A 144179-nucleotide genomic window follows, 5' to 3' on the forward strand; every position below is an offset into this window, starting at 1 on the left:
ATAGATATGAATGTTCGTCCCCAATTCCTTGAAAGAAAGAGAAACTATACACATGCAAGCTCCTCACACAAAAAAAAATTGGGATTCGCCATGCGTAAAACTTCCGCTCCTCATTTTTCTACCAACTGCTGTACAGATAACTTTGTTCCATCTGACCCATCTACCAGTTAGAGACCTTAATCCTCGAATATGCTTTCATCTTTGCTGAAAAATTGTTACTGGGTTTTGAGAACTATTGCAGCTTGAAAAGAGCGCGAGGATGTTAATCTTCGCTAAAATTATTATCGTGATTTCTTTAGCTGCGATGGTAATCTTCACTAATTTTTTATTTTTTTATTTTTTGTTCCTAGACCAATTTCTTTGTAGTGCAGTCATCGTATAAAATAATCTTTGCAGCTAACAAAGAGTGCGAGAACGTTACAAAGATCAATCCGACTACCTTCAGAAGATGGCAAGGTGTATTTGATATCGAAGAGTCAACATCGACGGTTTGTTTTGCTTTGCTTGTGTTGCAGGACCAACAACACAAGCAAAGCAAAACAAAGGGTCGATCTAAATTAATAGGCACTGCACAGATAATTGATTGTCACGAATAAAATTTTTGGTAAGATAGGGAAAAAAAACATAATCAAAATAACAGATGATATAATAATAATATTTTGTTTTACTTATAGTATATAATGTGTCGATAATTAATTATACATAATGTTAACCAAACAATTCAAAAGAAAAAATCGGTAGAGGATGATTTTTGAATTGAACAGTTTCAATGAGAATTCAACATTGCACTACAAGATAATGAAACATATCGGGAAAAAAAAATCCAAAAAGAGGAGTCACTTCAAATGGATCTAGCAATATTGCTTGGGCCACTACCCACTAGTGTGATTTCTTCAAATTAAATATCATGATCTTAAAAAATAAAAAATAAAAAAAATCATTTCTAAAGTAGTTGAGTAGAGAGAGCACGTTAACGTGAATTGCATGCAACATTAACAATGGTGAATGGTGGGGTTTATGACCTAAATGCTAAAGTAGCTATATAACCAAAAGCGATAACAGCATCTTTCAATAAAATCGATCAATAATTCAGTTCAATTAGTGCTTTTACCAATTGATTTTCCAAACCGTTTAATTTTAGTTTATTTTACTTTTGCTTATTTCTTTAATATTTTTAATTAAATTCGTTTTTCTTATTTTAGGTCTTAGAATCAACTTTTTTCAAAACTTTAATTTCAGTAATTAATAAAGATTTGATTTTTCATAAATTATTCATTCAATTTCTATGAAGAACGACCTTACTTGTGCTGCTATATTACAATTATCTTGTTCTCTTGCAAGTACTTTTAAGTATTTTTATCTCTACTTCTGCAGGTGGTAAAAATCATAGTAGTTCTGTTGATGGTAGCAAACATGAGTGCTCTTAAGCTATGTTCTACCAGATTTAGATATGTGGAATGTAGGATCCATAGGTGGCGACACAAGTACTTGCAGTTGGTGCAGAAGCTTTGAGGAAGTTGGAATGGTGTTGAAGCAGCAAGACTACTTTTAAGGCAAAGGCAAGGTTTAGCCAGAAGCCATGGTATTGAACCAAGTGTTCAGTGGCCTAAACCATCTCTTTCGAAAGTTTTGGCAGTAACTCGACGTAGGTTTTTGATAGGACCGTAGGCTTCCAGGCCTTCCTTCTCTTAATATAACTAGTTTAGGAACAATGTTACTGGTAGGGATGACAACGGTTTGGTTTAAGGACGGAAATGTTATATCCATCCTCATAACCATGAAAATTAATCATATACATAACCACAAATTAACCATGAGGGATTGTCTATAACCATATATACACACCGGGTAACATCTTCGTCAAAAATAAAAAATTATATTCATCCAATTAATGCACTATAATTTAGTAGATACTAATTTCGTCATTAAAATAGCAATTGATATAGTATGTCGTTTCACTCATATTATATAATATGATAATAAGTTATATATAATGTTAATCAAACAATTCAATGATATTTTTACAATAGATGACTTTGAAATTGAACGGTTTCAATGAACATTCAACATTGCACTACGAGATAATAAAACATATAGGAAAAAAATCCAAAAAGAGGAGTCACTTCAAATGGAGCTAGCAATATTGCATGGGCCAAGTGTGATTTCTTCATAATTAAATATCATGATCTTTTTTTTTTTTATTTCATTTCTAAAGTAGTGGAGTAGAGAGAGCATGTTAAATCAATAACGTGAACTGCATGCAACATTAATAATCGTGAATGGTGGGGCTTATGAACTGAATGCTAAAACTGTTATATTATAAGGGAATTGTTATTGACATTTTAAATTTTTTTTATTCTACACTTCAAACATTCTATATTTAGAAAGAAAAATACACTTGTGAGTAGTGTAGAATTAAGTTTTTGGAGTACTAATAACACTTCCCTATTATAAAACTCCAATCAAGTCTATATAAATACGGTCCAACTAAATTATATTGGTATAGTGAAGCAAGGCAATATAGCAGCAACCAAAAGGATTAATATAAAAACCAATGGGTGATAAAACGTAAGTTAATAGAAATAATAGGGAACGACTGTTTTATCTCTTAGCCTAAAAACCAGTAAATAAGAGAAGAAGAAAATCAAATCAACTATACATTTGCTAAACTATAGGCTTTAGCTATCAATATATTTCGAAGAGAATAAGGTACAATATGGATCCTACTTATCAAGGTTTCTTTCTAGAAATAGCTGACACTTGTCAAATACTAAGTGAATGGGTTAGTTGTTGAATTAGTTGGAAGTGTTGTGAGAAGAATAGGTAGTTAAGGGGTATTTTTGTAATAATGAAGAAGGTTGAAATACTATATAGTCTGAAATGTAATGCTTTATATATTAATTCATTTTCCTTGTAAAGCAATATAGTTGAAAGATGTTATCTCTCTCTCTCTCTCTCTCTCTCTCTCTCTCTCTCTCTCTCATCTTCATAGCCTTCATCACTTTCGCCTATTCATTCTTCTCAAGAGCTTTAATATGGTATCATCGCCAACATTTGGCTTGCTACCCTGATCGGTCTTGAAAATTCTTCCGCTGCATTCGTGAAATCATTTGGGTCTCAGATTCTTCTGCTCAATTGAAGTCTATGATGAGTTCTTGATGGTTCTGTAGTTTTCAGGTGATATCTAGTTTGTTTCTTTCGATTGAAATTCTAGTGGAATTCTGTGTGTTGTGAATTGCTGATTTCTTGGTGAAGTGTTGTGGGTGAAGTTTATATTCGTAATGAAGTTTAGGGATTTTGTTTCTCTTGCTGGATGAAGTGTATGTACTAGATAGTTATTGAGATTCATAAGATTGCTGAATGTTGTGTGATCCAAAAAGTATCAGTCTTTCTTGGTAGAATTTGTGCGATTTTAAGGAAGTGTCAGTCTTTCTTGGTTTTATGCTGTGTTAATTCAAGAAAGTTTCAATCTTTCTTGATCAGAAAGAAAAGTATCAATCTTTCTTTCTTGCTATTAAATCTCAAAGAGTGTTAGTCTCTTGATTGGAGGGAATAATTTGTGCAAAAAAAGTAGAAGTGTGGATAACTTGTTCTATTGTGAATCATGGCTACACCAAAAGTTGATAGCCTTCTCGGTATGCTTACCATAAAGTTAAAAGATGACAATTTTGCAAAATGGTCTTTTCAGTTCATGTCAGTGCTTAAGGGTTACAAGTTCTTTGGTCATTTTGATGGCACAGAGGTCTGTCCACCTAAGTTTGTCATTCATACAGATTTAAGTGTGACTAAGGAGGTTACACAAGCATTTATAGACTGTGAATCAATTGATATGGCTTTACTAAGTCTTCTATTGGCTACTTTATCTAATGAAGCCATGGAATATGTTCTTGGATGTAAGACTGTTGTTGATGCTTAGACTAATTTGGTTGATAGGTTTGCATATGTATCTAAGTCAAGGGTGAATCACCTGAAAACTGAGTTACACACAATTCAAAAAGGGACAGATTCAATTGATAAATTCTTGTTAAGATTGAAAAACATTAGAGATCAACTTCATGCTGCAAGGGAATTCATTTTAGATATTGATGTTATTATTGTTGGGTTGGTTTGTTTGCCCAAGGAGTATGTTATCATTCGAACAGTCATTTTAGTTAAGGAATCCTCCATTACACTAAAAGAATTTTGTGCTCAGTTGCTTGGTGCTGAAAAAGAGAATGAAGGTGACATTACTTTGTTATCTCAGAATCTGTCTACATTGTATATGAATGGTTCTGGTTTTAGTTATAATTCTGGGACTTCAAGCTTTTCTGTTCTGGTTCCACTTCAAATCCTCATAATCATAGCCATATTCCAGAAACCACAGCAGATGTCATTACTCGAGGTTCATACTTAGCTCCACAGCAACCAAAATATCTTATACTTTTGGTTATGGTTTTTCTGGTAACATGGGAGGTTTTCAATCATCAGGATCTAATTCTTAGCAGTCTAATATGAATGGAGTTCAGTATGGTCCTAGAAATTCTAATGGTTTAAAAGGGCAGAATAAATACATAAACAATAGGGGATATAAGGGCAAGAACTTCAGGCAAAATGGTAACACAAGTTGGTATGGGAACACAGATACAAGAACTAATGTTGTAATTGAATGTCAAATTTGTAATAAGAAAGGACATAGAACTGCAAATTGCTATCACATGAATAATAATAATAATAATGCCTCTACAACTGGATTTCTAGTTGAATGTCAAATTTGTGGTAAGAGGGGTCATTCAGCTCTTGACTACTTTGATAGAGGAAACTATGCATTTCAAGGACATCCTTCACCATCATCTATCAATGCCATGAATGCACAATAGACACCTCAGTATGTACCTGCAGATTCTTGGATTGTTAACTCTGGGGCATCTCATCATATGACAGCAGACATGACTGGGTTATCACAGGTTATGCCATTTGAATGATCTGAGAAGATTACAATTGGCAATGGTACTACTTTGCCTATTCAGAGTTCTGGTACCACTACTATAAAGACCGATACTCACTCACTTGTTCTTAAACATGTTCTTCATGTCAACTTTGTGCTGATAATAAGTCTTGATTTATATATGATGAATCTAATTTTTTTTGTGTAGGACAAGAGGACAAAGGAGATACTGTATCAAGGAAAAAGTAGGCCAGGAGAGTTGTTTCATTTCCTAGTGTTCCAGAAGCATAAGGGTTTACAGTCTGCAGTTACATCTCCAGAAGCTCTAGTTGGTCAAGTAGTGAAGTCTCAGCTTTGGCACCAGAGGTTGGGTCATCCTACCAATGATATATTGGCCTCTATATTAAAACAATCTAAGATTCCAGCTAGCATAGATCATAGTCATAGTATTTGTGTATCTTGTATTCAGGGAAAAATGTCAAAATGACCATTTCTGCCTAAAACTAAACAATGTACCTTACCATTTGAAAAAATTCATAGTGATGTGTAGGGTCTTTCACCTGTAAAGTCTCTACATGGTTACAAATATTATGCACTATTTCTTGATGAATATACAAGATATGTTTGGATATTTCCATTGGTGAATAAATCAAACTTGTTCTTTGTGTTTATCAAATTTTATGCATTTATATTAAATTAGTTTGGGGTATCCATTAAATGTTTGCAAACTAATGGAGGAGGATAGTATATCAGTAACCAATGCAAAGAATTTCTTGTTGCAAAAGGTGTAATGTACATGTTGTCATGTCCCTACACACCTCAGCAAAATGGGATTGTTGAGAGGAAACACAGACATATTATAGAGACTAAAATTACTTTGCTTACACAGGCTGGGTTATCATCTGAGTTCTGGTATTTTGCTTGTGCTTACTCAGTATTTCTTATCAATAGAATGCCATGTAAGACATTAAGTCTGGCATCTCCATATTATCTATTGTATAAGAAACTTCCTGACATACAAAGATTAAAAATCTTTTGTCATAGCCCGTCCTGAGATTCTATATATCAAGGTTGGGAAATGACAAAATTACCCTTGTCGGTTACTAAGGTATGTGTGTGACATGTTATTGATTATGCATGTTTCTTAAGTTTTGGAAAATTTAATTGGATTAAAGGTTATATGTATTTTTGTGGTTAGGGAGTTAAGAAAAATGGATGGTGATGGTTTTGGGATGGACCACACACACATACACACAGGTCAAACCCTTCATTTCTCTTCCCCCGTGCTCTTTCTCTCTCCTCTCCGCTTCAGTCTTTCCTTTCCCTCTCGAAAACGCACGGATGAGACCAAATTCCCTCTAAACATCGCGGATCGACGCCAAAAAGGTAAGGTTCTTCATCCTTTCGACCTCCTGAGTCGTTTGGTATTAGTTTTAGAACGAGAAACCTTAGAAATCACGTTGAAAACCCGAGGTCCGATTTGAGTATTGTTCATGCATTCGTGATGTGTTGATTTTCAAGGAATTCTAAGCTTATAGTGAGCTTAGTGAGGTCCTAAGGAAGCTCGAAGTGCTTCGTTTGAAGGTTTTGGACGTCGGGATCGTTGAGTTCGAAGTTGGCCGGTTTTCTTGAAATTTTTCCAATGAGATTTCGTAGTTTTTAGAGCCTTAAAGTAATGTAACATGAATCTACATGCTTAGGGCTTCATTTTGATATAAAATGCGTGAAAAATGGTTGAGAAATGACGGAGAACAAGGAGATTGAAAAATCTCCAGTTTTCCGGCGACCGACGAACCAGTCCGGCGACTGGAGGTTAGGGGTGATACGCGTGGATCCGTGCCCATCCCGGTGCGTGGGGGCGCGTGCGGCCTCAGAAAATTTTTCTTAAAATATGTCAACGTCCGTGACGTCGAGTAGGTCACTGTGGTATATTCATATACCCAAATTGAGCACCGTATGAGAAGTTATTACGAATTGTCGGTTATGTGCTTTAAATAACGTTATTTTAGTTGTTTCGCATATAGGTGATACCTATTCCGAAGACGAGCGCATCCAGAGACGTCACGAGGGTTACAACCCTTCGACTTATCAGTGAGTGGGCAGTTATTTTCTGTTATTACCTATATACTACTGAATTTCCCATAAATTGAATTTAAATGAAATTATGTTTTCAAATGCCATACATGCATATTATGAATTATATGAATTAGTAATTGATGCATATATATATATGAATTGGTGTTGTGGACGCACAGATGAGTATCAGGTGAGTTTTATGTTATTTATGTAAATCATTAATGATGTGAATTATGTTGAGAGCTCATAATTTGCACCACTGGTGTTAGTGCTTATAGTATTCACCGCACCGCACGCTCACATTGGATCCAAGTAGATGCATGTCGTACATACCATGAGAAGGTTCCGACATGCTAGTCGTACAGACCACTACAGGTGATTTCGACTAGTAGGTGACCTTAGATTATTGTGCACATATGATTGATGAGAGAAGCACTAGAGCGTATTATTATACCATTATTGTCGTACAGACTACTTTAGGTAGTTCCGGCTTATGTGCAGAGTAGTGTCGTACAGGTCACTGTGGTGACTCCGGTTGGTTTGGTTATTGAGCTATGGAATTAACCTTACAGGACCAACTGCAGGGTCTCCGGTTGATTCGTTATATCACCTGTTATATCGATGCATTCTTAATTGTTATTGATATTTGTGGCATGGCATATCTTCTGGGTTTTGATAAAGATTTGTGAATTGAAACATTGGACAATTTATATGCATGTTATATACTATTTTTCTGGGAAAGTATACAGGTTTTACAGCGAGGGATTAGAAATTTTTTAATTGAAATGTTTTCGAAAAGCTTTGTTTTACTGACCCACTTAATTTTGTTTTGCGCCCCTCCAAGTTCTAATTAGCATCGTTGATGGCCCACGAGGATCCCCACAGCATTCTGACAGACTGCTCATGTAGGACTCACTTTCGGGTGTTGTAATTTAGTTATAGTCCTACTTGACTGCACCTAGTTATTATGCTCTGAAATTGTATGTTTCGCACTTAAACCTACTCTAGCACATTACTTGGTTATTACTGCTAGTATTTGGTTGTTATTATTCGTATTTCCTTATCTATTGCTTCCGCGTCGCACTTTTGGTTACGTCACACTCACGTGACGGCCAGCACGCCTTGATTCTAGGATCGGGGTGTGTCATCTTTGGCATTGCAGTTTATCCATGTTTTAGGCCTTATACTGCAAACAAGCTTCAACCTCGATCTGTGATGTGTGTTTTCTTGGGATACTTAGTAGGATATAAAGAAGTTATATGTTTTCATTTAAAGACTAGAAAATGCATAATCTCAAGGCAAGTGTTTCATGATGAGAGTATTTTTCCATGTAAACAAGTGATATTGTCCCCTCCTTGTTTAAAGACTAGAAAATGCATAATCTCAAGGCATGTGTTTTGGATCAGGTCAATTCTCAAAGATATTCATCAAGTGATATTGTCTCCTCCTAGTTTACATTGTGATAATTTATTTGCATTGGCAATCTGTTCCAATCCAGTGTTTCATTCCAAGATAAAACACTTGGATACGGATTACCATTTTGTTCGATAAAAGGTTCAAAAGAAAGATATTATAGTTCAATATATTCCCACGAAAGATATTATAATTCAATATATTCCCACTGAAGATCAAGTTGTTGACATTTTAACAAAAGGTTTGCATAGTCCAATTTTTATCAAACACTGTCACAACCTGGCATTGGGAGCTTCAAGCATTGTTACATCGACTGCAACTTCTGTCACAACAGCAAAACTCAATGGTGACATAGAATCTACAAAGCATATCAATGGTCAATTCCAGCAGCAATCTCAGCTTCATGATCACTCACTGAGTTTGAGGGGGGAGTAATAGCTAACACTTGTCAAATATGATGAGGTTATTCCTTCCTAGTGCTACAAACATGTTGAGTATAAGAACACAAGTAAGGGTGTCGAATCCACAGGGACTAATTAGACCTATATAACCACTTGTTTTGCAAGAACCCTAACAGAAAGTAGAACTAAACAATTTAGGCAGTTTTGAGGTTGTAACTTGAAATACACGGAAATGAAATGAATACAAGTAAATGAATCACAAGTAATGTAATGAGGTAGAACCAAGGGAGTTGAGGTTAGGGATTGTAACAATATGGAGAAGGCTAGGGATTCGATTTCACCTTTTCTAATCAATTCCATATTGTTAATTCAGATTATGCTCATCAATCTATCTATTTCTTGAGTTTGTTTCACTTAGATATGATCGTCCATATGATGTGTGGTTTTGATCAAATATTCCTAGTCATGAACCTAATTGTGATGTGCAACTTTGGTTCCTAAACAAGAATGTATTAAGCATAAGAAACTTTCACAAAACCAAAGGAAACACTTGGCATGATGTTTGCCAAACATTCCCTTCAATCATTCCCATATCTGCCAAGGTTATGCATGATGTGTGCTCTAAGATTGGCTAAACAACTTATGGTTAATTCAAATGGTGATCAAGCATTAAAATCAACACACAAAGTCACAATTAAATTAGAGAATGAAACAAGAAATAGAATGATAAACTGAGCATTCCAAATTAACTACATGGCAATCTTTCTAGGCTACATCGAATCCCTATAGAGAGATTAGTTACACTTCATGTTTACAAAGATTTGACATATAAATATAACACATGAGTGTACATAAAATTGAGAAGAAAAACCCCTTGAAGCAAAACTGGAATCGAAGATCACTTGAGAATGGCCTTCGGTGCTAGCTCTCCAAGTGTGGTGTAACTCCTCCAAGAATGATGTATAAATGAAGGTGGTACGGTTGTGGTGAAATGGTTGGTGTAATATGGTGAAGAGGATGGACAGAAAATGGAGAGTTTGTGTGTAAGAAGAATAGAATGAATGTGTAAGGAATGTCGAATCTGGAGTGGGATAGATAGAATGTAGGTTATGGAATGTAGTGTATATAATGGAATGTAGAGTTGGTGTCCAATTGAAGATGGAATTCCGAGAGTTTCAGATTTCTTGAAGGAGCTCACTTAAAGGGAATGGATGGAATAGCTTTTGGATTCAGATCCAAGATTGGATCTTAACAATTGTAAAATATGGAGTGCTAGTGTGTGTAATGATGGGGTAATTCCTTTCTAAAATGGATAGTGCACGGCATGGGGTTGAATGGGCAAGCATGTGGTCATTTAAATGGAGGAGCATGTGAAATCTGCAAGGACAGGCTGTCAAGGATTAACAATGCACGGCATGGGGTTGAATGGGTGAAATGTGGCTGAATGGTGTAACTAATGGGGGGGTGAATGTTCTAGGTGAAAAAAAGGGGTTGAAAGGGTAACCAAATGCATGGCAAGGTGTGTTAAACCTCCCAATCTGAATCCAATGCATGTGCCATGCATAAAATCACCCAATCTGGCCGAATTGCACCCTTTGTCAATTCCTGAAATTCTAGCAACCAACTTGTCCTCAATTCTTCACTTGGACTTCAAGTTAACTCACAAGATGTTCTCCATGCTTGAACTAGCTCTCGGTCACAAAATGTGGTGTTTTTGCTTCATTGCCTTCCAATTGATCCTAAAACAAACTTAACTACACACTAACACCAAATAATGTAAAATGCAACAAGTTTGATCAAAAACATCACAAAGACACAAAATATGAATGCTATAAATGCATATGAAATGTGAACTAACAAAATACTGAGTGAATGAGTTAGTTGTTGAATTAGTTGAAAGTGTTGTGAGAAGAATAGGCAATTAAGGTAGTTAACGGGTATTTTTGTAATAATGAAGAAGGTTGAAATACTATGTAGTCTGAAATGTAATGCTTTAGAGATTAATTCATTTTCCTTGTAAAGCAATACAGTTGAAAGATATTAACTCTCTCTCTCTCTCTCTCTCTCTCTCTCTCTCTCCCTCTCTCTCTCTCTCTCTCTCTCTCTCTCTCTCTCTCTTCGTTTTCCCTCTCATCTTCATAGCCTTCATCACTTTCGCCTATTCATTCTTCTCAAGAGCTTTAATATCTAGTTATCAACTCATTAATATAAATAAAACAAAGTCAATGGTATAAATATACAATATAATATATATTATATATTGTGATCAATTTAATCATAATCATCAAGCAATCAAAGCCAATCAACAAATTGGACTGACTTTTGTAATGTCATCCTACAATGAAATCAACAGGATGTGAGTTCGCAAAATGATCAAACGCAATAGTTAGTATATATACCACGAACATATAAAGATGTTACTTCCCTTTTGATGTAAGTCTGATGGCTCTCAATATATAGTGGCTTGTCCGCAGAACGTGAATTCATATTTGATCAAAGAAGGTTGTAGTAGTATTTTAAGTAGCAATCAAAATCTACTCTTAAGATTGTAGGAAATATAGGTGATCTGGATGCTTACTTCTTCTACAATAAATCACATAAGATAAATATTAGTAAATATCATTTCACATAAAATAACAAAATAAATAAAAATAATCTAATAACAACAAAATACTTATCTTTTATAAGGTAAAAATGCTCTTGGTCAATGCTTGATTAGAACAAGATTTTAGGTTGAGGCGTGTAAGTTCATTGTCCTTAAGAGTAGATTTCGGCCCTCTAAGACAATGTCTTTGTGTTATAGGTTATGGCACCCTACCATCGAGGATACAACAACCTATGATCCTCGTAAGTGTACATTCGCAATACTTGAATCTATGAACAACTCGATTTTTCTTTGGCATATGAGAAGTGAAATTATAGTAGCATTTGAGATAATAGAATAAATCAAGAGAGGAGAGGAAGGTGGGATTCCTTTCAATTAGGTGAGGTTTGTAGGAAAGAAAATATTTGAAGTCCAATAACAAAGGAATAGTCTAGGTAAAGATCAACATGATCCTCACGGCTTGAAGAGTTGTTTTTATATAGAACATGAGAAAGGTAAACATGATTAAGCATGGTCTAAAAACGTTAGACTATATAATTGCTCAATTAATGGGTTAATCAAGATGAAATATCAAAGAGAAACTGTAATTTATAGCCTCAATATTATAACCCCTTTAATGCATCAGTTTTTGGTTTGCAAACAAAACTGAAATTGAGATTAAAAGAAATCATTAAGAATGATATTAACATGATCAATGAGGAGTTGTATTTTGAAATACCCAATCAAAAATTCCAACAAGACAAGCATGATTCATATTATTCTTGGCTTCGGTAACTCAAACTGCTAGGAGGTGCTTCCATGTCCCTTTTCGTAATGAGACTTCTATAGGTACTTGGAACATCGATGACCTGTTTAGCTTTGTAGGAACTCATTGTCACTTCGTGCAACTGTCTTTCCAAAGCTATGGTTGAATGCTTCAGTACTCATCTCTCTCTGTATGGTCATTCAAGTATAAAATTGGTCCTTCTGGCGCATCTTTTTAAGGGAATGCCATGTTATTCCTCTATTCCTCTCACTTTGGCTTCTCTTTTTATTTTTATTCAGGTCTTTGGCCCCCTATTATGGCTCGGGTTGAAATCATGACTTCTCGATGCAGCAGCGGTGCAGTGGTGGTCGGCAGCAGTGCGAGTGCTTATGGCTGTTGCTGTCTTGGCAGCGTGCGTTATAGCCATCATGCATGATTCTTTTTGTTCTCTTCTCCGATCATCATTATAGTACGTAGAAAACAATTCCAGTGATAAACATTTGCCCCCAGTACACGCCTTGCGTGCCGATCAAGTTCGATCGCGTTAGCCTAAGACGAAGTCTGTAAAGCTGGTTGGTGCAGCGCTGAACTCTGATTCTTGCTCTTGAGAGAAGCGCGAGTGTGGCCATTAGTCGTTAGCGAACGTTTCGCTTATTACTTCGCAATGCCTTTCCTTCATTTTCAACTCTTCCTGCTAATGCAAAATTTTCTATACATTGGTCTTAATTAGATCATGCCCCCCACTTTGATTGTTGCATAGCCATTGAATGCCTATTCGAAGTCTTGGAATCATGCCCCCATCGTAGCTTGAACAACATCTATGGGGCAGCCATTGAATATGGAAGCTTGTACGCTGCCAAATTTGGTTGGCAGCTACCTCAAGACACCATTATACTACCATATATCTGTTAGGAATGTCGGTACTACAAGATAGAGAATGCACAAAGTAAAGTAGAAAATGGACACCAAGAATTTACGTGGTTCGGCAATTTATGTTCATGTCCACGGAACAACGATCAATCTTCATTATATGAAAATGATGAGTACAATAAGAGTAGTCTTACCAAGCCAAAGACAAGGCTTGATGGATACAAGAAAGTATAACACACACTTTCTATTACTCTAAATTTCACTCATACAATGTGTAGTGGAATGTGTAGTGGAACACTCTCTCTCACTCTTGGAGTGGAACTCTAGCTTTGGACTTGATCGTTCTTGATTGGTTACATCACTACAACATCTATAACATCCCACATCACCCATAAATGTATATTCTTTATTCTTTTATATTTATAAGTCTTAGTTATCCTTTATTTTCAGCAATTGCACTCAATAAATGACTTTCGTCATCCTCGGGTGTCAGTCAGCACGTGCCTTTATGGTATTCAGGGAATATCGGGATCGGGGCGTGTCAAATTGGTTCAGAGCCAATTCCTGGCCGGAAGTGTGCCGACGAGAACGTCGGGCCCCTAATGGGGGTGCATTGTAACATCCCACATCGTCCAGGGAGCGTTCCTTAAATGTATATTCTTTATTCTTTTATATTTATAAGTCTTACTTATCCTTTATATTCAGCAATTGCACTCAATAAATGGCTTTCGTCATCCTCGGATGTAGGCCAGCACGTGCATTTCTTGGTATTCGAGGAATATCAGGATCGGGGCATGTCAACATCACACCCATATTTATAGGTAAGGGCTTGGCATTCTACTAATTTCTAGTTTCTAGTATATTCTACAGACCTCTAGCTTAGATAATTCTAGACTAGCCATCCTACTTTGCATGCTAGAATTTTCTAGCATCCATCCTTTATAATGGGCTGGACCTTTAATGTCCTTCATCATGGGCTGGACCCATGGTATACTAACAATGTCAACTAGTCGAGATATTATAAGAGAAAAAGTAGGAGTGCTTCTCTGTTTGATGTCTCAGCCCGTGCCCCCATGGTATAGCTAGGATGGATAATATTTCGTTACGCAGCTCAATTTGATTTTTTGTTCAATTCCCACAAACAGTGCTAACTGTTGGAGAGAAAAAATTCAGATCTTCCAATCTTCCAGCAAGTAAATCTTGTGACCATGTTGAGAACCCCACAACACCATGTTTGCTTGCCATCAATGAGGGAGGAGGAGGACCTGCGAGAAAACATTCTGATGCACAAGTCAATCTTTGTTTAAAAATGATACACTAATACTTCTTTCTTTTCTTTTTTTTTTCCAAAAACCCTATGCTGGTGGGATTATTAGGCTTTTATAGGCATTCAAGTCTTGGGCTCTAAGTCCCACTTTCCTTGTATTTCTCCATGTTTCACATTCCATGGAAGTGTTCGATCATGCTTCTTTATTCTAGCTCCACTCCCCTAATTGTAGGATTCATGGGAAGTGGACTCATTGCTTGAGCCATAATTTTTGCACCCACAGTATTGTGAAATGACCGATGTGAGACCTTTTATTTTATTCAACAATTAATGAATCTCTTTGCTCTATATTGGCGATTTGTGACATGGTTAGAAGAATTTCACTATTATGTCCTTATTACATTTAAATTTATCTCTTTACTAAGAATTTGTCTTCAGTAGTTCGGGCTAGTGAGTAGGTCAGCTTTTTATCCATGAATTTCTAAGTAAGAAAAAAAAATAGTATTTTTTTTTCAATTTAATCATAATAGCTCATTTTTCATACCATTTAATGGTCCTGTTAAAAAAATTATTTTATTAAAGGACAACCCAATCCAAAACAAATAGACCCAAAGAAATTCACTAGTCAATCCCCAAAAGCCCAACAAATATTAATAAAATAAAATGAATCCCTAGTAGTTGGGAGAGCATCTCGTCGAGTCTTTTTTGTAAGGATCTAGGAGATTCTCAAATCATATACGTTCATCGTATACTATGCAGTAAAAAATTATTATAAATTTTCTTATTTAAAATTGAATATAACAGAATCCTCGTAAAAAACAAATCTTCTAGCTTCTAAATGGGACCATGACCCCTCCCCTTCCCTCCCTAAGGTTTTTTCAGGAGACCAAAACAAAGGGTAAACGGGGAGAGAGAACGAGATAGGCAAAGCAAATATGAAATCAAGAGCCAGAGGCATAAAAATCGAGCCCGATCTCGAAAATCCGGATTCGGAAAGTGGGGAAACGCATGCTCGCACTGCGGAAGCTCGATCACGCCCAGAAAGACTGCAGGCTGCTAAAGAACAATGTCGGTGCCGCAGACACCATCCAAGTCATCAACGACTCTCTGTTTCTCAGCGTCGACAACCCCCTCGAGTCCTGGATCTTCAGCACCGCCGCCCAGTTCCACTGCTCGCCGCACAAGGGGATTTTCGGGAAGTACACAGCCGGAAACTACGGCAAGGCCTACATCGGCATGAAGAACAGTTCGCTGGACATTGTCGGGAAGGGCGACGTTGGGGTCAAGTTGCCGGGTAGGGCGAGGTGCATCATCCACAATGTGATGCACATTCCGGGTTTGGTGCGGAATTTGATTTCCGTGGGGCAGTTGGGTAAGGAGGGTTATACTCTGCAAATGTCTTGTGGGAGCTGGAAGGTACTCAAAGCTGGAGAATTGCTTTTCACTTATGAATTTGAGCTTATTCCGAACTTCGTCTCGTTTGTTACGTGCTCCAGAGATTAGGGTTTATGATCATGTTTCGGGCTGGGTTTAGGGTTTATAACTACATGGTTTGATGAAGAAGAGCTTGGTTGGTTAGGTAATTAGTACATTGTCGTTGATCGAAATCGAGCTCTGTTAGAATTATGTGTTAGTGTTGATATTAGCTTTTGAACTTCAAATTAACGATGTTAAGTACGTTTTTAATCGAAATGAAATCCCTACTCTTGTCAAGGCTTCCGTTTTTATATTGTTCATGTTGTTCGATTGTGAATTGCTCCCACCAATCGCAACTATTATTATGTTTTGTTGCTTCCAAATGGTATACAATTTTTGTAATGGTAGAATTTACCAGTTTTTAGGCGCGCAGCGCTCTTTGCTTGACCAGGACTAGCGTTTACAAGTGAGGGGATTGAACCCTCTGAATTTTTTGCTGCTAGTGCTATTGTCCAAGCAAGTTCTGTGGCCATTGCTGCATTTTCAGCAACGGGTCGAGCATGGAATACTGGTTGTAAGTGCTGGGGGAAATGACCGATCCATGGTTTGCTGGAACTGACTGATCGAGAGTGGAATACCCATCTACTCCATAGCCCCCGCCAACCTGAGTTACGCCAGTAGGGAGCCGCCTCCTCCATGGGCATTGTGCAGCCCGGTGGCAAACTTGGTGTAAATTGCACAAGACGGCAATTTGGTGACCATGCGTACGTGGCTTGACCATGCGCCGATTGGCAATGCAGCTGGGAATTTTGTCCTCCTTGAAACAAGTTGGACTCGTATTCTTCTCCTCAAGTTGGAGCCGAGCAAGAGAGTCTGCAACAGCCTTTTCGTTTTTGAGATGAGTCGTCGGAGTGTCTTTAACAGCCCTTTTTTTCTTTTTATACTTACAAAAGGATGAAGGTGTTTACAAACGGAAAGCTAGCGAGCATTCAGAGGTTTGCTCGAACATATTTTTAACACGAGGGAATTTGTACGGACACAACAATTAGGCATCAAGTTAATTAAATTCAAGCACTGTAAAGTTTTGGTTAGATATGTTTGCTGCTCAAACATATGCAGGCAAACTCGAAACTCCTCACAAAAACCATAAAAACATAAATGAAAAGCATACGAAGAGGACTGCCGGTGTCACCCCGAAGCAAAGATCCTGGTCCCGCGAGGGACTTGGCCTTGAATCTAGCTTCCTTCATGGTTAATTTTGTGAGAGAGAGATTGCACGAGTTTGTTGATTCGAAAATGCCAAAACACTTATTTTGAACCTATCGTATAAGGGTTAAATGTAGCAAGTTGATGCATAAATGCGTCCTACTTGAGGTTTGTTGTACAATTAGGTTTAATTTTCTCTTCAAATAAGGAATTAGATTGAATCGGAAAAATAATATGAATGATAGAGCTCAAGGCAATGTTGTTGAAACGTTTCCCATTAACAACAAGGGAGGGTCTGAAATTGAATTGTATATCCATCAAACAAGCTATGAACAGATGCTAAATTATACAAAGCAATAAGCAGGTCCTAATCTTTGGAGCAACCGCTGAAAAGGAGGCTCGTACGCTGCCGAAGTTGGCTGGCGGCTGCCTCAAGACATACCCGTTTCTTTTACAAATGTCATTGTGAACTCTGAAAGGACTCAGTCACCTTTTCCCAATATCCGATTGGTTTACTTTCCTACAATCAATAACCATTATATTACCATATGTCAACTGGTAGAGGTATTATAAGAGAAAAAGTATGAGTGCTTCTCTGTTTGATGTCTCAGCCCGTGCCCCCATGGTATAGCTGGGATGGATAACGCTTCTCAATTTGACATTTTGTCCAATTCCTACAGACTACGCTAACTGTTGGAACAAAAAAATTCGGATCCCTCAATCTTCCAACAAGTAAATCTTGTGACCATGTTGAGAAGCCCACGACACCATGCTTGCTTGCCATCAACGAGGGAGGAGGGGGACCTGCAAGAAACACTTCAACGCTCAAGTCAATCTTTGTTTAAAATTGATACACTAAAGTCATTTAGTAGTACGGTCTAATAGTATTCATCTTCACTTATAAGTGAGAGATCTTAGGTTTGATTTTCGTCTAATGCATTATTGGCCTTTTATAGGCTTTCAAGTCTTAGGCTCTAAGTCCCATTTTCCTTGTACTTCTCCATGTTTCACATTTCATGAAAGTGTTCGATCATGCTCCTTTATTCTAGCTCCACTCCCATAAATGTAGGATTCATGGGAAGTGGCCCATTGCTTGAGCCGTAATTTGACCGATGTGAGACCTTTTACTTTATTCAACAATTAATGAATCACTTTGCTCTAAATTGGCAATTTGTGACAGGATTACATTTAAATTTATCTCTTTACTAAGGGTTTCCCGGCTAGTGAGTAGGTCTGCTTTTTATCAATAAGATTTGTAAGAAAGAAAAAAAAAGTATTTTCTCAATTTAATCATAACAGCTCATTTTTCATACCATTTAGACCTCGTTTGGTAACTCGGATTGTACTGACTATTTCAGTCGGATAGAATAAATATTCATCGGATAGTACTGACTAAATTAATCAGACATTTAATGTAACATTGGACTAATGATCGTATTATTTATACTGACCGGATATGAATTCAATGTAATTATCTAAAAACCCAAATACATTTCAAATCCTAATCTTCAAAATAAAAAGCAAATAAAAAAGCCCCAAATAAGAGCAAATCTATTAAAAAAACAATTGCCCAGATAAATTTTTCTTAATTTTCAAATTCCATCATCAATTCTCAACCAAGAGACTTCATCACTGGTGTCCTCCTCTCCGAGAGCTGGAACTAGGGGCGGTGGTTTTGTCCCCACTTTGTGGTTTAACCCCGGCATTTCATCTCTATTTTTGTTTCTCTGTCCTCTATAACCTTCCTCAAGAGCTTTCGCTCCTTTTGCAACATATATCGCAGCTTTAAAAAAAAAAAAGATTCAGCAACCCAGTTTAGGAAAACCCAGACCAGATCACGGCGGCAAAATGATAAACCCAAATCCCACTTAAATTCAAACAGTCAAATGATCAGATCTCCCAAATATCACGATTAAAATCTGAAACCCATTGCAGTACTGAAAAAATCCCAATTCGAATTGACTGTTGTGAAACGAGATTGAAACTCTCTTTTTGCGGTGGTTGGTGCGAGCGAGTTAGACGGCCGGTGAGAGAATTTGTGGGCATCTACAATTATCAGATGGAGAGTAGGAGATGAGGAAGGCTACAAGGAGATGACTACGAGGAAGGCGACGAGGACTAGGAGAGCAGAGATGGCGAGAGAAAGCGATGGACAGAGAAGGCAAAGGGGAGGACGGCGATGGCGAGAGAACGTGATAGGGAGGAAGACGACGCATAGAGAAGGCGAGAGGGAGAGAGCCGAGTTTGCGAGAGAGGAGAGCAAAACCGCCTAATAATCCAAGCCTTTTGGTTGGTTTTATTAAGCAATCGTATACGTGTTAAATAAGCAGGCAGGTTAAATAAATCCCGCGTTTATTTAATATGAGCGGACACCAAATACCAAATATTTGAGTTCGTATAACCAAGGTCTTAAATGCCGATATTATCGGTGAAATATCGCCGATAATATTGGTTTTTTACGTTACCGATATTATAATGGTTATCCAATGAGTTTTCGTCAAAATATCGCGATATTTTGGATATGTGCAAATCGGAGAAGAACGCCAGAGCTTCTACAGCTCCAGCCGATTACAAACGCAAACCTTAGACTCCGATCTAATTACCAACTTGAAGAGGAAAGAGATAGGAGTAAGTTTATACCCTTGGTTCGCCGTGAAATGGCCGAAGGTGTTCGGAAAGCTCCTCAACAGTCACGGGTTCGCCGGAGTTGGGTGAGCTTTTCCCCGACCTGATCTCGTTCCAAAACCTTGGAAAATTACGAGTATAACACTTAATAACACACACCCAAGCTTCAACTAGAACGAATAGAGTTAAACCCGAAGCTTACCTAACCGGAGAAAATGAAGAAAACTCGCCGGAGGTTTCTGGGTTTCGTCGATCTTGCAGAGACAAGAGGAAGAGAGAGAAAGACGAGGTTTTGATGGTGATGACGTCTACGGAACGATGGTGTGGGTGCCGTGTACTAGGGTAATCACAGGAGAGAGAGTGAGAGTGATGAGAGGGTTTCGAGTGAGAAGAGAGTGTGGAGAGAAAGCAAGAAAGAGAAGAAGAAAGAAATGGGTCTCGGGTAGGGGACAGTAAACAAAAAAGTTCTTCCCCAAAAAAAATTGTCTCCTTTCTTCGGAAAGGTTCTTCCCCAATAAAAAAATAAAAAAATAAAAAATACATCAAAGGGATTCAAACCCCTCCCTTTGTCAACCACGCACCTGGGCTTTATCCAACTCGTTATAGATGTGTTTGTAATTATAAATTCAGCCTGTAATATTTATATGGTTGCTAAGATGTTTACAAGGCTTGCAAGCTAATATTTATTATTTAGGATAAATTTCTATATTTAAAAAAAAAAACCAAGGGGATTCGAACCCCTCCTATTTTACTCCTTCAACACCTTGACCACCATATCACTTATGTTTTTGTAAAAATATGCTAAAATACACTTACTCTACACATAGAGATGACGAAGATAGTGAAAATTTTGAACCTCATAGGAACTCTATGTGGTACTAAGTCACTCATGTATCTTACCATGCAATGTATAAAGTGTAAAATATTGTACTAATTCATTATATATAAATGATTATGGTGTGTTTAAACTTCTTTCATTAATTACTACATATTTTCTACACTCACAATATTTGCCAGCTCGCTAAATAATCAACTTAAATCAGTTAAATCCATCATGCAATGCATTTCCTTCTAATTTTTTGTGATAAACTAATAGATAATTGACTAAATAAACATCCTGCAAAGTTTCAATAAAAATTTCCAAGTTTTTCTTACAATTTCAGTGGTTTCCATATTATTTTTATCGATATCGATAACATCCCGATATTTCTATCAATATTTCCGTGTTTTTTTATTATCGATATTTCCGATATTATCGATATTTTATACCTTGCGTATAACTTGTCTTATTCGATCATTTATCTGATCTGCCAAACAAGATTTTATTTAATACGAGTGAACACCAAACATTCGAGTTCCTATAACTTGTCTTATTCGATCCTTTATCTGATCTACCAAGATCATAGTAGTTCTGTTAAACAAATTATTTTATTAAAAGACAACCCAATCCAAAACAAATAGACACACACAAAAAAAAAAAAAATAAAAAGAGCTTGAAATGAACAGTATTATAGACTTTTCATTAAAACTTTCCAAAAAAATTCACCGAAAGCCCAAAACACAGGGCAAAAGGGAGGAAAGAACGAGAGAGGCAGAGCAAATATGAAATCAAGCACCAGCGGCATAAAAATCGAGGCCGATCTCGGAAAATCCGGCTTCGGAAAATGGGGAGACGCATGCTCGCACTGCGGGAAGCTCGATCACACCCACAAAGACTGCACGCTGCTGAAGAACAATGTCGGTGCCGCAGACACCATCGAAGTCATCAACGACGCTCTGTTTCTCAGCGTCGACAGCCCCCTTGAATCCTGGATCTTCAGCACCGCCGCCGAGTTCCACTGCTCGCCGCACAAAGGGATTTTCGAGAAGTACACCGCCGGAAACTACGGCAAGGCCTACTTCGGCCTGAACAACAGTTCGCTGGACATTGTCGGGAAAGGCGACGTTGGTGTCAAGTTGCCGAGCGGGGCGAGGTGGATCATCCACAATGTGAAGCACATTCCGGGTTTGGCGCGGAATTTGATTTCGGTGGGGCAGTTGGGTAAGGAGGGTTATGCTCTGCAAATGTCTAGTGGGAGCTGGAAGGTACTCAAAGCTGGAGAATTGCTTTTCACTTATGAATTTGAGCTTATTCCGAACTTCGTCTCGTTTGTTACGTCCTCCAGAGATTAGGGTTCATGATCATGTTTCGGGCTTTGGGTTTAGGGTTTATAACTACATGGTTTGACGAAGAAGAGCTTAGTTGGTTGGTTAGGTAATTAGTACAATGTCGTTGATCGAAATCAAGCTCTGTTAGAATTATGTGTTAGTGTTGATATTAGCTTTTGAACTTCAAATTAACGATGTTAAGTACGTTTTTAATCGAAATGAAATCCCTACTCTTGTCAAGGCTTCCGTTTTTATATTGTTCATGTTGTTCGATTGTGAATTGCTCCCACCAATCGCAACTATTATTATGTTTTGTTGCTTCCAAATGGTATACAATTTTTGTAATGGTAGAATTTACCAGTTTTTAGGCGCGCAGCGCTCTTTGCTTGACCAGGACTAGCGTTTACAAGTGAGGGGATTGAACCCTCTGAATTTTTTGCTGCTAGTGCTATTGTCCAAGCAAGTTCTGTGGCCATTGCTGCATTTTCAGCAACGGGTCGAGCATGGAATACTGGTTGTAAGTGCTGGGGGAAATGACCGATCCATGGTTTGCTGGAACTGACTGATCGAGAGTGGAATACCCATCTACTCCATAGCCCCCGCCAACCTGAGTTACGCCAGTAGGGAGCCGCCTCCTCCATGGGCATTGTGCAGCCCGGTGGCAAACTTGGTGTAAATTGCACAAGACGGCAATTTGGTGACCATGCGTACGTGGCTTGACTATGCGCCGATTGGCAATGCAGCTGGGAATTTTGTCCTCCTTGAAACAAGTTGGACTCGTATTCGTCTCCTCAAGTTGGAGCCGAGCAAGAGAGTCTGCAACAGCCTTTTCGTTTTTTGAGACGAGTCGTCGGAGTGTCTTTAACAGCCCTTTTTTTCTTTTTATATTTACAAAAGGATGAAGGTGTTTACAAACGGAAAGCTAGCGAGCATTCAGAGGTTTGCTCGAACATATTTTTAACACGAGGGAATTTGTACGGACACAACAATTAGGCATCAAGTTAATTAAATTCAAGCACTGTAAAGTTTTGGTTAGATATGTTTGCTGCTCAAACATATGCAGGCAAACTCGAAACTCCTCACAAAAACCATAAAAACATAAATGAAAAGCATACGAAGAGGAGTACCGGTCTCACCCCGAAGCGAAGATCCTGGTCCCGCGAGGGACTTGGCCTTGAATCTAGCTTCCTTCATGGTTAATTTTGTGAGAGAGAGATTGCACGAGTTTGTTGAGTCGAAAATGCCAAAACACTTATTCTGAACCTATCGTATAAGAGTTAAATGTAGCAAGTTGATCACATCTCTCGCATAAATGGGTCCTAATTGAGGTTTGTTGTACAATTAGGTTTAATTTTCTTTTCAAATAAGGAATTAGATTGAATCGAAAAAATAATATGAATGATAGAGCTCAAGGCAATGTTGTTGAAACGTTTCCCATTAACAACAAGGGAGGGTCTGAAATTGAATTGTATATCCATCAAACAAGCTATGAACAGATGCTAAATTATACAAAGCAATAAGCAGGTCCTAATAGTATAAAAGAAAGTTATAATTAAACAATTTGTTGATTACCAAAAAAAATAATAATAATACTATTTGTTGTGTAAACTCGAACTCAATCTCACGCTGCAGATATTCAAGAGTAGAATTTGAAGTTCTTCGCTTGAAGTATGAGGTTCCTTAATGCCCCGATCGGAGCTAAAAGCATCAGTGACACTCCAACTATGATGCAGAACTGTCATTGCAACAAGCAGCACAAAATTGTTAGTTTTAAAAACGAAAGAATGTGAAGAAAAAAAAAGTTCGCTTTCTTGGGAGCCAAGCTTACCCAATTTGCAAACCAAGAAAGACCAAACTTCTTTGGTTTGTAGATGATAAGCCACATGATGCAAGGGAGCTGCAAAATGATCGAAAGAAGAAAGTTCAGACGTTTTAATTTACGTGGGAATAGAGAGTTATTGGAGGCTTGGGCAATGATTCCTTACATAGTATGTTGTAGGAGCAAATGCAAATCCTCCGAAGAAACCAAGAAGCCCACCAAAGAACGGGAATGTAATTCCAACGAACAAGGTGAATGCTGCATCCGCAAACATGAGTATCGATATTATTTACATTGTTGATCACATCTCTTACAATGTAAGGACTTATGTATGAAGTCATTACAGGTTTAAGATTAAATAAACGAGCAGGAAAATGCTACTTACCAACAATCACATTTCGTGTTACGAAGCGAAGGACCAAAGATGGCTTGAATTTCATCTTCTTCAACAGAAATAATTCCGCCATGTCAAACACCGGCATTGCGTAGACCTACATATATGCATTGACGCAACTTGTTATGCAAGAAAGAACACCAACTCATCAGATTTTTTATGCAGATCATAATTTAAAGTAGTAGTGTACCTGATAACTTCCAATGACATGAACAACAACAAAGCAATTCGCAAGAACAATAAGCCAGGCAGGCTTCTCCAACGATATGAGGATATTATCCTCGACGTGGTTTCCAAACACCCAGTATCCGATGAGAGCGACGGGGAAATAGCACATTGCGACCACAATGTAAGCAAGAACGACCCCCTTCCACATTGGTTTTTTGGACGGCTTTTCAGGCGTGGAAGGAATAGTTGCTTGAATCTCCAAAACCACATTGTGGCCAGCAAAAGCAAAAGCTACGTCTCCCAAAGCACTAAAGAAGTTGAACGTATTCCCTGCAGGGGTTGAAGCCCTGGGACCATACTGCACTTGTGGCTCCACCCCTTTGTGCAGAGAAGCTCCCCAAGCAATGGTAGAGTAGCTGTTGAATTGGACAAGGAGTCACAGTTAAAAACGACATCGACTAACCGAATTCTGCAGATTAATTTGTAAGCAAACGGAATTTGAACCTTTTTAGTTTTACGCTAAATGGATTAAGAGAAGTTTCTTGATTTTTAACCGAATCCAAATTAGCATTCCAAATTGGAATGGAATGGTTAACTCACTGGATTAGATGTATACTGAAAGAAGAAACAGATGCTAACTTCCAGAATTTGTCCAAGTTAGAATATGGATCAATCATGAACAAAACTTATCCCTTCCAAGCCCCTAAAGAATGAGATGATAGAAGGGAGGGATAGGTTTTCTTCATGACTAATCCATCGTCCACCATCAACTTGGAAGGTTTGGGAGTTGTCATCCATTTTATCCTGAGTTATTCACTCCAATCCAATCCTTGACACGGTTTCAGTATGAAGAAGAACCTCCCTATCACAGGGTTTCATCAAGAGATAGAGAGGGGTTACAAGAACACGTTCATGTAAGTTTTTCTTGCCAATATGATTCGTCAAGCAGATGGAGTTGCATATATCTTTTCAAAAACCGAATTGTTATTAGCAGTTCAAAAACGTCATTCTGCACTACTCTTACTCTTTACAAAGAGGAAGAGAGGGGGTAAACCTTTCCTGAGTGCAAACAGCAGATCCCTAAAAAAATTATAAAAAAAAAGAAAGAAATATATATACATACCTCAATGACATGACAGCAGCAGCAAGAGAAACACTAGCAATGGAATTGAGGCTAGGGAGGTGGGAGAGAACAAAGTGAACAGATGCAAAGATCATGATGAAGTAGCTGGTTTTGATAGGCTTACAGTCACGACACACAGTACTGTGAATCTTCTTCAAGGAATTGCCACCTGTAATCATATAAACTATGCAAGTTCCAAGTTCCACCATCAGTTGCTGGGGCACCACAATGTAAAGCCCAAGCTTTTCCCCAAAGGCATGTTGCCCTAACTCATGGTACCTATCAAACCTCTTGCCTGGTACAATTTCATGCATTTCTACCATCTGCCATAAGGTGTAGAGTGTAATTATCCATGAGAGAACCAGCACTGCAACTCCAGGGCCCCTAGTACAAGAAACACATAAAAACTTAATAGATGGGGTGTCCTCTCTCTGTGTTAATATTACGTTTTTTTTTTTCTGAACACGAGATTAAGCGGTTAAGAGCATTCATCAATGCAACTCAGGGATTGTATAGTTTGTCTACAAGAGGCTATAGCCCAGGTACGTAGCTATTCCAGGAAAATAAAAATTATATCTTTTGAATGAAGTTCACCCAAATAAGCTAGTGGGTTAATCCAATTGGTAAGGCAATGTGCTCGCCTCTTTGCACTTGAGCCGAATTTCCTTTTTTGTCGATAGATGTAGTTTAGAATAAAAGAAAATTATCCCTTTAGAGAAATGCTAAGGAGACTCTTTGCCACCAATCTCCTTAGCATTTCTCATCCCTTGATTAAAACACTCAGATTTGATTCTAACTCTATATTTCATAATATCTTTAAGATTTTCCCTTGATATGTCTCCCAGAATTCATATTAGCAACCAACGAGCCACCCTTGAAAAACTTAGCTACCACACCCTTTCAAAAAATCTTAACTCCGCCCTTGTTTGTATAACAACAAAAAAAACCCCTATAAGGGCTCACTTTTAGCCTTAAAACAATGTCGCAAACACAAAACATACAAACATTGATCATATATGTTATTTTCTCGTAGAGATGGTGAGAAAGTAATGAAACTATATATATATATATATATATATATATATATATACACACATATATATACATATATATATGTATGTATGTATGTATATATATATATATGTATGTATATATATATATATATATGCATGTATATATATATATGCATGTATATATATATATGCATGTATGTATGTATGTATGTATGTATGTATGTATGTATGTATGTATAGGTTACTTACCATCCAAGGTGAGACATGGCATAGGGGAGGCCAAGAACACCAGCACCAACCATGGCAGTGACATTGTGGAATGCCGAATACCACCATGTCGCGTTCCGTGATTTCGTGATCGGCAGCCAGTCGTTGATATCTTGCACCTCCTTCTGCTGCTTCTCCTCTCTAATTTCTCCACTTCCTCCCATCTTTTTTTTTGTCACAGAAAAAGCTCAGTGACAGCAAAAAATCATAAATATTAATCCACAAATCTCCTTTTCCGGATGGAATAACAAATAATTAGGTCACTAATCCAGTCCAATTACGTGACTGATTACTTGGAGCTTGTTTCCTAATTAAATTGAAATTGTGTACAGTGGTGCTAATTAACTAATATTCTGATTGAATGAATTTCAGCCGTCCGATTGAAAAAACCTGATTTACCCTCTTGATTTTTCACTGCAAGAAACAGAGCGGAAAATTTTCAGAATTTTTTTTCGAAAAAAACGGCTGTGGAATCCGGAGCGTATCTTTATTCAACGAGTCATTGTGTATCTAAAATTTCCCTCCCAGAATCTACGATCCTGATTGTCTTGGGACAGGTGTCGAGAGCTCGTGCAATCTGCTCTAGATTTGATGCTTGATCGAAGGCAAAGATCTTCCCAAAAGGATCAAGTCTAAGTAGGAAGGGTCAAGGGAGAGAGAACGAGAGGAGAGAGAGTGAGGAGGGAATGGAATGGATGTCGAAACAATTTTAAAAGATGAAATGCATGATTCCCCGCGCATTAGCTATTTATTCAGGAATTTACGGTCGTCAACCGTCGGAGATTCGGTTTGGACAGCCACGCGATGTAACTGTATGCAGAAGCTGCATACACCAACCGCGGAGATTCTGTTTCAACAATCATCCACGCGTTTACTGTATGTAGAAACTGCATGCATCAAACGCGTGGACAATTGTTCTTAACGTTCGTAACAAAACTGAGTCAGTTGCAAATGTACATCTCACATTAGTCACCGATTCAGGAATCAGAGTTGTCAACCGCTGGAGTTTCGTTTAATTTGGACAGCCGTTCACGTGCTTTAAGCGTGCTTGGAAGATGCATACACTAATCACGTGGACGACGGTTCATAATATTTGTAACAAATCCAAAGCTAAAAACACTTGACTGCAGAAAACGAAAAATCTATACAAAGTATCACTGTGGTTTACAATGGAGTGAAAGCAACCTGAGAGACAAATTGCGCTAAAAAAGCATCCGATTACATAGCAGGAGACCGCCAGAACTAATTCTCTGTTGTTGTTTCAACCCTTCGATGAGAAAATCATCATTGTTCTTAAGATGGAGATACTCATCCATGTCAAAGCAGGAACCATTTGACCCACTGAGGCGTGAGTGGCACTCGTAGCTTCTATATCCTCCCACTTTACTGCCTGTATCTTCCATGTTAATTGACAGGGCGTTGATTATTCCAGGGCTCCAGCTTCCATGGCTGCTAGCAGATTGATTACTTCGATCTTGCAGATTTATCACTCCCTGAAAATTGAAATGATAAGAACAGAACATCATGAACCATCCCAATATTAGTCGAAACGGATTTGACAGATAAGGCTGCATTTCAATACTGTCCATATGCTAGAACTTATAATCCCAAGATGAGCTAATCAGTTATTACCTGTGGTTCGTTCTTCTTCTTGCATCCTATAGGAGTAGCATCGTTACTAGTCTCCCACTGCAACCAAGGTAGTGCAACTCCATCCATCGCAACAGGAAGAGGAGTAGACAAAGCTGGACTCTGATAAGATTCGTGCTTTGTTATTCCTCCTATGCTTGAACTTGTATCGCTCCTTTCCCCATCAATTGATGATATATCCGTGTCTTCCACATTTGAAATGAAGTCCTCAATGTATCTCTCTGCCTCCTCAGTCAGTCGCTTAGACACTCTACCTCTGTCGTTACTCCTCTGCAAACGTGTAGGTAAATAACAAAGTAAAACAAAGACAATAAATCTGAAGAAAGACACAGTAACATGTAAATGTGCAGTGTGTTTCAGACAGAATGGTACCCTTCTGGTTCTTGATGGTCTGTCTGCGGCAACAATGTTCTTTGGCTCGGGAAGCAATTCTTTGACAATCTTAGAGAGCTCCCTACTATGTTGTTCCTCCTGTACTATTTCAGCTAATAAATCTTGTTTTCGTTTTTCTGACTGTCAATACATGGAAAAAAGAAAAATATCATCGTTAGTACTAGTAGCCAAACTTCTTTTAAATGACATATGATGCACAGTAGTTGCATTCAACATTCTCGCCCAGAATAATAAATATTAACATGGCAGTTTGGCACCCAAAGTTAACAACTTCAATAAAAACCGATAATAATCTGCCCATTATATACATACAATCGAGGCCATATTCTTACTTAACTAGACTTAGCCTTTATGGTAACGTTAATACCTGTTCCAATTTGGAGGAGTAATTCTTCCTGATCGAAGAAACAGCCTGAAGTACATCTTTCCTGTTAGAACGTAAATCACCAGGTGCTGAAACAGTGGATTTAGTTTTCTCACTTGCCTAAATAAGATAATATAGAACCAAGGTTAGGAAGCATAACACAGGAAGAGAAAACTCTAAAATCAAACAGGGATGAAACAAATGTCAACATCGATATAAAGAACGCTAAATATGGACTAGTTCAAGTTCTGTCCGGATCTCCTCCACAGCATATCTAAGTTCTTTCCGCATTACTTAATAAAATCCGTTTTTAACATCAGTACCAGCAGGGTGCTCTACCTAAAGGGTGACAAAAAGTAATAAATAAACGACTACTATAAACCAACTACAACACTGAGGTCGTCATCATAACATAAAGAACTAATACAAAAGAAATACACTGGGGTGGTTATCATTAGATAATTGTTCAAAAGTAAACCTTCTTCTCTGAATACACAGCTCGAATAGTCTTCTCCACTCCATTTTTGTTGGAATAAGCATCCCTCCCGTCATCATCTGTTAGGACCGAAGACTGGCTCTGAAAGGTCCAAACAAAACGTCTCAAAGCATAGTTCACTTAAAATGAAAATACCAAAAGTTAAAGAAAGTAAGACTTACAGAGCAACCATCATGGCACTTAAAATCTTTCTGGCTGAGAGATCTCCTCAATCCCGGTCTAAAATTTGAATCAGTTGACTTACGGGACAAGGGTGTCTGGTTGTTTCCACTAATGCAGTTCCTCGACTTAGCGGTACTGCGATTGTGGGTATGATCTAGATCACTCTGTCATTAAAAATACAACAAATAAACCACAAATAAATGAGAGTATAGTTACACTAATCTGACTATGCTAACAAGAATCGGTTAATTTTAACAATTTAAGATGATCATTATATCAATTCCTTCAATTACGATACTTGTTCAATGGCATTATACTGTCTAAACCATCTTTAATTACACATTGTAATTGTCGTTTTGTTGTTTTGATTCAAATTTGCAGTAGTTTAAAAAACAAGCCCATAAAGCAATATTATCTAAACATTTTACAATGTGCATTAAATCAAATAAATCAAAATTCAACGGGAAACGAAAAGCATAAGGACATAAGTTCTAACCTCAGAATCGCTCATCTGATACCGAGCAACCGAAACCGATCGCCTTCGGCTCGAATTACCCTTACTTTCAGAAACTACCCTTCCTCGAGCTGAATTATTACCAGCACTGCCCCTCACATCACCACCACCAACTCTCGGACCGTGCCTCGAGACCGACCTGCCTCGTCTCTGAAAGGCACTGGCAGCAGGAGTAGCTTCGGAGCTCCGCACAACCGAGCGGCCTCGGTCGGCGGAGGAGTTAAATAGCTCGACGGCGAGGTCATCGAGGCTGATCTCCGGGAATCCCGAGCCTCTGACCGTGTTGACAAACCTCCCTCTGCTGGGAACCGGTGTTTCATCGTAATCGTCTCCCGCCGGCTTCCGCTCCGGCAACCCGCGAGAGAAGCAGCTCAGGCTCCGGGAGCGCCGGTGAGACGACCTCCGATTCGACGAAGCGGAGTCTTCCGCCGGAGCCGTGGGTGCTCCGATCGGCGTCCGCTTCGTCGTTGATTTGAACGCCGAGGTCGCCATTCCCGATACGAATCGAACAAAACAAAGAAAGCAAATGTTTAATCACATTTTACAAATTTGATAAATTCACATATGGAAGGTGAAGTGTTAGGGTTTGAAGGTAAGCAATTTGAAGATTGTCAAAGAAAACGACGGATGCAGATTGTAGAGAGAGAGAGAGAGGGGGGACAGAGAGCTCACGAGGTAGCTGAGAAAGTGATGTCACTGAGAGAGAGGTTTAGGGGGGGGAAGATGGGCGGATAGATCGACAATTGGGGAGAATTTGAATGACGGAGTACTTTGGGTTTAAGGACTCACGTGGATTGGGCCGGACGGACATTAATTTCCAATCTTTTATTATTTTCTCGGCGGGCTTTTTGTTTTATTTTTATTATTTATTTTTGGATATACTGTTTTGGCACATTGTTCCACTTGTCAATTTGTGCGTGAATTCGTCAAGAGTATGATTCTCTCTCATCTCTCTCTCCTTCCATCATTTCTTATTTAAACAGTTGCAATTACGCCACGTTTACATCTTGTTTTGAATTTTTTATATAAAAAATAAGACAAAAAGAATAGTGTGAGAGGAGGGGACGGAAGGAAAATCACCTAATTCTCCTTATTAAACAATATGGGGCCTTGAAATTTGATCAAATGGCTACAAACACAGGCCCACTCTAAAAGTTATAATAACTTTAGCCGTTGGATCAAATTTCAAGGGTCCGGATTGTTTGATGAGGAGGATTAGGTGGAAGGGATCCAGAGAGGATCTCTTTTCGGGATAAAAGGGATGATAATAAGAGGAGAGAGAATCTTACTTCATTCATCAAATGTGTATATACTTGACTTTAGTTACAAAATCTTTATTTATTTATGTTTGTTGGAATCTTTTAATTTTCCAACCTCATGACCTATTTACTTAGCTTGATATGGGAAAGAGAATCGTCATGGATTGAGAGCATCTCTGAATTTCATACTCGAGGCTCATACACTGAGTTAATGGGAACCGTGTGATCTAAATTGAACAATTTGAATTACTCAGTCGATTTCGAAATGTGAGATCCAGAGAAAATCTCAATCCACCTATTATAATACGAAAATAAGCGAGTTCTATCTTAAAATTTGTAATCAAATAGGAAGAATGGTGGATTCAACTCTCTTTCCTTATTCTCCTATTTCTGAAATTTCTACTTCCTTTGCTTGTCTCTATCAATGTAAGTAAAAATTGCTTTTAATACTAATGGCGTAACCAGGAATTATTCAGTGGGTGAGCTAAGCTAAAATTATTATACGAATTAATTTTTTAATCTTTTGTTGCCTACATAAATTTATATAATAGTAAACCTGAAAGTAATAATTTGAAGTAAGAAATTTATACTATGTTTCTAGACTTCTAGCTTTCAAAACTTTCAAGTAAATAAAATAAGGAACCAATTGTGGTATGGAAGTTTTAATTTACTACTACTATATTAAAGTGATTAGTTTATTTAACATTTATTTGCTCTTATTTTCCTTAAAAGCAGCTTTAAGATCCAAATTTTCATTTGCTAAGTAGAATATGACAATTAAAATTCCTAAAATAGCCCAAAGATTAATATTTTTAAGCTTAAAGATCCAAAACTCTCCCTATGTTATAGCCTAAGGGAGCCTTGTACTTGGCTCCGCCAGTGTTTAGTACGAAATGTTTACTAAATTAAAATATGAGGAATTATTCTAATTTTTGACTTCTCATGTGTTTACACACACAAATTTATAATCCAAAACTTAAAATTCCAGAAAAACCAAAATTTATTATGACATAATTTCCCACTCGCAATGGGGAAAGTCAAAGAATTGAAAAAGGAATGGAAAAGTGGTTAGAGGATCAAACACTCCCCTTAATGAATCTGATTCTTCATTGCAAATTACAAATTTTCGGATTCTTTTATGTTGATAAACGCAAGAACCTAGCTCAAGAATCGGATTCTTAATCCACATTCCCATTCGAAGTAAACGTCGTTCTAATAAATTTTATGACGAATTCAAACAGTTTTCCCTGCCTAGAAAGTTTTCAAGGACTTGCCGGCCCGGAAAGTGACGGTCCTACTGAATAATAAGAAGGGGGAGTGATTGACTACGCGTTTGCATCAGAGTAATCAGAATAAAAAACGTAATTGAATTCTGATTATAGAATACTTCATTGTTATTCAAATACTGGGAAATCAAAAGTTTAATAGGGCCCATGCAAATTTTAAAATCTGAACTCCAAAATTTGAAAGACTTGAATTCCCTACAATTTGGCAGAAATTGAATTCCCAAGTTATAAAATATGAAATGTCTTAATAAATGAGCCATGAGAGTTGTAAAACATGAAACGTCTGAACCAAAGCAAATATAAAGTGAAGAACATAACAAGGCACAGAACAATCTCACGTCCAACACAAAACTTAAAAACTTGGGGCAAAATTCATCACCCCCATGACACTCAACCTAAATAAGCTACCACTACTTTGGGGATACATGATTTATTTTTGCACACTGCATTTTACTTACTAACATGAAGGGAAACGTACACCGATGCGCCTAAATCGGCAAGTCTTCGTCTCGTTGCCTTAAGCAAGATCAACAGATGCGATGTAGGAAATCAGATCGACCACACGGCAGCTACAAAATCATCAAATTAAGCAAACAAAATGAGAAAGATTACCAACACATATAACCACTACAGAACTGAGTAAGATGATGTTCTAGAGTAAGGCCGTGGCGTATAAGTTATAACACGAAGGCGGTGTTTATTACCTATATCCCCACTCGTTGTCATACCACGAGATCAACTTGATGAAGTTATCGTTCAAAGCAATTCCGGCTTTTGCGTCAAAAATACTTGACCTGCACCATCAAGATGAAAACATCAGATTGAGTACATTGCCGCTACCAGCAGCAGACAGGTGCGAAAAGACGGAGGTTCAATCTTCAAAACAAAGCCTTCTTTTCTCAATCACCATTAGAAATCGATCCTTTTTTTTCTGTATCTTATAGAACAGACCGCGCACCAAACTTCGGTCCATTCCATATCCACAATTTCAGACAGAAATTCAAAGTACAAAGTTTATCATTGTGTACCTGCTGTCGCCCACAAAGTCGGTGGAGACCACGTCATCTTCGGTGTAACCCAGGATTCCCTTCAGTTTCCCCTCAGACTCCTCCCTGTGGAGCATCAAATAAAAACGAAAGAGAAAAGAACATCAATCAGATAACGTTATATAGACATGGTTTGGTAGTATTTTCTAAAATATTATAGCAAGAAAACTCTTCTGTTCCCTTACTTGATAGCAGCTTTTACTTCATCATAAGTAGCTGCTTTTGCCAGCCTCACTGTAAGGTCAACCACCGAGACATCGACAGTAGGAACACGGAATGCCATTCCCGTCAATTTTCCGTTCAGGTCTGGCAGCACTTTACCAACAGCCTTCACAAACCAAAATACATAATTAGTTTTCATGCTCGCAAGTAAATTACAAACACTCGAAAGAGAAAAAAGTGCTCACAACCGAACTATAACATCATAGAGGTTAAATATCTGTTTTTACCTTTGCAGCTCCAGTACTGCTGGGAATGATGTTGAATGAAGCTGCCCTTCCACCTCTCCAATCCTTCGAAGAAGGTCCATCAACAGTTTTCTGGGTGGCTGAATCATGGTAACAGAAAAAGCGAAATGAACATACGAAACAAAACCGAAAAAGCAGAATAATTGCAAAGCAAACTCTGACCAAGAACCCACCAGTAATGGAGTGAACTGTGGTCATCAGACCCTCCACAATACCGAATCTATCATGAATAACCTACAAAATTAAACATAATCACCGTAAGACATCAAATTTTTCCATCAATTTATTGCCTTTGAGAAACAAAAACATATAAAATCAGAGAGATATAAACCTTCGCAAGGGAGGCAAGGCAGTTGGTCGTGCAACTAGCATTGGAAACAATATCAAGATCTTTCATGTAGTCCTTCTCATTGACACCGACAACGAACATAGGAGCATCTTTGCTGGGGGCTGAGATGATAACTTTCTTAGCTCCACCCTGATAGTAGAACAAAGAAACTCCGTTAAGCAATCAAGAAATGACCACACCACATTCACTCGAAACCAAAAACTTCAGAAAATAGCAGATGAAATGCAAGATAACCCTTCAAATCAGATAGGGAAAAGCAATCTTAATAAACAAACAAACGAATTCTAGCATAAACCAACTCCATACTAATCCAATAGTAAAAAGGGACATAAAACAGAGAATTACATGTTATCCCGCCATAACCAACCGGTAAAAAACCAATTTCTAGCATCAGAAACTCCAAACTTCAAAACTCAATTGGAAAAAGCAAAATCTCGTCATTAACGAGAGGAATTTACATGTTACCTCACCATAAACACCCAGTAACAAACCAAAATTTTGATATTAATATGCAGCAAAACATAACATATCCTATCAATGAAATTCTGTACATAAGATATATATACTACCAAATTACACAAAATTTCGAAACTAACAAATGATATTACAGGTTATGGATATAAGTCACAAAACATAAGCATTCAAGCAAAGTTCAAAAACTGAATGTAATTTGCCAACCTTCAGATGGGCAGCAGCCTTTTCCTTGTCGGTGAAAACACCGGTCGACTCAACGATGTACTCAGCCCCGCTCCCGGACCACGGGATCTCCACCGGGTCCCTAAACATTTTGCATTGCATACATAACAACATAATCACACGTTCAAAAAAATTCTCTTACTGAATTTCATACAAAACTATACTATTTTTAAGCGGGAATTGTATAATATACCTGACAGCAAAAATGGAGACGGGCTTGTCACCAAAGAGAAGGGTGTTTGCGTCCTTCAGCTTCACATCGTTATGCTTCCAGCGGCCGTGGACGGTGTCGTAGTTGAACATGTACACCTGCCACACACCCAAAAAAAAAACAGTAACCATGCTTAGTCAACTAATCCGACGGCTTAGAACTCCGACCAAATATATTTTGACGATCACGATCACTCCAAGAAAAGCACAGAATACAAAATATAAATACAAAAGAAAGGGAGCCGCTTGATACGATGATTTAGTAAGTAGGAAGTCTAAACTACGAGTTCGTAACCAGTTCTTTAACTTATTTCGTTGTATTTAAAAAGTACAACCGAAATGAAAAAAACTAAACCATGTAGTCGCCGGTGATGAAGGGGTCGTTAATGGCGACGAGTTCGATATCCTCTCTCTGCAGAGCAATTCTAGCGACCAACCTTCCGATCCTTCCAAATCCTAATTTCCGAAAAATAGTTGAAAATCCATAAATAAATAAAAATTGATCGAATCTGCAACAATTCATATATACGAGAAAAAAAAACGCGGGAAAATTGAAAATACCATTGATTCCGACCTTTATCTTCCCTGCAACAGAAGAAAATTTTCAGATTAAATCAATGGTCGCGTAGAAATTAAATCGAATAAAAATACACCAAAAAAAATAGAGAGAATGAAAATATTATCAAACTGTTTACCCATGGGAGCAGATTGGATAAAAACTTTTGAGTAAAAAAGATGAGAGAGAGTGAGCGGAAGTGTGGAGTGAGTGACACCAAAGAGTTGCGGTAGCTTTTATATATAGGCTTTTATATATAGGGGCGGGCCAATGGGAGACCGGAATAGCCGGTTACTAGCATGCTACGGTGGCGGTTTCTGATGCTCAATGCAGCGCCTGCGTGATGGATCGTTAGATTCGGTCGCCCTGGTAATCAGAGACTTAATTGATTTATATTGACCGTTAGATTGTGCGTCAGAATGAAAGGCCATGGTGTAGCGCTACTTTGACTTTAGGCGCTTTCGGGAAGGTCAGGGAATCCCGGAATTGTAATAATTTGCTTTCGTGAAGTAAAAAGATAAAAGTGGGGGATGGTTTGGATGCCACGCTAGGTTAGTGCCCAAGTGTCTTCCCCATATTTTCCTAGTGCGTTCAGAATATTAAATCAGATCAACTTTTTATCTTTTATTCAAAGTTACATTAACAAAAAGTAATGTTAGGAAGATAAAAATTTTAAATTAAAAATTTGTAAATCAAATGATGTGTCAACAAACCAATAGAAGATAAGCACGTTAATCAACGCTTAAATAATAATACAATCATCAACAACCGCATCATTTTGTTTAAAAAATTTGGTCTTTCTAATATTATCCATAACTTCATTCCACTACAAGAGGTTGGTTATATAAATTCTAAAAAGTTATTGTGTACGATGTTGCATTAACTCTTCCGTTAACTCTAAGTATTCTATATTTTTGTTTGTAGTCTATTTCAAAGTTTTTTTGGGTCATCCTCTACCCATCTTAACCGATTTTTTCTCATTGTGTTCAATTGGACCCATCTCTACTTAGCCTGGATATCCTTGTTCTTAATCCCTTTTTTTTTCTTTTTTTTTTCTTTTTGTGTCCACGCATTTAACAAAGCATCATCATCTCAACTATAGTTATATTTTGCAAGTGTTGCATTTTAACCGTCTAACATTTTGTGCTATAAAACATCGCGGATCTTATTGCCATCCTAAATCAATCGAAATGGAACAAATCTTTTTTTAAAATTTTTTTTTTCTGTTTTAGTTATGCAACAATTTTTTTGTCAAATTATACAAAGATATTTGGTGTGATAGACAAGATGAAGTCACGCAATGAATTAACGTATTGTACACATCATCCACATGTGTCAAATTTTAAACCTTTTCTTTATATATAAAAATATTACTAAACCATAGTTTTAGAGATAATCTTAAATCTCTTGGCATTTGACTGAGAAGTTTGGTTGAGGAGAGATTCTTGGGCATGCATGGTTGCCCACATAGAGTGTTGTTACACAAATATTATTAGCATGGGGTCTGAGATGGCAATATCCATATAGCCACCAAATTAACCATCGATTTAATAAAAGTATCGGTTTATCCGTCCACATACTCAAATAACTATATCAAATCTTCTTCAAACGGTTCTCTAGCTCCGATGAGACTTAAAATACAAGGAGTTTCATTGTTTTCTGAAGTCAACTAAATATACCAAGCAATCAGTCGACATGATCGAAGATTTTAAATGTTCAGATTTGTGTTTGTTTCATGTATATTAGCACATCATTTAGATGGTAAATTTAGTTAAATGGATGTTTCAAAGTGATTGATCACCTTGTGTTATATATGGCAACGAACCCCTTTACCAATTATGTATGGATAGCAATTTAGAACTTGTGAACATAACATTGTAACCAACAAAACTGCCCTTTTCATGCAGTATGGATTGTGCTATTGTTAAAAAAACTCAGACGTTTTATCACGTACAATCCAAAAATAATTTTTGGTCGAAAGAAACCAAAATTATCTAAACAGAATAAAATATTACAATTCAAAACAAGAAAAAGGATTTTTTTTTTTTTTTTTATCATTGAACAAGAAAAAGACATTGAGGACAAGGAAAATGACTTATTGGTTGCAGCAAAATGATCCGACATCCGAGATGATAACCTAACCCCTACTACGTTTGGATTTTTTTTTTTTTTTTACAAACGATAGCGTTAATAGATTAAATTGTTAGTTAAAAAATAAAAAAGGAATTGATGGGAATCGACCTCGTACCAAGGTGCATAGTCATAATTTTTTTCTGACACTGCGTTAAAACGCCATATACAAGTTTGGACAATTTCTATACCTTGGCCATTTCATTTTCTAATACAATATGGCCAAAAAATTATCTATCCAATCCAACCGTTTATGGATATAACACAAACTTTCATCCTTAAGCTCAATATTTTGTCAAGTAAAATTTTATTGAGACCCAACTATTCTCTTTCCATAACCACAAGCAAGTGGTTCAGTGATAAATGGTGGATTACGAGGCTTCCTTCAAATTAAAAATTGGAGGTCTTGGGTTCGAAACCTTCTGCTAGTGTAAAAACCAAACTTGTGGTCAGGAGGAGGCTGAAATGCCTCTGTCAGTCTTCTTGGCCCCAGAAGAAGTGGACAATTGTGGCTTGCCACCAATTGTCCCATTTTTTGAAGAAAAAAAAAACTATGCTCTTTCCATACTTAATTTTAATATTTTTTTCACTTATGAACTCTCTAATAAGGGGTCTTCAAATTTCAACTCCTTTACTATAAGCGTTCACTCGCTATTTCTTCAAATAGAGTATGCTAAATATCTACGGTAGCATTCCTTTTAACTTAATTACTTCATTAAACCCAATTATCTTCCTTTTTAACTAATTTTTTTTTAGTCTAGATAGAGTGTCTCTTTCTAATATTGGTAGAGGTTTGAATCTCCCTTTATCATTGGAGACTAGATCACTCACTTTGCTATTAATTTGAGTATTGAGACAGTTATATTCTTGAGTCTATAACATATAGAGAGCGTAACATGATGACAGACTGCCTTGCTCATCTAAGAAGCAGCCTTGAGTTGGAGCTTAATTACCATATGTCGTAACCCTACTAACCTGGGTATCTTAAGGCGTGTTTTAGTGACCTCACACATCAAACAATGTGACCAGATTATAACTCTTTGACTCACCTAAGATTAAGGTTCATCACACAATCAATTACTTCCTTGCTTAATCTACCAGGCTCGGCAAGAGAAGTAACGTTCGTGGCCTTTTTCCATTCACCTTTTCTTCCTTATGTGCACATTTGTTTACACTCAAATTTTGAATTTATCATTTAAATGACGATCCATGAGCATATATAAGCTGAATTGTACGAAAAAAAGATTAAGTGCGGAAAAAGTAAATAAATGGCCCAATAATATGTCCAACTCCAACACAAAGCCATTTGGGCCTGGTGGTTCGAACCCTCCGGAGAGGAAAGGGTGTCCATCATCTCTTGGATGGTCTTTTTAACACTTCTTTATTTTCTTCTTCATTACCTATGGGGATGGCTTGTATAATGGTAGAAACTTGTTTTCAACTTTTTTTTTTTTAAAATTGAAATCCAAAAATTATTTTTGGGAGTTCTTAAAATTTGGCTTTACTTTGAATTTTAGTTTTTGAAAAAATATATATCATAAACTAAAAGGATGGTGCTATTCAGATATCTCTTGTTACTTTCCATACACTCCTCTTAATTTTCGGCCATCATATCGAATGAATTGAAGAAGATATAAAAACATAAACTAATGAGATGCAAAGGAGGTAAAAATGAGTGTGTGAATAGTACCACCCAAACTAAAATGCTTTTCAAATAGGGCCTTTGGTTAATTATAATTGTTTGAATGTTCACCGCATTCCGTGTAGACTTGCAATATAAACTATATATATATGAACACATTCTCCAGAAGTACTTGCATCGTAAACTAACTTGAGCTTTCTTTCTTAAAACAACCACATTTTTCTTACCTGGTTTGAATTTGGAGGCTAAATATCTACTAATCTTCTGTCCATGAATCCGAGCTGTGACTGAGAGATTGTGTTGTACAGTTACAAGGCATGCATGCATGACAAAATTAGGTGTTTTCTTTTCCTTTTGCTTTCTGCATTACATTCTGATACCAAATCATTTTTCTCTGTATTCACTTAATTTGCATTGATCGTCTGAACTGAACCTGGGAGCATGCGAAGCAACATACGAGTTTGAATAAAGCAAACAAACTTAGTTTTGCTTGGTAGAGTTATATTTGATGTATATCCTGAAGCTTGCCGTCTTCTTGTCATTGCAATCGTTCAGACAAGCGTGACAAGAAGCCTGATGCAAGTTTCGGGAAGAAAAAAGGCGCAGCATTAAATAGGTTTGTTCTCTCTGTCTATGCAACTAGTAATGGTGAGGAGAGGATCACAAGAAGCAGCCGCAGTGAGTATAATTAATCCCTAAAGCTTGCATCCTGAGTTTACAATTCACACCCATCTAAGCTTGTTGGTAGCAGAGGTGCCACCATAAATTTAATTAGCTATATAGAAAGTAGTCACACTCCTTATAATCCCTCGCAAAGTTTGGTCCAACACCAATATGAGACTTTTGTACTGCACATTCTCACAGCTACGTACTGCTCCTTCCCCATAATCAAACTACCCAACTCTTTTTTGAAAACACACCAGAACAAAACAACAATCAAATAAGGAATTAAGAGCACATATAGCGGCTATATATTATTTTGTATCTAATATTCTTTGGATTATTCAATTATTAATATTGTTTAGACACATAAACCAAACACACTTGTTATTGACACACTTTTTAATACAGGTTGATACTATCATTGTATGTGGAATACCCACTTGTATTAAAAAATATGTCAACTGTATCATTTTTATGTGTTTAAATAACATTACTTATATTTAGTAGAATAAAAAATTAAATGAACTAGACAGATACCTAAAAAAGAGGCCCAACAAATAACAAAGAGCTAGGGAACATTCATAGAAATGTAGGAAAACAAACATCCACAATGTGGTGACTGATTTGTATTTTTGTGCCTTGAAAGAAACAAAGGACTAAACACCAACCAAAGCAAATGCTTATATTCAAGGGTCAAATAAACCAACCCAAATGGCTTGTTCTCAGAATGGCCAACATCCCATATTCTGAAAGTATGGCTCCTCTACCTTGCATGCTAAGTACATCTCCAACCGAATGAGGATCAAGGATTCTCTTTAGCTTTATAGTCATCCAAGAAATTATATTTTAATGAACAGTGTCATGTCATACTTCATACCATCTTCAACCGAGGGGGCTAAAGGATCATAGGCCAAATATAGCATTGTGACAAAAAACCATCTCCAACCAAAGGGGCCAAAGGGTCATAGGCCAAATATAATTTATTATTTCAGTTTAAACTTGTTTGAGAACTCCCCCTCACACTATATTTCAAGACCCATCTATAAGTCATGCAAAGAGCTTCAACTTCTTTTCGGGTCCAAGCCCTACCCTTCATTGCAGATGTGGTCATTTGAAAATTATTGAAAAAATTGAAGGAAAGATTATTGGAAGAGGTAAGACAATAGAATGTGAAGAATTGAAATAAAATGAAGTAAGATAGTATGGAATGGTGAAAATTGTGTGAGAAATGGTGCATGAATGGTTTAGGTATTTATAGGAAAAAAATTAGAATTTTTTTTTATTTTTTCTGAAAAAAAAAATTCAAATCCAACGGTAACCTGGCGTCATGCTGATGCTAGGTAGCTGTTAGGTTTGAAAGTTTGGGCCTGCCCGGGGCTGGCTGGCTGGCTTCTTTGCGCCAACCGGTTGGCTTGATTTGGTGGTTTGGCCCGGTGAGGCCCACAAGCCCTTTGGCATAGCCCTCGGTTGGAGACGGTTTTTGTGTCATTTCAAGTTATTTTTAGCCCTATAATCCTATGGCCGGATCGGTTGGAGATGGCCTAAGAATTATGGGTTCATGAACCATGCCCCTCTCCTTCTCTTACTTATCCATATCATTCACATTTCATATCAAAGGTATCTGCATCTACTGATTGTGAAGTTTGGTCACTTGGACCCTTGTGTTAAATGAATTATAACCATGTATTTTGCTACATTTTATTTTGTATATTATTTTATCAACAAAACAGTATATCTTATGATTTATGTAAACATATCCCCAATAATTTAAAAAAAAAAATTGTATTACAATAATTTAGAGGAAATGGAGTTTCGAACTCAAAAAATATAGGTAGAAACCCAATACCCTATACACTAAGATATTGGACCACATGCAGGGCTGATTCCCAATCATGTAACCCTAGATGCAACTATAAGTATAAAATCTAAGCACTAATATATTTTTAATATGCACCATTAGAATGTTTTTTTACAGATTGTGAATGAAAAACATACACGGAAGTGGTGGCTTATCTAGTGTAAACGGCATTCCTTTTCAATCCACTGCATTCTTCTATCCTCTAGTGTAACTTAGAATAGTAATATCGCTTATAATTAAAAAAAAAATTCATGCATTTAGACACAGTTTCCTAAAAACAATAACGATTCTTACGTGTAGTCTAAGAACAATACATTATATTGCAAGATAAGAGAAAATCATTTTGTGATTCATGAAACCAATGAGATCAAACTCTGGTTAATTAATTGAAATTTAGGGCATGATATATGGTAGGAAAATATATGACATGTGGGTCGTAAAATTGAAGGGTATATAGAAAATGGAGGGAAACCTTCGGCCCGTATGGATCGTAGGCCAATCAGCATGGAAGAACAAGAACATTAACACATGGTCACATGGCCTTGCACATGAAGATCTCGTCACTCTATAGAGCACGACAAAAATACTAACTTGGGAAAACCATAACTAGTATAATAACGGCCTAGACTTTCTTATTATTTAGAGATAATTGGAACAATGGTCCCTTTATCGAAGTTTTGGTCACTGAATTAAAAATTTATGAGTATTAGTCCCTGAATTTATATTAATGTAGAGCAATAATTCTTTTGGCCAACTCTGATTTACATTTTTTGCCCTTTTAAACCCTTTTATTTTGATAGAAGTTCTAATGGAATCAGCGAAAATGACTTTTGCTCCACTTTATAACAAGTTAAGGGACCAATACTTATGAATTTTTAGTTCAAGGACCAAAGCTTCAATTGACCCAAACTTTAGGACCATTTCTCCAATTTTCTCTATCAACTATTACATTGTCTTTTAATTAATTTTTAAATTTCGATGGAGCTTTCATTTTGTTGTTTTTGGTTCTACAGCCAAATACCAGGCATGCACATTGTATACTTTAGGATCTACATATACATTATATATATGAGATATGCTAAAGGCAGTCGTTTCGTTCACAAGTGTACCCTACATTTTATCAACAGTCTGGAATCACTCACTTCCGTGCAGACCAAGCACAACTATCTGTAAATGTTCTTATACTTGTCAAGGGACTAGCTTTAGGCTCTTAAGTTTTTTTTAATCAATTCAGTCAGTTTATTTTCAACAGCTAAGCGATTATACTGGTTGATAAATGATTGAGCATTGTTCCAACTAAATTAAGAGAGAATCCTATGTGCCGACCGGAATATATACCAAATGGAAATCGTGGCTACAACCTTAATAATAATGATAATGAAGAGAGAGAATATATGCTAATAAGGGTATTCTTTTCTTAAAAAAAATGATGCGTTGGCGGCTAACTCACGGTAGTTTACTTTTTTCGAAGGCAGAAAAAACTCATAAAAAACATTTCAATATCCTTCTGATCACCATCGTGTGATTAATCAGAGCCAAGAATCGAACCCAGAACAAGTCGTATGATACGAATCTGAAATTTGCTCCGACCAAAATAATTTAAAATGACATACTGCCAGCCTGCAACATGACCTAACCTTGGACTTTGGTCAACTAGGGTAGGAAGATTAATCCCCATTCCTTTAGGCAATTTACAATTGAAGTCAATTTACATTCCATACATACATCTTACTTTTTCTCCCCAATTTCAAAAAATTAGGGTTTGGTAGTCAATTCCTTTGCATAGTGTTATTTTTACTCTTCCTGTTTTTGAATTTCACGATCAACCAACTTTCGAGTACACTTTACATAGTAATTCAATTAACCGTCTATCGCTAAAGTATCCATTCAAACATCATCGTTGCGAAAATTCCAAATCGATGATTATCTAATTACTGAGAAAACATCATGTTATGTTATCATCCATTTAGATTAATTGTAGTGCATGCATGCGAGGTTGTTGTACTGGTGATTTTAAACGCATAAAAAGGACCAGACACTGAAGCATGTGGGCAATAATGATCTCATCCATTTAACACTGAAATGTCCTCCTCTCACATGCAGTATTATCTTAAAATCCTCCTCCAGGAACAACCCAATCATAATGTAAATTCACCAAGGGCATTTTTGGCATTATCACAAATGTTAGAATGCTTCCTATAAATTGAGAAGTGCATGTATGTCTGTTTCCCCAAGCAAAAGTACCCTATCGCCTTATTCTTCTTTGTCTCTCGATCGCTCTTTTGAATTCGTTATTCTTTAATTTGAAGTTTGAATTAATTCCGCTGCAGGGTAAACTACCGACTCTCAAGCCCCCGATTGATTCTACTGTAACCAGTTAATAAGATGGTGTCTAAAGTGGAAGAAGCAATGAAGAGGAGGCAGCAGCAGCAACAGCCACAGAAGCAGAAGCAATTAGCAAAAGTTTGCAAGTTCAAGAGGAGCACGTCTAATATTGACGAGGATGGAGCTTCCACTGCCATTCTCTTGCTTGCTTGCATTGTCTGTGCACCTTCATCCATATATAGCTAGCTAAAATAATTGAATAGATTACATTTTTTATAGATAAAATTAATTTTCAGCTTATAAAGCTAGTTAATCTTTAAATGCCTCATATCCTTCCCCTTACTGTTTTTTCTTCTCCTGCTCTAGTATATGAAGTACGAATATTTTCGTTCAGCATATAAATTCTATGTGCTTGTGTATTTGTAATTCTTCCTTTTGTCTATAATTAATCAAATTTGGACGAAGATTGTATACTATGCTCTGATGCATAGCATGCACATGGACTGGAGCAATGACGTGTTGATTGCGCGCGAAAGGATTCAATGATCACTAATCCAACAATCAAGGATTTTGATGTTTACTGTGCTCCGGTGCAGAAATAGTATAATCATGAATTGTATTATCAAAACATTTAAACCACCAATATATGAAAAAGCATAAGATCATGGCTACTACTGGTCAACCTACTTATGCTGGGAAACTGAAAGAGATACACAAGCATCGTTGCATGGCCTAGCTAGAGAGTAGAGACCTGCTTCTTGGAAGTTCTGGAGAACATTTTATGTCTTTATTTTCCTTTTATTGGGAATATTAACGAAACATTCTCGGTACTGTTTACTTTTTACGAAAATGACATTTTTACCTTGAAAAGTCACTCCTGGTACTATTCACTTACACTTTTATTTTGTCATTTTCATTAAAACTAAAATTTTTGAGGGCTTTTCGTTAGTTTTCCTTTTTATTTTTTGTTGTACCGTTTCTCTTGATCCAAAAGTATAATGTCGACTTATGGCGGGGCTGCATGGAAAGTGGGATTAGTCTGTCAAACAAGACAAGTACACAAGAATATTTAAGATAATTTTCCCCTAATTACTACATAGACTCAAGATTGCCAATTCATGGTGATCAAAGGAAAAAAACATGCTTCTAACTGATTATCACTTTGCCGCTTAGTACTACGGTGGATGGTATTCCTCTTCATTTGGAAGTGAAAGGTTTTAAGTTCGAATATCGTGGATGGTGAATTCAATACCAAATTAGGCTGCCCATTATGTGATTTAGTCAAACTCCTCATTCACTTAGTGTAAAAATATCGATGTACTAAAAAAAAAAAAAAAAAAAACTGATTGTCACTTTAGCTTATAAGTATGTGCTTCAAACCTGAATTCACAATGGGTTTCCATTGCGTGGGGCTGCTGGGGCATAGTCATTAGTCATCACGTACCATGAATGTAAAATCATAAATTTGCAATATACAAAGGGAGCAAACTTATCATCCGGTGCAAGAGGCTCGTAACTCAAGCTGTTAAGAGCATTTGCTCTTAGGATGTTCTATGTTCAATATCGTTTTCATGACCAATTAGGGACCCAACGGGTTTGTAACAAGCAACTTAGATGATGGATCAGCACATGTTCTGTAGCACAGAACACATGGGGCAGCTCTATCCCAAACTCCTAATTGATATACACATATCACATAACAAATAATGCATCTAGTGTTTACACATTAAAAAAGTTATAATGTTTTTGTTACCTTTTATTATTTTTATTTGGCAAGTGGTGGATTCAACGATTAGGGATTTCTTCAACCAACTGTGTTTTATATGTTCAAACTTTCACCTTTCTATAGTTTGTAATTTAGTGAAGTAAGATCGCTTGTTGTAATTTTTTTTCCACCACTTAGTATTACGGTCTAATGGTATTCCTCTTCACTTGTAAGTGAGAGGACTTAGGTTCAATTCTCGCCAAAAGGCGAATTCGAACCACATTATTGCTAGCTCATTGTAAGGTATTAGCTTACTCCCTCACCCTTTTGGTATAGATAATATCGTTTGTTCAAAAAAAATAAAAATCATGAGCTATAAGCATTTAATTTAAGGGCAATAAGTTTGCGATAAGATTTAAGTTATGTTTGTTAGAGAGAATTGACTTGAAGAGAATAATGCACTATATTCAAGGCATATCAAAAGAAGAAATAGATGACAACTCCCAATTTTGTCAAAGTAAAAGGTAGAAGATGAATCACAATAAGAAAATGTTACTCATTTTAATCCTCACAAAAATAGTAGGATTAATAGGGCTAACTTCCCTCCAGAATTACTACAACTTTTACCTTTATTAACGCAAGGTTCTTTCAGACTCATTAAAATAATATATAGTTCTTGTCGGTTTTAATGAGATGGACTTGAAGAGAGCCCACCAAAGGTGAGAATATGAAGGCATTGGTCCTGCAAGCCAACCCAAGGAATCCAGATGATAGAACACCACCACAATGACAAAAGACGATTGCCATCACTGACCGCTCATAGCCCTGTGTTGTCTATTGACAATAAGTGACGAGCACAGAACTTAAAGTAGACAGCTTGAGCCAGTTGGCAGACCTGACAACTTTCTAGCATGGAGCTCAAATGACAGGTTTGTCTCGACATCGACGTCCCAGCCATGCATATGCCATATATGGACAAAGAAGTCATGAAGTGACGCAAAGTCATCCAACTGGCTCAAGCAGTCTACTTTAAGTTCTGCGAGTGGTGTGCTCGGTATGTGTCGGCCCAGGAAACCATGCAAGTAGCACCTTGTGAGTGTCACTTCCTCACCACACCATTATAAGTCCAAGACTTTTGGGGCTGACTTTTGGCCTATATAAAAGGGTTGAATGCTCCACAAAAGGGGTTGGATCCATGAGAGGAAAATTACATTACATTGTTGTATAGCATTCTTGTAATGCATATCAAATATATATTAGATAACTGCAGTGGCTGTAGCCTTTTTTTTTTTGCGAACCACAAAAGGGGTCGGATCCATGAGAGGAAAATTACATTACATTGTTAGCCTTTTTTTTTTGCGCCGGGGGGGGGGGGAGAGGGGATTGAACCAGTTAAATCCTTTTGTCTATATTTTTTTTATTTGCCATATTGGTTTTTGTTGATCTCTTAGTTTTGAGCGTTAACAACTTTCAATTTCGACAAAGGGTCGTTCTCTCGACTTTTCTCATTTCTCTTCTCTTTTCCCTATCTCTCTCCCATTATTTTGCGTGCATCTTATATTACGCTTTCTACCCAGATCCAGGTTATTCCCGTCTCAAGGCCTCTTCCTTGTTTTATGGCTAGATTCGGAGTTTGGGGCTTGAATTTGGGGTTCTTGGTGGGTCAGATCCACCTGCGTCTGTTTGATTCCGTGCTGGGGATACGCTCCCTTGACTCGTCTGTGGCTGCACAACCTTGTCAGGTCTAACAACGGCGCTACCTTGGCAGAGCAGATTTGGCGGCAACACAACCGTGGTTGATCAACCTGGTGGTGACACCATCTTGGTTAACCAGATCTAGTGTTTGCACCTCATGGGGCGATCAGATTTGGCTTTTGATCCACCACATAGTACCTTTCAAATATGGCAACACCACCAACCTCCCTTGATCGTGGATGTTGCGGATCCAACTGGAGTGGCGACGTTGCAGATTGATTTGGCTAGAGTGGGCCAGTGACTATCTTCTGGGATAGTGTAGTTTAGTGTAGTTTTGTCATCTTGCCTAGCGAGTGTTGTAGCTCTTCGACAATGGCTAGATGTGATCTTCGCCTTCTAGCATTGAGATTTGTAGTCTCATTTTTAAACAATGACTTTACGTGATCCCCTTAAAATTAATTTGCATCTAATCAGTTACTCTATCCAAGCCAATCATCTCTAACAACACACATGATATAATTAAGGTTAAACTCTTTCAATGTGACATTAAGCTAGGATAGAGAACAATGAAAAATCAAATAAATTCCCAAGTCAATTTTCAGCTAGATGGTTCAAAATCAAATTAACCAAGACATATATTCATGCCTGATGATTAATTGTCCAGTTAGTGTAGAGCCTAATCAATAACTTTTAGTGAAGCTCAAAACACTGCCTCCTTGGAACCTCTGCATCCCAGCTAGCCAAGAAATGGACAGACAATTCTTAAAACTTAATACATTGCTCTTAGTAAGAATCTGAACACCCAGAATAAAAAAAATTCATATTTTCAAATGAAGAGGAAATTGATGTTTCTAATCTATTACTTCTTTTGGGTCAATTTATGTTTTTAGTGGATTGGTTTATATATGCACACAATGAAAATAAAAACTATTGCCCAAGTCGATATCATTTCTATTTCTGTACAATTTATATTTTTATAAAGGTACTTAGTGGGTCTTGTTCATTGTTAATATATATAAGTATAGGAAATGTTTAAGGGAAATGATCCTTATTTTTTTTATAAAAATGGGAATTAGTTGTGGGGTCCACACTACATCGAACTTTAGCGATCCGATGCGTCTATGTTTCAAGTTGCATCTCATAGATCATCCTTGCAAAATATTAGCTAAATCGAAAATGTTTAAGACATCTAATTGAGTTCAAATAAATTAACGAATACTTTGTTATATAAGAAACAACGAAATTTTATCTTGATAATTAAATAGGCAAATGGTTTCGGATTGAATTGAATTTTTACAAGGCCGATCTATGAATCGAGACTTACAAAATAGATGGTTTGGATCGTTGAAGTTCGATATGGAGTGAGCCCCACACCTAATCCCCACTTATCTGCACAAATTTAAATCCTGCTGCATATAAGGTAAATAATCTTCCTAATATGAAACAGTTGCACAAAAGCTTCATCTATAGACTATATAGCAGCTTCCCCTTAATTCTAATTAACTTGACCAGGCAACATACAAAAGTGGGGATTAGTTGTGGAACTCACACCACATCAAACTTTAATAACGATCTGAACGGTCTATTTTTTAAGTTGCATCTCATAGATCATTCTTACAAAATATTAGCCAAATTAGAAATATTTAAGGCATTTAATTGAGTTCAAAGAAATTAACGAATACTTTGTTCTCTAAAAAATATTGAAATTTCGTCGTAATACTTAAATAGGCAAATGGTTTTGGATTGACTTGAATTTTTGCAAAACTGATCTACGAATCGAGACTTAATTACAAAATAGACGGTTCGGATGATTGAAGTTCGATATGGAATGGGTCCCACAACTAATCCTCATTTTTTTTTTGAAAAAATTGGGATCCCTTCTCTTAAATGGTTTGCATATACATGTCTGCATATACATATATACATATATATGAGGCCATTTTTTTATAAAAAATGAGGATTAGTTGTGGGGTCCACATCACATCAAACTTTAATGATCTGAACCATCTATTTTTCAAGTTGCACCTCATAGATCATCCTTACAAAATATTAACCAAATCAAAAATATTTGAGACATCTAATTGAGTTAAAAGAAATTAATGAACACTTTGTTCTATAAGAAACAATTAAATTTCATCTTGATAATTATATAGGCAAATGATTTCAGATTAAAATGAATTTTTGCAAGGATGATCTATGAATTGAGACTTGTAAAATAGACGGTTCGGATCATTGAAATTCAACGTGGAGTGAACTCTACAACTAGTTCCCATTTTTACCAAAAAAATGAAGATCCCTTTAGAGAAATGGCCTGTGTATGTGTGTGTGTAGATGCTAACTGAAATAAGCCCTTTGAATATGCTACACTGATCGTATCGATCGATGACGCAATGGATGACGCGAGTTGTTAATTATAAAAATGAAGAAAAATCCACAACGCAATATAAATTAAATAATACAAAGACGCAACATATGGAAACGTAGGGGGATCTATTGCGTCGCAATGCACCTCCAGTTTTGCATGCATCTGCTTGTTTTTGCTCATTGTTTTCATGGAAGCCGGCAAAAGAATAAATTCAATGAAAAATACAATGGGGAGGCTGGTCTGGTCTGCATGCCACAAAGTTCAACAATCCCCATTAAATCGTTCATAAATCGGCCTGCAATCTTCCTGCACGTGCTTAAATTGTTCGTAAGTACGTAAATATGTGCAACGAAGTCGGAAATACGAATCGCTGAATGGAGGAAGATGAGGGGATGGAGTTTGCGATCCATGAAAATGAAACTTGGAAAAAAAAAAAACAGCACTCTAGGAATCGTCACAACCTAAGTGTGGCTGAAAAGGGTAGTAAAGAAACAACGTTGTTTTCCGCTGTAAAGAACCTTAGTTTACCCGAAAACGTTGGAGGTGTAAAGCTGACTGGAGCACTACCTCACCAATACGTAATCTAGATTGATGTATATGAAATGACTCACAAAAACAACTTGTTAAAAGCATGTTTCACACGTCGGAAATATGATCAAGATCTCTCTTGCATCGAGACTTTTTGTATAAAACCCCGTAACTATTGAATTACGCAGGTGGTCAAGTTGGGGCCTTATTGATGTGCTTAGTAGTGAGCCGTTGGATTGTCCTTTTAACTTTAACACAACTTATTTGTGGAGAGAGAAAAAAAGATTGAAGGAGGTTCAATGGGCAGGAGGCCGTAGAGAACAAGACAATGCAGAAAATGACAAACCCTAATAGGTGTTTGGATTACAGATAAAATAGTTACCTCCCAGGAGAGGAACAAACTATAAAATCCAAGATTATGGGAGTGTGACATATATAGACAAGCCTTGTCCTTGGAGAGGTCTATGCCGTAAAGTTTATTGATTAGTTTGTCTGATGTTTTGTGCAGGTAGACACCATCTGTCCTAACTCTTCCCTTCGTTCGAGTTTTATAATCTACCTTGTAATAGCCGAAATCACAAGAAGATCGCTAGCTATTTAAGTCCTTGTTGCTTGGGATTGGGGTCTTTCAAGGCTTTATTGAATATATTTTGAGAAAAGAGGAGGGAGAAGAGAGGGATAGGTATGAGAGATGGGGCCAAACCGAAAATTCCTGCCCAAGGAGTACATGATCAATAATGAAAGGACTAATAAAAGGAGTGCCCTTGATACCATTACTCACTCAGCTGCCTCAGCCATGCCTTGCTATCCTTATCCATACACGCCCTTTCTGGAGGAGGGCGCTACAGCTTCTATCCTCCCTTACTCGGACGAAAGCGGAGACCATAAAAAGCTGAAAAGGAATATAAATATCTCCGACAGTCATAACAGCATTTATAGTGGTGGAGGAAGCGAAAATAGTTGCATTACTGACATCAGCCTCAGCCGCAGCAGCAGCACGAATAGCTTCAACACCTTGCGAAGGCTTCATTTCCGGGATCATATTTGGACTTACTCACAAAGGTACCTTGCAGCTGAGGCTGTTGAGGAGGCAGCAACAGCTATGTCCAATGCCGAGGAAAATGGAGCGGAGGAGGACGGAACTGCAGATGGGATGAGGCTTGTTCAGCTCCTAATTGCTTGCGCTGAAGCTGTTGCTTGTCGCGACAAGTCACATGCCTCTGCGTTACTATCTGAGCTTCGGGCCAATGCTTTGGTCTTTGGTTCTTCATTCCAGCGCGTGGCATCGTGTTTTGTCCAAGGCCTTGCCAACCGCCTAGCCCTGGTTCAACCGCTCGGGGCAGTAGGGTTCATTGGGTCCGCAATGAGCACGAAAGACTTTGACAAGAAGGAAGAGGCATTGCGCCTTGTTTATGAGATTTGCCCCCACATTCAGTTTGGTCACTTTGTGGCCAATTCATCAATATTGGAAGCCTTTGAGGGAGAGAGTTTTGTTCATGTGGTAGACCTTGGGATGACCCTTGGTCTACCACATGGAGACCAGTGGCGAGGCTTGATCCAAAGCCTTGCCACACGCACAGGCCGGCCGCCTACACGCCTTAGAATAACTGGGGTTGGCCTTTGTGGTGACAAATTGCAAATCATTGGAGGAGAGCTCGAGGCCTACGCCGAAAGCTTGGGAATAAACCTGGAGTTTTCTGTGGTGGAAAGCAATTTGGAAAACCTGCGTCCGAAGGACATCAAAATGTTTGATGGTGAAGTCCTTGTTGTCAATAGCATTCTTCAGTTGCATTGTGTGGTGAAAGAAAGCAGAGGAGCTCTCAATTCTGTCCTGCAGATGATCCATGAGCTTTTGCCCAAAATCTTTGTTCTTGTGGAGCAAGACTCAAGCCACAATGGACCATTTTTTTTGGGGAGGTTTATGGAAGCACTGCATTATTACTCTGCAATCTTTGACTCCCTCGATACCATGCTGCCAAAATATGACACGAGGCGCGCGAAGATGGAGCAGTTCTACTTTGCTGAGGAGATTAAGAACATAATCAGCTGTGAGGGGCCGGCAAGGGTGGAGAGGCACGAGAGGGTTGATCAGTGGCGTCGGAGGATGAGCCGTGCTGGGTTTCAGGCTACGCCGATTAAGATGCTGGCGCAGGCAAAGCAGTGGCTCGGAAAGATCAAGGTCTGTGAAGGCTACACTATCATGGAAGAGAAGGGTTGTTTAGTTCTTGGTTGGCAATCCAAGCCCATTGTTGCTGCCTCCTGCTGGAAATGCTAATCAAACATTTTTCGGTTCCAAAATCGCAGCTCAAAATTCAGTTAAAAAACCAAAAAAAAAGTAAAAAAAAATCCCAACTCACATTTCACTCCAAATTCCAATAAAACAATTCCAGGGATCTTGGAAAGCTGATTTGGGTGACTACTTCGTGTTCTGTGTCATTCGCTGCAAACTGTGTTGGAACAGTTGAAAAATAAGTGAGTTTGGCTTTCAAAGTTGAGATGTTTAGATGGAATAAAGAGGAAATAGCCTCCTTGGTGTGGATATTTAATTTAGGCTGAGATTAACATTATTTCAATTGTACATGAATTACAATTTATTTCATTCTTTTTAATAATCAAAGGTGACAATCTTAGTGATGGAAATTATGAAAGTTCCACAGAGTCTCTCTCAAAAATTATTCTAAAGCCAATCTCAACTTTCCAATGTAAAGAGTTCAGATTTTGTAGAACAATGTGCTAGATTATTAGTAATCTAATGTCCAAAATAATTGAGAGCAAGTAAATAATTATGTTGAAGGGCATACAATCTGCTAGTTTTATTTATAATTGTCTTCCTCATTTAGCAGAACTTGTGGGTGAAATTAAACTTTACATGAATGGAAAATGGGAAATATGCACAGATAGAATGATTGCAAAAAAGTCATTCAGTACTATAGTCTGGTGGCATTCTTTTTCATTTGGGAGTGAGAGGTTTTATGTTTGAATCTCGTGGATGGCGAATTCGATACCAAATTAAGTTGCCTATTATGTGACTTAGCCGAACTCCCCATCCTCTTAGTGTAAAAAATATCAATGAACTAAAAAAAAAATGAAAATCATACATACAATAAAGTATGTTAAACTTCAGTTCATATACAAGTTAGAATATTGTTCGGAATACCAAATTTAACTCACATCGACATAGCAGTGTCTGATTTATTCCAATATGGATTCGGATTAACTATTAACACATACATTGTAGCATTATTGATACAACAAATATTATTTAACATTTTTTTAATAAAAAACGAAAATTCAAAGGTCAAAGGTGTACGAGTCTCACAAAGGCTTGGCATTATTTGAAAGGCATATTCACAAGATAAATTCCTTGGAGTGTGTGTGTACACAAATTGCTTAAGGGGAGGAATCCTTTTTTTTTTTAAAAAAAAAGGACACGCTTCCCACCATTAGATTGATTTTAATGAAATTATGTGGTTAAAATTAAAAAACATGCCACACAATCTCAACCACACAATTTCATTAAAGTTAAATCCAACGGTGGGGAGCGTGTCCTCATTTTTTTAGAAAACCGGGGATCCCTCCCCTTATATATGTATGTATGTATATGTATGTATGTATGTATATAAAAGAAGCCTTTAAGAGTAGGGATTCTTATTTTTTTTATAAAAATTGGAATTAGTTGTGAGGTTCATACCACATCGAACTTTAATGATCTGAACCGTCTATTTTTTAAATTGCACCTCATAGATCATTCTTACAAAATATTAGTCAAACTAGAAATATTTAAGACATCTAATTGGTTCAAAAAATTAATGAATACTTTGTTATATGAGAAATAATAAAATTTTATCTTGATAATTAAATAGGCAAATGATTTCGGATTAAATTGAATTTGTGCAAGGACGATCTATGAATCGAGATTTACAAAATAGACGATTTGGATCGTTGAAATTCGATGTAAAGCGAACCCTATACCTAATCCCTATTTTTTGAAAAAAAAAATAGAAATTTCTTTGTGGAAATGGCCTATATATATATATATATTATTTACAAAAAGTTTAGGAGGAAAGGAGGTTATCCATTACGGTGCATATCATAAGTCTTAACCCATTTACTTTTTACAAATTGTTCATCAAAACGGATTGATGATAGCGGAATCGAAACTAATTATTCACCTAGCAAAGAGAGTCGATACTTACCGACTCAATGAATTTTCAAATAATTTTAGAAACTATTTAGTTAAAAAGTCAAAAATAAATTACTCATGAAAAAATGATTATTATAAACACGTGCAGGGAGAAAGGGAGGGATAGAGAAAGAGAGAAGCAGAGAGACAGAATGGAAACCGTGGCCGTGTTTGGTGGAGCAAGTCCAAGCTTTCCCTCATCCCATCAAAGCAGAAGAACCTGCAGCAGCTTACCCTCCGCCCACCACAACCCTAACCTACGTGCCCACCACCACCACCACCACCACCACGAACTATCTGCATTCCCTTCAAGTCTCCATCTTTTCTCATATCTCCCGGCTCGTCCCCATGCCAGAACCCTCGCCAAACCTCGCATCTTTCTTCCCCACTTGGTTGCTTCACTGGTTTGCCTCCTACCCTCTTCATATTTTTCAAAATTGTTGAAAACCCGTTGTTTAATTTTCCATTTAGTGAAAACCCATTTGGATTTTTGGGATGTAATGGCGGCTTTGTGTTTTTTCAGGAACAAGTTGATGAGACGTACATAATGGTGAAGCCTGATGGAGTTCAACGTGGCCTTGTAAGCTAATTCAATTCTCGAACTTTGTATTTTTGTATTTTCTTCGTCAAATTTTAACGGCTCTATGTTGTGTTTGGATAATTGGTAGCAGGAAAAACATGGGGCGGCTATGAAATTTTTGAAATTTTGATTATGTTCTTAATTTTCAGTTTCTGGGGTTTTGAAAAAACGAAAGCTTGAAGTTTAAATTGAATCCAATTTATTGACTGGACAGGAGGAAGACCCTTCGGGTTTTTTATTTAGCTTTGTATTCATAGTTTATCCATATGTGTGATATGGAGTGAATTGTTTTAGGTTGGAGAGATAATCTCAAGGTTTGAAAAGAAGGGATTTAAGCTGACTGGCTTGAAGCTCTTCCAGTGCCCCCAAGATTTGGCAGAGGTTTGTCTCTTTTCTTCCGTGCCTTGTAGAAAACCCGAAATAAGCTTTCGAAAGTACATTATTCTGGTAGTTCTGTATGGTCACTTTTTAAAGCACCTATTTGATGAATTAAGCAAAAGGGGAACTTCATAATAAGCAGCTCGGAACCGAAAAAGCTTTGAGTTGTTTAGCTCAAGAGATAGAGGGTCATGAGATTCAATCTTGTATTTAGTATGATTTATGCATTCTTTGCAATCAATCTTCAGATGCACGCAATTATATCTTGTTTACAGTGTTCAAGTGCATTACGTATTATTGGAAAAGATAGTATGGTTCGACTGTGTGCCCTTATGTGCGTGACTTTTGTTGTTTCAGGAGCATTATAAGGATCTCAAGGGAAAGTCATTCTTCCCCAAATTGATAGACTACATTGTATCGGGCCCCGTTGTGTGCATGGTATGAACGATTGATCCTAATTCTCCTCAACTTTGTATGTGTCCCAAGGAAACCAATGAATCCAAGCTGTATTTTAGCTGTATTCTCTTACAAGAATACTGATCATGATGTTATGCTAGCAAGGCATGGGAGGGTGTTGGCGTTGTCGCTGCAGCACGTAAGTTGATTGGGGCCACAAATCCTCTACAAGCTGAACCGGGAACTATAAGAGGGGATCTTGCTGTTCAAACAGGAAGGTTGGGCTCTTTAACGTTTTGGTAGTTGAGTACTGATATGTGCATTAAGCTGCATCAGGTTGCTAGTAATTCTTTTATTTTCACTTAATGGCATGCGGATTCTAATGGGAGAGATCTTGTATGAAAATCTTGGCAGGAACGTTGTTCATGGGAGTGACAGCCCTGAAAACGGAAAGCGCGAAATAGGTAGGAACGTTTCTATTGGATATTTTTCATCTTCCACCCCTCCCTCTTTTCTGTCTCATTCGCTATTTGAACTATGCAGCTCTCTGGTTCAAAGAAGGTGAGTTATGTCAGTGGACACCAGTTCAAGCACCATGGTTAAGGGAGTGATTTCTCCGAAACGCTCAGATCTAGCAAGGGACGCGATTTTGAAAGAGTTTGCTGAGCCTCTATATCTATGTGTCGGTTAACTTATGTATGTGATCTTAGACGATTCAATAACCCGTCATAAATTATCATTTTAAATCTGTGATTTTGAAGCTTGAAGAATTTTTTCGTATTCATCGGCGTTGTACCTCTCATTCTTTCAAACTAAATGATGAATCACAATATGATTCCAAATACATAAACATTATTCATCCCTCAATTGGGTTTATAAAGTTACAACACTTAATCGGCTTGACACTGATCGTGCATGATCATGCCCTCCGTTTGCAATTTTCTTCAACAAACAACGTAGATAAAGACCACGACAAATCGCCAGTGCGAAATTAGGCGCAACTAGCAGGTAAAGAGTTCATACATTCCTGTTCCGAATGTTCTGTGCTGTTAAAAGATTGGCAACCGCTAGAACTTGGAGAAATACTTGCATTCTCTGTCATCGTTGTATCCCCAGAGGATGAGCAGATTGCTTCTTGAGCCCTCTTAAATTTTGAAAAGAGGTAGAAAACTGAAACGTTTGTGCTCCGTTGCTGTTTCAAGGTGCCTGTCGAATGACAATCACTGAAACTCGTCGAACTTCTTGGTGAGGAACAATCCGTGTCTAGTGTCATAAACTCCTCTTGAGGAGAGCTGGCGGCTTCAATACAACCCGGTGAAGTGCCAGCAGAAGAAGCACAATTCGCATCTATCTTCATTGGCTCTGAATCGGGAGAGCTTGAAGTAGAACCGGCATCTGTCTCCCCTGCCTCATTAGAGCATGGACTTAAATTGCGTTTAGCACCTAATTTGAGCTTCAAAAGTGTAGACTCTGCATCAAAGAAAAGGGAAATCAATGACAACGATCGCGTTCGCGGCCTAGCAGATGGTTACCCAAGTGAAATTTTTTTCCAAACAATACACCAAGCATTCTTCCAAAGTAACAATCTTAGCTAGCTAGTAGCTACATGTAAATTAAAACACCTATACAAAATGAAGAACTTGCTTGCCCGAAGAGGGAAAAAAATCGAATTGAATCGGTGGATCTCAGATTCTCGGTCACCAAAACATGGCTTTATGTGTAGATTGAAGAACCAAGTGGGGAAAAACAACGAGGTGGGCGAATATGCAATACAGATTTCTGCTAAGATTATGAGGTTGCAACACTCCATAAGAAAAATAATGTCAGTGAAGCAAATTATCAAACAATTGGCAGTGCCCAGAAGCAAGCGCGACGGAAAATACGTCGGCAAATCATTCGGAATTGAAAAAAAAAAGAAAAAGAAAAAAAAGACAGTAATAGGTGGAAGAGGAGCAGTGGTGTTACCGTATATAGAAAGAGAATCGTCTTTGAGAATCTTGGACGGCGGTCTCTCCAAGCTCTCCGCCGGGCAAGACGACGCTCTTATCCTCCCAAACATCTCTCAGTCTCTCTCTCTCTCTCTCTCTCTCTCTCAGATCTGAATCGTGTGGTCTTCACTTTGAGGAGAGAGAAACAGAAGTGAAGGGCGCGGGAGAAACAGAGGACTGGCGGGAAGCATGCTTTGAACTCTTTCTTTTTGGGGCGAGCCCGACTGCATTGACTGGGCCAGACCCTTGGCAACTTTCTTATTTTATTTTATTATTACAAAGATCATGAGAATCTAACAGGTGAGATGTTGGACACGAGACCTCTCATTCACAACTAAAGAGACTAGAAAAGCTAGGAGTCAATTCGAATTGGGAATAAAGTTGGATATGCAAAAGGCCTATGATAGGGTGGAGTGGGACTTTTTAATGGCTGTAATGGAGAAGATGGGGTTCGATGAAAGATGGCGAAAGTTGGTTTTGGGATGTATATCATCGGTGAATTTTTCCATCTTGCTAAATGGTCAACCGGGATCTAAATTTGCTCCTTCTCGCGGGCTTCGGCAAGGTGATCCTCTATCCCCTTACTTGTTCCTTTTGGTTAGTGAAGTTCTATCTCTTATTATCCAACAGGCTTGTGAGAGGAAGTGGATAACGGGGGTGCAGATGAACCCGGCGGGTCCGAGTATTTCCCATATTCTATTTGCAGATGATACTCTGATCTTTATTAAGGCTGAGGAAGTGAACTGTAGGAATCTTATTCAGCTAATTGATAATTTTTGCGCGGCTTCTTGCCAACATGTGAATAAGTCTAAATCCAGTGTGTGTTTTGGTTCCAATGTCCCTGAGGAGGTCTCTTGACATCTATCTAATATTCTCGGTTTTGAGAGGGTGGGTGATCCAAGGATGTATCTCGGGGTTCCTGCTATATGGGGAAGATCTAAAAAAGCCGGGTTGGCCTATGTAAAAGGCAGGCTTCTGGATAAGCTGCAGGGATGGAAAAAATCCACTCTTTCACAAGCCGGCCGGGAGATCCTGATTAAGGCGGTGGCACAAGCCATTCCAGCTTATCCTATGAATTTGTTCAAATTTCCTGTTTCTTTTTGCAATGAAATGGATGCATTGATAGCTAAATTATGGTGGGGTCAAAAACTTGGAGAAAATCGGATCCATTGGGTTTCCAGGGAGAGATTGGGTCGGTCTAAGGAGGAAGGGGGTCTTGGCCTAAGGAGCTTCTCAATTTTAAATGATGCTCTGTTGGCCAAACAGTGTTGGAGATTGATTTCTGAACCTAACACCTTATGGGCCTTGTTCTTAAGGCCCGTTATTTTCCTAATTGCTCATTCCTTGATGCTAAGAAGGGTGGGAGAGCTTCTTGGGTTTGGGCTAGCCTCCTTGCTGAAAGAGAGATTCTTAGGGCTGGTGCTCATTGGCAGATCATGGACGGAAATGACACGAGGGTTTGGGTGGATAGATGGATCCCCCCCCATCCCTTTAGGGAGACCGTCCCCATTGGGGTCAGTTTAAGTTTCAAAAAATCTAAAGGTGAAGTCCCTAATCTGTCCGGTGAGCGGGGAATGGGACTTGGATTTTTTAAAACCTTTCTTGGCGGATTCTGAAGTTGAGGCGATATTGGATTTGCACACTGGTGATCCGACGCTTAAGGATAGATTGGTTTGGCCTTTTGAAAAGAGGGGGTCTTATTCTGTGAAATCAGGTTATTATTGGAGTCTCAATCGATCCCAAGTTCGCTGCCAACAATCTATCAGGTTGGTCTCCATTCCTTCTACCTTATGGAAGACTGTATGGAAGTTGAAGGTTCCTCCTAAAATTCGAACTTTCATGTGGAAGACCCTGCATGCGGCTTTAGCTACAATGAAGAATTTATATATTCGAAGATCTTCCCCCTCTCCCACTTGCCCTCTGTGTAACTCCTTTGATGAGTCCATAGAACATCTCTTTCTTTTCTGTCCATGGGTGGAGGTGGTTTGGTTTGGAGGAAGGTTGAATCTGAGACCTAACCGGCAGCAAGTTTCGAGTTGGGCTAGTTGGCTCGTGCAAATGGGTGAGCAGAGAATGGGTCAGCGGAGGTGAGGATTGATCGGATTTCCTATATTGCTTTTACATGCTGGCATATTTGGAAATCTAGATGTGAATTTCAGTTCAACAATCAGGTTATCTATCCCAGCAGGGTGGTTGCTGTTGTCTCCAGATCGGTCTCGGATTACCAGGGGACAATCTTTAGGCAGAGCTCCCGTTCTTTGCTCAACCAATCGAGTTTGGGAGCTGGAGTTCAGTGGTCTCCTCCGGATCATGGTGTTATCAAAATAAACGTGGAAGCCAGCTGGGAGGCAAAGTCGGGGGTGGGTTTCACGGGGGTTGTGGCGAGGGATGAGCAGGGTTGTTTTTTGGCTGCTTCTAGGCATAAGATTAAGGCTACTGGTGCTATTATGGCGGAAGCTTTGGCCATTATGCATGGGTGTAATCTGGGGGTAAGCAATGGATGGAATTCGATATGTGTTGAATCTGACTCATACGATGCAATCTCTTGTTTGCGGGATCCGGCTAAGAAGGGCAACTGGGATGCTTTTCCAGTTCTCAGGAAGTGCCTCAGATTGGGAAGGGCTTTTCAAGCTTGCCGCTGGTCTTGGGTTCCAAGACTGGCCAATTCGGTAGCGGACTGTTTGGCGTCGCGCAATTGTAAGGAAGTATGTGATCATGTTTGGGTCAATAGACCCCCATCTTCCCTAGTCCATGTTTTAAGTAATGATGGCCTTCCTTGCCCTCCGTAGTTGATTTTTGTTAGTTTGAGAAGGGACGTTTTAGCATTTGGTGCGGCGTCATGGTTTCCTTGTACCTTCTTATTCTCCTTTCTGCTGTAGTGTAGTTTGTTTGTTAGCCTATTTGTTTGGCTTTCGTGTTCCTGTTTGGCATCTTTGCCCGACTATGAAAAATCTGTTTGCCAAAAAAAAAAAGAGAATGTTATTAGATCGTAATATGTTTCCATTTGAACCGTTTGCTTGCAACTAGACACCATACGGCACACGTAGTTGCTTCGTTGTGCTTTTGCTTGGATTGCCTTAGGGTTTATATTTTTAGAACATAGAATCAGAGTAAAGCAGTTTTTAGTAGTCCTATTATGATTTAGGGTTAATTACGGTAGTGGCCTCTAAACTTGTAACCGCGTTCTACTTTGGTGCTTCAATTTAGTTTGCAAAGAATATAGCCCTTCCAATTGCGTCACGTGTCTTTAGTCATTCCATCTCCATTTGAGAGCTAAAATGATCAAAACAGGCGAAAGTGGGATGGAATGACTCAAGTGAGACCTGTGACGCAATTGAAGGACGAATATGGAACAGGGGCATGAGTTCATGGACTATTGTCGTAACTAACCATAATTACACGTAGAATAGAAGTGAGAGCATAATTACATAACGAATACAGAATATACACCATTGGATGAATTGAATTTTCGTCCTTTACGTTTATCATTAATCACACAATTAGGAAAAACACTATCACTATATCAGTTAAAGGCTACCTCTTCTTACAAGATAATCAGTCTCTCCTGAATAACCTCGATAAACCGCGCCTACGACCTCTGGCTTTGATAGGCCTACCTGGTAGAGAGAATGTGAATGAAAGAGACATCAGAAAACAACTCAAGGGGTAGTATTCAAACATTGCGTTGAATAAGAGCAATTCCGGGAACATGCTTCCTCAAGACCGGGTTAGCACAAGAATTTGGAGTTTGGAAAGGCTACCTTTTAATCTCCCAGCACGGAACAAAGCTTCTTCTGCAATTGGTCTCCATTGTTCCGCACATGAGTAGTTGATTCCCAAACCGACGCTAAGTCCTCTCAGGAGATGCACTGTCCGAAGTACAGAAAACAACTCCTCTGGAAAACCCTACAAGAGCCAGGGACAATAGGGGAAACAGCAAGCAAACAATAACTTATAGATCAGGAACAAATTAACGCCTTTACTAGTTGATAACCAGAGTGATGAAATGATGTGAATTAAGTGGTCGATGAAAATTTGGAATCTAGGGATACCTGAACTGCAATTTTTTTAATTGAAGATTCGTCAGAAAAAGGCTGCAGCATCGTCACTCCGGGGGGTAATTTTGTGTCAAACATTGTCTGTGCCAACTTCAACATTTCATGCTGTTCATTTTCACATTTGCTTAAGGTTTCTATGCCAAGCTCCCTGTAAAGAGGAATAAATTAGTACAATGTGCATACACAGTCAACTGGGAAAGCACCTTATTAAACTGAGATTGAAAAACGAAAAGAGGTCAATTTTTTACTTAGTCCCATGTTTCATATATGCAAGATGAGCACAGCAATTCAACTATTTTCTTTATTGCAATTCCATCTCCATGAGCCTCACACTCACATGCACTTGCGTGCAGTTTGCAGCTCGTATATGAGCCTTAGTTTCTTTTGCCTTGTTGGCTACTTATGCCCTATAATAAGTATAACAACAACAGTGAAGTTATTAATTACCTGTAGCTCTCCGATGCTCTAATAGGGTCACCGTCAGCAATGGCAAGAACAAGGTTAGCATAGCCAAGTCTCAACTCATTGGGTAGATCTTTCACTTGGCCATAGTCCAGCAAGGCAACCTAACTTAGAAGAATTGTACAAATTCTGAATCAGCTTTCCGTTCAAATTAAAGGAAATGTTATCTATAATGTAAGTTATTAACTAGAAAGACAAAAGTAAGTAGCTTTCCTGGAGAAAAAGCATAAAATATGAAAGATTTTCCCACAAATTTAAGTCGGTCATTTACCTCCGAGCCTTTACAAATTAGAATATTTCCTGGATGAGGATCTGCATGGAAGAAACCGGACTTCAAAATCATTTGTCCATATGCTAGTGTCAAGCTTTGAAGGATTTTCCTGCATATTTAGAAAACAGATCATTGTCCTTCTCCATTCCTTATGAGAGAACAAACTATCTAATAAAAAGACAAATATGAATTTTTTTCGAAAAGCTAGAACAGAGAACTTTCTCAGAATCTTCATATACGAAATCAGTTTGCAAAAGAGAAAGAAGGGGAAAGTTAAGGTATTGAATTGACCAAAGGAGCCCTTCCTAATAAAATACGTGACAGTTTGAACTTCTAATTTTGATCGATACGTAACAATTAATGAAAATAAATAAATAGCACTTTATTGACAATTAAATGCAATTTTATAGCATACACATGTAGATAAACAGTTCAGCATACTGTCTGGACGGATTAGAAGCTTACTGCTTTGCGGCCACTGCAATCTTACCACCAGGGTTTATGCCTCTTTTCGCAATTTCATCACCAAGGTTCAGGATTGGGGTTCCATCAATATATTCCATAACTAAGACTCTCCTAACCAAACAAAGAACACTTGATCAAATGCATCATTATTGGTAGGGAAAGAAAATGGGGTGCAACATTACATACCTAGTGACCATATCACGTATAAGTCGTGGCACCAAAACAGGTCTCCTTTTGTTATTCTCATACAAAAAACGGCTAATCCTTTCCATAGCATCAGCCTCCCTCATGAAATCAAATTCATATCCAATCTTAAAATGGAAACATCAAAGATAGTTATTCTCCAGATTTTGATGATTATATTTCAGACATAATCTATCACACGAATGATTCCACAATTTGTGTGTATTAGATACCTGTTTCTCCATTTCCTTAGTTACAGAGTATAGATCAAATTTGATATCTGTCTTTTGCATATATAAAGCGAAGGCTTGGAGGTTATGGATATCTGTCATCATTAGGTCCTGAACTCCAGGATGTTGCACCTGTTATAGCCCAAAAGAAATCAGAATTTCACAGAACATAAAGTAGCCACAGAGTTTTCTAAGTTCCCTCACCTTGACAACAACATCAGTTTTATCACCTCTCAATCTTGCTCGGTGAACCTAGTTTGAGCATAAAACACATATCAGGTAAAAATGTATATGCTTCCACAACCATTCTAATACCGTTTCCAGAATGGTTGCCTCCAATACAAAACAGCTAGCCCAAAAAGGCATTAAACGCAAATAAAAAGATAACTATAAATTCCAACAAGAACTCTGAAATTTGACAAATTGTTCCTTAATCGTAATATCTGACCAAGAATCTTAATCGTAATAAACAGATGCAAATTACATACTTATAGAAGAACAATATCAACATCAAGTCGTGTCTGCTTTCAGAAAGTTTCTCTTAATTAAAAACTTGATACTGATACTAGCTAAGTATATTAACTTGCAATTTCAAATTACTACTGTAACTTCTACTGTGGCATTTTTAGCAAACCAGAAATTACTCATGAATAGAAATACCTGTGCAATTGAGGCAGAGCCAAGAGGATCCACATCGAATCTTTCAAACACTTCGCCAACATTTCGACCCAACTCCATCTCCAACATAAGTTGCACAGCATCAAATGGGGTTGCAGGAGCGTGATCATACAATGTAACAAGCCTTTTCACCCATGCAGCTGGGGCCAAGTCTGGCTTCCCGACAATTTGGGCAACCTAATTGAAACCCCCATTCAAGAAGTAACTCAGTATTCAGCACAAAAATTACAAAAACCAAAAACCACCAACGATGAATTCCAAGGTTCTTTAAAACCAATATGTTCACTGATAACTAGTAACTACCCTAATCTGGAAACCAATTGGAAATCAAATTGAAACGAACAACAAGTGTTTATACCATATTGGGCATCACTAGGATCCACCAACCAAGGGAGAATTTTGACCCTTGATATTTACTGAGTGGTTTCTATTAGGCCACATTACCCTTACATTGTGTCCACATGTTGGAACCAACTTAAGAAGTTTAGAAGCCTACAAAAGGGACTGCCGTAGAGGCAGCAAGGGAGGCTTTCCTCACCTTCGTTTGCACTGTTCTTCTCTCCCAAATTCTCTGTAGAAAGCTCTTACTGATGCCTCTCCCATGTAATATGTCTATGTATCCTCAAATACACTACAACATACTACAGAGGACGTAGCCTGGTTATGGGTGACCCACTAGAATCCCGTGTGAATGTGTGTGAATGCGGTACTACCAAGCTAGATCACCCTCCACCACTCTAAGTCCTAGTTGACAGCCTAAAATGCACTTCAACAAGAAGCAATTGATAAAGCATGACTCTTTAACGTTTCTAATCATACACAAACATCCAGTTTTCAATACAAAACACATAATCCAAGTGAATTCCCAATTCCGCCCCCTAAAATTAAATCCAGTGGCACAAGGGCAAGGAATGAAGGAATCCATACGAAAAATTAAAATTGCAAATTCATGGAACACCTTGAGGAAGAAACCGCCAAGGTCCGAGCACATTGCATATATCTTCTCGGCTGCAAATTCATGCTGCCTCTCCCACATTTCCTCTTGTTTCTTCGCATCCTTCACCAAACTCACTCTCAGCTGAAACGCCTATCAAAACCAAACAAAGAAAAAACCATCAAATCAATATCTATCACCAGGCACTGCAATTCTCAAAGATTCCATGCGTGCACCCACAAACATACATACAAATATATATACACACACACATGTAGAAATATCTATATATAGATATATATATATATATATATGTATAGAGAGAGGTCAGGGGACCTTGTAGCCAGTGTAGATGTCAACAGCTCGAACCCAGAACTGAAATGAACGCTGCCATGGCCTGAAATGGGTGGCGAGCTTCTGCCGAACATCTTTGAGATCAATGGGAGGCAGAGGAAGCATAGCTCTCTGAGCTTCTCTTGTTCTTATCGCAATTGGGTTTCTTTCAATTTTGCTTAAAATCCTAAAATTCCAATCAAATAGGCAGATTAAACAGAGTAATTAGCATGCAATCGAGGCATTGTTGATGGGTTCGGCTCAAAAATCAGAACTTGGGGGAAGTCACGAACCGATATCGGTGAGTTTTGGGGGGAGAGAGAGAGTGAGTGTGCGAGTGTATGAGTATGTGTGGCTGAGTCGAGTGGCGACACGATTAGGAAGGTTCACAATTGCTTGGCTTGTAAGGCTCGCTTTGCTTACGATGTGTTTTTAACTTTTATTATAAACTCGGGAAACGAAAGAGTGTTTCAATCCCTTGTTTCGTTTTGGATACTGTGATGATTGATAGCATACTCTTTGTTCTTTTGTCGTGTGACCGAATATTTGCCAACTTTGGGGTTGACGAAGGATATTTGGTCGAGATTCGATATTGTCAAAAGTATTAGCAGTTTAGCTCAAGTAGTAAGAAAGAGTGAATACGAGTTAGGATTAGATATATAGAGTTTGAAACCCTTGCACGTTACCAAAAAGAAATATTTATCTTTGATTTTGATGTTAGGTTGACGCTTTGCTGGCCGCGGCCGGTGGCTTCTTCCTTGTGGCAGAAGCGATTGATTGTGGTGGTGTGGGGATGTGCTTTTTCTTTTTTGTTGAAAAATGTTTACATAAATCATATTCAGTATACTATATAAACCATTTTTATAATAAGTGAGACTGACTTGTATTGGTGGACCCTCTCTAGCATCACACTCTTTGGTTACATTAAAAAATTTTGAACCTAGACCTCACGTACTAACCCTACACCCCTCCCTCACCATTGATAGTGACGAGATGTGCATTGATATGATATTATAGAGGGCAATGCTATTCGCACACCTTTTTTTATCTTTCGCACATTGTCGTTAATTTTTTTCCACTAACATACTTCAATTCATTCGATATGACGGCCAAAATTTGAGAGAAATGTATGATAGGTAAAAACCTTTATATGAATAGCACCACTTATTGATTAGGGGTTTTCTTGTATTTGGGTTTTTTTTATGTTGTATAGGGTTTGGGCTGCCCTTTATATTTTTTTGGGCTTGGAGATTCAGTTGTGCCTTTTGTTGGCTATCTGTTTCCTTGTTTTTGGGTTGGTTTGGTATATGTGGATTCAGTTTTGCCCAAATGATGATCATGTGACTACCAATCCATTAGTTATATAATTGTACGGATGTTAACATTCGACAATCTGTGTGGTGCTGAATTGATATAAGTTGTTTAACTCTTGCTTGCCCTAATTGGGTTTTGTTTGAAAGATTTACTTGTCCTAAAAGTAAAGTGCAACAAATTTAAATCCAAAAACTGAAATTTAGGCTATGAACTCCTCATATAGAGTTTGAACCAAGTCAGTACAGTGTAAATTGGAAAATTTCCAACAAAATTTGGTAGGTTTAATCTCTATGGATTTCTATTTTCATTAATCACAAAACAATATCGAACACTTCCAATAATAAAAAATAACTATTATTATTAGAGGGTATATAAACGATTGGGAGTTGCATGGCGGAGCAAGGGCGGAGGACTTGTAGCTATATATTACAATTTTTTTTTTGTCAAAATCATTACTTATATTATAATCACTACTTGCAGCTACAGATTACAGTATATCACTGTATTATGTAAAGTTTCTAAACCTAGAAATCCTGCATTATCCCCCAAATGTCTTCCGCTTCGACGTCCCGACCTTTTGTTCGTAAAACCAATTATATTGTGGAGAAGGAAAAAAGGAAGCCTACCGGAAAATCGTTGCGGAAATTTGTAGAGAAATGCTGCCAAATCCTCCGAAAGAGAAGGGTTGGACCTCTAAACACTTGGTGCAGTACCAAGGCTTCTGGATAAATGTTATTGATAATTGCAAGTGTACAATATCGTCCAAGTAATATAGTGATAAGTAGAGTGTCGTTCAAACAAGGATCGGATTAACCTAAATTTACTATTGAGATTGACTTCAAACTAAACTTAAATAAAAGATGGATAACGATGATAAATTCAAATATGCAAAAACCCAAACGAAATTGAAAATATCAATTGAACAAACACGAAGTAAAAGTGAATGAATTATGAAAAATTAATATATTGAAGCACTAGGACATCAGGTTCCTCATTCTCAATCCCATCTAATCCCGTTATTCATATTAAACTCAAATTATTCCCATGTTGCTAGCAATTATCCCTTGATTCGTCAATATTTCCTTTCAGAATATACCAACTGTGTTTCTAACTATCTACCCATGCTATGTCTAGCCACTGAAGTAGATAATCGAATCCCTTTACGCTACATGGATAATTTCACAATACTACACAAATCATAACCAGTATGTCTACTCAATTATGTAATTCATGGTAATCGTTATGAGAAGCAATCTACTAAACTCAACCTGTCAGTCCCAATTTAGTTCTTCACACAAATAATGGCCAGTTATTTGATAACGATAAAGCACAATAACAATTACTCAACATGGAAAACAACCGAGATCAATATTAAATAATAAGAATTAGATGTTCATGATAAGAGTACACCCTAATCCTAGCAAAAGGACTTAGTTCATGATTAAACTAATGACAAACATCGATGAATTCGATGACATAACGAAACCCAAAACCCCAATTCTGGAACCGTGTGCGATAAACCCCAAAATTGCCACCTTCCGTCTAGAGTCCCCCTTGCGGCTGCTTGAAATCTACTTCCCCCGCTATTGGAGCGAAGGGTGGGTTCCGTACATCAAACGGTTGGACTTTTCTTTTTTTTTTTCACTTTTCTATGCCTTTCCTTTTGGTTGCCTAATCCACATGCCGTTTGGACTCTCAAACCCAATTATTTTTGGGAAAACACATCACCGCATGCTTCATCGCCTAATTTTATTGGGCTTGCTTTAATGATCCAATTTTCTATATGATGTATTGTTCCATTCTTTGCTCCAGCCCATTAGTCACATCTCATTCGATAATTCTTTGAGTTTCTCTAATTTAAGCTTCCAATTCCCTGCTTTATTCACGAATTATGTTCTCTACAAAAATCGCACAAAAACACATCAAACTCACCAATTTACTATATAAATCATGACTAAGTTATAGGTAAAAGAGTTATCAAATATATATCAAATATCGCCCTAACAATAAACCCTACCTTTATGTTAAAAGCAGCCCAACTTCAACAACATTTCAACTTATTCCAAACAACCGGAAGTTCTACCAGCGCCGCCCGTGGGTCGTCCCCCATATTCTTCTTGGCCACATTTTCGAAATCAGGTACGACGTGGCTTAGAGCACTCATGTTCGCTGTACTCAACAAAAGCCTCTATGATGTTGCCTCTCCTCATCATCCCTTACTCACAACTGGGCCCCACGACTGCTTTCCTCTCTTGGTGTTGGATAACATGCTTGGAAATCATGATCACAACCGTCCCGTAACCTCACTTGATCATGATCACGACGATCGTGACGGTGGTGATGGTATGATTGATAATTAAGTCCCGCCTACAAGCACTACTCAACTCTTTGCTACCCACCTGCCTTACTCTTTGTTACCAAAATCTGTGACAACTTCTAGTAGTACTTGCGGTGTGTCAAAATTCGTTTACGTCTGCCGCAACCCTAAAGATGTATTCATTTCTTTATGGATCTTCGCGAGCAAAGTTAAAGCAGTGGCTTTTTTTAAAATCACCTCAATCCCAAACGGGGCCTAAGCATTTGAGCTTTTCTGCCGCGGTGTCTGCCCATACGGGCCCTATTGGGATCATGTGCTAGGGTTTTGGAAAGCAAGCTTGGAAATGCCAGAGCGAGTTTTGTTATTAAAATATGAGGATCTCAGGAAGGAGCCATCTGCTATTGTGAAGAGACTGGCTGAATTCTCGGGTCAACCTTTTTCAGAGTAGTATGGCAAGTGCCTTCATTGAGAGCTGTTATCCATACTCGTAAAAGACTCTCGCGCAAAAAGGTTTTTTCTTTGTTTTCTAGTCCATTTGAATATTTTTCATACGTTCTTATTTATAGAATTTTTTTTTACTTGCAAAGGTTCTTTGATAAAACGTATAAGAAAAATATAATGGCTAGAAATTTAGAAAATTCCGCAAGTAAAAATTCTAATATTCAAGAAATGGGATTGTGGAGATCCGTGAGGCAAAATGCGACAATAAGGGGAGCGACATCATCACCACGAGCTTCCACCATGGGAACCACCGTGGTGGCTACCTCGGTAGCCATCCGCGACGAGGTCCATGGAGCCTTCACCATGGCCACCATGGGAACCACCGCGATGGCTACTTCGGTAGCCGCTCGTGGCGAGGTCCATGGAGCCTTCACCACGGCCCGAGTCGTGCCATCCAAGTTTACGTGGACCCAGGCCCAAGCCTCGCATTCGCATGCATCACATACTAAGCAGCCTGCTCCCGCCGAGCAACCTGCTCTCGCGGCCCAGCCTGCTCCCGCCAAGCAACCTGCTCCCGTGGCCCAGCCTGCTCCTGCCAAGTAGTATGGCAAGTGCCTTCGCCCATGAGCGGTAGGTCTCGGGTTCGAGACTTGGGAGCAGCCTCTCCATAAATGGGGGTAAGGCTAGCCGACATTCACCTCTCCCATACCCTGCGTAAAGCGGGAGCCTTGTGCACTGGGTACGACCTTTTTTGTGTGTAAAAGGATTATGATGCAGGGATTTGCTTTCTCCATAATTGAAATTTTATAAGTTTTCACAAACCCTCCCTCGTCCCCGCTTCCACTTAACTTATGGCTTGTTTGAAACTACTTTTTGTGAAAATATTTTTAGAACCAATCTTTAATAGAAATGCAAGTGAGTCTTGAAACAACACTTGAAGTGCTTCCTACAAGAAGCACATATGTGCTTCTTACAGAAAATCATTTAAGTGCTTTTGGAACTCAAATATATTTTTGTAAAACCGCTTTTAATCGTTTTAAAAACACTTTTGAACGAACATTTCCTTATGTTTAATAATTACTATTACATACTAGTCTCAATATTTCTTATTGAACAGGATAATTAAGCAAACTTTTGTTAAGAAACGTGAACAAACATTGTAATATCATACATAGCAAATATAACAAATTGTTTTCTTCCTCTAAAAAACCGTTCTTTCCTTTTCTGTATAATGCCCATTTCAGTCAGTGACACTCACAAGAGGGGATAATCATAGAGGCGGGCCACGGGGACGATGGAGAATTATTTTCTCAAAAATAGTTTACAAGAAGAAATAATATTAGCTAATCAACAACGAGCAAACTAGGCATTTTAGCCCACCCCGGTCCAATAATATTTATTTCATTATAAGAATTTACAGCTCTCTAATTGGAGTAGAACTTTTATTTATATTTATCTCACATTGGTCAAATTGAAAAGTTTCTTACATTTTATGACATCAAGTCCGTCTTAGGAAGTGATCGGAAAGATGAACTATGAAGAGCAAATTTGAACTTGAACTTTGAATTTAAGCTTTAGGGTGTGATAATTATATATGTATATATATAACTAAAATATATTTAATTATGAAAAGATGAACCTTGGGTTTAGGTATCTTAGACCATCTCCAACTCTTAGAGTAAAACTCAAATTTTAGGTTCTAAACTTATCCCAACTTGCTCCAACTGTAACATCCCACATCGCCCAGGGGAGTGATCCTTAAATGTATATTCACATCCCTACCTAGCACGAGGCATTTTGGGAGCTCACTGGCTTCAGGTTTTATCGGAACTCCGAAGTTAAGCGAGAAGGTGGCCAGAGCACTCTCATGATGGGTGACCCATTGGGAAGTTGCTCGTGAGTTCCTAGAAACAAAACCGTGAAGGCGTGGTCGGGATCCAAAACGGACAATATCGTGCTACGGTGGTGAAACGGGCCCGGGAAGTGGTCCGTCCCGAGCCGGGATGTGACACCAACTCTTAGGGCAAATATGAGTTAAAACTCAAAACTCATTTCTATGGCAAATGTAGCCCAGGATTTCCCCTGAGTTAGTGGGGTTGGCTCACTATATATGTATATTTTTTTAGTTTTATATTTATAAATTCATTGAATCCAACGGTTAAGATCTAACTTGATCAAATCCAACGGTAAAAAAGATATCTAACGGTCCAAATTTAAATTCAACGGCTAAAGTAATTAAAAAAATTATTTTATGTGTTTCATATTCTTTTGTAATGTTCCACGAGTTTCATGGTATCGGTTTAGTGATTTTTCAATATTTATCGGAATTTAAATATTTTTAGGTTAAAATGTTAATAAAATTAAATTATGATAGTCTACATATATATATATTAAGTTACTTTAAGAAATAAATTATCCTAAATTCTTAATAATATCGGGCTAAAAATTTAGATTTTAACCCAAGGGTTAGAGATGATCTTAGGTTCAGACTTTAATGTCAATTAAAATAATTAATTTATTAATTTTGGATTTAATTATTTTTATTTTATTTCACAAATATTTATTTATTTTTATTAATTCGGTAGGGTCATCCTTTTGGGTGAAGCGTGAAATGATGAAAGAAATCTAGGAAAATGCATCATTTCTGAGCACATTCCTCCTATAAAATACATCTCAAATTGATACATGTTGCGAACAGGTATATGTACATTATACATCCATTTGCATTGCATTTAGAATACCAAAAAAAAAAATCATTTTCATACTATTGAGAGAAGCACAAAGAAGTTTACGAACCAGTATAACAGTATATCTCTTGACTTGTCCCCTTCAGGACATAACAACCCAATTGAATTGTTGTTTAACTCAAACATATCTGCACAAAAAGGGATGAGTCCAAAGCTTCAAGACAAAAAACCCTTCTTTGGCCAATAAGTAAAAGATAGAAAATACGGAGGAAAAAAAATTGTAGTGAAAGAAGAAATTGGTAGTGGGATCATAAATAAAAAGATGACGGGAAAAATGCTAAAAATTATATGTTTATTATCACCCTTAGTGAATAGGGTGATAAACACAAATTAATAAGAAAAAAAAGGTTACAAGAGTTACAAAAAATAAAAGGAAAACCAATGAAAATGGCTTGAAAACTTTGAGTTTTAATGATAAGGACAAAATAAAGGGTCAAGTAAATAGTAACAGGTTTGACTTTTTAGTGTAAAAATGTGGTTTTTCGTTAAAGTGAACAGTACTGTGGGCTTTTCGTTAAAACTCCCAAAAATAAAAGACTGAAGATTCCATCTTAATTTCTCATTACGTCACAAAAAATAAAAGACTTGTTTATACCATATTTAGGGCCTCGTATATTTGGGCATTGGGCCTTGTATTTAGGCCTCACACTAAAGCCCATACTTTGTAAAGGAGGAGGAGCCCCTTATTCTATAAAAGGGGACTCCTACCCTCATTCTAAAGGAGGCAAAAAGAGCCAAGCCTAAGAAGGCTAAGAGAAGCCTCTCACCCCCTCTCAAAGCTTCCTCACACCCCCTAAGCTCTAAGCTCTCTCTCTCCCTCTTCAACAGAGAAATACAATACAATCAGTGTGGACGTAGCCCAAACCTTGGGGTGAACCACGATACATCTTGTGTCATTTACATTTCATTGCAGATCCACGGTCGGATTTACGTTGTTCCAAGACCTCCGGTTTTGTGCATCAACATTTGGCGCCGTCTGTGGGAATCGATACAAAAAACTATGTCGGTTCTCTTTCATTTTTTCATCAAATTTCACCACTGTGAATCTGCAAAATCACAAAAACCCAAACACAGAAAAGATCCAGATCTCTCTCTCTCTCTTTTTCTTTCTCTCTCTAGCTTCTCTCTCATTTCTCTCTTTAGAGAGCTCTTTCTGTCTTTGAGCTGAGAGAACCCCAAACTCACCGACTGCAAAAAAGTAACAAAAATGGCAAACTCATATTTTTAATTTCCACACCACGGCATGTGCTCGGAGAAGCCTCAACCAATCAATTTCTAGAAGGAGGAAGGCAGTCGGGACAGGATGAAAGAGGTAGTTGTTTCAAACGAGGAACTCTCCCAATCCTAATCTCACGCCCTGGGGCAATGCCTGCGACCTCCACAGGATCCCAATTTGCTTCACGGCGGTCGCCCAGCTCGACCTCTCACACTTATATCCCCATGGGGCCACGCTCTGCTCTCCCTCTCCACCGCCAACACTGCCCATATTCTCCTCGCCTAACGCCTCTGTGACGCCTTCCCGTTCGTCACCTCACTCACAGTCTACTCCCGATCGCCCTCTATCGTCCAGATCGTCTCCCATCCTGAGGAAGAAGAAGCACTACATTGAATTTGAAGGGTCTCTGCTTTTAGATCTTTCCCAAAGATTGAATCTTTTCTTGGTGGGTTTTTGTCTGTGGCCATGAAAAGCTTATGTTGGTTGCGAAGAAGAGATGTACGTGGTACCTCCACCGCAGCGCTGACGTCACTGATGAGATGCTCAAACGGTCAGTGACCTTTGGGTCCTCACAGCATGGAGCGTTTAACTTCCCAAGGTTACGAAGTAGCGGGTCATGGCCGTTTAAGCTGCTGTCCGTCGCGTGTTTGTCTCTAGCCGCGAAAATGGGGGAGCCAAAAGTCCAGTTCATCCTGGACCTCTAAATCTTGGAGCCCAAGTTTGTCTTCGACCCCAAAACGGTCCAGCAGATGGAGCTCCGGGTCATGTGGATTTTCAATTGGAGGCTCCGATCCACCACCCCCTTCGATTTCCTCCACCATTTTGTCTCTGACCTCTCCTCTTCGTCCTCCTCTCTCCTCTCAGCCTCTGCATTTCTCGATCCTATTTTTGACGAGCAGCAGCTCGGAAAGATTAGAGATCCTTGACGACGAAAGCCATATCATCAGCTTCAGCATGGTGGGCGGGGACCACCGGCTGTCGAACTACAGGTCGGCATCAACAGAAACTCCGGTTAGACGCAATACAACTCCAGTTGCTGATGATTCCTCGACTGGCTTATCTGATGCAATACCTGCTCCAGCGTGCAATGCAATGATTTTCGAAGCACTTTTACCGCAACAGATCTAAATGGATTGGACATTAGTGCTACTGCTAGCTTTATTGAGGGAAGAGTGAAAGGAAATGAGTGCTAAAGGAGCAGCAACAGAATAATTAAAGCAGAAATGGAGGTGGAAAGAGACAGAGGTGCAAAAGAAAAAGAAAAAGAAAAGGGAGGCTTTCTTCGAAAGCAGGAGACAATGCCAAAGAAAAAGAAAAAGTGGTGCAGTCGTGGAGGGGTCATGTGCTCACAAAAAAAAAAAAAAAAAAAAAAAAAAAAAAAGCAAAAGCATTGACAAAAGCAATGCTATTGGCAGATTTAGATCAAAATACATTGCGCCTACGCAGAAAAAGAAAAAGAAAGTGAAAAGAGAAAGCAAAGGGAAGCACATGGGACACTGCAAAAGCAAGTAATAAACATTCTACCAGAATGATGTAATTTATTATCTTTCAGAGACATATGTATAAACCCCATCAGAGGGTAATATGTATAAACCCCCATCAGAGGGTAAAAAAAAAAAAAAAAAAGAACAACGACAAGCCCAAAATAAATGGGTTGGACTGGAATGTTGTGGAGGGTGGAGGCCCAGAAACCCAAAATAGCTCAAACCAGGCGATCAAAAATACGTCAAGTACTCCACAATTATTCGACAACCTGCCGCTATTACCACCAATCAGGTGATCAAAAGTACGCCCAGTACTTCAAGTCATACATGAGCATTACTCATGTCAATCATACATAAACATTCATGAGCATCACTCATGTCAACATTCATGAGCATCACTCATGTCAACATCCATGAGCATCACTCATGTCAATCAACATAAACATCCATAAGCATCACTCATGTCAACATCCATGAGCATCACTCATGTCAATCAACATAAACATGCATGAGCATCACTCATGTCAAATCAGCTTCAAAAGCTTCATTTACAGAGCTCTAGCTTCAAAAGCTTCATTCACAAGAGCTCTAGCTTCAAAAGCTTCATTTACAAGAGCTCTAGCTTCAAAGACTTCATTTACAGAGCTCTAGCTTCAAAGACTTCATTTACAGAGCTCTAGCTTCAAAGCTTCACCTACAAAGCTTCACCTACAAAGCTTCAGTGCAAGGTATACAAATATCGCCTCCTAACAACCGCCACTTCGGCCCATACATGGATTCAATTTGAAGTCTCCAGCCAACAGACTTTATTGACCGAAGACTTGGGGGACTACATTATGTACCATATATTGGGCCTCAACTGGGCCTCATGAAAAATACTTGGGGGACTCTAGCCCATTATTTATGTATTAAGGAGCGAGCCCTTATTCTATAAAAGGGACTCCCTTACCTTCATTAGAGAGCAACGCCGCCAGCTGAGCAACCGCCTTGCTGCAAACATCACTCCTAGCCCATCACTTATGTATTGAGGAGCGAGCCCTTATTCTATAAAAGGGACTCCCTCACCATCATTAGAGAGCATCAACTATAGCCCATCATTCATGTATTGAGGAGCGAGCCCTTATTCTATAAAAGGGACTCCCTCACCTTCAACGCCACAAGTTGAGCCAACCAAGGCAACATAAGCCACAAGCCGAGCAGCCTCGCAGCGTGTGCTACTTCTAGTTGAGCGTCATTTCAGATTAAGCACTGCCTCATATCAAGTACCAGTTCAAGACGACATCTAGTTACTTCGGCCCACACATGGACTGAATTTCAAGTCTCTAGCCAAAAGACTCTCTTGACTGAAGACTTGGGGGACTACTGTTTATACCATATTTAGGGCCTCGTATATTTGGGCCTTGGGCCTTGTATTTAGGCCTCACACTAAAGCCCATACTTTGTAAAGGATGAGGAGCCCCTTATTCTATAAAAGGGGACTCCTACCCTCATTCTAAAGGAGGCAAAAAGAGCCAAGCCTAAGAAGGCTAAGAGAAGCCTCTCACCCCCTCTCAAAGCTTCCTCACACCCCCTAAGCTCTAAGCTCTCTCTCTCCCTCTTCAACAGAGAAATACAATACAATCAGTGTGGACGTAGCCCAAACCTTGGGGTGAACCACGATACATCTTGTGTCATTTACATTTCATTGCAGATCCACGGTCGGATTTACGTTGTTCCAAGACCTCCGATTTTGTGCATTAACAAGACTAAAGATTCCATCTTAATTTCTCACTAACCACAAATAATGACAAATAAACTTACTTTCCTACTAACCACCAAATAAAAACAATTATAAATAATTTAATATTACAAATGAACTAACACCTAGCTAGATCATGCTCATTCTCATTACGTCACAAAATGTCTTCAGCTTCGTCCCACCCTTCTTCTTCTACGCCACACCCCCGTAATATTGTTCCTGAACCAATTACATTAAGCAGAAGGAAGGCCTGGAAGCCTACCAAAAACCTATATGCAGAGTTTCTGCTAAACCTTTCGAAAAAGATGGGTTACGCCACTGAACACTTGGTTCAATACTAAGGCTACTGGCTAAACCATGCCTTTGCCTTAAAAAATAGTATTGTTGCTTCAACACCATTCCAACTTCCTCAAAACTTCTGCACCAGCTGCAAGTACTTGTGCCGCCGCCCGTGGCTCCTACATTTTCTTCCTGGCTACATATCTAAAATCAGGTAGAACATGGCTTAGAGCACTCATCTTTGCTACCATCAACATAATTGATATAATTTTTACCACCTACAAAAATAGAGATAAAAATACTTAAAAATATTTTAAAGAGAACAAGGTAATCGTAGTATAACAGCTCAAGTAATGTCGTTTTCCAAAAAGATTGAATGAATAATTTATGTAAAATCAAACTTAATCAATTATTTGAAAGTTGAAACGAAGTTTTGGAAAATATTGATTTTAAGACCTAAAATAAGAAAAATGAATTTAATTAAAAATATTAGAAAAATAAGCAAAAGTAAAAGAAACTAAAATAAAACGATTTGGAAAATCAATTTGTAAAAGCACTAACCGAACACTGAATTATTGACCCATTCTGGTCTTACCGCTTTTGGGTACATAGCATTTTTAGAATTTTTAGCATTTTTAGTTCATAAACCCCACCATTCACCATTATTAATGTGCAATGCACGTTATTGATTTAACGTGCTCTCTACTCAACCACTTTGGAAATGACTTTATTTAAAAAGATCATGATATTTATTTATGAGAAATCACACTAGTGTCCTATGCAATTTTGCTAGATCCATCTGAAGTGACTCCTGCTTTTGGATTTTTTTCCGATATTCAATTCACGTGATTGATTTAACGTGCTCTCTACTCAACCACTTTGAAATGACTTTATTTAAAAAGATCCTGACATTTATGTATGAAGACATAAAACTAATGGCCATGTGTGGATGCAAATTTCTTCCTCCTTGATCTTGGATAATTTTGCACCTACAAAACAATTAACACCTTAGGTTAAGGCCAAGAGCCTCACGCGCCCACGATGAATGGGGGGGCTTTGGCCGAAGAATCTCCGATGCCAAAGTTAGAATTTAGAGAGAAAGAGTGTTTAGAGAATTTTGGGATTTTTGCCAAAGTGTTGGAGTTGGCTTTTTTGGTGAGAATGAGAGTATATTTATAGGGGTAGGAGGTGGCTAGGGTTTTTTGGGTTTAATTAGGAGTTACAAAATTGATTATTTGTATAAATGGGGTAATAAAATGGAAAACATAAAAAAAGGTGAAGAGCAAAGGATGTGGCCGGCCTTTGACTAGTTTTAGGGTTGAATTGGATGTATTTTGTGGTTATTTGGATATAATGGATGATTTAATTGACAATTAATGGGTTAATTAGGCAATAAACCCATTAATTAGCCAATTAACATAATTTAAAAGGAATGTGTTTGGGAATTACCTTGTAGAAAGGATTTGATGTGGTTGGATGAAATAGTTTTGAATTGTTACCTATTTTGGGCACTTTTAACTTGGTTGAGGGATAATTGCTTGCTGCTTGGGCATAGGAATCCCGGTATGCCCCAATGGTAGATTTGTCTTCTTTTGTCATGAATCTACGTGTCGCCTTGTGAATATTTTTGGCTCCACAAATGCCCCCACACATGTTGGGCTGCTCGCAGAAAAGGGCAGCAGGTGTAGAGATCTTCTTGCTTTAGGAAACTTAGGACTGCTTTCTATTTTGATGTAGATTCTCTCTTTAATAAGAAATTAGATCCTTATAGGAAAGGGAAATAAATTTCTCTCAAAGCCTATTTAAGTCCACCTTAAGTGGGTTATTAAATCAACTTTGGAGAGCGATTTATTCTACCCTACAAGAGAGAGATAGCTTAGAGGATATTTGTTCCCCCTCCTCTAGCAATCTTCTACATCTTGCCCGTGCAAAGGACCGTATTTCGTTGATTTCTTCATCTTCTTCGTGCCACACCAAGGTAAGAAAAAATTAATATTCCTTGTCTTCTTCTTGGATGGTGTTACTGCGGGGCAACCGTCGGGGTGGTGCGGCACGTCGACTGGCATGGGCCAGGAGTCGCTCGGCATGGGCCGATGAGGTATTGTGGCAGGGACCACTGCTTTAAGCTGCTCGACTTGGCTAAAACCAAGGGCAGCTTGTGTGGCTGGGGCTGCGGATTATGGCGTTGGGGCGCAGTGCTAGGCGAGTCACATGGCTCATGTCCTTTTAGGCTTTTGAACATGACGCGAGCTAGGCCGGTGATTAAGAGAAATGAAGAGGTTGCGGACCTCATGAGCTGCTGGAATGTTGGGTTAAACTCCCCTGCTGGGTACCACGAATGGCATTGGCTACTTTAACTTTCTTCGTCAGGAGAAACGTGGGCTGCTCCCAAAATAAGAGATGAATAGGATCAAGGCGGATGCATTGGCTCGTCCAATCACCGTTGTGGATCATGCTGCAAGTGAAGGTGGGAAAAGGGATATTCCCTGCCTGCTCAAGAGATGCCGGCTGAGAAAAAACCAAAGACTTTTATCGCTGCTTATGCAAAAGGATGAAAAGTTGATTGCTGCTTATAATTAAGTGATCCACTTCAAGAGAATCGTCAATATGCTTGAACCCCAAGTGTTGGAACTTCAAGGTGTACTGAAGATCAACGAAAGTTTGAAGAAAGAAGTGGATGAGCTGCAGCGCGTCCATGTTGGTATTGGTGAAATAGTTGGAGAAGTTGGTGCCCAGGCTAGAGCAGTCGGGGGTGATGCCGCTGCTAAGAGCTTCGCGGCTGCTGAAGGTGTGGCGACCGAATAGTCGTGGGATGTCCAGGTTGCTAAAGTGTAGTCATCTAGGTAGCATTTAAGATTTTCTTTGTTTTTCCTTGTAGCTCTTGTTTTGCTTGAACTCCTTTGGCATTTGCTAGTTGTTTATAAACATGTTTTCCTTAGCTTTTCTTCATTTTTGCTTCTTTTATTCATGCCCTAACCTTTAGACTTGATAGACCAGTGGCAAGCATGCTACTTTTTTATAAGCAGACAAGCTCGCGTAGCCTATGCAGTCGTAGGTGTTGGTGTAGAACTTTGCAAAGTTGTTAGCCATTGGGTTAGCAGCCAGATGCCTTACTTACAGAAGCAGACAAGTCCGCGTAACCACTAGGCTGTTAACCTTGACTTTCTCCAATTCTGTAGGTTGCGTAGCAAGTATCACAACACTTTAGGACTTGGTGTAGGTTGTTCCGCGCTTGGCAGAGGTGAAGCTTATCGACTACGTAGCATGTCGGCAGTGGATAAAACTTCGTATATGCGTGCTAGCTTGTTTAACCTTTCACAAGAATGTGCGATTGTAAAAGTCTAGTGCGGCTTTACTGCTCGAATGGCAAGTCGTAGGCAGTCTTCTGGAATCCGTAGGCTACCTTAATGCACTTAGTAGCAACTTTAGGATTCCAGGGCAGCCGTCCATCGGATGTACTGCGTAATGTGCCCCCTCCGTATCTAGGGCCCGGTTTCCCACGGATTAGGCCAAGAGACCCAAAATCCTTCAGTTAGCTAAGCCTTGAAAAAGACCATTGTGGCTACTTCTAGGAATCCCGGCGCAAGCCATCGTGCATCTAGTTATACTAGGGCAGCTAGGCTCATCCACGTCTGGATATTCGGAGTGTAAAGTTTATCCTCCCATCTTGGAGAGCTAACCCATATGAGTGTCGGGGAATTGGTTTACCCTCTTGCACTGGAGAGCATGGTTGGTCCCTCGGGGGTGCAATTCCTGCGATGAGTCCCTAAGAAGGGCGCAATCTTCTTTTGAAGTGCATGAGTGATTAGTTGTTGTAAGCATGTAGCCAAGCCAAGTTGTGATTACTTCTAAATTCCTCATTGAAAAACGAGTGAAACGAACGAGAACTTTAGCTGTAAGGTAGGAACTGCATAACAACTGGATAATCCTCAGCTTGTGAGGTGGTGCCCATCGAGCTTCTTGAGTCTTCGGGTTTTGATGTAGCGGGATGTCACACATGGTACTTCTTCAGATTGTAGGCCATCCACTGCTTTTCGATCTTTTTGCCGTTTCATGGTGGCGAATGTGTAATTACTCTTGCCGCCTACTTTGCTGATCTTGTACAAATTTTCCCAGATGAGATTTGTCTTTTTGGATCATTCTCTGCAGGCAGTGATGAAGGTTTTTCTGCGCCGTCGACATGCAAATGCCAGAAGTCTCCATCGGGTGGAGTAGGCGCGGCTAGAGTGTGCTCGGCTACTTCTGAGGCATCGTTGGGCTGCTCTGTTGCGTCATCTAGGCTCGGCGTGAAGGCGCAGTAGGGAGCTGTGGAGATGGGGCCATGTCATACGCCGCAGGAGATGCTCAACTGCCGGTATTGGGCCACTCTAGAGTTGAATCATTGAGCAAGGGTCGGCTAGGGCCGTGTGGTGCGCAGCAAGAAGTGGTACTCAACTGCCGATACATGTTGCTTCTATGTAGAATCTTTTAGGGTGACGAGGACAAAACTTGCTTCTGAGTGTGTCCTTCCAGTGTTGCGTTCGTCAGAAAACTTTACATCCGTCGGGGTCTATGCCTTTATCGTCGCGCGTCTGGATTGGGCAGAATAGTACGTCATGAGGATGACTGCATGCGTTTGAAAGTAAAACTTGTGCTTCTGGGTTGCAACAACTATCGCCAAAGTTAGCTTTTAAATTTTTAATAGCATCGAGGAGAGCTTTTGAACTGTAGAATACAGGTAGTCGGGCCCCCATCTCTTCTCGCATGATGGTAGAGCTTATTGCTACTTTAGATACCGTCAAACATGTGAATAAGTCCTCTGGTGCTTCTATGGAGGTGATGTCGGGTACTTTTTCAAGTCCTTGAATGTGCATTGGCGAGCCTCATCCCAAAGTGCATGCTTCTCTGCCAAAGCAAAAGAGTCTGCCAAAATTAGATATTCTTTCATGATCAATTTTCTGAATAGCGGGTGGTCTGCTGAAAGTCATTTTTGGAAGGCTGCTCTAGCTATCGAGTCGTTGTATCCGACTAATTTTGCCTTCTCTACTTTGAATCTCCTCACATAGTCGCGAAGCGACTCCTTTGGGTTCTTCTTGACGTCGAACAAATGGTCAGACTTCTTTTTGATCGAGCGATAGGATGAATATTCTTTGGTGAAAACCAAAGAAAGTTCGTAGAAATTCCGGATGGATTGTGGCGGCATGGTGTATAACCAATCTTGTACCTCGCCTTGTATAGTGGTGGCGAATATCTTGCACATGAGATCATCGTTGTTTCGATAAAGGATCATTGCGCTTCGGTAGCGCTTTATGTGTCTCTCCGGGTCTTCATCCCCTTTGAAAGATGTGAAATGTGGCATGCTGAACTCGCTTGAAGGCTCTCAAACTCGTCCGTGAAGGATGACCTGCTTATGTTGGTCATGTTCCATCGAAGTGCCTCGTCGGTGACCTCGTTGCGTTGGAAATCATGCAATCGTTTGGTCAAGAGTCTCTCTACTTCTTCCTGAATTTGCCTTTGTTGGGGTAGCTGAGCTCTCGGCTGCCCCCAGCCATGACTTGCTGGTCTAGGCTGCTCTTCCAGGTGTTTGGCTCGTCTATGCCGCGGATGCAGTGCATGTGGTGCGTTCCTAGCAGGCGAGCGAGTTCTTCGCAGGCTGCTGGTTGAACTTGAGCTGGATTGAGTGACTACTTCTCTCCGTCCGTCGTGCTGCCTACTCTGATGTGAGGTGGATGATGCTCCTTATGGGCTTAGCTGCGAATGGACATTTTGCCCAGAAGGTTGCTCATGTTGACTATCAGAGTATGACCTAACCGTGAATGTATGCTCATCCGTGGGCCTAGTCGAGAGTGCATGCTTCTCTGCGCGCTAAGACGAGAATGTACATTTCCCAAACGTTCGGCTCGTGGCTGGTCGAGTGGCCGCTTACTGGGACGCTGCTAGAAAGGTCTGTCTGCCCTTGTCGTACTTCGGGATACCTCATCCGGGGCACATTGGATCCCGATGCGTTGCAAAAGTTGATTCACCAAGGCTGTCTGTTGTGCAAGGGCGCTCGTCAACTCTATGACTTGTCGAGACAAATGTTGTTCGCCATTTGGATTGGAAAAGCTTGGAAGGAATGCGTCTCCTTGGGCAGTGGAATGGTGGTAGACTCCGAGCGCGAGATTTGAGTTGGGAAATGTCAAATCCGTGAAAAAATATGATGAGAATGCCCCCGGCTCGATGGTAGGTCCTGATGGTTGAGATAGTCTTGGGCCGACTTGGGCTGCTTGGAAAGCCACGGGAGCAGGCTAGGCCGTGAGAGTGGGCTGCTCGACTGGAGCTGGCTGGGCCACGGGAGTGGGCTGCATGTCGGAAGCAGGCTGGGTCACGAGAGCAGGCTGCTCGGCAAGAGCAGGTTGGCCCATGAGAGTGGGCTGCTCTACGGGAGCAGGCTTGACCACGGGAGTGGGCTGCTCGTCGGGAGCAGGCTGGGTCACGAGAGCATACTACTTGGCAGGAGCAGGCTGGGCCACGGGAGTGAGCTGCTCGACGGAAGCAGGTTGGGCCACGGGAATGGGGTGCTCGTCGGGAGCAGGCTGGGCCGCGAGAGCAGGTTGCTTGGCGGGAGCAGGCTGGGCCGCGAGAGCAGGTTGCTCGGCAGGAGCAGGCTGCTTAGTATGTGATGCATGCGAATGCGAGGCTTGGGCCTGGGTCCACGTAAACTTGGATGGCACGACTCGGGCCGTGGTGAAGGCTCCATGGACCTCGCCACGAGCGGCTACCGAAGTAGCCACCACGGTGGTTCCCATGGTGGCCATGGTGAAGGCTCCATGGACCTCGTCGCGGATGGCTACCGAGGTAGCCACCACGGTGGTTCCCATGGTGGAAGCTCGTGGTGATGATGTCGCTCCCCTTATTGTCGCATTTTGCCTCACGGATCTCCACAATCCCATTTCTTGAATATTAGAATTTTTACTTACGGAATTTTCTAAATTTCTAGCCATTATATTTTTCTTATACGTTTTATCAAAGAACCTTTGCAAGTAAAAAAAAATTCTATAAATAAGAACGTATGAAAAATATTCAAATGGACTAGAAAACAAAGAAAAAACCTTTTTGCGCGAGAGTCTTTTACGAGTATGGATAACAGCTCTCAATGAAAGCACCAATTTGTGGATGCAAATTTTCTCCTCCTCGATCTTGGACAATTTTGCACCTACAAAACAACTAGCACCTTAGGTTAAGGCCAAAAGCCTCACGCGCCCACGATGAATGGGGGGGGCTTTGGCCGAAGAACCTCCGATGCCAAAGTTAGAATTTTAGAGAGAAATAGTGTTTAGAGTATTTATGATTTTTTGTAAGAGAATTGGAATGAATTTTTGGTGAAAATAGGAGCCTATTTACAGGATTAGGCTTCTCCATTTTCTTCAAGGAATGGCCGGCCACTCTCTCCATTTTTTTGGTGAATTTGTGGTTTAATTAGCCCAATTAATTGGCTAATTAAATATGAAAACAAATGTTATAGTAATTATGGTATTGATTGCCTAATAAAAGGGAAGAAATGGTGGGAAAAGGTAACAAAAAAGGTAATGGTTTAGGTTTTGAATGGGATAGCCGGCCCTATAGTATTTTTTAGGCTTGAGTGGATGTTTCAAATTGATAATTAAGGGATTGATTAGGTGATTAATCCCTTAATTAGTCAATTTTTAGGAAACATGAAAGGAAAATATTATTTAGCCAATTGATTAGCTAAATAATGGAATATAAAACATATAAAAAGAATTAGGTTTTGGGAATTACCTTATAGAAAAGATTTGATGAAATAGGCTTTAAATCGTTACCTATTTTGAGCACTTTTGACTTGGTTGAAAGATAATTTCCTGTTGCTTGCGCGTAGGAATCCTGGTATGCCTCAAGGGTATTTTTGTCATCTTTTGTCCAAAAGTGCACGTGTCGCCTAGTGAATATTTTTGGCTCCACACCATGCAATATTGCTACATCCATCTGAAGTAGGCCTGGCAAATTGATCGTGTTCGTGTCATTTTCGTGTAACATCTGTTATCTTAACGGGTCGTGTCGTGTCACACCCATTATCTTAACGGATCCTTAACAGGTCGGGTCAATGGGTAAAGTTACCCGATCCGTTATGACCCGTTATGACCCATTATGACCCATTAAGAAAAATGTATTTTTTTTCTTAAATTTGCACATACCACACATTACCACATAAATATTACTTTAAAACATTAAAGCACATTTGTCGTTTAAGTACTACACCTACACTCGGAAATAAGAGTCTAAGAAACAAACATTCATACACTACTAGTCTATTACAAAATATTAAATGTGCAAGGATATGCAAAATGAAAGAGTTTTTGTTTTCAAGGTTGTGAAGCTTTTCTCAAAAGTTTAAACTTTGCCAATAGAATTCAAAGCTTGCATATTATTCCTTTTACAAAACCCTCAAATTTCATCGATCATCATGACATAAGATTTTGTAATATCCACTAGTGTAAATATTTTAAATTGAAAATCGAATTCATTCATTGTATTCATATAGGGTGAATGAGTGTATCTATAAAAAAAAATCATCAAAATCAGAGTTAAAATAACCATTAAATCGTAATTTTTCGTTGATAACTGTCGAAAAATTTTGTCTCGTTACTTGATCTCTGAATGTTTGTTTTTTGCGATTTTTGGCGTATGCAATCTTGAAGCATATACAAACAAGTTTGACGGTTAGATAGTTGAAATTAGTTTCATAGAATGCGTATCCCATCAAAACGATAGATTCACTAATACTTAGAATTTATTTATACTTTCATTAAGTATAACATAAGATTTTGTGGTATCCACTAGTGTCAATATTTTGAATTGAAGATTGAATTTATTCATTGTATTCCTATAGGGTCAAGGAATGTAGCTGTAAAAAAACATCAAAATCAAAGTTAAAATAAACGTTAAATCGTAATTTTTCGTTGATAACCGTCGAAATTTTTTGTCCCATTACTTGATCTCTGAATGTTTGTTTTTTGCTATTTTTGGCGTATGCGATCTTAAAGTATATACAAACATGTTTGACAGTTGGATCGTTGAAATTAGTTTCGTAGAATGCGTATACCATCAAAACGATAGATTCACTAACACTAAAGAGTTTATTCATACTTTCATTAAGTATAACATAAGATTTTGTGGTATCCACTAGTGTAAATATTTTAAATTGAAGATCGAGTTCATTCATTGTATTCATATAGGGTCAAGGAGTGTAGCTGTAAAAAATCACAAAAATCGGAGTTAAAATAGCCGTTAAATCGTGATTTTGTCGTTGATAATCGTTGAAAAGTTTTGTCTCGTTACTTGATCTTTGAATGTTTTTTTTTTTGCAATTTTTGGCATATGTGATCTTGAAGTATATACAAATATGTTTGACGATTGAATCGTTGAACCTAGTTTTGTAAAATGCGTATCTCATCAAAACAATAGATTCACTAACACTTAAGAGTTTATTCATACTTTAATTAAGTATAACATAAGATTTTGTGGTATCCACTAGTGTAAATATTTTAAATTGAAGATCGAGTTCATTTATTGTATTCATATAGGGTCAAGGAGTGTAGCTGTAAAAAAATCAACAAAATTGGAGTTAAAATAACCGTTAAATCGTGATTTTTTGTTGATAGCCGTTGAAATGTTTTGTCCCCTTACTTGATCTCTAAATGTTTGTTTTTTGTGATTTTTGGCGTATGCGATCTCGAAGCATATACAAACAAGTTTAACCGTTGGATTGTTGAAATTAGCTTCGTAGAATGTGTATTCCATCAAAACAATTGATTCACTAACACTTAAGAGTTTATTCATACTTTCATTTAGTGTAAATATTTTAAATTGAAGATCAAATTCATTCATTGCATTCATATAGAATCAAGGAGTGTAGCTGTAAAAAATTATCAAAATCGGAGTTAAAATAACCGTTAAATCACTATTTTTCTTTGATAACTGTTGAAACGTTTTATCCCGTTACTTGATCGTTGAATGTTTTTGTTTTGCAATTTTTGGTTTATGCGATCTCGAAATATAAACAAACATGTTTGACGGTTAGATCGTTGAAATTAGTTTCGTAGAATGCGTATTCCATCAAAATGATAGATTCACTAACACTTAAGAGTTTATTCAAACTTTCATTAAGTATAACATAAGATTTTGTGATATCTACTAGTGTCAATATTTTAAATTAAAGATCAAGTTCATTCATTATATTCATATAGGGTCAAGGAGTGTAGTTGTAAAAAATCACCAAAATCGGAGTTAAAAGAACCGTTAAATCGTGATTTTTTGTTGATAACCGTTGAAAAGTTTTGTCCCGTGAATTGATCTTTGAATGTTTGTTTTTTACAATTTTTGGCTTATGCGATCTTGAAGTATATACAAACATATTTGACGGTTGGATCGTTGAAACTAGCTTCATAGAATGCGTATCTCATCAAAATAATAGATTCACTAACACTTAAGAGTTTATTCATACTTTCACTAGTGTAAATATTTTAAATTGACAATCGAGTTCATTCATTGTATTCGTATAGGGTCAAGGAGTGTAGTTATGGATGCAGTCGTACAGGTCACATCAAGTGACTCCGACTTGCATGCTAGTATAGATTTATTGAGCACATGATTATTTATGTTGATCATGAAATGCTATGTCGTGGTATATTTATGGATTTATTGTTGATATACTTTTGATTTTACATTGATACGTGGTATGATTTTTTTGGAAACTATACAGGTGTTACAGTGAAGGGTTATAACGATTTAGAAGGTTTTATTTAAAATTTTATGTCTAGGGCCACTCACCCTTACTTTGTTTCCACCTTCCATGTCTTTTTAGCTGAGCTGTCTTATCGACGAAGATTCGTGGCAAATCTTGGTATGATTCTCAATCCACTCTACTGTACTTTACTTATGCTCTGACATCACGTATGAAATAGGTTCATTTCCGCTTACAGCACACTCTCGTAGTTATGCACTTTTAGATTTAAATTTGTTCACATTTTTCCCACAACATTATACTTTATGGCTTCGTCACCCTCTTGGTGTCGGCCAACACAACTTCATTTGTAGTCCAAGTGGACTTTCCGGGTCGAGATGTGTCATTTTATGTTTCCGAAAATGATCCTATCAAATATTTTTATTTTTTCTTTGAATTACTCATGTGTGTGTGTGTGTATCCTATGCATTTCGTGATGATATTGTAAGGGAGGTCCTACGGAAGAATAGTTCGATGTCAGGATGATCAGGTCCCTAGACTTGCCAAATGGTTTCTGGTATACCTATATAGGTCGTTAGGGATGCAATACAAACTTATTTAAGATTAAAATTTGAAATATTTTATGAATGTGTACATTTAAGATTAAAATTTTGAAAAATATTTTTATAAAAAATTAATAAGTACAAACTTATTTTAATTATGAAAATGTTTTGAATTGAAAAGTAATTAGGAGTTTAATGAAGGTATGAGTATTAAAACCATAAATCAATTTCTAATTTTTATTTTTAATAATTATGTTATTGGCTCATTAGTACATTAATAAGAGGGACTTTGATTAAAATTTAACAACTAATAAGGTCTTAGTCAATAAATATTAATAAATAGAGATCGGATACTAATTTTTCCAAAATTAAATATTGTGCATCATTCTTCATGCTCACAGTTTATATCCCAATTTCTTCTACATCCATTACAAGTAAATTGTCTCAATTTTTCTTCGACCCCGTCACTGATTAATCATGTTGACTAATTTATGTTGTAGGTATTATATATATATATATATATATCAACATATGTTCTAATAAGAGTTTATATATGTACAAAAATGATTTAAAAAAAAGTTATTTTCATAAATGATATGTGACATCTCATTTTGGAATTTAATATAGGGAAATTTTATTTAAACCTATTAATCCTCTTTCCACACCCAACTTATAAATTTTGTCCCACAAACTTACCATTTTATCCTCAAATACAAAATTTACATACTTGAAAAAAATTACACAAACACGTAAACCCACCCAACCACCTACCTTGGCAACAACCATACTTGATTCTGGTCATCATTCCAGAAATTGTCACCACCGATCTGCTCTTTATCTCGTCGTTTTTCAATTCTTCATGCTCAATTCCATGGGACTGGATTTTGGTATGACTATTATCTCCTTAAACCTTAATGAACTAATTATAAAAACCCAACAAATAATACAATTCACCATCACCAATTCAAAGTTGTTTGTTATTGCATTCTCTTGATTTGTAAAGGTATGACTCCAATTACTTTGTCCTCCAAACCCTTCTTAGCATCTGCATCAACAATTGCAGAACAAAAGTTAACCCAATTGCTAATCTTAGCATATGCAGCACCGATTCATCATCACCTCGCATCTGATCTGAGGCTCTACGTACTGCAATTTGTTAAATCCTCACCAATTTCATGTTCTTTGAGTCTCTAACTATGTATGTAAGTCTTTCCCTATCTGTGTCAATGAGCACCGCATTACAATAATAATACAATTTAATGGATGTCTTGATTACTGCAATAATATAGTTGCATTACTGCAAGTCTGCAATAATACAAGTTCGATTTGGTTATGACTTATATATATGCAGACCTCCGGCACCCTCCGGCAATCCCTTTTCTGAATTTCGGCAACCCCCCCCCCAGCCACCAATTGTGGTTCTCAGGGCCATTTCGACCCACCCATATTCCCCGGTTGATACTTTCTTTCTACACCCATCTTTTCTTTAGGGCATAATTGAAATATAAAATTAAACAAAAATTTAATGGGTGTAGAAATAGGTGTATTGGGTCCAAATAAAATTTCCCTTTAATATATTGTATTCTCAATAGTAATAAAATTACCGAATGCCCTTGAGACACTACGGGAACCCTCAACGTGGACCTCAATTTTTCTTCACCTTTCATTTTCAACTCTTATTTTACTCTTTTAAAATGGTACTCATTTTAACAAACAGATGGCCGGAAATGGAACTCAAATTAGAATTATAACAAACAAAGTTCTACCGAAGTTGAGGCACCGCTGTTTCAAAATTCGAAATTTCCCTAATGCAGAGCGCACCACTGCTCGGATTTAATTTTGAGAGCAAGTCCACTTCTAAAAAAAATATGATGATACTCAGCCAATTTAATCTACTCAGTAAATAGTGATAGACCCCATGAATAGTAAATTGGCCAAATGCTTCTTCATTCCTAAAAATGCACTAGCAGAAACAATCTCCAACCTTACAAAATATGCTGGCATCCAACCAATTTAAAATATTATTATTTTTTTTATAAAATAATACATTTTATTTAAATTTAGTTTTAATCTTGAATAGAATTTTTAACCAATCTTGTCATGCCAATGTGTCACTATTTGTTTAATAATTTAGCCAAGATATCGATAAGATTTTCAACTAATCTTATCACGCCACGTGTCATTATCTGAACGTAGTATTTTGTAGATAGATTTCCGACTAGATTTTTAACCAATCTCAATGGGCCACGTGTCACTATCTGTTTACAATAATTTAAGTAAGATTTCGATAAGATTTTTAACCAATTACGTAATGTCATGTGGCAGTGTCCAGAATCTCATCCTTTCTTTTTTTATTCATATAAACCCTACATCCTTACATCCATCATCATTCATACACCAAACTCAATACTTCTTTTTAGCTAAGAATCATTCTTCATTGTTCTTAACTATTGAGTTCTTACCATGTCTTTCTCAAAAAGATTGTTCATTTAGTTTGAGGAGCAACAGAAAAGCCCTGCTTTTGTTTCTGGTGGAAATTAAAGTGAGAGCAGTTGGGAATTAAAATATAGTTTTGATGGGTTTTAAAAGGCCCAGTCTTGTCAACCATCATCCATCACACACTCTGCTCAGACCTCTCTCTCATCCCTCGCAACTCTATGCCTGTCCTGCCTCTCCCCCTCCAGAACTCTCCTTCTCCTTCTCGGAAAAACCGAGAACCGCCACTAAACCATCTTCAATCATCAACCTTTCAAACTTCCCAAAACCACATAGGGCCCTCTGCTACTCCTTGGCCGTGCCACGTTCGGAGGAAAACGGAAGTTTATGTTTTGACTCTCGACGAATCCAACCGTCCCCGACTCGGTAAGCTTTAGCTTCTCCTTCTCAAGACGTTCCCTCAAATTTCCAGTGAGATATTTGCATGCGTACTGGATTTTTTCAAGATGCATTTTTTGTCGGGAAGTACTTTCAATCAAGAGTCCTGATACTTTCCCTTTGTATCTTATCTATCTTTGGGCATGGATGGTCCAAAAAATACTTCGGTTAGTAATCATAAATCACAAAACTATAAACGAGTATCTTTTGTCTTGTGAAATATGTTTTAAGATATGTGATCTTACTTTTTTGTATGTAATATTTAGTCACACAGTTGAAGCTACTTTTGACTTAAATTTTTGAATATTAAGTTAATCTCACAAGGTTAGAGTGCAATATCTGCACTTAGGTATAATACCGAGTGATTCCCCAGACTTCCTGTTGATTATTGCTTCTTGGTATGGTCATTTTTTCTTTGATGTTGGGACGTATGGGTATCGAAATAGACTTCTTGTTCTTGATGTGAAGTTTTTTGACATATTTATGTTTTGTGTTCTCAGAAAATAGACGAGAAAGCAATCACAGAGGTATTTCTAAAAGTTTTTGGCAACTATATAAAATGGTGCGGATACCTGCGGAAATGCCTCGCATGGAATAGGTAATATCAACTATAATGCTTGCTTGAATAATTAATTCCTCGTACAGTCCCTTAAAACTTCGCGATTGACTTGTTTCATTGATCTGGGGTTTTAGGTGCGACGTATTAAAAACACCGATGCAACATCATCTGGGGAGGTTACAGCCTACAATGTTGTTTGTCTAGAGTTGGACAATGCAATTGGAGTTTACCAAGAAGTAAGTTTGACCTGAATTATATATGTTTTGCCATCTGTTCTTCATGCCCTTTGAGAGTTCTGTAATTTTCACTTTCTATCTATCTGTTTTACCGTTGAAGTTACTGTGACTTACAATTGTGAATGGTTATCTCACTAGGCCAGAGGTCCAATATCAGCACTTAGTTATGTCGAGGAATTCCCTAGACTTTCTGCTAATTTGAGATATCCAAACTTACGGAGTTCCACAGGTATAATTCCAACATATTCTAGTCTTCGTAAGTTTGGATATCTCAAATCAGTGGGAATTGAAAGTGGTTATCAAATTGGTCTTCAGTTTTCAAAAAGTTGAAAATGAAATAGATGTCAAAAGGCCACGAGTTTTTCGAATTTGGCTTTCAATTTTTTGTTTGTTTTGTTTTTAACTTTCAAGGAAATGAGTACTTAAAACTTAAAACTGAAAGGTTTTTATCGTTTCATCACCTTTTTTGTTTGTTGGACGGATAATTTTGTCTATTAAAAACCTATATACAATAAAATAATACTATTCAATTAAAGATAAAAAAAATACTAATTAAACTAATAACAAAATTAAAAAAATAAAAAAATAGTTACAGAATCATACTGCAGAAGTGGGGTGCTTAATTTACACACACAATTTGATATGAATGAATTTAATTGAGATTGGTATAGGAGTTATAGGCTGATGAATAGTTTCACCCAAAATCACTCACTATAATTGTTAATTAAAAATACATACCACCTTCAAAGCTAGGTACAAGCACAAACCAAAAAATATATATATATATATATGATGGTGTGCATCACTTGCACCCGATCCATCATTGTAAACAGCAGCATAATGCAACTCTCGAGCACCGCGTCTAATCCCAACTATTGGACACTTACAACTATAGTTTTCTTTGCATTCTTTGTCATGGTTGAAATCAAGGACATAATAAAAAATGTGGCCGCTTGGAACTCCATGTTCTATGTAGCATATATATGTTGAAAATGCAACCCTACATCTTGGTATACGAAGGCAGTTCCACTATTAGCAAGTGTTTCCATTGATGCATTACTTGTTGACTTAGACTTTAAATTATCAACTAAATTCTCCGTTGCTCCAAAATCACCACACACCAAACCAACAATAGGTGGGTTTTCGAGAATTGTTTGAATTTTAAGGTTATCGCTTATTATTGAAGAAAAAAAATACAAAATGCACATCTAAAGACACTGACAATAAAAAAAAATAGTGGATTAATCGAAAATAATAAATAGAGATAGAGAAAATTATAGAGAAAATTACTTCTAGTGTCTTCAAGATCGACGATCCTTGCATCCGATCCCAATGTGAAGCCATACTCCAAGAGCATGGCTGAATAGATTACTGCACAAAGTGACTTTTTAAATGACGGATTTTCCCGGGTTGAAAATGAGCTCAGAAAGTGAGTACCACGTACAAGAACAAAATTTTTTGTGTTGTTATATTGTACAAAAACAATATTCTTGCCCTGAAGGATATAAATCGAAGAAGGGTACTATAGTTTTACCCATGCTCTTGGAGCATGGCTTTACATGTGGATTGGATGCAAGGATTGTCGATCTTGAATACACTAGAAGTAATTTTCTCTATAATTTTCTTTATCTCTATTTATTATTTTCAATTAATCCACTATTCTTTTTTTATTTTCAGTGTCTTTAGATGTGCATTTTGCATTTTATTTTTCTTGAGTAATAAGTGATAACCTTAAAATTCAAACAATTCTCGAAAACGTATCTATTGTTGGTTTGGTGTGCGATGACTTTGGAGCAACGGAGAATTTAGTTGATAATTTGAAGTCTAAGTCAACAAGTAATGCATCAATGGAAGCACTTGCTAACAATAAAACTGCCTTTGTAAACCAAGATGTAGGGTTGCATTTTCAACATAAATATGCTACATAGAACATGGAGTTCCAAGCGGCCACATTTTTTTATTATGTCCCTGATTTCAACCATGACAAAGAATGCAAAGAAGACTATAGTTGTAAGTGTCCAATAGTTGGGATTAGACGCAGTGCTCGAGAGTTACATTATGTTGATGTTTACAATGATAGATCGGGTGCAAGTGATGCACACCATCATTCGTATTTACCGTTTTCTGATGGAATGAGGGTGAAAAATGATATTGCCGACGACTACGAGAATACAAACAACGACAAGAAAATTCAAGATGAATTTGAACCAAGCAAGAAGGAACTCGATTTTCTATGTTATTGTGGACCCATGTATGTCTTGGAATAATTAAGCTAGATAGCTCTGTTGTCGTCACATATATATATACTTTGTGTTGGGTGTTTTATGTGTTTTGATTTGGCTGTCCTCTGCATGCACTCGCCTTGGAATATCTGTGCAGTGCCTATTAATTTGGATCAACGCTTTGATTTAATTGGCTTGACTGGTGTTGTTTGCTTCAAGGGTGTGTGTTTTTTAATCGACAGATGTAGTGAATGATTTCATACACGTTGCTATTGAGCTGGCAAGCTTCTGCATTCTCGAGTCGTTGTTGGTCTTTTGAGTTTTGTGGATATTTCGTTTACGTAATGGTTGTTGGTGTTCATATGGTCCTCCCCTTTCGTTTCTGTCGATTGTTAGTTTTGGGTCCGTTTGCAAAATCAAAAATGGTGGTTAATTGTGCCAAATTGAATATTAAAGTTTTAGACAATACCATTTCTTCATTTTAGTATACGGTTTGTACTTAACGGCTACAGATGGCAAAGAGTTGGATGAAATATTAGATCATGCTGAAGCTAATCTTGCTTCCAGCTGCATAGCAGATATTGGATGTATGTCGTCCCTTGAGCAAATCATTTTCCCAATATATGGAATGTTGGTTGTGGTTAGTGGATCTCTATTTCACATTTCATTTTGGATATCTATTGTTTCTCACTTTGGCTTGTATGTTGATATTGGATTTGGATTTACTCTCATCTCAATCATGGTCCTTTGCTATATTATCTTAGCTTATAATATATGTATGTTAAGGCGTAACTCCCCATAATGTTCTAAGTCTGCAGTCTGCAGATATATGTCTCTATCCTAAGTCATTTTGAGTTCATTAAGGTTATTGTGTTCTTTTTCACTATATATTTGTCTCGTGGTCCCTGGATTTCTCATTTGGACAGATCTTTGTGCTCTTTTGGTTGTGACCTAGTTTCTCCAGTCAAGGCTACTCTCAAATTGCCATCTAGTTGTCCAATTTGCACAAAACCTGGCCGCTGGCTGAATCAATGCGCCTGGAAGAAACAGGACCCCATTGTCGTAACTCAGGCTGGCAAGTGCTATGTAGTAGATGGGCAGTGTGTTATTCCGCTTTGTGTGCTTATTGTCATTAGAGTGGTAGTCACAGGGTTCCTGACTGCCCGGATTGGAACAAACTACTCAAGGAAAACTGGAGGGGATGTGCTCTTGCACCTCTGTTGGTTTGATACATCACCTGATGATTGATGAAGCTGAAGACGACTGGGTGCGTGTATGCAGCAGCTGTTGAATTATCGTTTCATTTTAGTGCTCTATGTTATATATATGTTATTGTGGACCCACGTATGTCTTGGAATAATTAAGCTAGATAGCTCTGTTGTCGTCGCGGATATATATACTTTGTTGTTGGGTGTTTTCTGTGTTTGATTTGGCTGTCCTTTGCATGCACTCGCCTTGGAATATCACATCTGTGCAGTGCCTATTAATTTGGATCAAAGCTTTGATTTGATTGACTTGTACTGATGTTTGCTTCAAGGGTGCGCGGGTTTATTAATCGACAGATGTAGTGAATGATTTACAACCACCTTGCCCTCAAGCAGGCAAGCTTCTGCATTCTCGAGTCAGCGTATGACGTGAAAATAACAAAAATTATCATGAACCTTCCATCTTTGCGATAATCATGGCATGATTTGGTCTAAAAAACTGTGTTCTTGTACATGCTCACTAATACTTGGATGCTTGAGAGCAGCAGTAAATTCAAAGCATATTCTATATTTTATGGTAGAAAGCTATGAAGTACGGACACGGGTATGGATACGAAGATACGATACGACACGAAACATTGATACGAAAAATTTCTAAAAAGTAGGATACGATTCGCGATAGATACGTGGCCTCAAGCAGTTGTAGTGAATGATTTACATACACCTTGCCCTCGAGCAGTCAAGCTTCTGCATTTCCGAGTCGTTGTTGGACTTTTGAGTTTTGTGGATATTTCGATTAAGTAAATGGTGATTGGTGTTCATATGGTCCTTCTCTATCTTTTGTGTTGATTGTTAGTTTTGAGTTCGTTTCCAAAACCAAAAATGGTGGTTAATTGTGCCAAATTGAATATTAAAGTGCCGGCAGGAAATTTTTAATGAAGTTTGAGAACATACCATTTCTTCATTTTCGTATACTGTTTGTACTTACGGCTCTACGGATGGCTAAAGAGTTGGATGAAATATTAGATCATGCTGAAGCGAATCTTGCTTCCAGCTGCATAGCAGATACTGGATGTATGTTGTTCCTTGAGCAAAATATTTTTCCAATATATGGAATATTGGTTGCGGTTTGTGGATCTCTATTTCACATTTCATTTTTCCAATATATGGAACAATGCTATTCTTACTCATCCTCGTGTTCGAGTGATGAATGAGTGTAGCTTTCCTTGATCAACAAGTCTAGCTTTCGACTTTATCTGGTTTCTAGAATTAACAAAAGTTTTGTGATTTGGCAGGGCGGCCACTCGTGTAGAACAAGTAGCTATTTATTACTTGTGTAGAACGTAATTGAGCATGAAGTAGAACTGTTAGTAATAAGTACTTGATGATTGAAAGAGTGAGGTCGAGAACACAAGGGGGCCTGAACCCAGGTGTTCTGCCTTACTTAGCTTATACCCCTCGCTTGGTTATACAAATTGTTAACTTTAACTATGTAGTTGATACAGCTTATAGGATAATTGCAAATTAACTTATTAAAATGCTATAATTGCGAAAGGTCAAATTTTTTTACTTCATATTTTAGGTTTGTTACCAGTTATTAGTTATTGGTATAGTGTTTGTTCTCTTTCTAATATTGAAGAGGTCTCAAGTTACGAATGTCCTTACTCTCATAATTTGTGGAAACATATTTAGTTAATTTGGATTGACGTTTTGATTTGATTTGACTTGCTTGAACCGGTGGTGTTTGCTTTGAGGGTGTGCGTGTGTTTTGAATCGACAATTGTAGTTCACAATAGGGGTGGGTGTCAGTTGGTTGGGCAAAAATTGTGAACCGAAACCAACTAAACTGGGTCTAAAATCGATCAGGTCGGTTAACTGACAATGGTGGGTTGGTTTGGATTGGTTCTTTGTTTGTGCAAGACAAAAATACAAAACAAATTTCTCTCTCAAAAGCTACAGAACGTAGCATCAATGACCAATATGAGTGATTGCTCAAAGGAATGCACAAATAAAGCAGCCCAAGGAGAGCACCAAAGCAGTAGTTGCTGCCGTCTCCAAATGGTGCCCCCTGTCCTTCTTCAAATGACTCTTAAACTAGTCAGGTTTTGTTTTCATGTGGTGAAAATACGATAACTCATAAATAATTAACCATTTTTATTACTACACGTATTAATTATGATTAAAAAAAATAAAATAAAGTATATGCAGGTCAGTTCAGTTAACCACATCCTAAGAATTTTGAGAACCAATTGTCAAACAGATTAAAGTCGGTGCGGTTCGTATAACCACCGAGAACTAAACACCAAAAAACAAAAACCAAACTAAACTAATCCGGCGGTGCGCTTCAGTCGGTTTTATTTATTTTTTTTGTAATAAATGCCCAGTCCTTGTTCACATCCAGCTTGCCCTCGACCTCGAGCAGGCAAGCTTCTGCATTTTAGAGTAATTGTTGGTCTTTTGAGTTTTGTGGATATTTCGCTTAGGTAATGGTTGTTGGTGTTCATACCGCCCTTCTCTCTCTTTTGTATTCATTGTTAGTTTTGAGTCCGTTTCCAAAACCAAAAATGATCGTGGTTAATTGTGGAACACTGTTACATATTGGGCTGGATTCTTGGAGGCTCATATGATCTTGATATTGGGTTTTTAACATTGAGCAGAGCAAGTAAGGCCCATGGAACGTCTTGTAGCAGACGTTGTCTGTGCACTGTTACATTTTTCAGACTTAAAACTCAATTCTGCAGGGCAGCTTGCATTCATGGTTCCCTTGAACAAGACATTGCAAAATTTCCCCAAATGGCAAAAACCTTCATAATTGTATTGAAGGTGAAAAATATATTCTCATTTTATTTTCAAAATATAGTTTAAATATACAACAAAAATACAATTATTTTTGTAAAACAAAAAGGCAATATTAAGAGGCATTTATTTGTACTGGCAACAAGTAGGACTAGTTACTGAGTAGAAAGAGATTGAGTAGAATATTAAACGTTAAATTCTCGTCTTTATCATATTTAGTTTATGCAAAAGAAAATTATCCTAAAGAATATGAAACGAGACTGTTTTTGGACGAGTCTCTTTTTTTGGTTTGTTGAAACACACCACTCATTTCATGAACGAATTGGAAAAAAAAAAGGCAACCAAATGTTTAATTACCACACATGTGTCCTTAAATTAGAAAGTAAAATTCATATTGATTAGTGCTTCCTATGTGTTCTAATAGTTTTCCACGAAGCATTTACCTGAAGACATGCCCTAATGAAGCCTTTTTACTAATGGTATAAACAAATGCGTAAAAAGGATATTTTTTTTGGGTCATCAATAAGGGTCGTATTCAACTGGGTAAGAAGATATTCAATAGCTATTTAATTAAACTAGCTCTCACATAAGTTTAAAATATCGCTATCGCTAGAAATATCAATACACAAATTTATGGAAATATCGACAGATATCGATATTGGTTTATTTTGATGAAAATGATGCAAATTTGAAATGGAACTTTAGGGATTGTCAAACATTAATTTCGACGAAATATAAGAATTTTCCCGATATTTAACAAACATACATTTTGTTTTCTTGTTGCCTTCGTTCATTATTTTTCATTATGAGTAGGGCAAAACAAAATTTCAAAAAAGAATAACGTTTTTGTACTACAATGCGTCCAAAAGGAGTGGACCAATGAGGACTTACCATGTTACAAACGGTCACACATGTAAACAAATTCAACTAGAAAAGTTCAATATGCTAGTCCACGTGGCGATTAAGGGTGAAAAGTTATATTATTTGTGTTCCCACATCTGTCCGCAACGAATGTTTCCTCTTACAAAGATTGTTTATTGGCATATAACTCTGTAGAGCAAAGGGAGGCAGCAATACAAATGAAATAGCAACATAAATGAAACCAGCATTTTTTTCATACTTCTTCTGTCCCTAAACCAATATCTCAACAAACCATTTGAAATTTTTCCGGAAAATGTTTCACGCGAAGAGCTTCAAAACTTCATTTGGGATTGTAATTTGTTTGCATTGTAAGTTTTGTTCTCTTTCCTTGTTGGAATATGTTTTCATTTTTTTATGGTTGTACCTTCTCGCTACGTTTACACAAGGCATAAATGGTTCCATTGAACAAGACGTTGCAAAATCTCCCCAAATGGAAAAAGCTTTCATAATTGTATTGAAGGTGAAAAATATATTCTCATTTTATTTTCAGAATATAGTTTAAATATACAACAACAATACAATCTTTTTTTTTTTTGGAGAATGAAAAGGCAATATTATGAGGCATTCATTAGTAAAAGGAGATTGAGCAGACGATTAAATGTTAAATTCTCGTCTTTATCATAGTTAGTTTATGCAAAAGAAAATTATCCTAAAGAATACGAAAAGAGATTGCGTTTTTGGGCAAGTCGTTTTTTTTGTTTTTTTCCTATGTATTCTAATAGTTTTCCAAGAAGCATTGATGCAAATTCGAAATGAAACTTTAGAGATTGTCAAACATTAATTTCGACGAAATATAAGAATTTTCCAGATATTTAACAAACATACATTTTGCATTCATGGTTCCCTTGAACAAGATGTTGCAAAATTTCCCAAAATGTAAAAAAGCCTTCATAATTGTATTGAAGGTGAAAAATATCTTCTCATTTTATTTTCAAAATATAGTTTAAATACACAACAAAAATACAATCTTTTTTGTAAAATGAAAATGCATTATTATGATTTCTGAGGCATTTATTTGTACTGGCAACAAGTAGTACTAGTTACTGAGTAAAAGAGATTGAGCAAACAATTAAATGTTAAATTCTCATCTTTATCATATTTGGTTTCTACAAAAGAAAATTATCCTAAAGAATATGAAAAGAGATTGAGTTTTTGGGCGAGTCATTTTTGTTTTTCGCTTTTTTCCTATGTGTTTAAATTGTTTTCCATGAAGCATTTACTTGAAGAAATGCCCTAATAAAGTCTTTTTACTAATGGTATAGAAAAATGCGTAAAAAAATGTTTTTTTTTGTCATCAATAATCAATAAAGGTCGTATTCAGCTAGGCAAGAAGATATTTAGTAGTTATTTAATTAAACTAGCTCTAGCATAAAATTAGTGTTTAAAATACCAGTATTTGGTAGAAATATCGATACACAAATTTATGGAAATATCGATATCGATATCGGTATCGGTTTATTTTGATGCAAATTTGAAATGAAACTTTAGGATTGTCAAACATTAATTTCGATGAAATATAAGAATTTCCCGATATTTAACAAACATACATTTTGTTTTCTTGTTGCTCTTCATTCATTATTTTTCATTACAAGTAGGGCAAGACAAAATTTCAGACAAGAACAACGTTTTTGTACTATAATGTGTCCAAAAGGAGTGGACCAATAGGGACTTGCCATGTTACAAATTAATGGTCATACATGCAAACAAATTCAACTAGAAAAGTTCAATATGCTTGTCCACGTGGTGATCAAGGGTGAAAAGTTACATTATTTGTGTTCCCACATCTATCCAAAGTGAATGTTTCCTCTTCCAAAGCTTGTCTACTGGCATATATAGCTCTAGAGAGCAGAGGGAGATATCAACACAAATGAAACAGCAACACAAATGAAACCAGCATTTTTTTGTACCTTTTTTGTCTCCAAACTAGTATCTCATCAAATCGTTTGAAATTTTTCCACACGAAGAGCCTCAAAACGTCATTTGGGATTGTGATTTGTCTGCATTGTAAGTTTTGTTCTCTTTCTTTTTTGGAATATGTTTTCATTTTTTTTATGGTTGTACCTTCTCGCTACGCTTACACAAGGCATTCATGGTTCCCTTGAACAAGACATTACAAAATTTCCCCAAATGGCAAAAGCCTTCATAATTGTATTGAAGGTGAAAAATATCTTCTCATTTTATTTTCAAAATATAGTTTAAATATACAACAAAAATACAATCTTTCTTTTGGAAAATGAAAATGCAATATTATGAGGCATTCATTAGTAAAAAGGGATTGAGCAGACAATTAAATGTTAAATTCTCTTCTTTATCATAGTTAGTTTACGCAAAAGAAAATTATCCTAAAGAATATGAAAAGAGATTGGGTTTTTGGGCGAGTCGTTTTTTTCGCTTTTTTCCTATGTGTTCTAATAGTTTTCCACGAAGCATATACTTGAAGACAAGCCCTAATGAAGTCTTTTTACTAATGGTATAGGAAAATGTGTAAAAAAGGTTTTTTTGTTTTTTTTTGTTTTTGGTCATCAATGAGGATCGTATTCAGTTGGGCAAGAAGATATTTAGTAGTTATTTAATTAAACTAGCTCTCGCATAAAATTAGTGTTTAAAATATCAGTTTTGGTAGAAATATTAATACACAAATTTATGGAAATATTGACAAATATCGATATCGGTTGATTTTGATGAAAAGGAGGCAAATTGGCAATGAAACTTTAGGGATTGTCAAACATTAATTTCGACGAAATATAAGAATTTTCCCGATATTTAACAAACATACATTTTGTTTTCTTATTGCTCTTCGTTCATTATTTTCATTACGAGTAGGGCAAAACAAAATTTCAGACAAAGATAACGTTTTTGTACTACAATGCGTCCAAAAGGAGTGGACCAATGGGGACTTGCCATGTTACAAACGGTCACACAAGCAAACAAATTCAACTAGAAAAGTTCAATATGCTAGTCCACGTGGCGATCAAGGGTGAAAAGTTACATTATTCGTGTTTCCACATCTGTCCGCAACGAATGTTTCCTCTTGCAAAGCTTGTCTATTGGCATATAGCTCTGGAGAGCAAAGTGAGGCAGCAACACAAATGAAATAGCAACATAAATGAAACCAACATTTTTTCATACTTCTTCTGTCTCTAAACCAGTATCTCATCAAACCATTTGAAAATTTTCCGGAAAATGTTTCACACTTCAGAACTTCAGAACTTCATTTGGGATTGTGATTTGTTTGCATTGTAAGTTTTGTTCGCTTTCCTTGTTGGAATATGTTTTCATTTTTTTTATGGTTGTACCTTCTCGCTACGTTTACACAAGGCATTCATGGTTCCCTTGAATAAGACGTTGCAAAATCTTCCCAAATGGCAAAAGCCTTCATAATTGTATTGAAGGTGAAAAATATCTTCGCATTTTATTTTCAAAATATAGTTTAAATATACAATAAAAATACAATCTTTTTTTTTGGGAAAATGAAAAGGCATTCATTAGTAAAAAGAGATTGAGCAGATGATTAAATGTTAAATTCTCGTCTTTATCATAGTTTATGCAAAAGAAAATTATCCTAAAGAAAACGTAAATCCGACCGTGAATCTGCAAGAAATGTAAATAACACAAGATGTATCGTGGTTTACCCCAAGGTTTGGGCTACGTCCACACTGATTATGTATTTATCTGAGAGAGAGAGAGCTCTGAGAGTGAGAGCTTTGAGAGGGTGAGGAGCCTTAGGAATTGGCCTCTCCCAATTGTGAGGGTGAGGGGTCCTTTTATAGAATAAAGACTCCTCACTTATTACATATTTGCCTATTCCTTTATTACATAATTACATTTAAGTCCCCCAAGTATTTATACGAGATCTAAATATGAGGCCATAAATATGGTATAAACAAAATCAATTAGAAAACAATTCACAAACTTCATTTGGTGTAAAGTGAACCATTATAGTTAAGGAGACTCGACCAAAATCCTTACCTCTCATCCATTTTATTTAAGGAAAACTAATGAAAAGGGCTTGAAAACTTTGAGTTTTAATGATAAGGACAAAATAAAGGGTAAAGTGAATAGTACCAGGATTGACTTTTTAGTGTAAAAATGTGGTTTTTCGTTAAAGTGAACAGTACCGGGTGCTTTTCGTTAAAGTTCCATTTTATTTAATCCTTTCACACACTTATATAATCATTTTTTTTTCTCTCAAATATTTTTTTATAATATTTTTTTAGTAATAGTAGTGGTCGTGTAATGTTGGTTTCCTTAAGCTTTCGATCCAACCCATGTAACGAGTTTTAGGTCAATGACTCCCAAGCCACTAGGGCTTCAGGGCACTAGGTGTATAACACCCTAAGGACTTATTAACTCGAGCTGAAAAGGCTACGAAACCAACTAATCATCTTGTCCCATGCCAAAACTCTACCGTTTGACGCGAGAATTATTGCTAATTAGCATGACTGACCCGGTTACTAAGCAAAGCCTCGGGTGGAACAATTATTACTTTATAACACATACTAACTTTATTTTCTATATAACAAAAATTAAAATGCATTTAGACAAAAAGTAAGTGCTTCAATCTCACTTCCTGATGTTGGTGTAAATGTGCAAATTTCAAAGTATAATTCATGAATTAGTGTCTAAGCAATAATAAATAGAAAAGACTTTAATATGAGATAATCTTCAATCATGTTCATTTGTTCTAACGTTTAAAATAATCTATGAATATTAACTAATAAAAATGAAAAATTTTAATTGACACAAACATTGAAGTCCTAACACTTTACTTTCCCACCCCCAAACTTATATCACACATTATCCTGAGGTGTGGAAAATAAAATAAAGAAAAAGAAATTGACAAAAGAAAATAAACTAGATAAAAACAACCTAAACTCAAATAAATAAACTACACTAAAGAAAAACATGAAACGAAAACGAAAAAAAACTAAAAGAAACGGAACTAACAGAAAAACAAAATAATTTAGAAAAAAAAAAACAAAATAAAGAAAGAGATAACCTGGGGTTTCGAACTCAGGAGGATGATGGACAAAAGGTGCTGGGCTTCTCACGGGCTGAATGATGAGCCAATATTGATGGCAGCTATAGAGAAAGCCTTGGAAGAATTTGATCTGGGCCGCGAGAAACAAACAGGCCGACATAAGGCAGCCCACTTATCAGCTCACACACAAGCCACACGCGTGCACAAGAAACCCTAGCCGCCTTAATCCAACATTGGATGCTCTTTATGCACTTGCCTCGAGCCCAGAGCCTCTCTGTCCCCCCATTTTCAAAATAGTCCTTTCATCTTCAGACACGGAATGCACGCGATTTAGACACGTGGCATGGATCCGTGCAATTAACTCCTTAGGGTTCCCATAACACATGCATCTTATCCACCCATTTTCATTTCCGCCACTCTCCCTCTCTAGAAAATCCGAAAAGAGCTCCCGGTTCCCCAATCTCAAGCCGAGCGCCCATTTGTACAACCATCCATTTCATAGCAACTAAATCCAAGCTCTGCATCCGTGTCTCTCTAACCCATCCATGATGGAGCGAGCTGAAAAACTGCGTTTTTGTCCGTATGAGGTTCCCCGAACATGCAAATCGGAGGAAAACAACAAGATAAACCCTCCCGATTTGCCAGCTCCGAGAGCGCAGAGGTCATCAAGCTTCCCCCAAACTTGCAATCACAGATCCGGCCTACACCTCAGGTAAACAAAAATTGACCCTCATTTCCTTTAATCTTCTAATGTACAACACAATCTGCCACAATGCATGTGTTGGATCCGTTGATTTCGTAATACACACCCCACGGATTTAAACCGAGCTCAAAGCGGAGAGTTGGTTTTGTAGGAAAAAAAAAATTCATATTTGTGGTCTGCATGAGACAAAGGAAAGGATGTCCTCTCGGAGATACAAAGGAAAGGATGTCCTCTCGGAGATCACAGATCTGAGCAAACATAAGGTATAAAACACTTATAATTTCAAGCATGTGTACTGATCTGCAAAACATAGCTGTCTTTATCTGTATTTGCTCATATCATTTTTTTTTTCTGTGCAGAACACACGGATCCATTGTACAGCCGAGAGATAGGAAATATTGAATGTTCGTAATCTTGTAGTCGGCAGTATCAATATTTTTCGCCCTGATTTTATCAAAAAACCGTAAGTACAAATATTCGTGTGCATCACTTGCACCCGATCCATCATTGTAAATAGTAGTATAATGCAACTCCCTAGCACCGCGTCTAATCCCAACTATTGGACATTTACAACTAGTCTTTTTTGCATTTTTTGTCATGGTTGAAATCAGGGACATAATAAAAAATGTGGCTGCTTAGAACTCCATCTTCTATATAGCATAAATATGTTGAAAATGCAAACTTGTCATGATCTTGGTTTACAAAGGCAGTTCCACTACCAGCAAGTGCTTTCATTGATGCATTATTTGTTTCCTTAGACTTTAAATTCTCAATTAAATTTTCTGTTTCTCCAAAGTCACCGCACACCAAACCAACAATAGGTGGTTTTTTTCGAGAATTGTTTGAATTTTAAGGTTATCGCCTATTACTGAAGAAAAAAAATACAAAATACATATCTACAGACATTGAAAATAAAAAAGAATAGTGGATTAATCGAAAATAATCCACTATTGTTTTTAATTTTTTGTGTCTTTAAATGTGCATTTTGTATATTTTTTCTTTTTCTGTAATATGCGATAATCTTAAAATTTAAACCATTCTCGAAAACCAACTATTGTTGGTTTGGTGTGCGATAACTTTGGAGGAACGGAGAATTTAGTTGAGAATTTAAAGTCTAAGGCAACAAATAATGCCTTAGACAGTGGATTAATGGAAGCACTTGCTGACAGTGGAACTGTCTTTGTAAACCAAGATGCAGGGATGCATTTTCAACATATATATGCTACATAGAAGATGGATTTCCAAGCGGTCACATTCTTTATTATGTTCTTGTTTTGAACCATGACAAAAAACGTAAAGAAGATTATAGTTGTAAGTGTTCAATAGTTGGGATTAGATACGGTTCTCGGGAGTTGCATTATGCTGTTGTTTACAATGATGGATCAGGTGGAAGTGATGCACACGATCATCTGTATTTACTGTTTTCTGATGGAATGAGGGAGAGAAATGTTTATACTGCTGACGATTATGAACATTAAAAGAAAATTGAAGATGAATTCGAACCAAGCGAAGGATCACCCGCTTTTCTATGTTGTTGTGGACCCACGTATGTCTTGGAATAATTAGGTGGCCCTGTTGTCGTCGTGGATGTGTATATTTTGTTGTTGGGTGTTTGATTTGGTTGTCCTTTGCATGCACTTGCCTTGGAATATCACATTTGTGTAGTGCCTATTAATTTGGATCAATGATTGGCTTGTACTAGTGTTGTTTTGCTTCAAGGGTGTGCGTGTGTTTTTTAATCGACGGATGTAGTGAACGATTCACATACACCTTGCCCTCGAGCAGGCAAGCTTCTGCATTCTCGAGTTGTTGGTCTTTTGAGTTTTGTGGATATTTTGTTTAAGTAATGGTTGTTGTCGATTGTTAGTTTTGAGTCCGTTTCCAAAACCAAAAATGGTGGTTAATTGTGCCAAATTGAATATTAAGGTGCCGGCAGGTTTTAATGAAGTTTTAGAACATACTACTTTATTTTAGTATACTGTTTGTACTTAACGGCTCTACACATGGCTAAGAGTTGGATGAAATATTAGATCATGCTGAAGCTAATCTTGCTTCCAGCTGCATAGCAGATATTGGATGTGTGTCGTCCCTTGAGCAATCATTTTTCCAATATATGGAACGTTGGTTGCGGTTACTGGATCCCTATTTCACATTTCATTTTGGATATGGATTGTTTCTCACTTTGGCTTGTATGTTGGATTTGGATTTACTCTCATCTCAATCAAGGTCCTTTGTTATCTTAGCTTATAATATATGTACGTTTAGGTGTAAATCCCCGTAATGTTCCCTGCAGATATATCTCTAATCCTTAAGTCATTTTGAGTTCATTAAGGTATTTATGTTCTTTCTCAATATATATTTGTCTCTTGGTCCTTGGATTTCTCAAATTTGGACAGATCTTTGTGCTCTTTTGGTTGTGACTTAGTTTCTCCAGACAAGGCTACTCTTACTCATCCTCGAGTTTGAGTGATCAATGAGTGTAGCTTTCCTTGATCAGCAAGTCTGGCTTTTGACTTTGGCAGGTTTTTAGAATTGACAAAAGTTTTGTGAGTTTTATGCTGAACGTGCTTGAGATCAATGGGAGGAAGGCAGAGGAACCGTAGCTCTGTCAGCTCATCGCTGTTGGTTTTGTTTGAATTTTGATTAAACATAGGCTTTTGATATCTGAGTTTTGGGGGAGAACAACAGCACAACCAAAGTATTTTTGTCACTTTCCCTTTGTATCTTATCTATCTTTGGCCATGGATACTTGTGTTGGTAATCATAAGTCATAAAACTATAAAAAAGTATCTTTCGTCATGTGAATTATGTTTTATTGTATGTGATCTTACTTTTTTGTATGTCCTATTTAGTCACACAATTAAACTAATAACAAAATAAAATAAAATAAATAAATAGTTACAGAATCATACTGCAGAAGTGGGGTGCTTAATTTAAACACACAATTTGATATGAATGATTTTAATTGAGATTAGTATAGGAGTTATATGATGAATAGTTTCACCCAAAATCACTCGCTATAATTGTTAAGCGAAAATAGATACCACCTTCAAAGCTAGGTACAAGCAGCAACCAAAAAAAATATACTAGCCTTGTTCAAAAAAAAAAAAATATATATATATATATATTAGCCAACCATGGACCATTTAGTGTCTTACAATCAAATCTTACTTTTATTTATCAAACTCTAAACCTACAACCTACACCATTGGATCCTACTTTGATTTTACCACTAAACTTGAATCAAACCCTTCAAACGTTGTGATCTTTTCTGTCAATGATTTCAAGAAGCCTCTTGAAGCCTTTGCCATGTAATTTTTTTTTTCTGCGAACATTGCGATCTTTCTTTGAGAACTTTGTTGACTTGAATCCATTATAAGTCATTTTTCTCTCACATATTCAATTTAAGAAGTTTTATATGAGACGAACTTGTCGATTCACAGGCTAGGGATGCGTCAACATCGTTTTCTTCCTTCAATGTTAACCGATTAAGACAAAAGTCTTCTTCCAATAGGGTAGCACGATATCCTTCATATTTCACATTTTCTCATACAAACTTGTAAACGCATAAAAGTTCACACATAAAGGTTTGTTTTTTTTGTACTTTTATACGTTTACAAGGTTTTGTATGAAAATATGAAGGATATTGTGTGATCCTGTTGAAACCTTTGTCCACATCGCTTAACGTTAAAGAAAAAAAAATGTTAATGCAACTCTTGCCTATGCATCGAATTCGCCTCATATGAAACTTCTTGAATTGAATATGAAAAATGACTTATGAGGAATTTAAGTTAACCAAGTTTTTAAAGGAAGAAATCACAATATTTGTAGACATGGAAAAGATTTACATGGCAAAGCCTTCGAAAGACTTCTTGAAATCATGTACATAAAAAATCACAACGTTTGATTCAAATTTAGTGGTAAAATTAAAGTAAGATTCAGTGATGTAGGCTTAGAGTTTGGTAAATAAAAGTACAATTTGGTTATAAAGCACGTAATTTGTTTTATGGTTGGTTGATATATACTTTGTTGTTGTTGAATGTACTTAGGAGGCGGGATGCGTTTTAATTGATAATTATAATTGATTTTGGATGAACTATTCATGAATTGATAACAACCATACTAAATTCATTTTAAATTGTATGAAAGTGTTCCAAAATTATACTTAAATTTGAATAGTATTATTTAATTATATAGGTCTTCATTAGATAAATTATTATTCCCAAACAAAAAGGATGACTGAAAACAATACAGTTATGGGCCGTTTGATCATTTAGTTTTGAGTTTTCATTTTTCTGAAAACAAATGCTGAACTGAAATTGAAAGCCAAATTCGGAAATCTGAAGGGGCTGGTTGATATTAATTTAATTAATTTTCGACTTATCGAAAACTGAATACCAATTTGAGAACATACTTTTCAATTCCAATTGACGTTTAGATATCGGACTTAGGAAGACTAGAATATGTTATTTTGGTATCCTTCTGATATGGGTAAAGCTGCAAATGTCCGCTTTCTTCCTGAATGTGTTTTCTACATATTTCACCATGTAAGCTTGAAAACATTGTGCGGTTTGCTGATTACTCTTCTCTGTTCATGTAGAAAAGATGTACTCATTTATCTTAAAAGTTATTGTTTCTTGATTTTGTTATGGAGATTGAATTGTGCAAACTGCTGATTTTGGTATACTGTAATACAACTTCATATCTGGAACATAAATTTCATCTTTCTTCTCAAATTTTTTGAATCTGTCCACTTCTTTAAAGAATTGAATTTTAAACTTCTTAGCTTATCTATGAACTGTATGCAAGTTCAAGTGAATTATTTAGTGTTGGCCATTTCGAATTTATTTGTTCAGATTTGAAGTGCAAGATTACAGTCGGCAGGAAATTTTTGAATATACCATTTCTTCATTTTCGTATACTGTTTGTATCTGTTTGAAGGTGCAAGTAGGGGTGGTATTGGTACGATTACCATACCAAAACCCATGTACCAATTACCATACCAAACTTTTGGTATGACAAAATCTATTATTATTACCGTGCCAAACTTTTGGTATACCGAATTTCGGTATGCCAAATAGTTTGGTTGGCATAGTATGGTAATGGTAATTACCACTTTGTTTTGGACCAAAATTTGATTATTCTCCCCAATCCAATTTAAGGCCCAAACGTGTTTTGGCCACTCGCTTTAGGTTTCTAAAACTTTTTTATTTAATTATGAGAATTTTATAAAACGTGTTTTGGCCACTCGCTTTTGGTATACCGAAGTTCATGTGTAACGCCTTGTCATGTTCTAAATCTACAGATATATGTTTCTAACTTAACCCATTTTGAGTTCATAAATGTAATTCTGTTCTTTTTCACTTTATATTTGTCTCATGGTCTCTGGAATTCTCAAATTTGGACAGATCTATGTTGGTCGTTGCCTAATTTCTCTAGACAAGGCTACTCTTACTCATCCTTGAGTTTGAGTGATCAATGAGTGTAGCTTTCCTTGATCGACGAGTCTAGCTTTTTCTTTAGCAGATTTATAGAATTATATGAGAATTCAATTTTATATGTGAAATGTGTTTGGTTGGTTTGGAAATCAGAATGTTTTGAAGGGAATTCTTGTGTTATCGATCCATTGTTTGGTCGTGCGATAGAATTATATCTTTAGTTTCTCTTTGTCATCGTAGTTCAATATGAACATGAGGACATTGTATTCGTCCTGTATTTTTGATATATTGAGTCAGTGTATCAATTGAAAATAACAAAAATTATCATCAACCTTCCATCTTTGCGATAATCATGGCATGATTTGGTCTAAAAAACTGTGTGTTCTTGTTCATGCTCACTAATACTTGGATGGTTGAGAGCCATGGACGGAGCCAATGAAGGCTCACTAGGGGCATATGCCCCCACTCAAGTGGTTCTTTTGTTAAGTTGCAGTTACAATTATATAATACACATGCGTTATTTTAGAAGAAAATATATGTATCTAGTATCCAACATACTTTCATCATGCGTATACTCCATATCAAATATTATATGATCAAAAGTGCTCTTGTTATGTTATTCAAAACGAAAAACCTCACTCCTGTGTAATCATCTATTAATATTTTTCTTATCACTTTGCCCCTTTCCACTACTACACTGAAATTTTTGTAACATTGAAATTGTGATACATCATCATTTGAAATCATCTCTATTATCATATTGGGCATAAGCCATACTATAATAAGATTTTTTTAGTTGATTTTCGGGTTGCCCCACTAAATATTTTTTCTAGCTCCGTCCTTGTTGAGAGCAGCAGTAAATTCAAAGCATATTCTATATTTTATGGTAGAAAGCTATGAAGCACAGACATGGATATGGCGATACGATACGACATGACATATCGAGACGAAAAATCTCTAAAAAGTAGGATATGATACGTGAGAGGTATGACAATTAAAATTATATAATAAAAATATACAAAAACAAAAATATATAATTTAGAACACGGTTTCCTTGAGTGCTTTTTCAACTCTAAAAAAGAGGTAGACCTTCTTTCGTCCTCGTTGATAACACAAGAATTCGATTTCATAATCCGAATTCAAGTTTATTGATTTGTTGGAGAAGAAAAATTGGAAATCTAATTCCTTTGATATGTATAGAAGAAGTGTGAGAGTTGTATTCATAGTTTCAATTAGAGTTTAGTTCTTCATATTCATTAGATTTCATACAAAGCTCCGTCTCTTATTAATTTTTTTCCTTTTAATTTCTTATTTGGAAGTGTAAAAGTGTCTTAAAAAGCATGATACGTGTATTCCAAATGTGGGGACGACTCATGTCACAAAAGTAGAGGCTGCTCAAGACTCTCAAACTCAATTCCAGCTTGAGGAGACGAATACTCTTCCAACTTTTCTCAAGGAGGACAATAATCCCACATGCTTAGCTTATGAACTCATAATCAAGCCAGGCACATTTTCCTCTATGCCATCTAGTTGTGCAATTTGCTCAAAGCCTGACCATTGGTATGATATGTGCCCCTGGAGGAAACGGCTCCCATAACTCAGGTTGCAAGGGCTATATAGTAAAGTGGGGACGTGCTGTTTGGCTTAAGTGTGTTTATTGTTTTGAGATTGGTACCCTCATGCTTGCTGACTGCCCGGATTTTAAAAAACTACTTGAAGAAATGGAGGCATGCGCCCTTGCACCCCTGTTTGCTCGATGAGATACCACCTGCTGATAGTAGAAGCTGAGGAGGAATGGGTGCATGTATGCAGCAGCTGTTGAATTATCGGTTCATTTTAGTGCTCTATGTTATACATATGTTGTTGTGGACCCACGTATGTCATGGAATAATTAAGCTAGATATCACTGTTGTCGCGGATATATATACTTTGTTGTTGGGTGTTTTCTGTGTTTTATTTGGCCATCCTTTGCATGCACTCGCCTTGGAATATCGTATCTGTGCTGTGCCTATTAATTTGGATCGACGCTTTGATTTGATTGGCTTGTACTGGTGTTGTTTGCTTCGATGGTGTGCATGTTTTTAATCGACAGTTGTAGTGAATGATTTACATACACCTTGCCCTCGAGCAGGCAAGCTTCTGCATTTCCGAGTCGTTGTTGGACTTTTGAGTTTTGTGGATATTTCGGTAAAGTACTGGTGGTTGGTGTTCATATGGTCCTTCTCTTTCGTTTGTGTCGATTGTTAGTTTTGAGTTCATTTCCAAAACCAAAAATGGTGGTTAATTGTGGCAAAATGACTATTAAAGTGCAGGCAGGAAACTTTTAATGAAGTTTGAGAACATACCAATGTATTAAAAGCGTGAGGCGTGGGCGAGGCGTCCGAGGGATAGCCCAGCCTAGGCGTGAGGCGAAGCCTTATGGGACCTTAAATAACAGAGGATTGCTGAGAAAAACAGAGGAAACATGGACTCTTGGGGTTTTAAAAATAAAAGAAAAACAGACTTGGCCAAAACGACGTCGTTTTGAGTGAAGTCATTTTAAAAACAAAAAATCCATCTCCTTCTTCGCGGTCGTCTTCCTCGTGAAGACGCCGCATAGCTTGCAACCCTAAACCCATATGGCAGAGCTTGAAAACAGAGTAGTTAACTTCGATTTTGGGTCGCACATGGATCTGGGAACGCCCGCCAACCACCTTTAGGCGCGCCTTAGCCACCTAGTCTCGCCTCTACCATGCCTCGGCAAGTTTTCGCCCACTCCCACTGGGCAGAGGTGTTATCACTCCTGCCCTGCCTCCAAAGTTATCTAGGCGGGCCTCGAGGCATGTCTTTTAAAACATTGGAACATACCATTTCTTCATTTTCGTATACTGTTTGTACTTACGGCTCTACAGATGGTTAAAGAGTTGGATGAAATATTAGATCATGCTTCCTGCTGCATAGCAGATACTGGATGTATGTCGTTCCTTGTGCTAATCATTTTTCCAATATATGGAACATTGGTTGCGGTTAGTGGGTCTCTATTTCACATTTCATTTTTCCAATAAATGGAACAATGCTACTCTTACTCATCCTCGAGTTTGAGTGATCAATGAGTGTAGCTTTCCTTGATCAACAAGTCTAGCTTCAGAACTTCATTTGGGATTTGTTTGCACTGTAAGTTTTGTTCTCTTTCTTTTTTGGAATATGTTTTCATGGTTGTACCTTCTTGCTATGTTTACACAATGCATCCTCTTCCATAGCAAATGCCATAGGAATGGTATTATCCACATAACCCACCAATGCTATTCCTTTTGATATGGAAGAAGAAAGATGATGAATTGTGTAAACATAGCAAGAAGGTACAACCATAAAAAAAATGAAAACATATTCCAAAAAAAAAAAAGAACAAAACTTAAAATGCAGACAAATCACAATCCCAAATGAAGTTCTAAAGCTCTTCGTCGAAAAAATTTTAAACGATTTAATGAGATACTGGTTTAGAGACAAAAAAAATATGAAAAAATGCTGGTTTCATTTATGTTGCTGTTTTATTTATGTTCCAAGCTTTGAGATATACAAAGAGAAGAAGAAAACATTTTGTGGCAGCCAAATTCCTCGTAGAAAAATTTGGCCAATGCAGAAATTGTGGGTGTTAAATACAAGGTTTAAGTCAGTTCAACAAAAAGACACTAACCTCGCTGGAAGAGTATTTGATTACAAAGATTTATTCACATAGAAGGCCAAATATGAAGGATTCAACCACTCATTTGAAACGCATAATTGATAAACATCTCATTCCCTACCTACTTTTGCCCTGTGATGCTGCTAGTGAGTGGTTGACTAAGAAAACAAGTGACGTAATCATCAATTCCTTTCTCTACGTCAAGCTATAGACGTTAACTAAAGTACTTATTAGGAGGCAACCCCATTTTTCTAAAGTCTTTTCATTTTATTTTCTTCCTTTTAGTCTTTATTGTTGTTGTTGTAGTCTTTATCACAAATCTAAAAATAAATAAAAAAATATAGAAAAACACAAAAACATTAATTGTTTTTAGTTAATCAGTATTTTATCTTGGGTTTTATTCTAATTAGATTTTTAATGTGTGTTTTTGCAGGTTGCATTCGGATTTGATTGGCCCTAAATATCCACAGCGCGCACATTCATCTGAATCATGCATTCAGAATTTATACATTCAACTCAGCACATCAGCACTCACCATCATTCATCATTAACGATAAGTGCAGAAAATTAATCGAATGCAGAAATATGCACAGGCAGTGTCCCAGACATACTCACAGTGGGGTTGGTGATGAAGTCCCTTGCATTGCTTGGCACCCCCTCTCACTCAATCACTCCCTCGCATTTTATATAAAATATTATTACATACAAGTTTGGGGGTGGGATCCAAGCAACATAGAAGGGAGCACAGCTTTGCGAGCAAATCAAGGATCCAGTAGGACAGAGACCACATTGGATGCAGGGAAACTGATTCAACTCCTAGCACTAATCTGGGATGCATGCACCAAAAACTGAGTCACGGAGGTGCAGCGCACAGACTTTCACAAATCCAGGGACTACGTTCAATAGATCTATATCGAAAAATAGTTTTCCGGGTTGAGGATTTATACCTGTATTTTTGAGATCTGTGGACTGTTGAATAATTGGCTAAGTGCCAAATGGACAAATGTCCAAATGAACTTTCGGCTAAAAAATTATAAAGAAAAAGGTGGACAACCTTTCCTTGTTTTAGGGAAGAAAAATGGGAAAAGTTTTCTTTCTTTTTACCACCCGTGACTTATGGTTCTTAATAAGTGTTTTGGTTGCTTTTGTGTGTTGTGTGCATCCGAAAAGGTGAAGTAAAAGAAGCAAAGAGCTTATTTTCGGTTTTGAGAAGAAAACAGAGAGAAGAAAGAGCTCCTTTTGCAGAGAGCAAGGGAGAGTTGCAGAGAGCCTAAAACAGAAGAAGAAGTTGTTGCTTCATTTGATTAGTAATCATCAACCAAAGTAATTGTTGTTGTAATAGCTTTGAGCTATATGTATAGAGAAGAAATTATTCATTATATTTTCTTCTCTATTTGTTTCTTTGGTGTGTGAGAGCTATTGGGTGTATTGGGTTATTTGGGTTGTGAGATTGCCAACACTTTGTAAACTCCCATTTGGTTGATAGTGGATTATTGGGTGAGCTCCTACTGCTCCGAGGACGTACTCCAGTTACACTGACTGTGGAGGAACCTCGTTAAAATCTTGGTGTTATTTTCTATATTGTTCTTGCATTTTCATTTGATAAATTTCCTGTGGGTTAGATTGAGTTGGTTCCATAAGGTTTGGTGCTATCCTAGCACAACAATTGGTATCAGAGCACTAGTTGCTCTTGGGTACTGTCTAGTTGCCAAAGATGTCAGACGGGCAAGATGAAAATCCTTTTGGAAGCAGCTCCGGGTTTGCAAGAACTACGGTGCAAAATGCAAAGTTCGAAGTGGAAAAGTTTGATGGCACAAACAACTTCGGGATGTGGCAATGTGAGGTCAAAGATGTGTTGGCTCAACAAGATCTACTTGCCGCTTTGGGAGAGAAGCCGGAAGCTATGTCGAAGCCGGAATGGGAGAAATTAAATTTGTGGGCTTGCTCTTCAATTCGGTTGTGCCTTGCAAAAACTCAGAAGTATTTTGTGATGCGGGAGACGGTAGCAAGTGTGTTGTGGCAAAACTTGGAAGACAAGTATATGACAAAGAGTGCAGAGAACCGGCTACACTTGAAGAAAAAGCTCTACCGCTTCCAATACAAAGAAGGTACAAAAATGATTAGACACCTTGATGCTTTTAATAAGTTGATTGCCGACTTGTTAAATTTAGATGAGGATATTAAGGATGAAGATAAGGCCTTAATATTGTTGAATTCCTTGCCGGACTCTTATGAGCATTTTGTTACCACTATTATGCATGGTAAATAAACTGTGAAATTTGAAGATGTGTCAAATGCCTTGATGAATTATGAAATGAGGCATAGAGATAAAAATCATGATAGTACCTCTGAAGCTTTATTTGTTAGAGGTAGATCATCGGAGAGGAAGTCATCTTCTAGTAGGAAAAAATCACAGTCTCGACCTAGAGGAAACTCTAAAGGTAGAAAACCTTTGGAAAGGGATGAATGTGCCTTTTGTCATAATAAGGGTCATTGGAAAAAAGATTGTCCTAAGTTGAAGACCAAAGGAAAAGAAAGTTCTGAAGCCAATGTTGCTGAGGTTGAAACCGATGTTTTTGATTTTGCTTTAACCACTTCCTCATCATTTGATTGTGCTACTAAGTGGGTGTTGGATACGGGTTGTACTCATCATATGACTTCTCACAAGGATTGGTTTTCAAGCTTGAAAGAGTTTGATGGTGGCGTTGTGTTCATGGGAGATGACAATCCTTGCACAACAAAAGGGATTGGTACAGTTCGTTTGAAGTTGCATGATGGCATGGTTAAAGAGTTGACAGGTGTTCGGTATGTACCGAATTTGAAGAAAAATCTTATTTCTTTGGGTACTCTGGAATCCAAGGGTTTCAGGTTTCATTCAGATGGACAGACATTGAAAGTTACTTATGGTGCACTTGTTGTGATGAAAGCTCCTAGATGTGGCCATTTGTATTTATTGCAGGGAAGCACTGTGACAGGTGAAGCATATGTAGTTTCTGAAAATATGGGCACATCTGATTCAGATACTACTAGACTGTGGCATATGAGATTAGGCCATGCCGGTGAGAAAGCTCTACAAGGGCTTGTGAAAAAAAGGTGCCACGACTTGTAAGCTTGATTTCTGCGAGCATTGTGTCTTGGGGAAGCAAACTAGAGTGAAGTTTGGTACTGCCGTACATCAGACGAAGGGCATTCTTGATTATGTGCATTCGGATGTTTGGGGTCCTACAAAGACTCCCTCTTTGAGTGGTAGACATTGGTTTGTGACCTTTGTTGATGATTATTCAAGAAGGTCTTGGGTCTACACTATGAAGCACAAGAGTGAGGTGTTAAGCATTTTCTTGGGTTGGAAGAAAATGGTTGAGAACCAGACTGGGAGAAAGATTAAGATTTTGAGATCGGATAATGGTGGTGAATACACATTCGATCATTTCTTTAAAGTTTGCAAAGAAGAAGGAATTGTGAGACATTTCAGTGTTCGGGGAACTCCACAACAAAATGGAGTTGCAGAAAGATTGAATCGAACCTTGCTTGAGAAGGTTAGATGTATGTTGTCTCAGTCGGGTTTAAGCAAGTCATTTTGGGCAGAAGCAGTTAATTATGCATGTCACATCATCAACCGGTTACCTTCAGCTGTTATTCAGGGTAAGACACCAATGGAGGTATGGACTGGAAAACCTTCTTCTGATTATGATCATATTCGTATTTTTGGTTCACCTGCTTATTTTCATGTAACTGAAAATAAACTTGATCCTAGAGCCAAAAAGGCTATCTTTCTTGGTTTTAGTAGTGGTGTCAAAGGTTACAGGTTGTGGTGTCCAGAGATGAAGAAACTGGTAATTAGTAGAGATGTGACATTTGACGAAGAAAGTATGTACAAAGTCTCTGAGAAGAATGTGAAAGATGTTCAACAGGTGGAGCTTGAGAAAGTTGCCTCTGGTACTTCAAATCCTATTTCCGCTGATGTCGAAGCCACTACAAGTGAAGAAGTGGGAGACCATGAGGATGTTGAAGAAGTTGAACTTGAAGATTCTATTCAAGTTGAAGAGCAAGTTTCACCTCAAGAGTCTATTGCCAAGAATAGAGGAAAGAGACAAATTACCAAGCCAGCTCGGTATAGTGACTATGTTTCTTTTGCTCTTTCTATTATCACTGATGAGATTCCATCCAATTTCGAGGAAGCCATTGAGAGTGAGGAGAAAGAGAGGTGGTGCAATGCCATGGGTGATGAGATGAATTCTCTCTTGAAGAACAAGACTTGGGAGTTAGCTAAATTGCCTAAGGGCAAGAAAGCTATCGGTTGCAAATGGGTGTATGCCAAGAAGGAAGATGCTGATGAGAAAAGCAATGTGAGATTCAAAGCAAGATTAGTTGCTAAAGGGTATGCACAAAAGGAGGGCATTGACTACAATGAAATCTTTTCTCCGGTTGTGAAGCACTCCTCAATTCGCATTATGTTAGCTCTTGTTGCACAGTATGATCTTGAGCTTGTGCAACTTGATGTGAAGACGGCTTTCCTACATGGTGATTTGAATGAAGAGATTTATATGTGTCAACCGGATGGGTATATAGTGAAAGGGAAGGAAAATTTGTTTTGCAAATTGAAGAAATCACTTTATGGCTTGAAGCAATCTCCTAGGCAATGGTATTTGAGGTTTGATAAATTTATGAGAGGCAAAAATTATTCTAGAAGTCAATATGATCATTGTGTGTACTTCAAGAAGTTGCAAGATGGGTCTTTCATTTATTTGTTGATATATGTTGATGATATGTTGATTGCCTAAAAAAATGTTGAAGAGATTGAAAAATTGAAGAAGCAAATGAAGAATGAGTTTGAGATGAAGGATCTTGGTGAAGCGAAGAAGATCCTTGGCATGGAGATCACTAGAGATAGAGAGAAGGGTTTGGTCAGTTTGAATCAAAGACAATACCTTGAGAAGTTGATTCGGAAGTTTGGAGTTCATGATTCAACCAAACCGGTTAGTACCCCTTTGGCTCCTCATTTTAAATTGAGTTCTCTACAGTGTCCTAAAACTGATAAAGAGAAGCTGCAAATGAAAAATATACCATATGCAAATTTGGTTGGTAGTTTGATGTATGCAATGGTATGCTCTAGACCGGATATTGCTCATGCAGTTGGCATGGTGAGTCGATATATGCATAATCCAGGTAAAGAGTACTGGCAAGCAGCTAAGTGGATATTGAGATATCTTCATGGTACTCGAGATGTTGGTTTATGCTTTGAGAGAGATGACTCTGGTATTGGTCATTTTGCAGTTGGTTATGTTGATTCAGATTATGCAGGTGATCTGGATGGAAGGAAGTCTACTACAGGCTATGTGTTTACTATGGCTAAAGGGCCAGTTTGTTGGAGGTCCATTTTGCAGTCGTCTGTTGCCTTGTCTACTACAGAGGCTGAATATATGGCAGTTGCTGAAGCTATAAAGGAGGCCATTTGGATACATGGGCTTATTAGAGATTTGGGGGTTGATCAGAAGCAGGTGGAGGTACATTGTGATAGTCAGAGTGCCATTTATTTGGCTAAGTATCAGGTTCATCATGCGAGGACCAAGCACATAGATGTGCGTTATCACTTTGTTCGTGAAGTAGTTGGTGAAGGGGAGATCATTCTCTAGAAGATTCCAACTAAAGACAACCCCGCTGATATGTTGACTAAGGTTGTTGGTGTAGCCAAGTTTATTCATTGCTTGAACTTGGCTCACATTTTGCCTATATAAAGAAGGCGTTGAGCAGTAGGAGTTTTTTTTGAAGCATTTTGGCTTATCATGGTGTCTTTCGGAACTTGGCCAAGGTGGAGATTGTTGAATAATTGGCTAAGTGCCAAATGGACAAATGTCCAAATGAACTTTCGGCTAAAAAATTATAAAGAAAAAGGTGGACAACCTTTCCTTGTTTTAGGGAAGAAAAAAGGGAAAAGTTTTCTTTCTTTTTACCACCCGTGACTTATGGTTCTTAATAAGTGTTTTGGTTGCTTTTGTGTGTTGTGTGCATCCGAAAAGGTGAAGTAAAAGAAGCAGAGAGCTTATTTTCGGTTTTGAGAAGAAAACAGAGAGAAGAAAGAGCTCCTTTTGCAGAGAGCAAGGGAGAGTTGCAGAGAGCCTAAAACAGAAGAAGAAGTTGTTGCTTCATTTGATTAGTAATCATCAACCAAAGTAATTGTTGTTGTAATAGCTTTGAGCTATATGTATAGAGAAGAAATTATTCATTATATTTTCTTCTCTATTTGTTTCTTTGGTGTGTGAGAGCTATTGGGTGTATTGGGTTATTTGGGTTGTGAGATTGCCAACACTTTGTAAACTCCCATTTGGTTGATAGTGGATTATTGGGTGAGCTCCTACTGCTCCGAGGACGTACTCCAGTTACACTGACTGTGGAGGAACCTCGTTAAAATCTTGGTGTTATTTTCTATATTGTTCTTGCATTTTCATTTGATAAATTTCCTGTGGGTTAGATTGAGTTGGTTCCATAAGGTTTGGTGCTATCCTAGCACAACATGGACATCGAGGTTGCCGCTGTTCATTTTTCTGCGGATCGCGAGTTTGTCGTCTGCAACACAAGCTCGCGGACATGCAAATATATTAGACTCGGATTTCACTATTGCATTTGGGCTGGAAATAAAAAGTTAATGAGCAGAGAAGAGATGGATGCGTTTTACCTTTGTGAGTCGGCAAACCGTGATGACTGAAATAGGTGAGCTGGGCTCAGCTCTGAGGGTTTTGTTGAAGGCAGAGGGTTGCAGAAATGGTGGATGAGTGAGGCGCGGCTGAGGGTGTTTGTGTTGTGGTTGTGGATGAGAGAAGCGAGATAAATGCAAGGACTAAGGAGGGTAGAGAGATGAGTTGAGAGAGATGCTGGAGAGAAGATGCTCTCCAACGGCAGCTTGTTGGAAATGAGACAAGGGAGCTGATAACTCGGTTTAAATAGTGAATTGCTAGGTTTCTTGTTACGTGAAGGCTTGCACGTGTGAGGCTCAGCGCCTCTGTTGCTTCTTGGTCACGAGTTCGATCCCAGCGCCTGGCAAATTTGTGCCTTATTTTTCTGTTTTGTTTCCAGCGCCTTTCCCATGGCTCCAGGTATCCAGTTCGAATCCAGGTGACTCCATTCCTTTTTCTTCTTTTCTTTCTGTTTTATTATTTGTTTATTTTAAATTATTTGTTTCGTTTATGCTTTTCCCTTCTTCTAGTTTATTTATTTTAGGCTTTCGTTTTATCTTTTACCGTTTTTCTTTTTGTTTTGTATTTATTTTCCACACCTTGAGGACAATGTGTGATTTAAGTTTGGGAGTGGGAAATAAGAAATTTTAGGTTTTTAATTTTTGTGTCAAGTTAGAAATTTTCATTCTTTTTAAGTTAATATCTATAAATTATTTTAAACGTTAGAACAAATAGACATGATGAAGGTTAATCCCACATTAGAGTCTTTTCTTTTTATCGTTGTTTAGACACTAATTCATGAGTTATACTTTGAAAATTTGCACATTCACATCAACATGGTTTGTGGGGAGTGAAATTGAAACACTTGCATTTCGTGTAAGTAATTTTTAATTTTTGTTATAAATAAAGTAATAATTGTTCCACCCAAGACTTTGCTTAATAACCGGACCAGTCCTACCTGATCAACAGTGATTCTCGCGTCACACGGTAGAGTCTTGGTATGGGACAGGGTGGTTAGTTAGTTTCGTAGCCTTTTCAGCTCGAGTAAATAAGTCCTGAGGGGTGTTCTACACCTAGTGCCCTAAAGCCTTTATGATTTGGGAGTCATTGACCTAAAACTCGCTACATGAGTTGGATAGAAAGCTTAAGGGAACTGGCATTGCACGACTACTACTATTACTGGAAAAAAAATTGGAAAAGAAGAAAAAAAAATCGAAAAAAAAAATAGCTATATTTAATTTTAGTATGTGTGAAATAAAGAAGGACAAGAGGTAACGGTTTTAGTTGAGTCTCCTTAGCTATGTTGGTTCACTTTACATGAAAAGAAGTTCATGAATTCTTTTCTAATTGATTCTAAATGGCTTAGATTCTGTAGTGGGATTAGTTAGAACTTTTGAAAATATGTTTTAATTTTTAACGTTTTCTATGGATTGCAACTTGAAGATGAAAGTTTTGTCTTATTCAAGTTTTAGTTTTCAAGTTTGTTAGTTTTAGTTTTAGTTTTTGAGTTTTGTTTTGCTTGAGGACAAGCAAAAAGCTAAGTTTGGGGGTATTTGATGAGTCCATATTTTAATATATATTTTACCCTAATCTTAGTATTAATTTATTGGTTATTTTGTGAGATTTTGATACTCTGGATTATATTTTTAATATAGGACATTCAACTTTCTTTGGAGCAAAAAGTAGTCAAACGGATGAATTTTGGAGTGATTCCAATTGGAAGATGTTCGTGAGTCTGTTGACTTGATCGTATCAAAGTTTCATAATTTTATACCAAGCGGTTTATGTATTGTGATGAAAGAAATAAAGGAGCAGCGTACAGTGCTATCAAAGTGACTTTTTGGGCTTGTTTGGGCTTTTTTGGCGTCCAAGATGGTGTCTGTTGGGTTCGAGGTCTTCTGCAATTATGTTTGGGACATCTCAAGCTTTAAATCTAGCTATTTTGGAGCCTTGAAGATAAAAAACGTGGCTGTTTTGAGGCTGTGCAGATTTTGGGGGAATTTTCCTAGTCAATTTAGGATTATGTTTCATAATCTATTTTAATTTATTTGGTTTCCTAGTATTATTCTAAGACATTTTCTAGGTAGGGTTTTATTTTCTAGTAGTATAAATAAGGCTTTTAGCCATTAGGGTTTAGAGAGGGGAAAGAAGAGAACGCACGCACACTTTAGAGAGCTTTTGGATTCAAGTTTATTTTCAAGGTGCTTTCTATCCTTATTTTTAATAATATTTTATTTTATGATTGTTAGTAACTAATTTCCGTTTGCTAGGGCGAGGCCACGAGCCTTAGTAAGAATATGTAGTTTTTGTTGGAAAATATTAGTATTTAGGTTTACTTTAATGTTTTGTTTTCTGGGCTTAGCCCGTTAGCATTAGGGTTTAGGATTAGTTTATTATAAATAGAGTGCTTTGTTATTCATTAGATATCAAGCTATTCAAAATGTAGTCTCTTAGGGTTTTGTAGCCGTTCCGGCATTCTCAGTTTGTTAAACAAAATTCCTATTATTTTGTTAGTCTCGTTCGTTGCGCACTCTGATATTCAACTTGGTATCAGAGCAGGTTTGATCCTTCGGGATTTAATCTGTTCTTCTTGATAGGTATCCATGTTGTTTGTTTGATAATAGTTTTCAGTGTTTGTTTTGAAAAGAAAAAAAAATTGATTATGTTTGCTCGGACGACCCACCAGAATCTGCCCCACTTCCGCTGCATCGTCATCCAGCCATCAGCCTTCGTACCAGGTCTGCAACTAGAAACCCAGCACATCTGTTGTTCGTATCCAACACCAGCCGCATCACCACACCGTTTCCTGCATTGCATCCGCACCCTTTGATCGGACCTGCACCACTTGCACCTCCGCACCAGACCCATGAAATCGTCTACCCACCACTGACTGCGCTGCCTTCGCACGTACCCGCATCCTCGCCGCCGCTTTGATCCGCACTTCATCGCCTCTGCTATCCCATCGCGTCAAGAATCCCAGAATTGAGATCCCATACTGCACTTGGATTTGTTTTCTCTGGAGAACACTGCCCAGATAGAAGAAGAGAATAAGGAAACAGAAGCCGAAAAATAGAAGAAGAAAAAATGAAAAAAAAGGAAAAGAAAGAAAAAAAAATTGCTGTTGGTTTAGGCCCACACGGGCAGAGAAAAAAAAAAGTTATGGTTAAGTTTGTTTGAAGGCCCACACAAGTTGGTGGCGTTGTTCGTTTGTTGCTACAATTGAGATATGAAAATCTCGTCCGTTTAGTGACGGGTTCTTTCCATACTCTCAACTCTAGTCAGTCGGAACCACAATCAGTTTGCCAGCAAGAATCAAGTCAAGTTTGCTAGTCAAGTCAAGTTCGCAAGTTCACCAGTTCGCAAGTCAAGTCAAGTCAAGTTTGCATACCTGCCTGTCTGTCTGTCCGCGTTGCGGCGGAGCCTGCCTGTCTGTTTGTCCGCCTAACGGAGCCAGTCCGCATCTGCTTGTTTGCAAACCCATGTCGTATACCGCCATGAGTTTGACGGGGGGTGTTGGAAAATATTAGTATTTAGGTTTACTTTAATGTTTTGTTTTCTGGGCTTAGCCCGTTAGCATTAGGGTTTAGGATTAGTTTATTATAAATAGAGTGCTTTGTTATTCATTAGATATCAAGCTATTCAAAATGTAGTCTCTTAGGGTTTTGTAGCCGTTTCGGCATTCTCAGTTTGTTCTATAAAATTCCTATTATTTTGTTAGTCTCGTTCGTTGCGCACTCTGATATTCAACTGTTTCTTTTCAATTTGCTTATGATATTTTGCATGCATGTTTGAATTATTAATCACCGGTAGAAACTGTCTAATTTTCTTAATGCTTAGCTACCATTAGGATCTTTAGAAAAGTAATTTGATGCAATTTTGGTCAGAGGTCGATCCCTGAAATTGACGAAGGCTTCTTGTGATTAATATGTGCAAGTTCACTTAGGATGAATACCACGTCTTAAAGGTTGTATGATTTTTTCAAAAGGTTTCACAAAGCTTAATGAGTCATGCATGTTTAGATTTGATCTGAATACCACAGACGGATTGCATGTTTAATATACGCTCTATGTTAGGGGTCCAAGTAGGCATATATTAGAAAAACCTAACCTTCAAAATATGCATGTGTAATTCATAAGTAATTGGAAGAACTATATAGGATTGTTAAGGTGACGGCGGAACCTTAGGCTTTTACAATTTAATTTTCAAAAACTATTTTCTTTTAGTTTATTTTATTTTATCACTTTATTTAATTATTTTCTATTAAATTCGTTTTTATTACTTGAAATAAAAAAATCAACTTTTTCTCAAACTTTGTTTTAAGTAATTAATTAAGATTTGATTTGATACAAATTATTCATTCAATCCATGTGGAGAACGACCTTGCTAGAGCCATCTATACTCCAATTACCTTGTACTCTTACAAGTATTTTAAGTGTTTTTATCTCTACTCTTGTAGGTGGTAAAATCCCTATCACAATCTTTACTCTGAACATAGCACTACAGATAGAGAGAAAAATAGCAAAAAAAATTCTTAAATCCTAAATTTTGAAAAATCACAAACTTTCAAATCAACTACGGGCCAAGAACCATGGCTCTTACGTGCTTTTGTCGAATATTTATGCCGATTCCAAGCTTCGGGAAGGAGTTAGAACGTGTACTATGAAGACAAAAGGTGTGAGGAAGCTTCCCGGTTGTAGCGTTCTAGAGGTCGATGGAGAAGTTCATGAGTTTCTTGTGGGAGACAAGTCCCATCTCGATACGATGAAGTTGAGACAATGCTGGGTGAAATCTCCCAGTGGCTGAGGTTGGTGGGTTATGTGGCTAATACCAATCCTGCTCCATTTGCTATAGAGGATCAGGTACCATAGTAACAACCATGTCAACAATGCAAAGAATATTATACTTGCAAATGTCCAATAGTTGGGATTAGACGCGGTGCTAGGGAGTTGGAGCATGGTTCCATTTACAATGACGGATCTAGTGCAAGTGATGTACAACGACATTTATCTATGCCATTTTTTGATGGAAAAATGGTGCAACAAGTTGATATCGTCGACGACTACCAGATTGCAAACATTAAGAAAAAAATTGAAGATTAGTTTGATACAAGTGAGAAAGATCACCCTTTAACAATGTTTCATTCTTGTTTGGAGGATAATAATTGCGGTGCGCCGTTTAGAGGTAACTAAGATATAATAAAATTGTATTTTTTGTTTTATTATAGGTATATTATATCTAAAATTGGTTGATTGCTATTTTGTTTTAGTGTGCAGTATCAGTGTCGACGGAGCAATCGAAAGAAGGGACCATATGGGTTTGTAAAAACTTACCTGGATTATTTTGAATTTTTGGAGGCTCACTACTGGAAGACATTATTTTTAATCTATCGTCAAACACTTGGGGGCTCATACTTTGGTGGATTTGTAGTTGAAAATATTCGTTAAGTTTATGTTTGGTATTTATTTAAGTTCTACTTAAAAGTGGTTGTTCATTGATTTTCACTTTATTTTTGTTTTGTTTTCTAATTTCTTTTAAACTTTTATGTAGTTTACCTGTGGAAAATGAGGGGCATCGCGTGGCTTTTGCTTGAAGGAGATTTTTGCCTACATCGCTTGATCTTTGAGGAAGCAAAAGATGGCAATGCATTTTTTGACGATGGTAAAGCGGTCACTGAATGTCCACCATTTAACACCGACAAGTCTCAATTGAGATATTATAAACTTGATACAAGAGAGGTGAAGAAAAACAAGGGTAAGGAGACTATTTTGGGATTGAAGACAGCCAAGTTCTGAGAGGAAGAAGTGGCAATGTTCCAAGACTTTGAAACAATTCATATGGGAAAACCAACAAAAGACTTCTTGAAATCTTTGAAAGAAAAAGTCACGTTGTTCGACGAGGAGTCTCCATGATAATCATATCAATGATAAATAAAAGTAGAATAGGTTTTTATTTTAATAAATAAAAGTAGGATAGATTTCTGCAACAGAATTTGGGACTTCATCTATATTTTCTACCTCTTTAATTATCTCTTCACTTGTTGTCTTCTTCTTCTTCAAGCCATCTTCTGCGAGCCGTTCATTTTTTCCACCGTGCCACCTTTCTCTCCTGGTTGAACCTCTCTCAATTTGATTTTTGGTGCCGTTCGAATTGTTACTATTTCTGTATGTGAGTATAATTTCGGTTATGATTTAGTTTTAAGTGAGCTACCTTTAGCTAATCGTCATAATCGAACTTAAAAATTGTTCCAAGGATTGGAATTCTACAGTATGCTGCTGGTTTCAGTAGCATTTGCTTTGACGTAAAGATGTTTTCAATTTGCTCTCCAATCAAAGTTGTTTACGAACTATCTTTTGTTTCCGAGCTGGAATATGTGGTCTGGTGGTGTTTTGATACTTGCATTTTTGGAGTATTTATGTATTCACGAGAGTTGTATTGTTTGGATGTTAGTGTGCGAGCACGCATATAGAATGGCGCATAATCTGGATCAGGAAAGTGATGGCAGATGTGTTCTTCAGTTTCACACCGGATTGATGTTTGTAATCAAGGTATCACTGAAGCTCTAATCGTGACTGATAATTTTTAAATGGCAGCTAATAGTGCAAGTCGTCTGCTGTATTTTCTTTTCTTTTCTTATGGTTAAAATTCGAAGATATGAGTATTTGAAATTTTGTTTCAGCAAAAACTTGCAAAAATGGATGGGGGTCAAATAGATTGGAATCATGATACTGAGCACCTCTGGGGATTTTTACCAGCTATACAAGCGACAGCATAGAGTCGATGATATTCCAGAGACAGGAACAAAGATGGCGTGAATCTGGAACTTTTGGTGCTTACTTTGGCGAGTATGGCCTCCATTTTTTGCTTTAGTTGGATACTTGTTTCTTTAACCGAAAAATTGTTGGGTAATCTGTCCATATTTTTGTGTGTTTGTATTCTACATTAATGAGATGCGATGCATTCTTACGGAGACTAGAATACGCGTATTGAAACTCATGAATTTGAACTACTAGGGCATTATGTGCCGGAATGCATAACAGAACTAAGTTTCTGCACCATGTGTCAAAGCTGTAATTTAATAAGTTCATAATTAGTGAAAAGGGGGAAATTGAGATTGTTTTTTCTTTTATTGACATATCTGTCTTATGGGAAATTCCTTCAAAGTAGTTAATATTTTGTGAGTGGCAGTATACTGCTGCGTTATGGCCTAAGTTTTGTTTGTTATTTTTCTTTTTAACCCAAAGAATTGGTTTTCTTTTCCACTTCTTCAAACATATAGAAAATGGATAGAACTTTCCCTTATGATTTGTTTAAATATGCTATTTATTTGTTCTTTTTTGTCTCGTATTGGAGCTCAGTTATTTAGAAATGAAAGAGACAATTGCTACCTTGAGGCCTTTAGTTGAGTTGATGGAGGTACTTAGCAAAGATGCCGATCCTAATGGAGTTGGAAGACTTATTTCGGGGGAGGTATTTGTCCTTTTACCTCATATGTTCGTATGTGATATTCAACAAATGGCTTACTGCTGTAAGCCTGTTTGTGTCTTTATTTTCATCTTATATTCACTTATTCGAGTCTGTTGAGCAAAAATTGTACATAATATGTAAACAAATAATTCACTCGACACAATTTCACCCTCATTCAGTTTTCCGAAGAGGGTTTTATTAATTCGAGTTCGACCCATTCTAGGCTACACGCCTATTAATTACAATCTTTCTTTTGGGAAAGAAATACCCTTTGATTCCAATTCGAATAAAAAATGTAACTTGAGGAATTTGATGTTTGTTTGATTTTGTGACTGCACATAGGTTGAACCCTAGATTGCCTACGTACCCTCTTGAGGGATCAAGTCACTCGTAGTTCATGGATTTGGTATTTATTTGGATTTGATGCCTTGTGCAGTTTTAGCTCATGCGGGCGAGGAGCATAGTGCCTTATGCAGTTTTAGCTCATGCGGGCAAGGAGCATTTGAAAATTTGATATGGCTTCATGCCATTTGAGACTTTTCTTCGGCTTTGTGTCATTTGAGACTTTGATACGGCTTCGTGCCCTTTGAAAACTTTTCTTCGGCTTCGTGCCATTTGGTATTTGATAGCAGGAGTGAATTTAGTTTATATAAACCAGGGATTCGTTTCGATTTCACGGTTGCGTCTAAAACTTGATATTAGACTGCCTACGTATCCTTAACGGAATCAAACCGGCGTAGTTCATTGTTTGAATGATTTTTGTGTTCAGACTTTTTAGGAAAATGAGGAGCCATTTGGATTAGATTTGAATAATTAATGGGTAATGTAAATGACCCATTAATTTGAGTATGACAAACTGGGAGGATTTTTAGGAGCATGTCACATCCACTTTTTTTCTCCACTTGAACTTCACGTGAAGTACTTTAGTTCAAAGTGGAAGGAGGTTTGCTTTTCCTTTCATTAAAAAAAATGGGACTCAAAGTCTATCTCACATGAGGTGTATAAGTCAAAACTTATTTAGAGAACCTTTCTTTTTATTTTCAACACCATTAAAAAAAAGAATGGGACTTTGAACCCACTTTGATTTTTCAAACATTCTGACAACAAGCTTTTACTCCTCCCTTTTTTCTATGTAACTCTTCCAAGTCCAAAGACTTTCTTTTCTACGTGTCTAAACTCCCACGTGAGATGCATCTTTATCTAGGCCCCCTCTTGTGTAATTGCTTCGGAAGTCCTCATTTTCTTGACTCTAAACAGGTGGTTTTCATCCAGCAGGAACCATAATACTTGGGCTTCAAATAATTTCGTAATGTTTTGGAATTCTTTTCAGGTTTGTCAACCGTTGATTTCCAAAGGAAGATGGGTGAGATTGGTAGAGTTCAAACTCCTTTTGATTTGTTCCAATTTATCTTCTTTTCCTCCCTAAACCGTAAGGACTCTTTTTTTTTAATTTTTTATGAGGTCATGATTTCTTCTTTCTGCTGCCTTTATTCTTTTTGCTCGTGTGCTTTCTTTGTAGGTCGAAAGAAAATCAAGATGAAGAGGAGAAGAGATCGAGTAGGTTTCCCCCTTTTCGTTTTCTATTTTCTGGGTTTGATTTTGGAGTGGGTTGAAGTTCTGAACTGCAACTGATTGGTTTAATTATTCCATGCAGGCTGTCCTGGCAATAGACCTCTCTTCCATTCGATTGTTTGGACAAGCGTTAATTTATGGCACCACAGGTGAGGAATGCACTCTGAAGTATGTGGGATGCCCCTTATTTCTTTTTGCTTCTTCCTGTGTGCTGCCTTTGATGCCTACCATATTTTCTCCATTGTACAAAGTGATGTTTACCCATGTGAATGCCCATGAACTTGCTAAAGTTTTCATTAACTTTCAAATCTTTTTGAAGAATAGGCAACCATGCCTTCAAATGCTTGCTAGTCCTGCCGTGAGAAAGCATATTTGAATTCGAATTCAATTTTTCATTTTGCTACGGGTTGTTCCGCTTGGTGGGTTGGTTTCCTAAATGACTTGGCAGCAAATCTTTTTTTTCTTCCCATTTTCATATGGTTTGTCCCATTTTTACATGGCAGAGAGCAAGTGAGAAATTTTGACAGGATGAAGCTCTTTGTTTCACCTTCACGTGGCAAGGGACCAAATCCCTTTTAGCTACTTCTTTAGAGTTAAAAAAAAATTTCTTTCTTTCCCGTTTGTCTTGTAGCATATTGACAGTTTCATTTCAATGCTTTTGGTCAATATTTTGACCCAATATTTGACAAAAAAAAAAATTGGCATCCACATTGTTCATTTGTCTTTATCAGGTGTTGAATTGGGGAACTTCCCAAGCATGAGTCGGTCACCTCTTTTGCTTTTACAGAAAGATGTCTTTATTTGTCAATCACGTGGCCTTACTCCCTCTAGCTTTTCCAAATATGATATCCACCTTCTTTAGCTTTTACATAAACTTTTCTTCCTTTAGTATTCTTTTGGAGTATGTTTTCCTACTTTTCTTCTTGAATTGGGGAATTTCCAAGCATGAGTCGGTCAAGGGAAGTTTTCATATAAATTTTAGCCAAAGGCATCCTCAATGCTTTGTACCCGTGGGTAGCAAAAACACCAAACAGAATAATTTCTTCTCTTTGAGTTGCATCTTTGTATATGTTGCCTCTTTGCTGTCTTACTTCTCGGGGACTTAAGCCTAGAACTTTGAAACTGCACTTGACAATTTGGCAAAGGGGTTTGACCATTTAGACTTGGTTTAAACTTCACGGGGTGGTCTAGACCACCCCGAAGAAATTCATGGGATTCTTGGAGATTATTTCTGCTGCAGTTTGTAGGGAGTCGGTGGATTGTTCAGAGTCTCCACCTCCATTTGATTGGTGAAGTATGCCAAACAAAGAGACAAAGGCCTTATATGCCTTTGCTTGTTTCCCTTTCCTCATTTTTTTGTCTCTCTACTGCTTTTCAGTTTTGTGTTTGCTGCTACAATGCTTTTTGCTGTGGTCTCTGCTCTTATTTTGTTCTTTCTGCGACATAACAAGAGAAAAATAATAATTTAAATAGAACTTGTTTCATACCTGGTGATGAATGTTCTTCTTTAAATCTTGACTTGAAAGCACGAAATGGTTGAATAGCTTGCTCTCTTTCCTGGCAGCACCTTGTTGCTTTTGGTATTTTTTCTAAAAGTTGCTCTTATTTTCGGCAGAGTTTCCCCTCTTTTTTCTGTGTCCTTTACTTGCTGCAGGTGATGCCTATTTGTAGGTGTCCCAAGAAAGCTCTAGAATTTGTTACGTGGGGGAAGATGGAGGTTCTAAACTCCTGTCACTTTCCCTTAACTTCTCCCACTAACTATGCAGTTTTTTTTTCATGCCTTACAGGAAAAAACGGCTTTGCACAGTTTCCTCCCCCTTTTGTAGGAAGACATTCAGATTTATTATTTTTATTTTATTTTATTTACTTATGGATGTTAATTTGTATGTAAAGCCCATCCTCTTTTTTTTGGGCTGGATCACATTTTTGTTTTGCCTTGTAATTTGACCCAATTTGTATGGACTTTATTTTTTTTGTTGTATATTTTTGTTGTTCAACAGAGTCGCTTTTGGGTGACTAATAATAATGGTGAAACCAAAACATTGTTTACAAGTCTCTGTTGCCAACTATTTTCAGCATTGTTGGTTCAGATTCAGTGTACGCGATTGACTTTTTTCATTGATCTGGGTTGTTAGGTGTGAAGAGTTAAAAATACCAGTGCAACATCAACTGGGGAAAGGGAATTGTTGTCGTGGGATTAGAAATATATCTTTAGTTTCTCTTAGGCATTTGAGTTCAATATGAATATTGGGACTTATTGTATTTGTGCTCTGTTTTTTATTCTGCAGATTAAACCTCTTGCTGAATCTGGAGCAAAGATGGGGGCCAAATAGATCAGAGTCGTGATGTCAAGAGACAGGAAAAAAGATGGTGTGGTGCGGCTTAAAAATTAGAACTTGGGGAAGCAACGAATCGATATCTGTGAGTGTTGGGGTGGAAGAGAAAGAGTGTGTGTGTGGCTGTGAAAAACAACAATCGAAGTGAGAGCTGGTGACTCAGGTTTATAATTGCTTTGCTGATGCTGTGTTCTACGTAAAATGGGGAAAAGAGAGGAGTGCTCAAATTTCCTTGTTTTGCTCTTGGATGCTTTTGACAAACTCTTTCATATGAATCTATATTTATTTTGTTTGTGCACGTGTAATCGATTGCCTTCGTGACTAGGGCCTCTTCATGTTGATCTCGCTGTATCCGAGTTCAAAGCCTCTTCCGTTTTCCTGCAGTTTTAGATCAGAAGGCAAATTCAAATTAAATTACCAAAATTCAAATGAAATAGGTGGGAAAATACCCAATTGGTTGACTCTCATCCAACAATACTATTATTAAGAAAACACTCTTGTGTGGATGGACGTATGTAAATAGACATTTTACCCTTTTCTTAACAAGTTTTATAATATATAAGCGTGTTGATAATCGTATCTCATTGTCCTATTTTTTAAACCACATTTTAGTAAAAATCTTAAAATGTTGTAAAACATTGAATGTGGATGGCTGGCAAATGTGGTGGAATGTTAGGTGGCTCCACTAAGAAGATGCCCTCCCACTAAGAGCTACCACTGCTCCTAGTTTTCCTATAAAAAGAAGACGAGGGAATAGAGCAACAAGACACAAGTGATACGGCTCAAAGGCTGAGAAGGAAGAGATGATACACGGCAGAGAGAGAGGAAAGAATGAAGAGAAAGAAAAGAGAAGAAGAGAGGAGAGAATAGAGATAATTATCTTTGTATTTCTATTATTCCAGATTATAAATGAAAGCACCATTGCTGCTCTGAGGACGTACTCCAGTCACACTGATTGTAGAGGAACCTCGTAAATTTTGTGTCTTGTTTTATTTATTTCACTGCACACACCGTCGATTCTACAACACGTTATTAGCACGAAAAGCTCTCGTGTCAGTGGAAAGCACAACGCCACAAATCCTATTCACCTATGTTGCCTGGAATCTCACAGATAAGAAAATCTTTTCATTTCATCTTAAAATCTTTGAACTACTGATTTTCCTGAAGCAAATATATATACGTTGTTGAATGACTGTATATCATCCTTTGCAAAAGCAAACTAGTACAGACTCAAAATTCGTAGAGAATCTGACTGCCATGTAAACATCCTTGGAACTCCAACTTGCAGACTTTGGATTGAAATACTTTCTTCTTCAAAGTTGTTCGTCTGCCTAGTGTCACGGGCCATGTGTTAAAAACAAAGAAAATGCCCAAGACATCATATATCTAAGCCCATGAAGCCATGTCTTCATGGAAGCTTCTGGAACGTTCCGGAGAAATCAAGAACGTGGCGGAGCATTCAAGATAATCTAGGGCATTCCGGAACATTCCACACAAGTGTACATATTTAAGCCTCACCTAGAATAATCTAGATTAGGCAAGTTGTATCTAGAACTATGCTAGATATTTTTGGATGTAAGTAGGGGATTCTAGAACCCTCCATTGAGGAGGTGACTTAGGCCTATAAATAGGACGTAAGGCCATTTGGCCAAACCGTCCAAGAATTGTAAGCAATTGTAAAGTTCTCTTAAGTTTCAATACAAAGCTTCATTTCTCCCATCTTCCAAGTGATTTTAGCATTCTCCAAGCTATCTTAGCTTTCTTTGTGATTCGATCCGGGGAAGCGAGGCTTCGAAGGCTTACTTAGCTTGTTCATCGAGGTATTCAAGTCTAAGTGCCGCACGGGCGGAAGGCTTAAAGAGTCATCCCGTGACAGCTGGTATCAGAGCCAAGCTCGTGAATCACTTGAAGGAAAGTAGGATATGGCAAGTGGAGAGATGGTGTCCGGAGTCTCCGATCTAAGGGAGCGTACTGCCGAGGTCCAAGACGTTGCCAAGAGCAAGCCAAAGTTAAAGGACTTGCAAGCATCGATGGAGACCATGGAAGAGCGACTCGAGAAGGTGGAACGAACCATACTCGAGTTCGATACTCGACTTGATGAGGACGTTGTCGACAAGGAGGAAATCCAAACCATGGTGGACAATGGTAAGGATGAACTGCGTGGCTTGGTGGAAGGGCTACGAGATGAGCTCCTTGGCGCTCTCAACACCATGGCAGACAAGATGCGGAGGGAAGTCCAGGTTCACCTTGACAACATAGAGGCAAGGTTTGTGGCGCTTCAAGAAGAGATAAAGGACACAAGGGAACTTAAGGGAGATGTGGCGTTTTGCAAAGAAGCAGTCGTGAAGCAATTCGTGCATGGGCCGAGGGAAATCAAGGCGTTGGACTCCAAGGTAATCGACTCCTTTAAACCCAAATCCTATAATGGGAAGAGGGAAGCAAAGGAGCTCGACACATTCGTGTGGAACGTGGAGCGATACTTCAAGTACCTGAAGCTTGAAGATGACGAGTCCAAAATCTCAACGGCAACCATGTTCTTAGCTGACAATGCCCTTATGTGGTGGCGTCGTCGGAGCATGGAGATTGAGCAAGGTACGTTCTCTCTCACCACTTGGGATGAATTTAAGAAAGATCTTATGTTGCACTTCTATCCCCAAAATGCCAAGTACGAAGCCAAGGAGAAACTAAGGTGGCTCAAGCAAACGGGGAGCGTCAAAGACTATGTCAACGCCTTCGTGAGCTTGTTATTCGAGGTGCCCAACATGTTAGAGGAAGACAAGCTCATGTACTTCATGAGTGGACTGCAAAATTGGGCAAAACTCGAACTACAAAGGAGACACGTGCAAACATTGTCTGATGCCATTGCCGCTGCCGAATCCTTGATTGAGTTTAAATCAAGCCACCAAGGTGATTCCAAGTCCACGGGGAAGAGGGGTAACCATGAGAGAAGTGGGGGAGAACATAAGCCGAAGGACAAGGCCGAGACAAGCAAACCGAAGGAGAAGAAAGCCGATAAGCATGACAAAGGCAAGGGTAAGTCTTGGCAACCCACTTGTTACCTATGCGACGGCCCTCACATGATGCGAGATTGCCCACAAAAGAAGGCCCTTAAGGCCATGGCTTTCAAGGAGGACAAGGCCGAAGAGAGTAACGATGCAACGATGGGATGCATCCGTCTACTGAATGCCATCCAGACAACCCTCCCACAACCTAAGGCTCAAGTTGGGGGAGGATCATTGTTCGTCGACGTCAAGACTGGTGACAAGACGACGCGTGTGTTGGTGGACACGGGAGCAACACACAACTTCATGACGTCGGAGGAAGCCACAAGGCTTGGCCTCCGAGTCACAAAGGAGCCTGGTAGCGTGAAGACGGTAAATTCCGCTGCCACCCCCATTGTTGGAGTTGCGCGCAATGTACGAGTAGACATTGGCACATGGAAGGGAAAGATCGACTTCACCGTAGTCAAGATAGACGACTATGGCGTAGTCATTGGGTTAGAGTTCATGGACAAGGTACGAGCCTTTCCCATTCCCTTCTACAATATTTTCTGTATCCTGGCCGACGGAAGACAACCTTGCCTGGTGCCATTGGAAAGGCAAGCCAAGAAGTGTACCCAGCACTTGTCGGCAATTCAATTTGCCAAGTCTTGGAAGAAAGGCGAGGCCACATTTCTTGCAACCCTAATGTTGAATGAAGGGGAGGAGAAGTACGGGCCTTTGCCAAAACAAGTGGAAGACGTCCTTATGGAGTTTGCGGACGTGATGCCTAAGGAACTGCCAAAGAAGTTGCCACCAAGGAGAGAGGTCGACCATGCGATTGAGTTGGAGCCTGGTGCTAAGCCTCCCTCCAAATCACCTTATAGGATGTCGCCACCCGAGTTGGAGGAATTGAGGAAGCAACTCAACGAGCTACTTGATGCTGGCTACACGGGGAATAGTCCAGCCGCTTTCAAAACCGCTAAGGAGTGGCAATTAGCCCACGAACTTGCTCGAGCTCATTTGGATAAGGCTTCAAAGAAGATGAAGAAATGGGCGGATCGAAAACGAAGGAATGTGGAGTTCCAAACTGGCGACCAAGTCTTTGTGAAGCTCAATGCGTCTCAGCACAAGAGTACTCGTGGCTTGCACAAGAGCTTGTTGCGGAAATGTGAGGGACCATTCCCTATCATCAAGAAGGTTGGCAAAGCCGCGTATGTTGTGGAACTCCCACCCCGCCTCAAGTTTCACCCGGTGTTCCATGTGAGCAACTTGAAGCCTTATCATGCGGACGATGAGGAACCAAGTCGAGGTGAGTCTCATCGAGCACCCCCTTTGATGACGGAGGCATTTGACAAAGAAGTGGAGAGCATTGAAGCCAAGCGTGTCGTGGTGCGACCAAGACAACCAAAGCATGTGGAGTACTTTGTCAAATGGAAGGGGCTACCATACTCCGAAGCAACATGGGAGAAGGAGACGTCCTTATGGCAATATAAGGACTTGATTCAGACATTCGAGAGGCAAGAGTCGACGAGGACGTCGACAGCTTAAGTGGGGGAGGATGTCACGGGCCATGTGTTAAAAACAAAGAAAATGCCCAAGACATCATATATCTAAGCCCATGAAGCCATGTCTTCATGGAAGCTTCTGGAACGTCCCGGAGAAATCAAGAACGTGGCGGAGCATTCAAGATAATCTAGGGCATTCCGGAACATTCCACACAAGTGTACATATTTAAGCCTCACCTAGAATAATCTAGATTAGGCAAGTTGTATCTAGAACTATGCTAGATATTTTTGGATGTAAGTAGGGGATTCTAGAACCCTCCATTGAGGAGGTGACTTAGGCCTATAAATAGGACGTAAGGCCATTTGGCCAAACCGTCCAAGAATTGTAAGCAATTGTAAAGTTCTCTTAAGTTTCAATACAAAGCTTCATTTCTCCCATCTTCCAAGTGATTTTAGCATTCTCCAAGCTATCTTAGCTTTCTTTGTGATTCGATCCGGGGAAGCGAGGCTTCGAAGGCTTACTTAGCTTGTTCATCGAGGTATTCAAGTCTAAGTGCCGCACGGGCGGAAGGCTTAAAGAGTCATCCCGTGACACTAGTACCTACAACATATCAAATTTTCAGAAAATTCCAACGGTGCGATCATCACAGATGCCTGAAATATCAAACCAGTTTCCAATTTCCGCAGAAAATTGGACAGACACCTTATGAGTACCAAAACTCCATTTCGATAGCTCAGATCAAAATTATTTCTTCACGAAAGTTGTTCGTTATCCTCTTATCCATATCATACTAAAATTTGAACTAAATCTAACGGTTTGATCTTCTCATAAGTTGCAGACACTCTTGACTCCAAAACTTATGGAAACCGTTTCAACTTGTTTTGAAACTCACTGAGGAGGAACACCAATTGGAACTTATTGTTACTATTACTTCCTGAGTAACTAAAAGGACTTAGAGTTGTGAAATAAAAATAAAAATAAAAGGAATCAAACAAAAGAAAGTGGCAAACCAAGAAAAAAGAAAAAGCAAAAGATGGGGACTTAATCATTGTATTTTCTGTTTTGGCATATCTATGTGAATGGTATTGGATTAAAATTCATGTCACAAGCTCTATTTATTTTGTTTGTGCACGTGTGATCGATTGCCTTTGTGACTAGAGCCTCTTCATGTTGATCTCGCTGTATCCGAGTTCAAAGCCTCTTCCGTTTTCCTATAGTTTTAGATCGAAAGGCAAATTCAAATTAAATTACCAAAATTCAAATGAAATAGGTGGGAAAATACCCAATTGGTCGACTCTCATCCAACAATACTATTATTAAGAAAACACTCTTTTGTGGATCGAAGTATGTAAATAGACATTTTACCCTTTTCTTAACAAGTTTTATAATATATAAGCGTGTTGATAATCTTATCTCATTGTCCTATTTTCTCAATCACATTTTAGTAAAAATCTTAAAAAGTATTAATAACATGTTTATAATTTTATAGAAAAAGACTATTAAACCCCTACCCCATTTCTCTCCCACTCTCTTTGCGGCCCCATTTCTTGCTCCCCCGTTCTTCTCTATCTTTCATTTCATTTCTCTTCTCGGCTTCTGCACCGACCACCACGGCCGGAAGCACGGAGTATCAGGGGGAGCACGACAGAGTTGTGGTGATGGAGGAAGAGCAAGAGGAATGGTCCTCTCCTCTCGGCCACGTCATGTCTCTTCTCATTTGGAGCTTAAATTTCAATTTCCATTGATTTTGAATGGTGTCGTGGAGATTGAAAGCATCATCACAGCGGTAATCAACTTTTTAGTTTCTTTCTTTTGACCTTGAACTTCATTGGTCGATAGTTGCTACAAGTGCAACGATTTGTTGCAGTAATATAGAATCTAGAGATTCAGAGCTTGTGGAACAAGATTGAGAAAGGAATTTGATAAGAACAACTGCAAGGTTGTTAACTTTGTATTTTAGGTAGGATTCCTAATTGATATCAATTCCGTGTAATCTCCTATAATCTTGTGTAATTAATTTTTTTCCTATTACATTAGGGTTGTACACCTTGTACAAATACCTCTCATCGAGAAGAATAAAATCATCATTCAAAGCATTCTCTTCTAAGGTTACTTGTCTTCTTTTCTGCGGTCCACATTTTCGTGCTCTCAAACTTGCATTAGACAATTTCTGAAAGACTACCCCTTTCTTTTCTGCAAGGTTAGTTTCCTTCATTTTCCTGCTGCATTAATTTTTTCTTCTACTTGGACCTCCATCGATCGATTTTCTCGATGCAAGTGTGTATCTATCAGTTGTTAAAGAATCATGGAATGCTTTACGTCTGCTGATACTGATTTTTCTATGGGCGTTGTTGAGTTGAAGGTAATCTTAGTCTATTAAAATTCCTGATTTTCACAAGTTTAATTAAGGTATTCGATTCTGGGAAGTAACGCATTTTGCTGCTAAAGGAACTTTCGGAGAGACTACGGATGGAAACAGAACAAGGATAAAGGGAAATTTTGTTGAGATTCATTTATCATTTTTTTACATTCAACTTATCATTTTTTATCTTGATGTTCCGAAAGTGCCCAACAAATCTATTTTTACACCCATAATGAAAAAGAACAAAAAAATAAAAAATAAAAAGACAGCACTAAGAAATTCCGACCACCCCATCTCTCCAAACCCCAACCGCTCCCAATTTCTACCCGTTCCTAACCCCCCATTGCCAACTCTTCTACCACCCACAACAAAAACACCAAAGATCTCAGGCATCACTCACTCTAACTTGTCATTCAAGGACTGGACAGTTAGACAAAAGGTATTCGAGAACTTCATTACTCACTCTAATTTGTCGCAAATGAAAAACTTTGAGGGACTTGAAACAGGGAGTGTGTCTACAAGAGTGTAGACTTGGATTGTCAAAACTCATTAAGTTCTCCCATGCATAATGCAAGAACTGCTCCAATATAGACCCTTTATTTCATTATTTGCACTGGTACTAATACATAATAGCTTGCGGGCAAATGCATATCATTGGAAGCTAGCAAAACCGTTAGCGAAAAACTCCAAACTCAATTGTTTGAACTCTTTTTTCTAATGCAAACTAAATCCAACTATCAATGGAACTTCCATTGCAAAAACCGAGAAAGAAGCAAGCCTTGAGTCGTTATACGTTCGGGTCTTTATGTTGCGCCAACACTTGATTCACCCATATGGCGTATCTAAAGCTTAGCTGGGATCAAAGTTGAGAGTTATGGTAAACCCCTAGAGATATCACCATCACATAGAAATACTTGTAGCTGCTGCATGCTTGAGCAGCAAGAGAGAATGTACTAACAAGAAAGATTGGAAGGGGATAGTGACGGTTGAGATATTTGGGGTTTTCATTGTGGGTGGTAGGAATGTGGCGGTGGGGGGTTGGGGAGGGGTAGAAATTGAGAGTGGTTGGAAGTTGGAGAATGGGGTGGCAGGAGTTTCTTAGTGCTTATTTTAATTTTTTATTCTTTTTCATTTTGAGTGTAAAGAGAGAATTATTGGGCACATTTGGAATCACAAGATAAAAAATAATAAGTTTGGTGTAGAAAGAGAATAAGTGAGTCTAAATAAAATTTCCCAAGAGGATAATAATGGTGTGGTGATGTGATGAAGGTTATTTTAGGAATAATAGTGGGTGGAAAAATAGGAATTTTTTTTTTTAATTTTTTTTTATAGTGAGTGAGATTATAATGGGGTGGGGAAATAGGACAATGGGGTTGGTCTTCTAGTAGCACTAATAAGTTAAATGCATATAAATTTAAAAACAAGGGTAAATTACATTGGGGAAATAGGATAGTGGGGAAATAGGTGACTGGAAAACTATGGGCTCCAATTACAAAAAGTACTCTATTCATCATCACTTAACCAATTTGTGGTGCTAGGATGATATTCTCTTATCATGCTAGGACCATCTCCTCTTGCTCTCGCTTCTCTTGCACGCCTTCTATGCACCACATCCTCTTTCTCCGACTTCCAAAAATATTTAGAATTTGGAGACTTCCCTTCTAAAGACGTGTTCATAATCTCACGATCTTGTTGAGCCATTCTTTCTTCTCTAACCAGCTCCCTTTCTTGCCTAAGTAATTCTCTTTCTCTCTCATTAGCTTGAAATTCTCTCTCAACAGCTGCAGCTTTTGCCTCATCTCTAGCCTTATCAGCCTCAAATTTCGCCATTTCCTGCGCCAAAGTCAATTCATTATGGCGAGTAAGTTCTTCCATGTACTTTGCATAATCATGCTTGGAAGCACTTCCTTTTCTCTTTGAAGCCTTCTTACCTTGAGGCCTAATTGGATAACGAGTCGAACTAGATGCTTGTTCAGGGATGGGCGTTTCAGGCACTTCTTCTGCATCATCTTCATGCGAGCCATTATCAGGTGTAGAGTGTAGAGGGGTGCTGTTCATGACAACTTCTGGACCGACAAGCACAACTCTGAATTTAGGACAATCTTTGACAATATTCCAACATTCCCACCGGTTCAATGATTTATTTTTGGTTTTGGTTTTGGCACCATACCAAGCTTGTGCTTGAATTAGCTACACAATGGGGGAGAAGAAATAATTATAATCAAAGTAGGTAACAAATAAATAATACAAACAAATAATTATAATTAAAGTAGGTAACAAATAAATAATACAAACAAAAAATTATAATCAAAGTAGGTAACAAATAAATAATACAAACAAATCATTATAATTAAAGTAGGTAACAAATAAATAATACAAACAAATAATTACAATGTAAATTTGGGTGTACAAACAAATAAATAATATATTGTTACCTGATCCGTGTAATTTTCCCCACTTCGAAGATTACTACTAGCTTGTGCCAATGCGTCTCTCCAAATAGTAAATGATTGGCTAAGTAATTTCCAACGACTAGACATCGATTTTTTGGTTCTACTCCCACACATTTTCTCAAGATAATTGGTATGAATAAGACTCCACATTTCTCACAACTGCATCTCATTACCCGTATGCGAACTATGAGTAACTTCAACCCAGCTAGTACACAACGCAACATCTTCAAAAGACGTCCAATTCGTACCTGCATCAGTAGTCATTTTGTTGAAAAAAATTGGATTGAAACTTTGAGAGAAAGATAGGAATGTAATTAAAAGTAGTTGAGAACATATGAAGTTGTGGTGTAAGGTAGATGATAATGATAAGGTATTTATAGAAAACTAGAAACATTTTTATTTTAAATTTTCAGAATTTTTTTCCGAATTTTTTACAATTTTTAAATTTTTTTATTCAAATAATTAATCTCTGCCGTTGGATTAAAAAAAAAAATTAAATTCCAACACTCCAGATTGTGTCACGTGTCACAACGGTAACTTTTCTTAATTTTAAAACTATTTTTTTATTTTTTTTATTTTATAAAGAAGATTAATATCAACCGTTGATCTCAGATCGAACGATTGATATTAAATAAGTTTATTTATTTATTTATTACCATTTCAAATCGGACGGCTCATATTAAAGAGCCGTTGAGATCGAACGGACCGTGGGAAGCCATGTGGCTTCCCAACGGTCACCTGCTAAAACTGGCATGCGGGCCTCATGCCCTGTAAAGCTGTCGGCTGACGCGCCCCTACTCGTGAGTGAGGGGCACGCGCCTGACACAAAAAAAAATAAAAAAAAGGATCGATGCCAGGCCTGGCGTCAGCCTGACGTCACACCCACCTTGGGCTGCAGGGCTGGCAATCCTCCACGGGCCTGGCCATCAGGCTCCCACCTTCACTCGGGCTGCCCAACGCTGGAGCCCTATCCACCGGCCCTCGGGCCCTTTCCCTTCTCCTGTCCCCCGAGCAACCACCAAGGGTGGAGTTGCTCTAATCTGTTAAACAAGAAGGGTATTATAGTCAAATCGTTGAAAGTTTAAATGTCCCCAAAACTATTCACAAAAATAAACATTGTCGCCAAACATCTCTCTCTGTGACAAACACAAAACCATGAAACGTCGATTCGAAGGCGGACCAGGAGAATCCGCGGATGGGGAGAATCCAATTCCGGCTCAACCCACAAAGCTCCGAGGTGAGATTCGGACTCCTAGTATTGGTATGCTTTTCAATTTTAGGTTTTAGGGTTTGTGAGGGGACGGGACGATTATCTGTTTCAATTTTTGTTTTTAGGGGAAGACTAGCAGCAGCATTATGATTAATTAGGGTTTCATGCATTTCAATTCCGGCTGCATATGTTTGTTGCAATCTGCACGTGTTTTAAGGTTCCGGTGCTTGACTTGATGCCTAATTTTTTTCAGTGTTTAATTATTAATAGCTAGAGATTTAATTTACAATGAATTAAGTATCGCAACTTGGATTGGTTTTCCCAGTTACGTAGTAGAATTTTAAACCGAATTGTGTAGCTAAGCTAGATACTCATTTCTCAATCAATTAAGTATCGCACTGTCTTCTTGAGGACTGCTTTTGCTGCTTCAAATGTCAGAAACACGAAATTCTTTAAACTCCTGTCAACAAAATTAAAGCAGAACTTATAGAACTTGGGAAGATAATACTTACACAGTTAAAGCAGAACTTACAGAGCTTTTAGAACTTTAAGAACTATTGGGAGGAAAGTCTGAGACATACCTGTAGGTATTACCCACTCACATAGGGATTGCAATTCGTTTAGTTTCATCTTCCCTCGCGAACTTCTCGTTTCTTTTATGATGTTGTGTTTGAGAATAGTATGAATGGGGAGAGTAGCAGTTTTTCAGTTCTCCATTGAAAATGTGTTTCATATTTCTGAGAGTGGGAATTGTAAATTAACTTCTTAAAAATGCTATTAATTGTGAAGGGTCAAATTTGTTTACTTTCATGTATTAGGTATCTTACCAGTTATTAGGTATTGGTATGGTGTTTGTTCTCTTTCTAATATTAAAGTGGTCTCAAGTTACGAATGTCCTCACTCTCATAATTTGTTGAAACATATTTAGTTAATTTGTTTTTTTGTTATGCCCCACATGAGCTAAATCTTTGGTCGGCCCCTAATTAATGTATCTGTACATTTTCTCTAAAACACAGATGCAGATAAGAATAAAGAAAAAATTTCTGTTAAAGACTCTCCGATGACTCATCTCACAAAAGTAGAGGCTGCTCAGGACTCTCAGACTCAACTCCAGCTCGAGGAGAAGAATACTCTTCCAGCTATTCTCGAGGACAATAATCCCACATGCCTAGCCCGTCCTAAACTCATAATCAAGCTAGGCACATTTTCCTCTATGCCGACTACTTGTCGAATTTGCTCTGAGTATGGACAC

General features: G+C 37.9%; 8 protein-coding genes and 4 long non-coding RNA genes across 15 annotated transcripts in view; 7 read left to right on the forward strand and 5 right to left on the reverse strand.

Annotated features, from left to right (window-relative positions):
• Window positions 1-23275: 23275 nt before the first annotated feature.
• LOC103455144 (lysine histidine transporter 1-like) lies at window positions 23276-26625 on the reverse strand. Its single transcript, XM_070823059.1, has 7 exons — window positions 26463-26625; window positions 25201-25584; window positions 24100-24493; window positions 23901-24006; window positions 23682-23773; window positions 23525-23593; window positions 23276-23431 (listed from the first exon to the last, which is right to left on the reverse strand). Exons 1-7 carry the CDS (start codon window positions 26513-26515, stop codon window positions 23333-23335), a joined length of 1197 nt encoding a protein of 398 aa, XP_070679160.1. The 5' UTR covers window positions 26516-26625; the 3' UTR covers window positions 23276-23332.
• Window positions 26626-27605: 980 nt separating this feature from the next.
• LOC114825362 (uncharacterized) lies at window positions 27606-30894 on the reverse strand. The gene is made up of 7 exons (XM_029103842.2): window positions 30042-30894; window positions 29545-29709; window positions 29366-29464; window positions 28891-29007; window positions 28503-28643; window positions 28113-28400; window positions 27606-27973 (listed from the first exon to the last, which is right to left on the reverse strand). The coding sequence occupies exons 1-7, from the start codon at window positions 30549-30551 to the stop codon at window positions 27683-27685; spliced, it is 1611 nt and encodes a 536-aa protein (XP_028959675.2). The 5' UTR covers window positions 30552-30894; the 3' UTR covers window positions 27606-27682.
• A 1935-nt stretch (window positions 30895-32829) lies between these two features.
• On the reverse strand, window positions 32830-36151 carry LOC114825363 (glyceraldehyde-3-phosphate dehydrogenase, cytosolic-like). The gene is made up of 12 exons (XM_070823680.1): window positions 36068-36151; window positions 35934-35957; window positions 35728-35828; window positions 35356-35471; window positions 35145-35244; window positions 34449-34595; window positions 34291-34351; window positions 34100-34197; window positions 33836-33978; window positions 33633-33716; window positions 33309-33398; window positions 32830-33173 (listed from the first exon to the last, which is right to left on the reverse strand). The coding sequence occupies exons 1-12, from the start codon at window positions 36069-36071 to the stop codon at window positions 33122-33124; spliced, it is 1020 nt and encodes a 339-aa protein (XP_070679781.1). The 5' UTR covers window positions 36072-36151; the 3' UTR covers window positions 32830-33121.
• A 15342-nt stretch (window positions 36152-51493) lies between these two features.
• Window positions 51494-53348, forward strand: LOC103455143 (GRAS family protein RAD1-like). Its single transcript, XM_008394742.3, has one exon. It carries the CDS (start codon window positions 51531-51533, stop codon window positions 53112-53114), a length of 1584 nt encoding a protein of 527 aa, XP_008392964.3. The 5' UTR covers window positions 51494-51530; the 3' UTR covers window positions 53115-53348.
• A 1745-nt stretch (window positions 53349-55093) lies between these two features.
• On the forward strand, window positions 55094-57243 carry LOC114825364 (nucleoside diphosphate kinase 2, chloroplastic-like). Its single transcript, XM_029103844.2, has 7 exons — window positions 55094-55426; window positions 55546-55602; window positions 55897-55983; window positions 56338-56418; window positions 56542-56654; window positions 56791-56840; window positions 56920-57243. Exons 1-7 carry the CDS (start codon window positions 55109-55111, stop codon window positions 56985-56987), a joined length of 774 nt encoding a protein of 257 aa, XP_028959677.2. The 5' UTR covers window positions 55094-55108; the 3' UTR covers window positions 56988-57243.
• Window positions 57179-58586, reverse strand: LOC114825365 (uncharacterized). Its single transcript, XR_011582114.1, has 2 exons — window positions 58342-58586; window positions 57179-57846 (listed from the first exon to the last, which is right to left on the reverse strand). It is a non-coding gene; the product is annotated as an uncharacterized lncRNA (long non-coding RNA).
• A 3185-nt stretch (window positions 58587-61771) lies between these two features.
• On the reverse strand, window positions 61772-66597 carry LOC103418467 (uncharacterized). The gene is made up of 12 exons (XM_008356594.4): window positions 65982-66597; window positions 65670-65798; window positions 64694-64888; window positions 64238-64285; window positions 64037-64165; window positions 63807-63931; window positions 63621-63731; window positions 63156-63264; window positions 62870-62988; window positions 62417-62570; window positions 62126-62270; window positions 61772-61981 (listed from the first exon to the last, which is right to left on the reverse strand). Exons 1-12 carry the CDS (start codon window positions 66102-66104, stop codon window positions 61920-61922), a joined length of 1449 nt encoding a protein of 482 aa, XP_008354816.3. The 5' UTR covers window positions 66105-66597; the 3' UTR covers window positions 61772-61919.
• A 2707-nt stretch (window positions 66598-69304) lies between these two features.
• LOC139196914 (flavonol 3-sulfotransferase-like) lies at window positions 69305-70057 on the forward strand. Its single transcript, XM_070823271.1, has 2 exons — window positions 69305-69650; window positions 69870-70057. Exons 1-2 carry the CDS (start codon window positions 69314-69316, stop codon window positions 70055-70057), a joined length of 525 nt encoding a protein of 174 aa, XP_070679372.1. The 5' UTR covers window positions 69305-69313.
• Window positions 70058-91164: 21107 nt separating this feature from the next.
• On the forward strand, window positions 91165-96181 carry LOC114825367 (uncharacterized). Its single transcript, XR_011582115.1, has 4 exons — window positions 91165-91638; window positions 92151-92248; window positions 92344-92445; window positions 95623-96181. It is a non-coding gene; the product is annotated as an uncharacterized lncRNA (long non-coding RNA).
• An 8776-nt stretch (window positions 96182-104957) lies between these two features.
• On the forward strand, window positions 104958-107071 carry LOC114825368 (uncharacterized). Its single transcript, XR_011582116.1, has 3 exons — window positions 104958-105282; window positions 105425-105536; window positions 105633-107071. It is a non-coding gene; the product is annotated as an uncharacterized lncRNA (long non-coding RNA).
• Window positions 107072-127106: 20035 nt separating this feature from the next.
• On the forward strand, window positions 127107-132877 carry LOC114825019 (callose synthase 10-like). 4 transcript variants are annotated; one of them, XR_011582109.1, is made up of 7 exons: window positions 127107-127588; window positions 127720-127885; window positions 128399-128510; window positions 129838-129936; window positions 130027-130064; window positions 130162-130228; window positions 132368-132877. XR_011582109.1 is itself a non-coding variant. In XM_070823673.1 (7 exons), exons 2-5 carry the CDS (start codon window positions 127821-127823, stop codon window positions 130045-130047), a joined length of 240 nt encoding a protein of 79 aa, XP_070679774.1. In that variant the 5' UTR covers window positions 127403-127588; window positions 127720-127820; the 3' UTR covers window positions 130048-130064; window positions 130162-130228; window positions 132368-132877. The 4 variants fall into 4 exon arrangements, 1 of the variants encoding a protein (XP_070679774.1); XR_011582110.1 differs by lacking the exon at window positions 132368-132877 and adding an exon at window positions 131867-132131 and having other exon boundaries at window positions 127403-127588; XM_070823673.1 differs by having other exon boundaries at window positions 127403-127588; window positions 129838-129879.
• Window positions 132878-142827: 9950 nt separating this feature from the next.
• The window catches only part of LOC139197075 (uncharacterized), a 1836-nt gene continuing 484 nt past the window's right edge, over window positions 142828-144179 (forward strand). Inside the window, exons 1-2 of the long non-coding RNA XR_011582112.1 lie at window positions 142828-142954; window positions 143053-144179. The exon at window positions 143053-144179 is cut by the window's right edge and continues 484 nt beyond it. This is a non-coding gene — a long non-coding RNA (uncharacterized lncRNA). The remainder of the gene's footprint in view (window positions 142955-143052) is intronic.

The sequence above is a fragment of the Malus domestica genome, chromosome 06, assembly GCF_042453785.1.
Source record: "Malus domestica chromosome 06, GDT2T_hap1".
Classification (NCBI taxonomy): domain Eukaryota; kingdom Viridiplantae; phylum Streptophyta; class Magnoliopsida; order Rosales; family Rosaceae; genus Malus; species Malus domestica.

Bases quoted from the DNA above. Each gene is read 5' to 3' on its own strand.
- LOC103455144 (XM_070823059.1), bottom strand. From the start codon at position 26,515: ATGGTTGGTGCTGGTGTTCTTGGCCTCCCCTATGCCATGTCTCACCTT. The intron at 24,494-25,200 runs GTATGTATATAT...CCAATTCAACAG, and splicing joins GCTGCTGTCATGTCATTGAG to CTACTCTACCATTGCTTGGG. The intron at 23,594-23,681 runs GTAAGGAATCAT...ATCATTTTGCAG, and splicing joins TTGCTCCTACAACATACTAT to CTCCCTTGCATCATGTGGCT.
- LOC114825363 (XM_070823680.1), bottom strand. The intron at 35,245-35,355 runs GTATATTATACA...CAAAATGTTTAG, and splicing joins GTCTCCATTTTTGCTGTCAG to GGACCCGGTGGAGATCCCGT. The intron at 33,399-33,632 runs GTACACAATGAT...TTGATGGTGCAG, and splicing joins GACTTTGTGGGCGACAGCAG to GTCAAGTATTTTTGACGCAA.
- LOC114825019 (XM_070823673.1), top strand. From the start codon at position 127,821: ATGATATTCCAGAGACAGGAACAAAGATGGCGTGAATCTGGAACTTTT. The intron at 128,511-129,837 runs GTATTTGTCCTT...AATTCTTTTCAG, and splicing joins GAAGACTTATTTCGGGGGAG to GTTTGTCAACCGTTGATTTC. The intron at 129,880-130,026 runs GTAGAGTTCAAA...CTTTCTTTGTAG, and splicing joins AAGGAAGATGGGTGAGATTG to GTCGAAAGAAAATCAAGATG.
- LOC114825362 (XM_029103842.2), bottom strand. From the start codon at position 30,551: ATGGCGACCTCGGCGTTCAAATCAACGACGAAGCGGACGCCGATCGGA. The intron at 29,710-30,041 runs GTTAGAACTTAT...TTTTAATGACAG, and splicing joins ATCAGATGAGCGATTCTGAG to AGTGATCTAGATCATACCCA. The intron at 29,465-29,544 runs GTAAGTCTTACT...TGGACCTTTCAG, and splicing joins AGTGCCATGATGGTTGCTCT to AGCCAGTCTTCGGTCCTAAC.
- LOC139196914 (XM_070823271.1), top strand. From the start codon at position 69,314: ATGTTAAAAGCAGCCCAACTTCAACAACATTTCAACTTATTCCAAACA. The intron at 69,651-69,869 runs AAGTCCCGCCTA...ACGGGGCCTAAG, and splicing joins TGATGGTATGATTGATAATT to CATTTGAGCTTTTCTGCCGC.
- LOC103418467 (XM_008356594.4), bottom strand. From the start codon at position 66,104: ATGCTTCCTCTGCCTCCCATTGATCTCAAAGATGTTCGGCAGAAGCTC. The intron at 63,932-64,036 runs GTATCTAATACA...TTCCATTTTAAG, and splicing joins CTAAGGAAATGGAGAAACAG to ATTGGATATGAATTTGATTT. The intron at 63,732-63,806 runs GTATGTAATGTT...TTGTTTGGTTAG, and splicing joins ATACGTGATATGGTCACTAG to GAGAGTCTTAGTTATGGAAT.
- LOC114825364 (XM_029103844.2), top strand. From the start codon at position 55,109: ATGATTATTATAAACACGTGCAGGGAGAAAGGGAGGGATAGAGAAAGA. The intron at 55,603-55,896 runs GTAAGCTAATTC...GAATTGTTTTAG, and splicing joins ATGGAGTTCAACGTGGCCTT to GTTGGAGAGATAATCTCAAG. The intron at 56,419-56,541 runs GTATGAACGATT...TATGCTAGCAAG, and splicing joins CGGGCCCCGTTGTGTGCATG to GCATGGGAGGGTGTTGGCGT.
- LOC103455143 (XM_008394742.3), top strand. From the start codon at position 51,531: ATGGGGCCAAACCGAAAATTCCTGCCCAAGGAGTACATGATCAATAAT.